Source organism: Neltuma alba, unplaced genomic scaffold (assembly GCF_004799145.2).
Source record: "Neltuma alba isolate B1F8T4 unplaced genomic scaffold, ASM479914v2 tig00012121_pilon, whole genome shotgun sequence".
Classification (NCBI taxonomy): Eukaryota; Viridiplantae; Streptophyta; class Magnoliopsida; order Fabales; family Fabaceae; genus Neltuma; species Neltuma alba.
Window position 1 is genome coordinate 49,742 of NW_021636673.1, and position 144,179 is coordinate 193,920.

The 144,179-nt window shown below is 35.1% G+C and overlaps 2 protein-coding genes across 7 annotated transcripts; one reads left to right on the plus strand and one right to left on the minus strand.

Moving 5' to 3' along the window:
• Positions 1-32,586: 32,586 nt before the first annotated feature.
• Positions 32,587-76,340, plus strand: LOC114723053 (uncharacterized). Of its 3 annotated transcripts, XM_028909193.1 has the most exons (26): positions 32,587-32,790; positions 35,155-35,235; positions 36,443-36,580; positions 39,880-39,990; positions 40,261-40,311; positions 40,437-40,537; positions 41,526-41,616; positions 42,019-42,150; positions 42,273-42,533; positions 42,630-42,708; positions 43,629-43,720; positions 43,833-43,916; positions 55,254-55,328; positions 55,503-55,550; positions 56,296-56,391; positions 65,984-66,213; positions 67,500-70,978; positions 71,102-71,181; positions 71,318-71,398; positions 71,926-71,997; positions 72,077-72,173; positions 72,325-72,379; positions 72,946-73,073; positions 73,163-73,280; positions 74,422-74,501; positions 75,527-76,340. In XM_028909193.1, the coding sequence occupies exons 1-25, from the start codon at positions 32,626-32,628 to the stop codon at positions 74,441-74,443; spliced, it is 5,967 nt and encodes a 1,988-aa protein (XP_028765026.1). In that variant the 5' UTR covers positions 32,587-32,625; the 3' UTR covers positions 74,444-74,501; positions 75,527-76,340. The 3 variants fall into 3 exon arrangements, with proteins under 3 accessions (XP_028765026.1, XP_028765027.1, XP_028765028.1); XM_028909194.1 differs by lacking the exon at positions 42,019-42,150; XM_028909195.1 differs by lacking the exon at positions 32,587-32,790 and having other exon boundaries at positions 36,447-36,580.
• Positions 76,341-77,472: 1,132 nt separating this feature from the next.
• On the minus strand, positions 77,473-80,669 carry LOC114723052 (cysteine-rich and transmembrane domain-containing protein B). Of its 4 annotated transcripts, XM_028909192.1 has the most exons (4): positions 80,579-80,669; positions 78,608-78,775; positions 78,414-78,541; positions 77,473-77,833 (listed from the first exon to the last, which is right to left on the minus strand). In XM_028909192.1, the coding sequence occupies exons 2-4, from the start codon at positions 78,751-78,753 to the stop codon at positions 77,622-77,624; spliced, it is 486 nt and encodes a 161-aa protein (XP_028765025.1). In that variant the 5' UTR covers positions 78,754-78,775; positions 80,579-80,669; the 3' UTR covers positions 77,473-77,621. The 4 variants fall into 4 exon arrangements, with proteins under 4 accessions (XP_028765025.1, XP_028765022.1, XP_028765024.1 ...); XM_028909189.1 differs by having other exon boundaries at positions 78,414-78,775; XM_028909191.1 differs by lacking the exon at positions 80,579-80,669 and adding an exon at positions 80,399-80,540 and having other exon boundaries at positions 78,414-78,775.
• Positions 80,670-144,179: the final 63,510 nt, after the last annotated feature.

Genomic DNA, 144,179 nt, shown 5'->3' on the forward strand with positions numbered 1-144,179 from the left:
CTTGCTGTGAACCCCAACAAAATCCATAGCGTCGCCTCATAGTGCGATCGTTCTGTTTACTCATCACTGACAATGGTACTCCCTCCTCCGTGGCTTCGTTCGCCACTCACATTGCTTTGCCTTTGTCATTTAGTGTTCAGTGACATCATGCTTCACTATCACAGCTCACATTGCAAGTCTCGAGTCTCCATAGTCCATCGTCTCCTTGTTGACATCCTGCTTCACCTTCGCCGTTCACGAACGTCCTGCCTCACTTTCACTTTAGGCATTGAGTTGTGGCCTTGTGGGTAAGCTCAACACCTTTTCTTTTTAGCTGGGTTGTTTTTTTAAGATCGAAGAGTTGCTTCTCTTTGGCCTGTGAGATTTAAGAAGGGAGGAGAGTGTTGTTGTTGATATAATCAAATAAATTAAGATTGTTGTTGCTGAAATAAATCAAGAGTGTTGCTGTTGAAATAAATCAAATAATATTGCTGATGATTGACTTGATCCTTTAGATTAATTTTGTACAGAGGAGAAGGTATTGTTCTGCATCATAATTTTGATTATGCTGTGAGCTTACATTATGCAGATTTTACTAATTGTGATAATGTTGTTGATTCCTTTACATTATGCTGTTGATGTGATTCCTTTATATTAATTTTGTAAAGAGGAGAAGGCCACGGTATTCATCCCAAGGGTTATGTTGTTGTTGATCTTCACATATAGAATTTGTTTCCTTTTATTTAGTTGTGGACTAGTGATGGATATTCTGGTTGCAAATTATATATTCTAGAACTGATTTAATGCAAAGTCTAATTGATTTTATGGTTGCAATTTATTTCTTTCATTTAGTAGCAGTTATGGATATTCTAAATAATTAAAGTTCTCGAAATGACAATGTTACTCCTAATACTGAATCTTCTACTCCTAATACTGGAACTTCTACTTCTCCTACATCTATTTCTTCATTACGTGACAAAACTAATCCTACATGGGCACATGTTGCTTACAAAATAGAGGGGACACAAAATATATATACATGCCTTTTTTATGGTAATAGTTATAGAAGAGGTGAAATAAATAGGATGAAGCAACATCTTGTTAGTGTCACTGGTCAAATATCTTCTCGTAAAAAAGTTTCACATGATGTACGCCATAGAATGACAGAGTCTTTGAAAGAGTGTTAAAAAAAACTGTTGAAAACATAAAAGAAGAAATTAAAGAAACTCATGTTGATTCACCAATTATCATAAGTAGTACGAAGAAAAGGAAAGTTACTAGGAGTATGGATAACTATTTTGCTCCAAGGACAACTCCTGACTCCCAACTAGGTATTAAAAGTGCATTAGGAACTAAAGAAACAAAACATAATGTGAAGATATTGATTGTTGAATGGGCCATTGTGAATTGCATTCCATTTGAGGTATTTGGTTGCCCTTTATTTTAAAAAGCTGTGGATGGAATTGCTTCAATTAGGCCTGGGTTTAAAGCTCCTAGTGCTTATGATTTCAAAACCAATTTATTGAGTGATTGTAGAAAAGACTGTTAGTTACTTATTAAAGTCATTCAGCTAAATGGAAAAACAATAGCTGTACACTCATGGCTGATGGATTGACAAATGTTGGTCAACATACTTTGATAAACTTCTTAGAGTATTCTATGCACGGTATGGTATTTGTGAAGTCTGTTAATGTATTAGATCTAGTCAAAGATGCTAAAACTTTATTCACATTATTCTGTGAAGTCATTGAGTGGATTAGTCCTAAGAATATTATTCATGTAGTGATTGACAATGCAGCTAACTATGTGGCATGTGGCGGGCTGATTAAGGAAAACTATAAAAATATTTATTGGTCACCTTGTGCTGCTTATTGTTTAAATATTGTATTGAAAGACTTTTTTAATATGCCTCATGTGTCAGACCTTACATCAAAGGCATCAAAGATAACCATATTTTCTTACAATCATATGGTTTTCTTATCATGGCTGAGGAGAAGATCGAGTTGGAAAGAAATTGTGCGTCTGGTGCCACAAGATTTGCTACTACATTTATTATATTGCACAACATATGTATGCATAAAAATGACTTGCAAGCTTTAGTTGTTGATAAGCACTTTGTGGATCACAAATTGTCAAAGACTAAAGCAAGAAAAAATTTTAGTACAATTATTTTAGATAACCGGTTTTGGAATGACTGTTATCAAGTTGTGAAGATTGTATTTCTTCACATAAAACTATTGCGAATTGTGGACTCAAATGAGAAGCCTTCACTGCCTTATGTTTATGAAGGCATGCGAAGGGCAAAATTGGCGACTAAGGAGATGTTTAAGAAGAATAAGGAGACGTATAAGCCCTACACAAGAATCATTCAAGCTCGATGGGACAGGCATTTGAAGACCAATCTTCATGCAGCATCATATTTGTTGAACCTTGCAATCACATATGATCCAGACTGTCCTGGCAAGTCAACATTAATGTGGCTTTGATTGATGTGGTGGAGTCTTACTTAGATGAAGATATTGATGGCTTCTTGGTAATGAAACAAGCGACTACTTGTCGTGAAGGCAAGGAATCTTTCAGTAGAACCTTAAGTCAAAAAGCTGCACAAAAATTAGATCCTTGCAAGTGTTAGTACTTTATAATATAGTCATGGTTATTCACTAATTCTATATAACATTGTATACTAAATGTGTTTTATTATGTAGATGAATGGTGGATGTATTATGGTTGTTCAGTTCCAAAATTGCAGCGTGTTGCAATGCGTATTCTTAATCAAACTTCTGCTTCTTCTAGTTGTGAGAGGAATTGGAGCTTGTTTGAAAGAATTCATATGAAAAGAAGAAATAGATTGGAACATAAAAGGTTGAATGATTTGGTTTTCACAAACTATAATCTACGATTCAAGCATAGATAATCTTGAAAATAATGAATACTTTTAGTCTTTTGTTTTAATTGATTTATATTTAATTAAAATTTTATTTGTCATTAAAGGAGTACATTGAAGAAGAAGAAAAGTTATGATCTAATTGACTATGAAAATATTGATATGGTGGACTTTTTCGAGGCTGAAGAAGATCCTACTCCAAAGTATGATGACATTGACAGAGATGTAACATCATAATTTTAATCTCTAAGACTTAAGTAAATTTGTGAGTAAATATTTATTGACATCACTTTAATAGTGGTTAATTATATATATAAACAATTAAAATATTTATGATTACATGTGTGTGTATATATATAACTATTTATATATGAACTGATAAATAAAACAAAAAGATTAAGAAGTCCTACATCGACTAAATGATATGAAGATGGGACCCTATGAGCCTATAAATAGGTGGTAGTAGGGAAGAATTAAGAATAAGTTAAATATTTTTGCACAAAACTGAGACTGTCTCAGTAAAGTGCCATGTACAAGTTTGTAAACCGTTGGATCGGGCCAAGATTTGGTCTTTCAGTTTGAGACATCTATTTCGTCAATTTCAACGATTAGATTAGTGGTTCAATATCTGAGGTATGAGTTACTAGATATGCATTAAACTCTTTATTTCCAGATTTTATGGATAGGACACTGAGTAGTAAAGTATCATTTTTAAATTTGTTCACCGTTAGATCAAGCCAAAATTTGGAGAACAAACTCAAGACATATAATATTTTAATTTCAATGGTTAGATTAATAATTAAACATCTGTAGTGAGAATAATTTAACTTGTATTAAATATGTTTTTCTAAGTTTTCGAAAACAGAACATAGGCTATAAGTTGAAGGTTTTGTACTTGGGTTATGAATAAATTATAATGACATGATTTAGAAATTTAAAGATAATATAAGCTAAAGAAACTTAAGAATTGAATCTAAAGCATAGTATCCATGTTCTTACTCCAGATCTTAGAAAAATTGTATGAGCTAGAATTCTTAGTAACAATTCGGAAACCTTAAAGAGGGAGTTATAAGTTAAAAATTGATATGTAGCTTACTCATAAGATACTGTAGTAACGTATATTTTCTGTTTGTAGATATGATAATTGGTTTGACGATCCCAAGTTCATGGTCTTAATCTTTAACTTGTAAGTACTTGTTGGACACCAGGTAACGTGAACTCTTACTTATTTTCTCCTATTGGTTCCTCTAAGAGGAGTTTTTAATTAAATCGAACCCTTTTAGGATATGCTTAAATAATATGGAATAGGAAAGCTGTTTTGAAACTATCAGAAAACTTTATAGACATTTGGAAGTTGCTTGATGGGAGTGACTTGTGAAAAATGAATGAATTGCTACAACTTTAGGACTGGATAGGAGCCTGATGAGTGATTTTTGGATGAAATTGTGGACTTGGGATGTACTGTGTAGTCTGTTGTGGCGAAAGGTTATTTGTTAACTAAGGCGACTTATCCTAGTTGCTATTTTATTTGATTGTGTTTTATATGTTAGCATGAGCTTCTGGAATGATATGTTTATACCCTTGATTATCTAAGAATGCTATTGTATGGTATGATATTAAGTATCTTATATGGTTAGTGTATGTTTTGAATCTCTTAAGATACATGTTCTTGAGATACCTGATGAGAATTTAAAACTGTCATGACTATGATTAATTTGTTTAATATTCGGGAAGAGGTGTGGTGATGAAGCTTGATATACACATATTACCACATGGTTTGCCTCTATAGTGCGCACTATGGTTGGCCTATTAGAGAGGGCAGTATCCTCTTATTTGCGACACTCCAGGAGTATCCCGGGACAATATCCCCCGAAGGCAGCATCCCCGTCAGGATACTGAGCAGTAAACCCATTGGGGCAGAATCCCCCTTTTCTGGAGGAACCCATGGCCCGCGTGTGCTCTACCAACTTTGGCCGGTCCGCATCACACGCGTGGGAAGCTCGTCAGAGTCATCAGTCACATGATTAAGACTTAGCCCATGGGTTCAAGTTGGCAGGTATAAGGAGGATATAAGGCAGGAATCGAATGATGAATAATGATAATAAATGATGAGTAAAGCAAGCACATATGTTGATATTTTCTTTTAGCTTATATGTTTATGATATCTGGTATCTGTTATGTGATAGTAACATGTGTAATGATTATCTTAATTGTTAGTTCCACTTGACGCCTCTTAGGGTGCTGGTAGGTGAGGTAGGTAGGAGTTTTCATTACTGAGACGGTAGTCTCATTCCGTTACATCTACAATTTTTAGGTAAGCGTAACAGAAGAGCCACGGCGGGGAAGGAATCGAAGGTGTGAGGTTACCTTCATTAGTGATGACACCCCGAACACTGGTTATGTTTAGTCATTAGTTATTTGCCACCTAGGATATCATTATGCATCTCTTTTTATATTATCAATGTTGAAACATTTATGATTATACATTTATGAGGATGTCTTCGAAATGAGTTAAACTTAATTTTGTTAGATTAATTGTGACAAACTGTGTCATCAGGCATATGAAAGGCTTTTTATAACCATGTTAGGGGTATAATCCTTTCCTAACATGGTTATGCATAATGAGTAGGTATAATCCCTTTATAACCATGATATGTTATATTGGTAACTGTATCTCCCATTCTTTTATATCATGGTTATGACATAATAAGTAAGAAAATTTTGAAATAAAGTTTGTAACCTGTTTTCTTTAATTACCATGGTAATAGTGTTGACGTTCCTATATTGTATTAAATATGGCAAGTTTCTAGATAGGGTGTTACAAGAGATGTGGCTGCACTTGAAAGTATTCTGAACAATGAAGGCAATGCAAATTCAACAGCTCTTGAGAAGGATAATGAAGGTTTTTATAGATAATTAAGACTCTATTCTTAGATGAATATATAATTATTTGCATAATCATTAACATTGATTATTGTCTTACATAGGTGATGAAGATATGGATATTGCTAATCTTCTACCTTTGCACGATGATATTGTTACCCCTACTTTTCCTCATCTAACCATTGACATCTCAATCCATGCCCATGATCTTCATGATGATTTTGATTTTCCATACTGATGAAGATATGTATTATCACATCCAAAAATTCTATAATTAAGAGTAAGGAAATCCTCAAACATTTAAACACCAGAATAGAGGAAGAAATAAGAAAATTTGGAAAAAATGTTAGAAATTTTCAAAAATTAGTAAATAATTATGGAAGGTAGGGAAAAGGTCCATGGATAATATTCTAAGCTCAAAAAGTTGAATTTATGATGGAAAGCAATAATTATTGAATTTTTAATAATTATTGAATATTGACTAATTAAGGAAAATTGATCAAAAATAGTAATGAAAAAAATATCTTCAAACCTTAGAAAATTAAGAAAAAATAAGGATAATGTGCCTTGAGAATTATATGATAGGATATAAGTGGTTTGATGCCCAAATTACCCCTAAAAAATTACAAGGGAATTTAAAACGAAATTAGGCCAATATTACATTTTATTTGGAAAATTTTCAAATAAATATGTGGAAGGAGAATAAAATTTCAAGAAAAATTGTATGATATCTCAAAGAATTATAAGAGATTATGGGATTAAAAAGAGTCCCATAAATATTCAAGATATTCCCTAGTTCTCATGACTAGTAGAAAAACCCTTATGGAAAGAAAAATGGTTTTTCTTTTTATAATTAACAGGAATTTGGAGGACATGTTGGAAAGAGAAAAATAAGAAGAATGAATTATGGATTGATAGAAATTAATTACAGAGGCCAAAGTACTGTAATTATAGAAAAAGAATTAAACCTGGAACAAAAGTGCATTGATAAAGAGTCTTGCAATTTAAATGGCCCACAAGTTGCCACTTATAAAGGCATCAATGGAGAGGATTTAAAGTTGCCAAGTGTCAAGCCATGAAAGGAGAGGATCTTGACTTTTGAAATTAATTTCATTTGGAATTTACTTCAAAGAGAGGTTACAAAGTGGATTAGTGTAATGACACCTAGGATGTCATTAATATTGGTAATTGGGATATTTTGGCTTTAAGTAGAACACTCCCTCCCTCTTTTCAAGACCACATTTTCGGCCAAAGAAGGGGACCTCTTGCAAGTTGGATTCTTGAAGTGTGATTAAGGGAAAAACAAACTACTTTGATCTATTAAGCTAAGATTCAAGGTTAGTAAGTTGTTTCTTTGTAGTTCTTGCTTGTTTTTCTTGAGTTTGATGGTTGAAAAATCTGTTTATCCCTCTTGTGTATGCTGGCCAAAATGTATAAGGGTTAGGGGAGGAAGTTTTGCTATAAAACCTAGTAAGAACACTTTGAATCAAGATTGTTTCAAGTGGTTTTAAGTTGTTGTTTGGAAGATTTCATGGTTGGTTCATGGGGGGACTATTTGGCCACTTTGAATGCTGTAACCTAGTATGAGTTTCTCAAAATTTTGATGCTTCCATTGTGTTTAAAATGAAAAATGGTGTAGGGTAAACCTAAAGAACAAGTATTAAAAGCATTAGAATTAAAGTTGGAAGGAGTTCAAGACCCCTATGATTTGGCCAACACCATTTCATAAGGAAAGGAATTTATTTTCATAAATCTAGCTGAGTTCATATTTGGATTCTACATGAAAAACTATGTAGGATTAACCTAAGAAAGGAATTTTTAGGTTAAAGGAAACAAAGCTCTAAAATTCAAAGATTTAAGGGTTAAGGGTTACTTGAGTTTGCCATTGGTTTTTGTATGGTTTGGATTATAATGCTGCTGGCCCTTTTGTGCAATGTGATGTTTAGGGTTTGGTATTTGTGGAGGAAGAGAAGAAGAGCCAAGAAACAAGGAGCTATTGGAGCAAGGTAGGTTGTTTTATTGTGTTTCTTGCTTGGATTTTTGGTTTGGATGTTGGAAAATGTTGTCTCCCTTCGGGGGAGGTGCTGGTTGAATTGAGACTTGATTAGGGGAAGATGTTTTTGATGTTAAACCTAGTCTAAAGTCATTAGTTATAGCTTTTTTCAAGTGGTATTATGTCAAAATTTGAAAGATTGCTTAATATGATTATTATGGGTGTTGTTCAGCCAAATTAGATTTGGTACCCTAAGATTTGTTTTTCATAGTTTTAATACTTCCATTGTGTTTAAAATGAAAAATGGTGTAGGACAAACCTAAAGAACAAGTATTGGAAGCATTAGAATTAAAGTTGGAATTTTTGGATTTTAAAACCCCCATTCAGCCAACACTAGTTTTTGGACAAGGAGTTGGATTTTCATGAATCCAAGCTCATATTTAGATTTCTTGGGCAAAATTGTATAGTATTGGCCTAAGAGAACAATTGTTGCAAAGCTAAAACACTAATCATAAAATTTAAAGAAAAAGGTTAAGTTCAAGAGAGCTAGTCTTGAACCTTATGTAATCTCTTGGTCCTAATAGATTGTGTGATCAATATGGTTATGTTTAGGACCTTGGAACATCCAAGAGGATGTTTGATGATGTTGACCAAAAGCTTTCGTGGTTGGGAAGTCAAGGGAGTCAAAGAAAAAACAAGAGGAAAGCTTGAAGTACAAGGTAGTGAACTTACTTATTATCATTGCTTGATGTTGTATGCTTGTGTTGTCACACCTCTCTTTATATCCCATTATACGTTAATTGAAACCAATATAAGTCATTTCATAACATTTCTGGATAAAAAATTTTAAATTTCAGAATTGTACTATTCATCCTATTCGTACACTGTTCATCCAAAAATGAACCAATATTGAAAATTCATAACTAAATCCAGAAAAATCAAAACAATGTGATTCTAATTTTTGCACGAAGCTTGCTAAGAGTTCTATGAAGAAAAAATAATCATTAGGTCCAATTCATCCAGAATAATTCCAGGAAATTTGTCAAAGTATACTGTTCATTTGGTAAATTTTCGAATTTCTAGTATTTTTGCCCAACTTTGGAAGGGCATAAGTCTTAGCACACAATTCCAAATTTAATGAATTATTACTTATTTTAAAGCTAAAAATGATCTATTTTCCTGTGAAATTTCATATCCAAACTCTAACAATTGTTCATTATTTTATATACCACAAGTTTGGCATGTTTTAGGGAATTTCTATCCCTCTAATTACCATTTTCTTGATTTATTTCCTCTTTTTCCTTCATCCACATTCTTTCCACAATGCATCAAGCATAATTCCAACATTGGAACATAGAATACCAATATAATTTATATCAAAATGTCCTTCATAACTGATCATAAAGTCAACATAAAGTTTGATACACTTGATAAAAGTTTTATAACATAGCATGGTATTCATAAAGCCATTTCATGCCAAGGCCAATTCTTTCCCTTGCTCCATGCTTGGTCCACTTCCTAATTAATGCATAAAATAACATAGGAGGAATGAGATTCCAAAGAAATCTCAGTAATATATGAATTATAATTATCATGTAAAGCAATGCAAATTTAATTGTGACATGTCATGCAATTCAAACCATTCCCAACTCATAGGAATTCATACCAAATATCATGCAAGGAGAGAAACATCATATAATCCACATTGACATGCCACAAAGCATTTGGCCAAAGTATAACCAATGTCAATCAAACAATCAAGTTCACCACAAAGTTCCTCCAATCCAAGCAACAACAATTACAATATGCAAGCAAGATAAACAATCAAATTATAATTCAAAGCTACATTTGTAAAGCTTGTCCAATTAATTCCTCCAAGAAGCAATGCTTCTCCTTAATTCCTCCTCTAAATATGTCACATCCAGTAATATGGCATTTAGGAATAGGGATTTTTCTAAATAATTAAGGGTAAAAAATGACAAAGAGAAATAGAAGAATTTTGGTGGAAAATAATTATTATAATTTTCCAAGCTAATTATGAAAAGTGTGACGAATTAAGGAAAATTGGTCAAGAATAATTATGGAAAAATATTTCCAAGTCTCAGAAAATTAAGAAAAAATAAAGACAATGTTCCTTGAGAATTATATGGGATTATAAGATTAGTTTTATGACCAAATTGCCCTTAGAGAAATTACAAAGGAATTTAAGGGTGATTTAAGCTAGTTTAAGGTCCTTTATTTGGAAAATTCCAAATAAATATTTTTAAGGAGAATAAAATCCCAAGAAAATTCCTATGATATCCCAAGGAATTATAAGAGCTTATGGAATTAAAAGAAGACCTTCAAGTACCCAAGATTTTTTCCAATTCCTTTGAAAAGTAGAAAAATCGCTAAAGAGAAGGAAAATAGTTTTCCTTTTTATTTAATTATTAAGAAATTAAATTTGAGACAAAGAGGGCAATTTTAGAAGATAAAAATGAGGAGAATAATTTATGGATCTGACAAAAAATAATTACAGAGGCCAGAGCACTGTAATTATAGAAAAGAATTAAATCCGGAGTAAAAGTGCACCGATAAAGTGTTAATCAGAGTCTCACACTTTACTTGGCCCACAAGTTGCCACTTGTCAAGCCTTTAATGGATGGTAATTAAAGCTTTCCAAGTATCAAGCTACTAATGGAGAGGATCTTGACTTTGGAATTTAATTACATTATAATTTAAGTTAATTAAGAGAGAGGATTAAGACTAAGTAGGCTTTTGACACATGGCATAACATTAATAATGGTTGGTGGGATATTTTGTGTGCATTGAATGAGCTCATCCTTCCCCCTAAATCTGATCAATGTTTTAGCCAAGCAAGAAGAAAAAGGAAAAGAGAGAGTTCAAGGGAGAACCAAGGAGAAAGGCATCAACTTTAAGCATACAAGTGAGATCCAAGGTAAGTTTTTGGTTTTAAGTTGTTTCTTGCCTTGTTTGCTTGAGTTGTATGGTGGAAATTTCTAGTTCTCTTCCCCTTTGAGTGATGGCTGAAATGCTTCTTATGTAGGGGAGGGAGTTTGGTTGTTAGATCTGGCTAGAACACTTCAAAGTATGGTAGATCCTAGTGGTTACAAGTGGTTGTAGGTTGATTTTGGAGTGTTTCCTTGGTTGTGTTGCTTGAGACCCATTTCAGCCAAGGCAAGATCTGAACCCTAGGATGTGTTTTTCAAAGCTTTGAGGCTTCCATTGTGTTCAAAATGGAAAATAGTGTAGGGTAAACCTAAAGAACAAGTGTTAGAAGCCATAGAATCAAAGTTGAAATTTTTGGATAAGAAACCCTAATGGTTCGGTCAAGCTGAAACTGAAAGAAGGAAATTTATTTTGTTAAATCCAAGTAGATATTTGGAATCTACATGAAAAATCATGTAGGAATGAGTCAAGAGGGAATTTTTAGGGTTAAAGGAAATAAACTCTAAAAATTCAAGAATAAAGATTGAAGCTTGGGTTTAGGAATTACTTGAGTTATGTTATTGATTCTTATGTGGAATGGTTGATGATTCTTGCTGCCCTTTTTGTGGATTGTCATACTAGGGTTTGGCATTTGTGGAAGCAAGAAGGAAGAACAAGAAAATCAAAGAGCATTGGATTAAGGTAGTAAGATTTAATTAACCTTAATGTTGAGTGTTAGATTGATTGCTATGCAATTTCATGTGCTATTATGTGGTTGAACTAAATGATGATGATAATGATTGTGTAGCTATACTCCTTGCTTTATGTGCCTTGGCTATTGCATGTTAGAGTGCTACATGTATGAGGTAAAGTAGTTCTCTATTAATAGCAAAAGGTTAAAATGCTTGTAATTGATACATGTTAATGTTTTGGTTGATTGATCTTACTACTGGGATTTCTTAAAATCTCATCCTCCAAATATAATATAACATTTTAGGGCCTGAAACTCTCAAGAGCAAGCTACAGATTGGAGGCTAAATTATGGTGTCACACCATAAAAATTCGTGGACATTTGGTTATGTATAAATATCAATGGTTGGTGCTGTAATTCCTAAGCAGGACGTTAGTTTAGAGCCACATTTTATTTAGTTACCGAACGAATTCCTGCATGAAATTTGGTATACTTAAATTTCACATCCTAAGCTTCAAATTGATAGGCATCACACTAAAAATGGCCAACTACACGATTTTTAATGATTTTTCAAAGTTAAGGTTCAGAATCTAGGAAAAGGATTTTTGCCAAATGGACAGAGGTGAATTTCACAAAAAATGATGCTTTTTCCTAAAGAATTGGATCACAAGATTATTTTTCCTTCTAAGAGCACTTAAAGATATTTAAATAAAATTTTGAACCACCCCATTTTGATTTTTATAGATTAAGTTATGAATTTTTTAAGTTGGGCCAGAAAAATGGATTTTTACCAGATAAACAGTAAAAATCCAAAATTCAGCGTTTTTCATGGATTTTTGAGCCCAAGACCATCCAATGTGATCTAAAATAGTTTTAATTAAACCATAAGTGGATCCGATAGCAAGGTGTGACAAAATGCCTATTAAACCAAGTATAAACATAGGCCATATTAAACATAAAACAACTTGGTTCCAACACTTTAACATTAACTTAACAATTTCCTCCATTTTTCTTTAATTTTTAACAAATTGATTCCTTCTTTAGAATCAATCATCTCATGACTCAATCCTACACAATTTTTCATGAGGAATCCAAATATGCAATCAAATTTTTGAAATTCAAACTCCTTCCCCATGAACCGGTTTGGCCGAATAGGGGGTATATGTTTCCAAAAATTTCATTTTTGATTCCAATGATTTTAAACACTTTCCAACAACATATCCCTACAAAAAAATATGTTTTAAAGCCATTGGAATCATCAAATCAAGCCAAAACAATCATCTCCTAAATGAACAGTGCTGGCCAAAATTCTCCCCTTAAACCTTAACCTTGATTTCATCCAAAAATCAATCCATACATCACTTAATCTTGCTTATTCCACTTGGTTATTAAAGTTTATATCCTTTCCTAAGCATCACACATTCCAACTAAATTTTGTCTGAATTTCCAGCATTTTTCCAAACAAAAATCCTTAGTTAATCAATGTGAAACTTAGAGAGAATGATGCTTAGACATACCTTAATGTTTCCTTGGTGTATTTTGGATGATTTCTTGCCTAAAACACCTCAAGATTTTCAAACCAGGTGGCTGAATGAATAGTGGCAGAGTCTCCCCTTATTTTCCCAATTTTCTAACATTTTTCATGTATTTTCTAAGGAGTATATATAGAAAATTCAAGTCTTCCCCTTCCCTCTTCAATTGGATGAAATTGGACACCTAATAAGGTGCATGTGGCAGCCATCAAGTGTCTAAAATATTCATATTTGAACAAGTGGCATGTTGCTAGATATTTCCAACCATTTATCCCTTATTTTCACTATTTATTTAATTAAAAATAATGGAATCTGGAAAGTGCACGAAATTGAGCCTTTAATAGGTCCATTGTGGCCCCCACAAATGGTTCAAGCTGGCCCAAAAAGACAGCCCACAAACCAAATCACTATCTCAAACCAATTAGAAACTTTATCAGTTACTATTCATTCGTAACATTCCGTAAATTTTTTCAGACATCCAAAAATTTATTTTACTCCATGATAATTCACCTTTTAATATGGGAATATGATCTGAAAATTTTTAGAATTTTTTGCCACCTCTAGGTATTTATTTTGAATTTTCTCCGATTAGACCTTTATCGGTAGTTTTGAGAGAAAATAAATTCCCTAAAATTAATTTCTGAGCTTCCAAAGCCTAAAAACAATTTTATAAATTCAAATAAATATTTAGATGAATTGTGAATCACTTTTCCAAATTTTATTGAAGCCTCTAACTAATTAAAATAATTATTTTCCTCTAATTTTTCAATATTTTCCCGAAAAACCTTTGTTTACGGGAAATTCCGTAATAAATCATTTTCACTGAAATTTCATCTTTCAGGCCTCAACCAAGTTTTCAAAATCTCTACTCTACACTTTTCCATTTTTTGGGGATTTTTTGGAATTTTCTCAAATTTTCCCGTTTTACCCTTCCTAGACCGATAATTACGAAAATACCAGCCCGGACCTCATCAGGGCTTCACATCAAAAATTGTTTCATTTCCCCATCTAGTTTCTACATTGAACCTCATCCCAATTTTTGATTCCCTAAAGCCAAGTGAAAATTTCTGGGATGTGACATGTGTGTTGATATATACAGGATGTTTGAATGTTATTATGGCATGTTTTGGCTGCTGTAATTGCTATTTATGATGAGTAGATTATGTCTCCACAGCCATGCATCAAGAAGGTAACTTTAAGTATACTAATATGTCACTAACTAACAAGATAATAAGCAAATTGTGTGTAATGCATTAGCATCCATCTAGCATGATTAATGTGGTATTGTTTGCTACTGAGATTTTTTCGAATCTCACCCTTCCCTAACAAACCATTTAGATCAATCAATAGTGGGCAATAATGGCATGAGAAGGAAGGAGAAGAAAGTGGAGAATTATTGATGCTAATGAATGAGACTAATGATTAACATATAATTCTCCTATTTTGTAAATTATGTTTATGGATACCCATGATGCAATGTAATTGTTTAGAATGTCTATGGCATGAATAGAAATATATAAGAATGAATGAGAAAGAGTGAGCCCAAGTTATACATACCAAAGCAATAAAAAGAATTAAAGTAAGTAAAGGTAAAGAGAAAAAAGCAAGTCTTGAAGCAGTCAGCTTGGAGCTCCAGTTTGACTTATCAAGTGAATGAATTAAGCCAAGAAATTTGGCAAGCTTATAGTACACATCACAGGATTTAAAATGAGAGGTATTTCACCTCAATTGGATGTATACACAAAGAGATACAAATTTCCAAATTTGAGGCAAGAAATCTGGAAGTTCCAAAATTTATCAAATGAACAGTAAAGTTTAATGAATAAACTACACAAATTAGCAAGAGATAAGTCCAATTTGCTTTTTTTATTTTCCTTAAAGATCATTCAAAGAGCTTTTCATGGAATTTTGGAACACCTCCATACAATTTTTCTAGAATTATTTATGATTTTTTAAAGTTGGACTTGTAATTTAAAAAATACACAGTGAACAGTGTTTCCAGAAATCAGCATCCATTTCCCATTTTTAAGAGTTTAAGGCCATCCAAAGTGGTCTGAAATGCTATAAAATGGACTTTAAGGTATAATAGAAGTAAGCTGTGATAATTAACATCCACATCAACCCTAATAATTAACATATGATAAGTATTGGGACAAATGTATATAATTGAAAAATTGTAAGGAGCTAATAAAAAAAGTATGCACATGAACTTGACTAAAAATCAAGTAATACGACAAAGATTAATAAATTAACTACCTCTTTCAAATTGTCCTTTAAAGAATTAAAGCTTGCATGTGTTTTGACTTGATGAATTAAAGCTTGCATGTGTTTTGACTTGATGCATATAACTCTTGCCAATTTATGTTAGGAAGATTTTATGTAGTTAAAGTTACTTGATTAAGTTATGGTGTTTAGTTTTTTTAGCTTAACTAAATTAAATAGGATATTATTTTGATCAGTTAGTGTTTAAGGTGTATTTGTATTGAAACTATGATTTGTCTCTGTTGAATTTGGAGTCTATTTTGGTTTAATTTGAATTGCAGAGTTTAAATCAAAACTAGTACATAAAAATTACCAACTTTTTCTAAAAAAATTACTATACTCATTTGTTCACCAGAACAAATTAGTATAACCTTACTCGTCTATTCATGGAGAACAAATGAGTATGTGAGTACATGCTCGTCTGTTTTTTCACATGCTCATATGTTTTTCATGGATAACAGATAAGTATATACCCACATGCTCGTCTGTTTATTGAGAATAGATGAGTATGTGGGTGCATACTCCTCTGTTCCGGTGAACAGATGAGTATAGTTTCATAACATTCCTTTGTTTCAAGCAAACGAATATATAGCTACCATTTATATCTCTTTGGTCTATATCCCCTTTAAACAAATGAAAAAAAGCTCTAGAACAGACAAAAATAGACCTTTTTGTTATAGTGTTAGTTATATTTAGTGACTTGCATATAAAATTTATAGAAATTTCTTTATTGAATATGGTAAATTATGAATGCAATGGATTTAATTTCAATTATTCGGATTTAAAATATATTTAAATAAAAATTTTGCTATATTTTATATTTTATTATTCAATTATATATTTTTAATACCAATTTATTAATAAAAATAAACTCTTACAAGTTTATATTTGAGTTTAGGATCCAAGTTTACACCTCTATTATAAGATCCTAAGTTTTAATTCAAGGTTTAAAACTAATTAAGCTTTGATTGGCAAGAAAAATTGAGGTACTAAGTAGTTAAAATTAAAAGTTTAAGGCTTAGAAATGCTAAGATTGATGATTGGGTGCTTTCATGAGCCAAATGATCTTCCTTTTGAGTGATCCCTTTTGCATTCAGAAATAGACATCCAAGCTTTTCAAAGAGGCCCAGTTTATAATTTTTGGAGACCTATGGAGTTAGCGATGAACTTTTGAAGTCGAACCTTTTTATCTATGTTTTTGGCTAGATGTTTGTTATAGCAAATAACATAGTGTATTGATTGTGTCGTTTGCGAAACATACACTAGATGTTTGCTATAACGAACAATAGAGTGTTGACTGTGTCATTTGCTAGCTATTCCCTATAGCGAACGGGTTGAAATATGGTTTTATAAATCACTTTCGGATGCGATTTTTAGGAGATTCGGGAAGAAGAACTCATAGGGCTCTACTAGAGTTTGGTGTTTTCTGCCTAGAGTAGTGTATTTGAGCTTCCAAAAATCAAAGCAGCTACGCTAGGGTTTTGGTGTTTTCTGCCCAGAGTAGTATATTGGAGCTTCCAAAATCAAAATAAGTATTTCTAACCAGCTGAATCTTAGGTTCTTTAATGATTTTGAATAGACTGAGATTTTGATCAACTATTTTGAGTTTAAATGACTTCTACAAACTAGTTTAAGGCTTTAATTAGTTTAGTTTTCTTGTATTTGGAGTTTTGAGGAATTTGAACCTAGGATTTGTGATTTTTTAGAGGTTTATGATAGTTAATGATATTGTGATGATACAAAATGACTTTTGATGGAGTTATGTTAATATGAGTTGGAATTGATACTTAATCAGCTTAGAATGTTGATTTGAGTTATTTTTCAGAGTTTGGTATTTTTTATGATAAACTTGGATTGACAAAATTGACGCTTTTAATCAGCTTGTGTAATTGGGAGATAATTGAGGATTCCTATGAGTTGATTGATTTATTAGGATAGTGTATTGAGTTTTGGATTGGTCATTTTAAAGTTAAGAGGAGTTTTGGGTTAAGTTAGGATTTTGGATCCTCAGCTGTTATTATAAATCACTCTATTAGTTGTTAACTAATATATAGTAATTGTGTGTTTATGTAGATTGTTTGTGATTTGTATTTTGTACACAGGGTGTCTTGATTATGGTATTTACTCCTTCCATAGGCGAGAGGTAACCATTTTCCACTCATTATATATGCTAATATTTTGCTTGTAGTTTTGTGCAAAGAGTTATGCCCTTCTAAATTTAGGCATAAGTTTTGAAAAAATTACCAAATGAACAATACATCTTATCGTTGAAACTAGGCACACATGAGTTGGATTCACACTCTTATTGTATTTTTCCCTTAAAAAGCCCATTGCAAGCTTCAAATAGGGTTTGGAACCATATCATTTTGATTTTTATTAGTAATGATTTTTCAATTTTTGGAGAAATTAAGGTTACCATGAATAGTAACCTAAGGAATTAAGTTTAAATATTCAAATTTCTCCAACTTAATGCCATGAGAAATGGTTCCAAATGCTCCCACTTGATATAAAATTAGGTAATAAAGTAAGGTGTGATATTTTTGGTATTAGACCAAAAGTTCCGGCAAATGTGTAGCATGCTTTGATTATGTGTTAAGGTTATCATGAATAAAGGTTTTACACTGCTGTTTAATGATTATTGTGCTAGCATAATATTGCACCGCACTATGCTGTGTACCTAGTATTATAGTTGTTTGTTTGGTTTACTGCGTTATGAGGAAAGTGTAGAAACTAGAAAGTATAGCATGTTGTGAGAGTGATCTCTTCATGGAAACCATTAACCAGAGTATGCTTGGGGAGCCATACCTAGACTAGTATCACCTACTGGTAAAAGATCCCAACAACCCTACTCCTCCATCGAGGTATTACCAGCTGCTTAGTGAAGTTAAGGATATACATTAGGAAGTGAACTCTAATCAAATTATAGAGTTACAGGAGGACAAGACAAGATCTAGTACACGGCCAGTGCCAAGTACATTGTCGACCCTACGTTCACAACCATTACTTGGATTAGGAAATAATGATGATGAGGCAGGCCCAGTAGAATACTACCTCCAGAGAAAAGATCATCATCAGTACCTAAAGAGTTTAACTTGATAGATGAATTCAAATAGGGTAAGCATATCAAGAGGAATAAAAATCAATATGCTACAGTCTACCTTAATTTCTTTCATCAGGTCAGGCTGTTATACATAGTAGTCAATAGGGAAAGCCAGACCCTAGACATAGACATATGGGACACGGTATTGTTATCTACTCTTCTATATATATAGATCTATGAAAGAATCCATACCGTCTATTTGTGACAGTATAGACGGATATACTTTTGAGTAGATGTTGGATGTCTTGGAATACCTTTGTTATTTCTACTTTTCCTTTTCCTGGCCAATTTTAGATAACTATGTGACTCTTGACATAACTGGTTGTAACTGATTGAACTATGCTACTATTTTGTATGTATACAAAGTTATATAATAATGTTGTTCCTTTTGTAGTTAAGAAGAAACAACAAATATGGTGAGAACAAGACGTAATGCATAAGTAGGGGAAGAACAAAATAGGCTCCCTGTTGGTCCAATTCAAATAATAATGAATCGATTAAAGAAACAACAAAAAATGATGCAAGAGTTACAAGCAACCTAAGATCGTCAAGAATAAGAAAGGGATGCTATACTAACAGCAGCAATAACAGCAGCTATAGCATAGTTACAACAACCTGGGCCAAGAGCAACCAGGATAGCCCAACCAGTCTAACCCCAATCCCGGGAACCCGTAGTAGAGCAGGCAAGGCCTTTAAGGGAACCAGTTAGTTTGCAACAGTGGATTACGTGCTTTTGCAAGCATAATCCGTCGGTATTTGAAGGCATATTAGATGTGTAGGTAGCCGAGGATTGGATTACCTGGCTAGAGAAAATCTTCAGACTTAGGGATTGCTTATTTGAAACTAAAGCACAAATGTCAATCTATAAGCTAGAGGGAGAAGCAGATAGATGGTGGAAGAATACTAAAATAGTCCTCCAAACTAGAGAAACCCTAATTTCTTAAGAATTATTCAAGGATCGATTCTTCTAGAAGCATTTCCCGATATCAGTGTGGGATGAGAAAGAAGCTGGATTCCTCACCGCAAAGCAAGTAGAGAACAAATCTTTTAATGAGTATTTGGTGAGATATATTAAGTTATCTCAATACTCCACCTATCTACAACACATGAATGATGAACAGTAGTTTACTGACAAAATTTTAATAAAAGATAGGCCCGAGGCAAATCAAAAATTTTAATAAAGTGGTGGGAAGCCTACGGAACCATCGAGAGTAGTCAAAACCATTATGGAAGTACCAAGGCAACTACAAGAGCCAATAAACCTCAGGCAAGGATGATAACCGAGGGAGCTTTCTGTAGCAATAGGAAGAGAAAATTCAATTTTAGCAAAAAGCCTAAGAAGGGCATTCATTAAAAAGGACCGAACACTTTTAGATAGGCCAAGATTTGTGAAACTTGTGGCAGAAATCATAGAGACCGGCCATGCACAGCAGATTAAAACTTGTGTTATCGTTGTGAAAAACCCAAACATCTTGCAAAAGAGTGTCCACAAGGTATCGACAGTTGCCAGCTGTAAACTCCAGGCCAAACCCTAATGCAAAAAGAGGCTCATAAGTTACCTGAGATGATCCAAGGTATGATCAGTATAAATAATTGCATGGGGTGCAATGTTTGATTCGATCACAAGCCATTCATTTATATCTTATGATTATGCTAGGTGATTGGGTTTTACTATTGATACATTGTCATGTGATTTGTGTATTTTTACTCCCACTGGCACTAGAGTAGTAACCTTTAGTGTGTGTTTGAACTGTAATTTTCGGTATGCATACTACTGTGTTGTTCTTCACCTAATATGTATGTCATTCTGTGATATTGATATGATAATTGGCCTTGACTGTAAAAATAAAGCTTTAATCTTTTCTCCCAAGGAACTTATCCCTTGCCTAGAGAAGAGATTGAGTTTTATTAGTGAGCCCTAGATAGAGAAACATTTGAGGCAGGGTTGCCAAGGGTACATGGTATTTCTCGATGCAGGTAAAGATAGAAGAGGGAATAGAGGAAATACCAATGATAAGGGAGTCTCCGAAGGTATTCCCAAAAGAGATAAATAGACTTCTACCTGAGAGGAAAGTAGAATTTATGATTAATTCGATGCCTGGGACAGAACTAATTTCAAAAGCTTCTTACCAGATGACTCCTAATGAGATGGAAAAATTGAAAAAGTAGATAGAAAAGTTATTAGAGAAAGGTTTTACTAGATCTAGTGTATCCCTATGGAGTGCTCCCATGTTGTTCGTTAAAAAAGAAAGATAGGAATTTGAGATTGTGTATTGATTATTGAGAATTACATAAAGGTGATGGGTCAAAAGTTAGAGACCCTAGTTAGAGGAAGTCTCAATAGAGGTCCTTTAACTAGAGTTGAAATAAGAGACTATCGATGAGTTAGATACTGACCTAGATACCATATAATAGAAACATTCAAAGGATTTTGCCTATTGGGTGATGTGATGATCAATACATAACCATGTGAGTGATTGGTCAGGGAATAAGAAAGGATAGAGGGAATAAGAATCAGGCAATGTCCTTGAGAATAAGAAAGATGAGGAATATATGAGAATGCTATAGATGCTAGTTACACTGGCAACCAGGATAGAGAAATAAATATGTTTCTAATGGTACTCAGATGTTTAATAGTGGTTAAGACTAGAAGTGGTGGTGATTTGACCAAGTTTTACTATATTAATTCATATCCAATTGCATGTTTTTAAAGGAATTAATTGGTTTAAAATGCATGTTTTGATGTGAATTGTAGTAATCCATAATTGTGGATTTAAATCCTCCTTAAGCACTTTGTAAGGGCAAAACTATCAAATTGTGCATCATTTTAATTAATCATTATTTAAAAAATTAAATTGGATATTACAAGTGCTTAAATTAATTTTTAGGTCAAGGGTCAAGTGAAAAATATCTCTAAAGGACCTAAGTTCGAGGAAATTGTAGTTAAGGCCCAATAGATTGCAGGAATTCCAGGAAAGGGCCAACTAAATACAGCTGTTCATTTTGACCAGTTAGTCGCGATGAATTGTAGGTTTAGTCGTGACGAAAAGGATGCTGACACAAAATCAGGTTTTAAACCTTAGATTGCGATTTTAGGAGCTAGACCACGGGAGCCAACCGTTATTCACAGTCCAGACACTCCCATTTTTGTCTCCTAGGGTTCTTCAAGGGTTTTTGAGATTCTCCTATTGATTTCCATTAATTCTCACACCCTTTCCACCTCATTCCATTAGTTTTCTGCATCATCCATCATCTACCTTTATTTGTTATGGCTGGTGCAGTGATTTTAGAGCTTAAAGGAGTTGTTTCTGAGGTCATGAGAGGCTAGAACGTTCTGCCTAAGGAGTTTTGATGAGGGGCCTGAGCTTGGGACTTAACTTGGAGAGTTTTACTTCATCTTTTCCATTACTTTAATATTATTTCAATTGTTCTTGGTTAGAATTTTGTGTTGCTGTTCCAGCTGAATTTCAGTATTATAATCTCTGCATTTTGGATTAGATGTTGAGAATTTATGCTTTGGCATCTGTCTTGTAATGATAATCCTATGTTTAGTCATGTGAATATTGGTTGTTGTTCAATCTAAATTCGGTTTGATTAAACGTGGTGCCTTGTTAGCATAATTGGTTATTGTGTTCAAGTTGTTGTTACCATTGCATCAATCTCACCAAGTGTTTATTCATGAGGGTGGTTAGTTTGGTTTTGAGTCTTTGGGTCAAAGGTTTCATTAACATACTAATTTACCTAAGTTAGGAAAGTTTTCTAAACTAGCTAAGATTGGTTTTAAAGTAAACTCCCAATAAATTTTGAAGTGACGAAGGCTTAATCAATCTTCCAAGGGACATTTTATCAATTAAGTTTACAAATTATCCTTTTGATTGTTTTCTTCACTGTTGTTTTAATTCACTAAAAGAAAAAGACTAAAAAGACTTTTCTACTTCCTTTTTGATTTCATTGGAATTTAATTCAGTTTTAAAATCCCCCCAATTTTATATTTCTGCATGGTTTTGTCACTAAGATTACATAGAAACGAGTTAGGCTTCTCGAAGTGAACACGACCAGGATCATGCCTCTATAGTGTGTTCCTATCTGGAACTAGTTGTTTTTGAGAGCCCATAATGATTAAGGTTTCATCAAACTGGTGTCGTTGCCAGGGAGCTATTAATTTGGTTCCTCGTGTAATTTTGGTGTCAACTTAAGTGTTGAGCTTGGGTTTAAACCGTGTGATCGAGGTTGTCTAGTGTGCAAGAAATTTTTGCATCTCTTGACTATGCATGCAAAGAAGGACTGGACTTTTAGTACCTCATCAACCTGAGTTGGATAGATATTTACGAAGGTTGAGGAGAGAGTGTAGGTTAACGAACATTAATTCCCACCGTCCTGATGCACTTACTAGCAAAGAGGAGGAAAACCTAGTGGAAACACTCGTAGAGGTCCCGATCATGGAAGGTGCGGGTGGTAATAGAATGAACCCAAATGACATTAGTAGAAACCTTACTGTATGATGGTAAGTAGGTAAATTGTAAAGAACTCCCTTTTCCCAATTCATACCTTATGTCTAAAAGGATTATAGCATCTAAAACTTTAAAAGAGGTTGTGGATTTCTTTAGTAAGCTTGAAGTGGATTTACCTTTCATTGATTTGATTAAGAATTCCCCACTTTTTGCTAAATACCTAAAAAAACTTTGCACTAATAAGAGAAAGTTTAAACCCAATGAGTTAGTTCAAGTTAGCCCAAATGTTTCAGCTTTGTTCAAACCCTAAATCCCGGTCAAATCCCAAGATCTCGGTGCCTTCACTATTCCCTGCACTGTTGGAAAAGTTGCCATAGCGAGAGCCTTACTTGATTTAGGGGTGGCTATAAATGTTATCCCATTATCGGTGTATAGAGCTTTAGGAGTTGGTATCTTACAGACCACTACTGTTACACTCTAATTAGCCAATAGAACAACTAAGAAACTTAAGGGGATTCTAGAGGATATCCTAGTTTAGGTCAAGGGTTTGCTTTTTCCTACTGACTTTTATGTGCTGACATGGCTAATGATCCAGACACAAAAGCAAAGGGACAAGATAAATGTATAGAGTCTAAGGGTAAATAACAAGAATGTCTAACTTGTTTATGGCCTTTTTTTAAAATAGGAATTAGCTTATACGTAACTTCAATGAGAAGCGAAAGCAAGAGAAAGAGATAAATGTATAAACAGACATATCATTCTTTGTATTGACTTAATTTTAGTAGTAAATGAAAGTGTTATCTTATTCATGTGTATTGGCTTTTTTTACTTTTGTAAATGAAACTTCTGTTAGAAATTGACAAGTAAAATTGTTTGTATTAAAAAGTTAACATGTCAAAATTGACAATTGAGGGTGCCGACTTTAATTTATACTCCTCCGGTTCTTAATATAGGACCTAATTATTGAGTTGGTTTTTGTCCTAAATATAAGACCCATTTATCATATTTATCAATTTTCTTTAAATTACCCCTATCGATACTTCCTCGACCATAATCAAGTAGAAGAGGAAGATGGGGTATTAAGAAAGATGATTATGGTATTTTAGAGAAAACGTGTCACATTTCTTATAATTAACTAACTTACCTAATTTCTTTAATCTAATCAAATTAGTTAAATAGGTCTTATATTAATTACTGGAGGAGTATTGGATTTTTAGTAGTAGGAAAATTAACAACTAAGAGTGCTTCTATTAACCGGTTAAGATGCTCACATGGACAAGTAAGGGGACCATAATTGTCTACTTTTTCTATTAGAAGGAGTTAGTCAAATAAAAAGAGATATGTAATATATTTATATGCAAGTCAATGAAAAGTCAATTCCTCTGCATTAATAAATTTTGGTTATAATATAATATAAAATTGTTATTAAAAGTCAATTATCATTGATGTAAAATTATAAAATCACTTGTCATTAACTACATATTCATTTGTTAATGGTAGTAATATGATTTCTCAAACAATCAAAATAGTTTTGAACATGGACTTTTACCCAATTATAATATAACGTGATTTCTCAAACAACCAAAAGTAAAAACAAAAACTCAAACAATGAAAACAACTCGTGTATCAATTTGAACATGGACTTTTATCCAATTAACTTGCTTATCCATTTACTCCTCATGCTCAGATAGTTTTGAAACTATTTGGTAGAAGCAATCTCTCTGCATGAAGAGAAAAAAAAACATTCAGTGAAATGCTACAAGTTTAGTTTGTAACCCATAATGCCAACTGATATTACAATGACTAACAACTACTAATGTAATGATTGATAGTAATCTATACACATCATGTCTTAAGTTTTTGCTTAGGAAAAAGAGTCACATTTCAAAATCTCATAGGACAAAATGACAAATATTTTATAATTATGTATTTTCAAGCCACAAAATATGCCCAGAAAATTTAACAAATTGATGCCGATCAACAAATAATTATTAATCATATCCATTGTTTTAAGGTTCAACTTTCAACTCTTTGACCTGCAAAATATATTTAAAAAATTAAATTTATTATCAGTCATGCAGATAGACCAAATCCATTATACATAACTCTCAGCATCAAGTTGATGGGTGTAGCTGGCTGCTATTGATTCTATTGCCTTCTAGGAACAAAATCTTTCAACCTTAGTCTTCTTAAATGAGATTTCCATGCTAGATCATACATTAAGTCTGACCCCATATGAGGCCTCTACTCTCCACATATATTAACATCTAACACAAAGATTATATACATATTTCAATACTAGCTATGGGTATCAAATAGGGAAAGTTAACAGAGAATACGAGACAACAATAGGGCAAAGGAAAACCTGGGTTCAAACCTCACAAAGAATACGAGACACAGGATTTCGCCAAATCTCAAATAAACTCTTGATTGAGAAAGAAAAGAACCTGTGCCGCAACCAGTAGGATGGAGATGCTCAATAAGAAACTCCTAATGATACGATGCACAAGCACAAGGAACTGTCAAAGAGAGTGATAAGCCTCATATTTTGTATGTATTTTGTAGTCCAAACTTATGTTTTAATTGTGTAATTTGGATTAAGATAGAGGTTTTTGTGCATCAAGGGTATAAGAGTCAATTATTTGCTTTTATATGATAATTCTTGAGTTTTATTCATTCATTGGTTCTTATGTATCTCACATACCCTGGAACAGATGACTATGAGCTTAATTTGAATATTGTAGGTGATCAAAGAATTGAAGAAACATTGGAAGAAGGTTCTGCCTCACTTCGCCCGGGCGAACTCTGGGCTTTGCTGCGGGGAACTTTTATTATGAAGGAAACAACGTCACTTATTCATATGGCGTTGTTTTGTCGCGATGAAGATGTGGAAATTTTTAGATTTTAATCTAGAACACGTGCCAGATTCGTAATTCTGTGATTTTTCAGTTTGGCTTTATTTTTTCTATCCAAAGCTCTCTCGTTTAGTCTCTTTTCACTTCCCTACCATTCTCTATCATCAATTCACCATTTCTACCTCAATCCTTCCATTTTCTTCCGATTAGTCTCCTCCATTCCCCTTCAAATCATTGTTGCCATGGTCATTAAAGTTGCTGAGCTTGGTGAAGCTGTGATTTCAGTCATAAGAGGCTATATCTTCATTCCTTGATGTTCAATGAAGTCAATTTGAGTTCCTGAAGCTACAATTGGAAGTTTCTTCTACTTTAATTTTAGTTTCACTCTCTACATTCATATATTGTAGTTTCTATGGTTTAGATATGTGATTTGTGATTGTAAAGACATGTAATTCAGTGGTTTTACATTGAAACTGAGATTTGGATTGTATTTTGCATTCTAATTAACTAATTGAATTGATATTTCCTTCTATTATATTGATTCTTTCTTCTTAAGTGTTTGAATTTCTTGATTGACCGGTTAGGTTTCTAATATTATTAGTTAAGAGAGTAAAGTACCTTTTGCGGAGCATAATCTATATTAGGCATTTAGATGAGTTTGATGAGTTAGGATTCTAGCTTATTAAATTCATTATTTGTAGAAGGTCTTCACAAACCGAGTCTAATAAAGAAATTGAAGCTCAATCAAGAAAGGCACCAGAATGATTGGTGGATTTGATCATTAAGGATAATTCATACATTGCATTCATTTCATTCATTAAATATAGAAATTTACAAAGGGTTTAGATAGATTTACTTTAGGTTTTGGCATGGTCACTCGTTACACAAACACTTCATACATCATACTTGGTTAATTTGATATTTGTGATATATTACTAAGACATTCATAGGTTCCTCAAGAGATCGACATCTAGGTTAGTGCCACTTTATTTGCATTTAACTTAGTTTTATTTGATAGTCTAATGGTAGGGCTTCATCAGAGAGAGAGAGAGAGAGAGAGAGAGCAATTGGTTTTGCCGTTCTGATAGAGAGTAGAGGGAGAGAGCAATCAGTTTTGTTGTTCTAGCAGAGAGTAGAGGGAAAAAGTGATCAGCCATATACATAGTAGAGGGAGAGAGCAATTTTTCAAAGAGATAATAATGTCTTTTCCTATTTTATTCAATTGCAATCATGTGCCTTTAGGACTCTTGAGTAATTATTAAGTTTAAAGGGACCTTTTTGTTGTATTTTGTACTCTATGGGACCTCAATGTCATTTTTCTTTTAATTACCCTAAAAGAGAAATAAAAATAAAGGAAAAATTTTATTTACAAAAAGAAGAAAAAATAATTTATTTATAAAGTTGGACTTGACCTAAGATAAAAACCTAGGGCTTACGTACCCTTTAGAGGGATCAAAGTCCATGTAATTTGGGGGTAGAAGTATGTGTCACGCAATTGAGTTTCTTTTAGAGAAAACATTTATTTAATTTATTAAGAAAATTATTTTTTATTGGTTTGTATTTTTTTTTATTTGACAATACCATTCTTTTATCTTTATTTATAGAAAAAGAAAGTTTTTGACAAGTTTATGGATTAAACTTCCTACGAAGATTTCAATAATCTCATATGGAAGATTAATCAATTTTACTTGAGGAGATTCCAAAAACCTCACACGGTATAAAATAATTCTAAAAAAACTATTATTTTTTTAAAAACATTTTAAATTAGCTTTCCGAGGAGATTCCCATGATCTCACATGGACGAATAATTTGTTTTGCTTGAGGAGACTCTAAAAGCCTCACACGGCAAAAAAAGAAGCTTTTCCATTTTCCAAAATTTATTTGTTTGCAAAAAGGTAGATCAAGAGAAATGAAATTTCATATGACCATTTAAGCCAATAAAGGAGGAAAAAAAAGGAAGCAATTGCATGCTCATCATTTAATATAACATAACATATTGAATTAATCTAGAAAATGATGAAGAACAAACACATGCCTCTTGAAGTGCCTCCCTTATAGACTGCAAAACCCATGAAGTAAGAAGACAAAATAATGATAAGACACGAGGAACGCATACATTACAAGCCACCAAATTCTCCATGATCATATCGCAATAATTAGGCTAAGATGAAAAATACCATTTCATAAGAAAAAGATCAAGCCATGAGCCAATATGCTTATTTCCTTAATAGTATGATTTTTACTGAATGCATAAGAGGAGCAAGACCAAACAAATAAGTACATCCTAGAGAAAAGGCATGTTCATAACTAAAACAAAGTGATCAAGATGAAATTTACAGCAAGTTGAAATGACATAAACATATAAAGGAAATAAACAAAACAAAACCAACAAAAACGTTTATCTAACAACACAAAAAGATTAAAAAAAAAAAAAGGACTTAAAGAAGATAAAAAAGGTAGGACGTGAGAAGTTCTAAATGCCTCAACATGTTCATCAGTGTATCAAGCCCATTACTAAAAATCTCACCCAACTTCCCGAAGCCCCTTCAAAATTTTTTAGCATGAAGATGTCTAATGACAAAGTGGGGTCTTTTCTTACTTTTTCCTGTTGCCTTATTTCACTCAAAATAATTCTTGTCTTCCTTCCTCTAACCCTTACTCCTCTAGTTATAGGCTCCAACTATGGCTTTTCAATTTATTTTTAATTTTTTTAATTATGACTCATAGTATTACTTTCTATTTAAGCACCAAATCATCATTAAATCTTGATTTTTATTTTTATTTTCGTTTTTATTTCTCTATAAAAATGATACCAAAAGATATTTCCAAATTGAAGAGTCAATCATCTTTAATAAGAGATTTTTATTTTTTTAAATTTTTTTATTTGCTCTTTTTTCATTTAAAGAGTCCACCCTATGCTTTCTAATTTGGAGGTCAATTAGCTTTTAATTTTCATCCTTTATTTCATTGTCATTTATCATAGGGAGAATATTGTTTATTGATTTTCTTTTTTCATTTTGCTACATGGTGGACCTTTTAAACTTGGCATCTAAGAAAAAAATCTGTTGGCGGGAATGGTTCTCTGAAGAGTACAAGAAGAAGATATGAATAAAGTGGTGCACTGTGTCTTCAAGGCATGGATAACACTTTCCTTTAGGCTTAATTCGCCCCCACCTATTCCTATCTTTTAGGGTGCAAGTTGGGTTGACCGGCGAATTTCCTTCAGGATACAATGAAGACCCTTGAATCTGGATTGCACTTCCAAAATTCAAGCAAAGACAACAATGGTTTTTACAAAGTGATAATTTGACTCTATCTCTGCGTGTACTCAAAGACAAAGGCAATGAGTTTGATCTTAGTGATTGTGTTGTATATCCCAAATGAAGTGATGGTGAAGGGTTTATATAGAGCATGGAATGATGCCTTGAAGAGATACCTTTTAGAATAAAAAGTTACTAAATAAAAAGTCACAACCATATGTTGGTTCATGAACCAACATCATTTAAATAAATACAATGAATTTAGTATGTAGGGTCATTTAACGTTTTAACTTCCTACATGACCTTTTGTTAAATACAATGTATTTAGTATGTAGGTTCATTTAATATTGTAACTTCCTACATAACCCTTCATATAAATATATTAATTTATATAAAGACACAACCCTTCAAATAAATTTATTAATTTATATGAAGACATAACCCCTGATATAAATTTATTAACCTAATAAATTTATATAAGGACATGACTTTTCTAAAAGACACATCTCTTCATTTTAAAAATATTCCAACAAAATCTAGGACATTTTTTCTCTTTTATTATTTTTTTAATATTTTGATTGATTTTTCAGTGAGCCTAGACAAAATGAGGCGTTCACCCCCGTACAGTGCTCCTTTGAATTGACAAAGTAGTAATTTAATTGATGGGTTAAAATAAAAAGGCCAATTTTATAGGGGGAGAGGATGAAAACATATAAAATAAATGCATCTTCATCAGGTCAATTTTTCTGCCTAGGAAAACGAAATAAAGAAAACTAAATTTAATTTATCTTGTGAAAAACTGTAAATTTAATTTATTAAGTAAGAAGGGAGAAAATAAAAAAAATATAAAATGAATAAAACCAAATTATATATTTTTCTGCCCAGGAATAAATTATAGGATAAAATTAAGTTCATTTATTTATATGCATATTTAGGTCTAATTTTCACTTAAAATTTTCTTATATGGACTTTTTAGTGAAAAAAAAGTTTACATTGGTATGATTTTAAAATTCAATTGAACTATTATTAATAAAGATAATACACATGAGAAATTATCATATAAAAATGTATGAGTTGTGAAATAATTTTTGCCTAAAAAGGCCGTGAAATGTTTATTTTCTCTATCAATAATAAAGTAATGCAGATGTCATTTATTTTTATTTTTTTTTATGTGTGATTCAGGGTATCCCCAAGTTGACTTGACATTGTACCGTGTTAGGCTAGAAGTATTTAAGATTAAAACCCTCCTAATAAATATGTTTCTCGAAATTTGAATTTGGATTTTCTTCCTTACATAGTGAGACTACTTATCATGTCAACCAACAGTTTGCTAGTTTTTTTTTTTGTTCGTTTTAATTTGACAGTGAAATATTTCAAGACATGGCAAAACACAATGATAGTTATAAGATGATTGATTAAATAATTATACTAAACAATGAAAACAAACAAAACTTACATATTTATATTTCTTAATACAATTTCATTTGCATGAATAATCTTAAAAAACAAAAGAGAAAATTAATGCTTAAATAAAAATATATTTACGTATTTTTCATATAAAATACTAAAAAATTATGAAAACATTTACTCCAGATCATTAAAATTTTGATGTAAAAAGGAAAAAGGAGGGAAAATGAAGGAAAAAGTAGGGAAAGGGAAAATGAGAGAAACCAGCTCTTTATAGATTTACCGAATTTTTAATAAGATTCGTGCAGTTTTCTATTTTATTAGGTCTTTATAGCTTCCTCAATGGGCATTAGTTTTTATTCTAAAATATGTTAATTATAAATTTTGTGTATGTTGATTAAGTAATATGTAAGTTGACACAAAACACAAAATAAAAAGTTCATTAAATAAAAAGACAGAATAAAACATATTAATCATCAGTATAATAAAATACTATTATACTCATCTCCTTTCATTTATATATAATAATAATTTGGTTGATTTTGGTTTTATGTAGACCACAATCCAAGTGTATGCAAAGTGAGAGAGTCATGTCATTAATTATAATTTCTTTTACAAATTAATAAATTATAAGTATAGAGATTAATGTCTATAACTGAGGAAATGGTAAGACCTAATAAAAAGGAAAAACTACAAAAATTTCATTAAAAATACAAAAATATAATAAAACTATAAAGTTCTATAGATTAATTTTGTCAAAATACAAATTCACAGCAAGGAAAATATTTTTCAAAACCTAAAATCGAATTCTTAATTTTACAACTCGGACAATAATTAAAATTTCATAAGATGATAAATGAAAAAAATGTATGATATTTGCATGTAAATTTGTGGGTCAGGTTAGCTTCATGGATTAAAAAATGAATCCTCACCCGTAAGCCCCATAGTTAGGGTGGAATCAAGCTATGCCAGGCCTGTTTGATAATAAGTTGGCTCTGTTTCCAGCCTAAACCTGGCGTGACATAGGCCTGTTAAAAATGTTTGTAATTTTAAAATTTTCAAATGCATAATTAAAAATATATTTTTTAGCTAGCATATAGTAGAAAATACATGAACTAATAAATATATATATATAGAGACTGAAAAAATAATTATTTTTTAAGATTTTAATGTCATAGGTATCATTTTTAATCTTAATTACAATTAATATTATCAAAAATAAGTTATAATTATATGTTAAATTTGGAATAGGATTAAATATAAACATAAAATTAAAATATAGACAAATAAACTAGTCAGGCCAAGCCAAACTTGGCTTGAAAGACTTCTTTAAAAGCCTAAACCTGACCTATTAGATTAAACATGCATTCAAAAAAGCCTAGACGTATTATAATTTTGGAATAGGCCATGTTAGATTAAGGGGGTGTTTGGATGAAACCAAACCATAGTTTGGAGAATAGCTTCTAGAGAATAGATTTTGGAAAAAATAGATTTTGTGAAGAATAGATTTTGTGAAAAAGTGATTCTGATAAATGAGAGTGTTTGGATATTTGTTATCAGAAGAACTTTTTATATGTACAAATTTTATTAAAAAAAGCATAAGTTAATATGATAATTACATAAAAGATAGATTTTATAATATATTTTAATTTGAAAAAATAAAATTGTTAATAATATATTTTTTTTACCAACATAATTAATATATATAAAATAATATAATTAATATGTATATATATTTATAAAATATAAGATTAAATATGTTTATAAAAAAATAATTGAGGAATGTTAAAATCATATTATCGTTGAGATCTACTCTACAGGCACAATCATACTCTCCTATTTGAGCCAGAAGCAGAATGGATTCACTTCTTCTGAAACCATGGTTTTGAGCTCCAAACTATGGTTTTGATCCAAAACCATGGTTTCTGTTTTTTCTTGGGTGTTTGGCAAGTTTGAGACCCAAACCATGGTTTGGGTTCCAAAACCATGGTTTTCTATGTTATCCAAACATGTCCTAAATACAGGCTAGGTCATAAATCCTGACAGACCGCATGGCTTGCTTTTAGGGCCTATTTGGGTGCTCCAAAACCGTGGTTTCAGAAGTACTTTTCCGTAAAACGAGGTAACCTCCTCCACATATTTACTTCGTAATCCGTAAAAGCATTTCTGAAACCATAGTTTGATTTCTATCCAAACACTCCCTTAGTTCACTGATGGCGCTTCACCCGCCATCTCGCTGACAATAACTGGATTCTAGTTTACATTGACCCGACCCAACCCAACCCGACCCGACGCGACGCGACGCGACGCGACGCTGGTAAGGAGCCCTTCGATGTCGAAGTGAAAAGGCTCCATACTAATTTAGTGCGGTCCGAAGACGGATAGCGGAGGCTGATAGACATGGAGGTGGAGTTGGAACCACGTGTGAAGCCACTGCCCTACAAGGTCAAGGCCATGTCTAGGGAATCGCCGTTGCAGAAGGCGGCGCACGTCCTTGACACTGACCTTCGTACTCACTGGTCTACCGGGACCAATACGAAAGAATGGATTTTGCTTGAGCTTGACGTACGTATTTTAGTCCATGGTTCTCTTTCTCTATTTCTCAGTTACTTTCTGCTTTCCGTCCTGCTTTTTCGGTGGTTCAGGTGATTGCTTGTTTGGTTTTGCGGAACCCCCAGGACAACTTGGGTGAAAGTTGTTTGTTTTTTTGTTAGTTTTGACAGATCCTTGACATGATCAAGCCATGAATTCTATGTTAAATGTTTAGTTGGCACTTACTATCCTATCTTTAATTGTTTAAATTGAACCCAAGCGCTGTTAAGAGCTATAGAGTCTTATGCTTTTAATGTTCAATTTTTTGTTCAGCATAAGTGGGTGGGATGAGTTCGCAGTTGTTGTACATTATTCATTTGTGATGACAACTATTCCCTTAATTGAAATGTCATTGACATCCCCATGGGTCTTCATACTCACAGATTAGGGGTCATCTTGGAATTGTTCTATTTTTATTCATCAAGAGGATTTTAGGTGGAAGGAGGGTGCACGGCTTAGAGAGAATGCTCCTCTATTTGCTGCTTTGTGGTGCAATTCACAAAATTTTTTAACACAACTCATTATGGGCAGTTTGCTCCCCAGGTTCTTTATTGATATCTTTTCATTTTTTTTCCAGGAGGGGTTCCATGAGTCATTTTAAGAGAAATTGGTGAATTTCTAGGAGTTAATGCTTTGTTCTTCTATTTTTTTTTTTTGTCCCTGTTGCTTTGTGTTGATTTATAAGGATTGCCTATGCTCTAATTTTGTACATATATATTCTCTGTCTTGTACAAGTACCAAACTAGCAAATATTTTCTTTGATTTAGAGACATAATCTTCAAACCTTGCTATCTACTATGCTTAAGTTAAATAATGATCTTCCATTAACTCGGAGCATTCCCTTAATCAAGATCTTTAACAATGGGGAGACTTTGCAGGTTGTCTTTTGAATTTACTTGAACTCTTTTGGAAGTTGAAGGCCCCTCAAGGGGCTGAAGTCTATATATTTTGGGTTTGCAGTATCAATAGGATCAACAAATAATCTGTTATAGACTTATAGGCCACATAGGGTTAATTTATAAGTTGGATGTAAGCATTCAATTGTTCTTCTCTATGATATGGGTGGGAGGATGCGGATCAAGGCTCCTTTTTTTTTTTTTACATTTTATTTTGTGAAGCTTTCAGTCTGTTACCGGTGCAAAGGATGGGTAAGATCCTCTTTCACATGTATTTTCTTATAAGATTTTGGAAAGAGTAAGAAAGTGGTTTCATGGTGGTAGTTGAACTAAATGAATAATTTTACTATCCTTAAGAGCTTAAGAGCAATGTTGAATGTTGAAACTTTATATTAAGTTTATAGTTTCATCTCAAAGTTGGGGTTTTCAATCGGCTAGTTTAGTTGGTTTAGTTGTTGGAGACAGAATTGTGTTTTTGGCTTCTTCCTTGAGTGTGTAAGCAATTGATAATTTTTTGGGTTTTTCATTTGATTGCCTTGGAATAGGATTGTAAGATGTACCATGTACATACTTCTTTTAGAATAGGTGAGTTTGTGATTGCTAGTTTAGAGCAAATGCATTGATAAATGATGGCTCATTGGTGGGACTTAGGGGGTGTTTGGGTAGAAACAAAACCAAAGTTTTAAAAGTGCTTTTACGGTATACGAAGTAAATATGTGGAGGGGTATGTCTTGATTTGCAGAAAGTGCTTCTGAGAAGTGCTTTTGGGGTTACCCAAACACCTCCTTAGACAAGTTTGTAATGGATTTATTGTTTTCTTTGGAGTTGATAGTTTAGCCACCTTAAGTATCATACTTATATATATATTTTGATCTTTTTATGTGAAAAAAGTTGATGGAGACTCCGGTAATATGGTTGCCTAAGTTTCAATCTGAATGGCATGGGATGCTAATGGGATACTTAAATGGTTTGTTCTTCCACTTCAGTAGTTAGCTTTTGGAGAAAGTTCCCATTCCATTTGAGTACCCATCGATTGGTATTAGAGCTAGTGATAATTCCCATGAAGTTGATTGACATGGAAGTAAGTGAAGTGTCATCTAGTGAAGTGTTGTAGAATGCAGCCACTAGGATGTTGATTCTCCTAAAAGGGCCAATTGAAGGAGACATTTGTAATATGGGATGCCTACATGCTTAATGGTATACTATTGGGTGCTTAATGGTCTTTTAAGTGGGGCTGTTTTAGAGGAGCGCATCCCACTTGAATAACCATTAAAATTACATTCTTACTGTCATTTTAAGAGCCAGAATACTATAATTGGAAATCAAAGCTCAACTAGTCCCTTTTAATGTTTAATTATATTTTATTCTGAATCCTCTTGAATTGTTAAATACTGATTATATACTTGTCTTATTATTGTTTTTTTGGTTTTTTTATTTGCAGGAGCCTTGCTTATTGTCCCATATGCGGATATATAACAAGTCTGTGCTTGAGTGGGAAATTGCAGTTGGCCTACGTTACAAGGTTAGTTGCTTAAAGTTGTCAAACAATTAATCGTTTTTGCATTCTATTTTTTTTCCAGAATTTTATATTATTTGGCGTTGGTAACTAGCAGGCTTAACACTTAGAGGATCAGATCTGGTGGTTTAATGTTCAACATTTTAATTTAGATCTAATGGCTAGTGCTCTATTTTCCATATTTTAGGAAGGTCATATGCTCATAGTTATTTCACATTTATTTCTTGATTATCTGTATACTGGAGCTTTAATAGCTTCAATGGTTCTGTCCATTATAGTGTCTTGTTGCCTTAATTAGTGTTGATTTCTTGCCCTTTTGGCATCTGTTTCACGCTGAGCTGCCTCTTATATATATATGTGTGTGTGTTTGTGTCTTTGGTTTGTTGTACTTAATAGACATTTGATTTGACCCCTCCTGTGCCTGACTATTGTTGGGATGTCAATTGGAAAGCATGGCTGGAATTAAAATTTTTCTAATCTTGTCCAAGATTCTGATGCGAATTCTTACATTAGATATAGGAATGGGGATGATGTCATTCTTGATTGGAGATGTTGTTAAGTGTCGAATCACTATGGGGAAATAATATCCTTCACATCTATAAAAATTAATCAGGGCCCTACTCATTGTCTTTGCTAGAAGACATTCTGGTTAGGCGTTCTTGGAGATTCTTTCCTTGCACTCTGAGTGACCCTAGGCAGCACACTACATGTGTCTTGCATCATGATTATCTTTTCCTAGATGCTATCTAGATAGCTCTGGCGTTTTCCGTGGACCTTCTTGGAGGTTTTACGGCTAAACTAATGATGAAAAGTGTAATGGGCTTTAATTATTGGGCCAAATGCCTAATCTCACTTTGGCAAGTAATTAAACCAATGATGTAGTATAACTCTTTTGGCTCTAATTGTTGGCCCAACTTTATTGTGGCTAATAATTAAACCCGATATAATTTATTAAATTCCAAAATTAAAAAGAATACTGTCCAATATCATGTCATGGACTTTCTTCAGTTGATCTACTAGAAAGCAATTTTTCTTTTTTGAAAAGGCGAAAGACCTACTATTTTTCAATCAATATTATGTATGTGAATGATCCTCCATAAGGTAAAGACTTCCTCTTCAACTTTATCTTGTTTGTCATGATCTAAACTTATTCATTTTAGTGGATGGAAGTATGTTGCATTCCTTACTGATTTGATTAGTATTTGCTTGTCAGCCAGAGACTTTCCTGAAAGTTCGACCACGCTGTGAAGCACCCAGACGTGACATGATCTATCCTACAAACTACACTCCATGTCGCTATGTAAAAATATCTTGTTTGCGTGGAAATCCCATTGCTATTTTCTTTGTTCAGGTTTGCTGTCGAAAGTTTTTTCCTCTTGCTCTTGGTCAATGCTTTATGCTATCAATATCTTTACTTTTGCTACTAAAATCAAATCAAAAGAAGCTTTTTGAGATATATATAATATAATTATGAAAGGAACAATTTATAGAAAAATGGAAAAAGAAAAGAACAATTGAACTTAAACGGATGATAATGTTTCCTGGTCTCTGTTCACATCAGACAAAGGTAATCAGTTAAATCCCACAGGTCATTTATACTCGATGTTCCTTTGAACATCTTATCATTCCTTTCCAAGGCCAACAAAATGCACCAAATCACAGTGCAAACTGCTCATTGCCATGGAACGTGTTCATCTTTATCATGGACCAGTCTTGTTTACTTGATCATTATTAAGTGATCCAAAATTTTGGGATCCTAGACTGTGATAAAAAATATTATACAATACAAAAACAAACAAGGGCCTCTCAATTCTTTCTAATTTGGCCTTACACATAAATGTTCAAGGGAATCATCCTGTTTGGCCTTCAAAACTACAAAATCTCGTTCGGTGGTAACTATTTTGGGTTTTGAATCTTAGGGGTCCACCCAAATGATTTCACGTATAATGCCGTTTTATAATATTAAATTGCTTTTTCTAGATGAAATAGTGCCCTATAGGGATAATAAATGAGAAGATGAAAGGAAGACTTGCAGCGATATAGAGCTCAAGATCTCCTATTTGAATAGGAAGAAAGATGAATGAGTGACCGTGCCTCAAGTTTATGAACTTATTTGCAGAAGTGATTTGTACTGAAATGAAATTCTGAGAAAATTTATCCCGGGAAAACGACAAAAGTGTGAAACAAAGAAAGCTGAACTTTACTTGGAAAAAGCCTGACAAAAGGAAAACCTTTCTACTGAAAGGTCTTAATAAATGCTAATTCAAATATCATCCTCTACGGGTTGTAAGATCTAGAAGAGATGTACTATTGAGTCTAGTAACCAAATGTGCTAGGTTAGCATCCCTCCCTTTCCACACCAGACCATGCTTACTGTGAGTAACCACTAAAGAACAAAATATACTAACTACCTTTTTGTTTTACCTCAATTACATAAACCTCCCTCTATTTCGAAAATGCATATGAATCTTCATTGAAATTAATGTGTTATATAGACCTCAGTAATATTTTTGATATTCTATTTCTATTTACACAACTATTAGTTGACTATTAAGTCTAACTCTTAAACTTTTGATTTGAACAAAAAAATTATTTTTTATACAACAATAAAATTATTATAATATATATTTAAACTTTCTAATATGTTGTAAAATTATCAATTTTAATTATATTATAAAATTTTATAAATTTAATTTTTCATCACATTTATCAAAACTTACTTAGGGTCTTTTAAATGGCTAAAAACATATTTTTGTGATCTCATAAGGTATAACTGATGTGAGTTTGAGAGATTATATAAATCACTTAAATTTATAATTTAAAACTTCTAAACAAATTTTTTCCTACAAACATTCATAAACACATTTAGTCAAAAATTGCACTAATGGTTGAAAGTAAATTAGGGATTCAGTATGAAGAAGGGTAAATTAGTAAATAAAATTCATTCTAATGTAAATTTTCATTAAAAAATATTTTTATATTTTTTAAAAATATTCTTAACATAGCAAACTATTTGTACTGAAGTGTATGTTTTAAAAATAGATGGGAGGTTTGTGTAGTTAAGGCAAAATGCAAGGAATGTTAGTATTTTGCTCTTGAAGTGAAACCATTCTTGTGGAAAATGTCAGCCTTTCACCAGTCATTGCAATATTTTTGTAAACCAAGGTTTGAGGATCGAGGTCCACTTCTTTTCCATATGACAAACCGACGCTCCTCAACTTGCTCATGCTTGACAAAAGAAAATCTCTCACAATCATCTTGAATATCTAGGTAGCAGCTAGTGTGTTTTAAAAAGAGGACGATAGTGTGAGAGCATTGAAGAGAAAAGAATAAGGGTGATGTGGCTGCCTCATGGGAAGAATGACCCATCTTGATTTTAGGTACTTCTTGATTAATTGGTTTCTAGAAAGTAGGTTACCCTTACTCCTAAAACGTAGACTCAAGATTACCTCAAAAGGAATGCATAGATATGTTAGAGGCCTACTTAAGTATTGGGCAACTATCAGAAGCAAAGAAAAAAGACGGTTGGGGAAAAGTTCGTTTTTAAAACTATTCCTAGTATCCTATCTTGTTGCAGAAAAATAAATAGGGCTAAGGTGCAAGTTTGCCTTGGAAGTTTCACTTAGGAGTGTTGGATACTCGGAAGTTTTTTAGAGCTCAATGTTGCTTCAAAAGTTTAAAATTGTAGCAATTTTGCCCTTTATTGTTAAAAAGCTAATGCTGACCGTTAAATTACTATGATTTTGAATTTCCAGGACAATATTGAACCTAAAAGAACTTCTGGGTGTCTAGTGCTCTTTAGTGAAAACTTTCAGGACAAATTGGCATCTCAACCCAAATAAATATATTATTTGCTAAGTGAAGGGGAATAATATCAACCTCTTTTGAAGTTGGAGCCAACTTAACCTCTTCTGAAGCATCTTGTAATTCCTTACAAGATCTGTCCGGTAACTCTAAAAAGCATCCTAGTGAACAGATCATGTGCAAGAGCTAGAGAAAAAGAGGCCTTGTCTAATGCTTGTTTCCCTTGAAGGCAAGATTCGGACTCACCACTAACAATCATTGGTGCTGCTGAAGAAAGATAAACTGAAATCTGCCCTCAAGTGATATGCTTGATTCTGTTGCTTTGAGCATGAGTTGCTCCGCTGGATTACTCATAGACATCCCAACTGAAATTGCATGAGCTAAACACCATGAAATTTTCTTGTAACCCATATTTATCCACCGAAGATGGGAAACAAGAGTTATTGCTTATATATGGTTTAGTATATGCATTAATCCTGAACACTAAAGTTACCCCAAAAGGAACACAATATGACTATCATCTTCATGGATTTACTAATTTTTTGTGACCTCTTTTGGGTTGAGTGTGATATGATATTGTAATAAATAAAAGTAGTTAGTTAATGGTTAGTTGGGGTAATTAGGGGAAATGACTATCAGTAGCTAGCGGTTATAAATAGATGGCTAAGGAACTAATTGTAATCAACATTTTTGTGGCCTTTGACTCTCTTCTTCCCTCTCTCTCCCCCTTTCTCCCTTCTCTTTATCCTGGAACAGTGTTTGTACTAGGCTAAATTATTGCAAACTTCAGTTTTGAAGATTGAAATGATTCAGTACTAAGCTGGTTTTTTTAATCGTCTGTCACAGCTTATAGGAGCTTCTGTGCCGGGTCTAGAGCCTGAGTTTCAACCAGTTGTTAGTTACTTGTTACCACATGTTATATCCCACAAACAGGATCCTCATGATATGCATCTCCAGGTGGGTTACGCTGTCCTTCCATCAGCATCCTTACATGCAATCTTTTTTACTATTTTATGAGGCATGGACACCTCAAAATGAGCCCAGTATTGTTCTTGCCTTTGTTTGATATGAGTTGGACACTTGTATTGGATGTTCCATGGCGTTTCAAATTAGATATTATGGATCTTATTGTTTAACCATATTTGGGTCACGTCCCATGGTCATGTCAATGTCCATGCTTTATTCATTATTGTTTGTAGTTGCTTTCTGATGTTATATGGTTTGTAGTTGCTTCGTGACATGACAGATCGGTTGCTTGTGTTCCTTCCGCAACTAGAGGTAAAGTGGATAAATTCCTTCTAGATTTCTATGTGCAAATCCTTTTCTTCTTTTCTTTTCTGTTTTTTCTCCTACTTTTCCACTATGACACTATGCTATTTAGTATCACATTTATATAATTTCAGGCAGACCTTACAAACTTCCAAGATTCTCCAGAGCCTAGCATACGTTTTCTTGCCATGCTTGCAGGTCCTTTTTATCCTATTCTTCATGTTGTGAATGAAAGGTTAGTTTTTTCCCTTGTCTCGATGATATGGTCTTAATGGCTCTGACTTTCTGTTAATAGAAGTTCTATAAAAGCTAGACCTGTCATTAAACCAGTAGACAGAGTAGCTAGTGGTTCAATGGTCAATTGTGGTCAAAAGCATGCTTTTCTGTGAGACAAAGGCAAGCTTTTTGTTTTGTCTTTTAAGTCTGGAGTGGGTTTTAATTTTGTCACAAAAATTTTGTGTCACCTTGTCCAACATCTTTCTGGAAAGTTTCAATTATTTTCTACCAATTATGTTTAAATGCTTGATGAAGAATGCCAATTTGTTTCTCAAGTGTCTGAATGATTGTTATTGGGGAACATATCGCCCAAAATGAAATGATGGCTAAAATAATCTTTTTTCTATCACCATCTTTCTAATTGCGTAATTGAAAATTTTAGGCCTTCTAGCATCCTTCAAGATTTTCTTTCCCAAAGCAAACGAGGAAAATTCAATGTCTACTTGAGTAGAACCAATTTTATACAAAATTCTTTCCCATTGAAGTGCAAGCTTCTTTATGCTGGATGGTACTCTGAACTGTTAACGGTTTGGACTTTTGACTAATGAATTAATTGATGTATGATTTTATACAAATGTATCAACTGAATTATCTAATCGTAAGCTAAGATTCCTTGTCTTTGTCAGGCCGTCTCACCATGATTTGGATTGCCAATACTGATGATTACTTTCCTCTCCTCTCTTCCTGTCTTTATGAAGGCAGATAATGTTTTTATCTTCCAGTTTGCTACAATCAATGAACCAGTTGCTTCATTCCTTATTAGAATTAATGCAAAAAATCCTTCGACAAAACTTTCAGTGTTACCCTGCTAGATTGGCTTTGGGCTTTGAGTACTTTTAAATACGGGGACGGGGATGATGTTTGCTAAAATTTATTAATTAATCCATAAAATGGCCCAATGTTTGCTATGTTCAATTGCTTTATCATGAATACTTGTGCAATTGCAGAACAACTTCAAAATCTCCAGGCAGTATAGATTTCAACACATCCAAAAGCAATCAATTGTCACCAGCTCTAACTGTTTCCACTAACTTTGAGGTAGTTTCTACAATGCATTTAAAAGCTAGCATCAGATGTTTATTTAACTCCCTTGTATCAAGTTCTATGAATAACAAAAGTTATCATCTTCCTTAGGTTGCTCATTATCCTTTCCCAGAGAAAAACGATGTGGCATTGTTGCTCAGTAGTATTTTTTTCTCTATATATTTTTGTTGGGGATTGGTTATGGTTTAAATTGGCTCTGAATCATTTCTGCTGCCATTCCTGTAAATACAAGCTTTCTTTACGTGAAAATTTGACTTCTCAGAATTTCCAATCCCTTTGCCTTGCTTCTGCTTATTATGTATTATCTACTTAGCTTTCCGTGCAATGGTTAAGTGATCGTCTATTCCCACATCTATCTCTTCTACCCTTTTGCTTCTCCATTTTATTTCCATGCAGCCAAGGAGGTCGCGAGGTGCATCACCTTTCATTTTGTCCGCATACAGTTGCATTGTTTTTCGGCCAGATGCAATTTTTGTGCTGCTAAGAAAGGCATATAAAGATTCTGATCTAGGATCAGTTTGTAGGATGGTGTGTTATCTTTCTCTTTTCAATTTGGAGGAAAGGAGCTCTCTCTCTCTCTCTAAATGGTGCTCACCCCCTTGCTTCTATTGTGTTTCCCTGACCATATATATATTTTTAATGTTTTTTAGGTGTCTAGAATAATGCAGAAGCTCATTGGTCCTGATACGGTTCAAGATGCTCCTAATTCTCATGGCGAAGTCACATCAGTCTTGGAAGAGACATTAAACATAGAGACATTTACTTCTTTCACTTTTCCTGATTATTCAAACCTGTTTGGAGAAGAGTTCCAGATACTTGATCAGCACTGGGATTACAGCTATCTTAACATATTAGACGTGGGGGCAGTGGAAGAAGGGATGTTACATGTTCTTTATGCTTGCGCATCGCAGGTTACTTGCAGTAATGTGATATGAAATATCTGATATTGTTATATTTTCAAAGTTTGCCAAATGTGATGCACACTCCTAAACATCTGCACTTTACAGCCTGTTCTTTGCAGCAATTTGGCTGAGAGAACTTCTGATTTTTGGGATGTACTGCCACTTGTGCAAGCTCTACTTCCAGGTCGAGTGTTCTTTATGGATCATTGTTTGTGGCAGTGAAAGGCGGGGGCATAATGACTTATTCAAAGGGTCTTATTGCTTGCATGCCTGTTGTGTCTTGCTCATTGATTTTCTAATTGACTGTCTCATTTGATTTTAACGAGGATTAGGCAACATTATTGTTTATTTATTTAAAATTGAATTTTTTTTCTTTTTCGATGGGTATCTTAGTAGGACGGAGAATCCTACTCTAAAAGCTGGCTATTGAGGTAGGAGAACCAACCCACTTAAATACGCCATTGAGCAGCTCATTCTACTCAATGTGGGACTTGGTATCCCATATTACTAAGTCCCCATCAATTGGCCTCCTATGGAAAGCCGACGTCTTGGTGGCTGCATTCCATGACACTTAACTTGGCATCCTAACTGTCAAAACCCTCCTAGGTAGCCTTCTCTTGAACTGTCGATAGCCTGGCTTTGATACCAATTGATGGGAACCTAAGTGGGATGGGGAGTCCTATCCCAAAAGCTTGCTATTGAGGTGGGAGAACCAACGCACTTAAATACCCCATTGGGCATCCTATTCTACTCAATGTGGTAATTGCTATCCCATACGACCAAGTCCCCATCATTTTCCTGTCTCTGTTGTCCGTTTATGAGACTCTTATCATCCTTATGTGTAGTTCTCTTTCTTTCTACTATTATTTCTTTTACCATCCCAAAGAAGAATAAATGCTATGCAACAACAATTTACAAATGTTTTTTACATTATGACAGTGCAGTGATTGGGAGCGTGGAATTTATCCTCTGACTTAGAAATTCCTACAAGAATTTTATTGAAAATAATTTGAAACGTGGTACTTATTAATGTTGTTATGGCCATCTCTAGTCAATTTTCTTACAACTGCCTTTTTTCGTCTTGTTTTGTTTTTTCTAAAATAGCTCTACGCCCATGTGTGAGCGGTCCTTTTGACATTGTTGATGATACCTTTTCACCATGGACGCAACCTGTTGTGCAGCATGCCTTATCTCAGGTTGTATATTCGATCCTTCCATTTTGGCAGAATGATCCGGTGTTTCTTATGTGATCTTTGCAAAACTCCAAGATAACTTCATGCTACTGGTTATTTTTGTTCGTCTTTGCAGATTGTTGCAACAACAATTTCAGAAGCTTATCATTCACTTCTTCGTGCTTGTGCTGGCTACCTGTCATCATTTTCACCATCTCATGTTAGTCAGACAACTATTAATAGTTTTCCTGTAGAATTTTATTCATTAGTTCTCATCTATTGCATGACTTGTAAGACATTATTTTCCTCTAGTCCTTCTGGTGCAGAGCAATTTCTTAAAAGTTAGATTCAGTTTCTATTGCTGTTACTTGGCTGTGTGCACAATGGCAAAATACATGTTATGATTTTGAATATAGGCATAGGGTTATATGAATGGGTTACAACAGTAAATAGCTGGTTGACGTCATAAACAGTTTTAGGGGGAGAGAGAGTAAAAACCCCATAATTTTCTTGAAGTTCTTGCTTCTTGTTAGGCTCATATCTTGTCTCCTTGCATTCATTTCTCCTCTTTTATAAATATCTCATGTAAGTTCTCTGTGGAATTATTAGAAAACGTTTTTGTTTTTGTTTTTTGACACTTGTCGTCAAGGACGATACTACGCTCTTCTTTCCTAGGACTAAGATCTTAAGTAGGATTTTGAAATAAAGTATGGAAGAACAGCTTGTATTTTTTATTGATGCGTGAGGGTTACGTATATAGAGAAAGGGAGAGAATAGAATCTGATTCTAATCCCTAAAAGATCTCCTAAAATCTCGGATAATAAAATTAGAGAATCAAATAATAAAACACAAATAAGATACAGCAGATTGAAGATTAAAAAAAAAAACTAGGTTAAATCATGAGAGGGCCCAAGAGTGGTGGCAGGCCCATATCCAACACTCCCTCTCAAGCTGGCAAATAGATGTTGATAATTCCCAGCTTGTCTAAGAAGCCCTTGAATTTCTCTTGAGTAAGGGACTTGGTCATAACATTTGCAATCTGTTTTCCGGAGGGAATGTATGAGAGATCAATTATTTTTGCCTCCAATTTTTCTTTGATAAAGTGGTGATCTATGTTCACATGTTTGGTGCGATCATGATGTATTGGATTGTTAGCAATCTTGATTGCTGACATGTTGTCACACCATACCTTGATTGGTTCAAGGTTTCCAATCTTGAGCTCGCTTAATAATCTGATTATCCACATACCTTCACAGATTCCTAGAGCCAAAGCTCCATATTTAGATTCAGCAGAGCTCCTAGAAACTACTGATTGCTTTTTGCTTCTCCAAGTTACAAGATTTCCCCATACATAAGAACAATAGCCAATAGTAGACTGCCCGTCCACCTTAGAACCTCCCCAATCAGTGTCTGTGAACAGCTCAATACTCCTAGCATTACCCTTTGCGAAGAACAAGCCTTGTCCTGGTGTTTTTTTTAGGTACCTAGGAATCCTGTAAACTGATGTCATATGCTCCTCTTGAGGGCTGCTTGAGAACTGACTTACCACACTGACTGGGTAACATATATCAGGTCTGGTGTGTGACAAATAAATCAATTTTCCCACCAGTTTTTGGTACCTTTCTTTATTTACAGCTGTGCCATTAGGTCTAATGGTCAGTTTCTGGTTGAGTTCCATAGGAGTATTGGTCGGTTTAGCCCCTAGCATACCTGTTTCCTTTAGTAGGTCTATGGTGTACTTCCATTGTGACACACTGATCCCCCTTTCTATTTGTGCTACTTCCATGCCCAGGAAATATCTTAGTGACCCAAGATCTTTAATTTCAAATTCTACTGCTAAACTTCTCTTTAGCCTTGTGATCTCGTCTACATCATTTCTTGTTAACACTATATCATCAACATATACAATAAGAGCTGAAATTTTATCTCCATAGTGTTTAACAAACAGTGTGTGGTCAGCTTGGCATTGATGGTAGCCCCAAGTCTTGACTGCTCGAGTAAATCTCTCAAGCCAAGCCCTAGGTGACTGTTTCAACCCATCTAAGGATTTGTGCAATCTGCAAGCTTTATGGGAATTTTCAACATTTTTCAATCCCAAGGGTACTTCTATATGCACTTCCTCCGCTAGGTCACCATTTAGAAAAGCATTCTTAACATCTAGTTGATATAGGGGGCAACCTAAATTTGCAGCAAGTGACAAGAGTACCTTTATAGTGTTTAGTTTGGCAACTGGGGCAAAAGTCTCTTGGTAGTCAATACCATAGGTTTGAGTGAAACCCCGGGCAACTAATCTTGCCTTATACGCATTCACACTCCGATCAGGATTATACTTAACAATAAAGATCCATTTATTGCTCACAATAGTTTTTCTTTTGGCAAATCAACTATTTTCCATGTTTTATTTTTATGCAGTGCCCGTAGTTCCTCTTCTATGGCTTGTTTCCATCTTGGATCATCAACAGCTTCCTTAAAGTTTCTAGGAACTATTTCCTTTTCTACATTTGTCACAAATGCCTTCATGTTGGGTGATAATTTTTTATAAGAGACATACCTAGCAATAGGATGTTGTGTACAGCTTCTTTTCCCTTTCCGAAGTGCAATGGGCCAGTGTAAATCCTCAAGATCTGCCTCAGGTACTGAGTCTTGGGTCTGCATTGGTGGGGGAGTAGGGTTTTCTTCTTGGCAACTCAGTTCTGCCTCTGTCCCGGATTCGGGTAGGTCAGAAAGAGATTCAAAAGGATTAGGATCCTGAAACTCAGATGTGGGCAGGGACCTTTTAGTGTTTGGTGATTTATTTGGGTTGATTTCTGGGTTGTACTGGTCAGAATTAGTGTTGTCGGAAGGAAGTGATGGGAGAATGGGTATACTTAGTGACGTTTGGTGTCCATTTGTTTGAGCAGTTTGAATGGGTGTTTTGGGATGGTAGGGTTGTTTCTCAACAAACTTAACATTCATTGTAATGTACAACTTGTGTGTGTTAGGACAGTAGCATTTGTACCCTTTTTGTTGTGAGTAGTAGCCTAGAAAAATGCATTTGATGGCTCTAGAGTCTAGCTTCCCCCCTTCTTCATTGAACATGAAAGCTGTACACCCAAAAACCTTTTGTGGAAGAGAATTAGGAAGAGGAGAATGGGGATATGTCTCTTTAAATTTCTGGACAGGGGTATGGTATTGTAGGGTCTTGGAAGGCATACGGTTTATTAGATGGGTAGATGTAAGAATTGCATCCCCCCAAAATTTATTAGGAACATAACTGCCTATCATGATGGCTCGGGCTACTTCTACGAGATGCCTATTTTTTCTTTCAGAAACCCCATTTCCCCATTTTGCTGTGGTGTTCCAACATAATCGGTTTGGAATTGATTCTATGGAGTTTAGATGCTCTGAATGAATGATTTTATTAACATGTGCGGTGGTACTTATAGCCGCAAGACCTAGGTTTAGGAGATACACTAGGATCGGCCAGATTACAATAGAATCTAGGTAAATCAAGTAACAAATCAATAATTCAAAAATCCTAACTAATAAGACGTGATTATAGGAATCACATTAAATTACTAATCTGAATAATAAATGATGGAAAACAGAATATGGGCTTAAGGCCCATAAGTGTCGAACTCAACACTCCCCCTCAAGTTGGCGAATAGATATCTATCATTCCCAACTTGCTTCTAAGTTCTTCAAATTGTGGTCTTGCTAGTGCTTTGGTGAAAGATCTCCCACTTGACAATGTGAAGGAACATGAGCTAGTTCAATAATTCTTGCATCTTCCTTTTCTTTGATGAAATGCTTGTCAATATCCACATGCTTTGTTCTTTCATGATGAATTGGATTTCTAACCATAGCAATAGCAGACATACTGTCACACCTTAGTCTCATAGGTGTGCTTGGTGCTAGTTTCAAGTCTCTTTAGCACTCGGATGATCCATAACCCTTCACAAACTTCTTGAGCCAAGGCTCGTAATTCAACTTTTGCACTGCTTGTGGAGACTACTGTTTGTTTCTTACTTCTCCATGTTACTAGATTGCCCCACACCATAGTACAGTAGCGTGAAGTAGATCTTCTATTTGGTAAGAAACCCCCATGATCAGCATCAGTGTACACGATTATCTCCTGAGTCTTACCTTTAGCAAAGTAGAGACCTCGGCCTGGGGTCATTTTTAAGTAATGTAAGATTCTATAGACAGCATTCATGTGTTCTTCTAAAGGTTCATTTGTGAACCGACTTACAACACCAACTGCATAGCTTATGTTAGGGCGGGTATGAGAAAGGTATAGAAGTTTACCAACCAGTTTTTTATATCTAATCAGCATCAACTGGAACTGATTCCTTCTTAGGTTTGGTTTTTTTCTTACCTTTTTCCCTTTCTGAGGCGTCTTCATCTTCTTCCTCCTCCCTTTTATCATCAAGTTTGCAAGCTGGTTCCATTGGCGTCTCAGCTGGTTTAGCACCCAGCATTCCTGTTTCTTTCAACAAATCTAGTGTATACTTTCTTTGTGAGACAACAATTCCTTTTTGAGATCGTGCTACTTCCATTCCTAGGAAATATCTGAGGCCTCCCAAGTCCTTGACCTCAAATTCCTTTTCTAGGAATATTTTGAGTCTTGTAATCTCATCCATGTCATTACCAGTCAGGATTATATCATCAACATAAACAATAAGGATTGCCACCCTACCTCTTGAGTGTTTTACAAACAGAGTGTGATCAGATTGGCATTGAGTGAAACCAACCCTTTTTACTGACTTGGTAAACCTCTCAAACTAGGCTCTAGGTGACTGTTTCAAGCCATAGAGAGATTTTTGAAGTCTGCATGATAGGTTCGGGTTGTTATACTCAGATAATCCTTGTGGAATGTCCATATACACTTCTTCTTCTAAGTCTCCATTCAAGAAGGCATTCTTTACATCAAGTTGATGTAAGGGCCAATCCAAGTTAGTCGCTAGTGATAGGAGTATTTGGATGGTGTTTAGTTTTGCCACTGGGGCGAAAGTTTCTTGGTAATCTACTCCGTAAGTCTGCGAGTACCCTTTTGCCACTAATCTTGATTTGTATTTGTTGATTGTCCCATCAAGGTTATATTTCTTGGTGAAGACCCACTTGCAGCCGACTGTTTTCTTTCCCTGTGGTAATGGCATGATTTTCCATGTCCTATTTATCTGTAGAGCCCTTAATTCTTCCATGATGGCCTTTTGCCAATTTGGGTCTCGAATAGCTTCTTCAAAGCTGTTGGGTAATTTTTCATCTGCTGTTTTAGTAATAAAGCTCTGCATACATGGAGATAACCGATCATATGAAACAAAATTACCAATAGGGTGCCGTGTGCATTTTCTTACCCCTTTTCTGAGTGCAATAGGCCATCCAAGATCATCAGAACTTGTAGTTGGAGTTGATACACGGCGCTACCCAGTACTAGAGGTTTCTTCTGAATTTATTCCTGCTTCTTCTGTTTCAGATTCTGCATCATTCAGATCTGTCCCTGCACTATTTTGAGAAGTGTCACGAGTATCTACCAAGTCCCCACTGTTTAGATTTCCATGTTCTAAGCTGTCTGCCTCGGTTGAACCATATTCTCTTCCGTTTCAGGTCTGGTACTGGTATATGGAACAGGGATTTGTGAGCTGAGTTCTTGGGTTCTGGTATTTGGTTCGAGTCTAGTAGTGGTAATCTCAAGAAACTCCTATTCCCTCTCAGTCTCCCCCTGAATGGGTGTTTTGGTGTTTTGGGATAGAAGCCAAGGGTTTCATTGAATGTGACGTTCATGGTGACAAATTTTTTTTTGAGAGTTGGTGAGTAACATTGGTACCCCTTTTGAGTATAGGAGTAACCCAGAAATATACATTTATAAGCCCGAGGGTCAAGTTTCCCACCAGAATCGTTGTGAACATAGGCCACACACCCAAAGACTTTCTCGGGTAAGCTATTTTGGAATGAATTGGTAGGGTAGGTTTCAGTTAAAAGCTGAATTGGGGTCTTGAAGTTTAGTGTTTTGGAAGGTAGTTTATTAATCAAGTGAACAGCAGTAAGGCTTCTCCCCAGTAGTATTTTGGAACATTATGAGTCATCATAAGGGCCCTAGTTACTTCTAAGAGATGCCGGTTTTTTCTTTCGGCGGTTCCGTTTTGTTGGGGTGTGTTGACACAACTTGTTTGATGAATAATACCTTGACCTTTTAGGTAGGTTTAAAGAGTGGAGTTGGTATATTCGGTGCCATTGTCACTATGTAGAACTCTGATGGAAGTTTTAAACTGATTCACAATCGTTTTGTGGAAGTTTAGGAAGGCTTGAGTGAGGTCAGATTTCTCTTTTAGGAGGTATACCCAGGTAACCCGTCTATGAAAGTGACAAACCATTTTGAGTGGGTCAGATTCGCGACACGAGAAGGGCCCCAAAGGTCACTGTGGATTAAAGCAAATGGCTTAGACAATTGATGAGGATGAGGATAATAGGAGTTTTTTGTATGTTTGGACAGTTGACACACTTCACAGGGAATCAAATCAGAAATTTTATTCATAAAATGTGGAAATAACTTTGACATGTACTTAGAACTAGGATGACCTAGTCTATAGTGCCATAATAATACATCTTCATCAAAAATCTGGGTGGAAAAACACTTTCCAGTAGCAACATTTAGGTTGGTTGAGGATTTTCGGTAAGATTGATCTTCCACACAGTATAGCCCCTCTAGTATTTCAGCAACGCCAATCGTCTTCTCCAACTACAAGTCTTGAAACACACCGAACAACAGAGAAATTAACATGACAATTTTGCGAGACAGTGACTTTATTCACTGATATAAGATTGCATTTTAAATCTGGAGCATATAACACATCTGTGAGCAGTAGATTGTTAAACAAGGATGCTTCACCAGTCCCTTCAACCTTGATAAACTTTCCATCAGCAACTTTAATAAACATTAGATGCAGACAGGGTCTTACATTGTTAATAAGTTTCAGATTACCAGTCATGTTATTAGTAGCCCCTGAGTCAACTATCCACATGTGTCCATGATGAACATTAGCTACTAACTTTTCTCTAGTACCATGTTTTTCAAGTAATTTCCGAAGGAATTATGCTTCTTCCTTAGTCATAGAGGATCCAGTTTCTGCCCCAAGTTCAGCATTGTGTGCAAATGCCCTGCCTTCTTGTCTGCTTCTCCCTTTGCTGTTTGAGGGTTTACCATGAAGTTTCCAACAGACTTCTTTGGTGTGACCAGATTTTTCTTGCCTCTGTTTTCATTTGATTGTGCTTCCTTGGAGACAAAGGCACTGCTGTTAGCTACTAATGGTGCAGCTTGCTTGGAGGTAGAGAGCTGTTTTTGGCTCTCTTGTTTCACCATAAAAAATACCTCCCGCAGACTTGGGAGTGTTTCGGTACTCATAATTCTTCCCCTAGTATCATCGTAGGCTGATTGTAGACCAAGTAAGAATCTGTATACCTGTTTTTCTTCCTTTATCTTGGTGAAGAGTCGAGAGTCAGTTGGGCAGGTCCATTCGTAGACATCATAGACATCTAGTTGCTGCCACAAGGTGAGAAGTTTAGAGAAGTATTCAGTGACAGTGAGGTTACCTTGTTTCAGATTGTCAATCTTAGTTTCAATTTCCAGAACAGCGGCTTGGTTCTTCATACAAGCAAACATGTCTCTTGCTGCCTCCCAAACTTCTTGTGCTGATTGGAACAGCGAGAAACTTGCGCTTATATCAGTGGTCATGGAATTGACAAGCCATGACTGTACCATTGAATTTTCCGTTTCCCATTCACCATTCTTCGAGTTTGTAAGCGAGGGTTTCTTCTTGGCTCCGGTCAGGCAGCTTGCCATCCCTTTTCCGGTGACATATAGCCTCACTCCAGAGGCCCATTGCAGATAATTCTGACCATTCAATATGTGAATGGTTACAGCGGAAGATAGAGCATCATGTGGTGCATGGGAGCCTGTCGCTTCATTTGCCGGCGCTTTGGTGGTGTGCGCCGTCGGCGATAGAGTTCCTTGGCCGCTTGGTGGGTCCAGTCCAAAACCGAACCGAATCATTGTCATAGCTCTGATACCATATGGAGTTTAGATGCTCTGAATGAATGATTTTATTAACATGTGTGGTGGTACTTATAGCCGCAAGACCTAGGTTTAGGAGATACACTAGGATCGGCCAGATTACAATAGAATCTAGGTAAATCAAGTAACAAATCAATAATTCAAAGATCCTAACTAATAAGACGTGATTATAGGAATCACATTAAATTACTAATCTGAATAATAAATGATGGAAAACAGAATATGGGCTTAAGGCCCAAAAGTGTCGAACTCAACAGATTTTGAACAAAGGCAAAAAAAAGTTTTTAAAAATTGTGTACACTTAAGATTTTTCCCTCATTAAGAAGACCCAAGTGAGTCGAGTGTGATCATTAATAAAAGTTACAAACCATCTTGCTTTAGAGTTTGTTTCAAATTTGGATGGACCCCCTACGTCACTATGTATAAGTGAAAAAGGATGAGTAAGTGTGTAAGGGATAAGAATTGTGAACTTGCTTGGCAAAGTGACATGTGTCACAAGAAAACTCTGAAATTGTTTTATTATCAATGCTAGGAAACAAAAATTGCATATATTTAGGACTGGGGTGGCCTAACCTAGAGTGCCATAACATAACATCTTGAGTGCTCATAGCAGAAAGAACAGCATGAGTTTTATTTGGTGATGCTCCTTGGATGTAGTAGAACCCATTCCACACCTTAGCGTTCCCAATCTTCTTCCCCAAGGTCAAATCCTGAAAATCACAACCATTCTTGTCAAAAATAACTAGACAATTTAATTGAGAAGCTATGCATCTCACAGATATCAAACGATGAATTTCTGGAACATATAGAACATTTCTTAAAGTGATGCGTTCTGAGATACAAATAGTTCCAGAGCCCATTACTTTTGCATATTGCCCATTAGCTACCTCAACAGTTTCATGCTTAGAGACAGTTGTAAAGTCAGAAAATAACTCCTTAAACCTTGTTACATGGTGAGTAGCCCCTGAATCCACAATCCAAATAGTGCTGGGTTTAACTTTACTGCTAAGAGCATGAGTTAGTGTAGTACCTGTTTGTGCTAAGGTAACAGAAGGGGAATTTTTCTCACATTTTTGCAGATACAGCATGCTTATCTAGGATCCTCCTTAGCACTAGTATTTCTTCACTGCTCAAAGATGCACCCTAACTGTCAGAGTCATCTGTACCGACCAGAAAGCTTTTTCCTTCTGGTTTATTTTTCTGTTTTGAGGGCTTACCACGGGAGCTTCCAACAATTCTCCCTAGTGTGGCCACTCTTACTGCAGTGATCACACCATTTTCGAGTTTTCTTGTTTTTTGAGTCTCCTTGGTGACTGCGAACAGCTAGTGCAGATCCCTCATTTAGAGCCGGTGATGACATAGGTTGGCCTTGAGTCAGTGTTTTTCTACTCTCTTCACATCTTATCATACTGAATGTGTCTTCTAATGAGGGAAGGGGTTTCATACTCATTTTTTGTCCCCGAATATCTTCATAGGAATCATTGAGCCCAAGCAGGAACTCATAGCATCTCTCTCGGTTGATGAGTTGTTTGTAATATAACTCATCTTGGTGGCATGTCCATTCATGGACTTCATACAGATCTATTTGTTGCCAAAGTCTCACTAGTGCACTGTAGAATTGTGTCATAGATTGCTCACCTTGAACCAAACCAGGGAGAAGACGCTTCACCTGAAAGATGGATGCAGTGTTTTCCCTAATAGAGTAGGTCCTTTTCATTGACTCCCAGATCTCCTTAGTAGTAGTTGTGAGTAGATAGCTCTCGCTTATGTCCGGGGTCATAGAATTCACAAGCCATGCCATGACCATGTTGTTTTCAGCACTCCAAGCTTCAAATTTGTCGCTGGTAGCGCTAGGTGGAGAACCAGTAAGATATTTCTTCTTGTTCCTTCCTCTCACAAACATGAGGACTTTCCGGGACCATTGAACATAGTTGTTTCCATTAAATCAGTGTGTAATCATTGGGAGAAAGAATCTAGTGTGACATTGCATGCTCCAGGCAGCATGGATGGATTCACTGCTTGGCTTTCTCCATGCGAACTAGGCCCTTGTGAACCTTCGCTGGTGAGGATAGGTTACGGTCTCCATCCTCAATCCTCAACGTTGAAGGCTCGTGGTTGCTGGTTGGTTAGACCGGTGCTTTGATACCATGAAATAAAGTATGGAAGCACACCTCGTATTTTTTATTAATACATGAGGGTTACATATGTAGAGAAAGGGAGAGAATAGAATCTGATTCTAATCCCTAAAAGATCTCCAAAAATCTCAGATAATAAAATCAGAGAATCAAATAATAAAACACAAATGAGATATAGCAGATTGAAGATTAAAAAAAAAAACTAGGTTAAATCATGAGAGGGCCCAAGAGTGGTAGCAGGCCCATATCCAACAGATTTGATATGGGCTAAATGGATCAAAATGTAAGGTCAGAGTGACCTCTTTTAGATAGTGTTAAGATTCTCAAATTAGCACAAAAATGTTAAGTGTTGTATTTTTCATTGAACAAGTCCTGAATTGCAAGTGTCACAACATATCAAACATAAACATAACTCCTAAATCATGGGAGGATAAAAAATTGGCAAAACCATGGACCAAATAGGAAGATTTGAAGGATTGTATTCTGTTTTAGACCCAAAAAAAAAAAAAGGAGGAGGATTGTATTCTGTTACATTATGGATACTGATTCTTTAAAAGCTTATAGATGATGCAGCAGATAAGATTTTAAACACATTAGTGGTTGATGTCGGAAAGCGATCTTTATACGGTATTTAGTGTCTGGCTGTTAGGGGTTTTTCATAGATCACAATAATTTTTATAGCTATAGAAACTAATGATTGGCCTGTGAGCAAGTTATGTGACTGAATAGCATTATCTTCCCTTCTGAGTGACTTTCTGCATTGATGTGATTCTTTATGGTTCTTCTGTTTTCAGTATTCTTGTTTTTTTTTTTTTTGAGGATATGATATCATCTTCATTTGTACCCTCTTCTACACACGCGCACTCCAATGAGCCTTGGCTCAAATGGCATCACCCCATACCTCTAACTGAGAAGGTTGAGGGATCAAATCCCAATGTAACTCGGGAAGAGTGTGACTGTGTGTGAGGGTAGTCCCTCCTATGGGGAGGGTTAGGATAGGTAATATATATATATATATATATATATATATATATTTGTCTTGTCTACTAGCAGGTTTTGGCTGTTATTTCTACTTTTCATATGCTTTTAACTTAGATGAATCATTAGGGGTGCAATTCATGTTCTTGATAAAGAGGAAATATTTCTGTTTTTTTATGATCTTGGAATTTTCACCGTCTGTATGCAATTTTCTGTGAGAGCAGTTGCGTAAAGGTTGTTTCTGTTAGTACAAAGCAGATGTTGTTGCATATTTCTTCTAATCTGCCGATCTGTCAATAATACTTTGAGTGCAGAGACACCCTTTGGCCATCTAATAATCGTGATCTTTTGATTTCACATGGAGTTATTGTGTTCCTGTTTCAATCTTTTGTAGGCTAGGGCTGCATGTGTGCTGATTGATTTGTGCTCTGGCGTGCTCGCTCCCTGGATGTCACAGGTTATTGCAAAGGTATGCTAAGGTCTCCTCCCAAAAGGTTTGGGATATTCAGAGTGGAATGCGTTGTTTGCCAAGTTTTTGTTAGTTACAGTTTTCTTGTATGTAATTAAGGTGTTGATAATGATTATAGTTGTAATTATGTATATACTGTTTCTTTGCTCAGCTATGGGCCTCTTTTGCATGTAGGTTGATCTCGCAGTAGAGCTTCTAGAGGATCTTTTGGGCATAATCCAGGTTAATTTTCTAGTCTTACACAGACCTTTCATCTCCTGGATGCTGATCTTATTTCCTGCTTAAATTATTGGACGTCATTGTTTGCATGATATACTGTAGTTCAGGTGACAAGTCTTAGTCTATTAATGATCCTTGTTAGCATACTTTTCACACCACTACTTTGGAACAATATTTGAACTGTCCATAGAATAATTTCTGTTGTCTATTAGTACCTGAGATCTATATAATTGTTATGTTGGGGGTTGGTACTTGATCATAGTAGCAGTAGCTTTTTAACCCTTTTTTAAATTTTTATTTTTGTTAATAAACACTTAGGAAGAGGGGTGGGGGAAGGGTGTCTCATTTATGATGGTCTACTAATGATGCAAGATGAGTGGATGTGTAACCTGAGATTTCTGTTGTAGAAACTGATCTATTCCAATAGCGGAAAGAAGTGTACAAAAGCAGTCTCTGGGGACTGCAGTTGAGGCAAACTATGATTGTAGCTGCCATGGTGGTGGCAATAAAAGCTGATGAACGCAATTTAAAGCATGGTTGAATGTATACTTTGGTTGTTTCTCATATCAATGCACAATGCACAATGCTCATTCCATGTGAAGCAATTAAGTTCTACTTGAGAAACAATATTTTGTGAACTTGTTTGATGTTTGAAATTGCAGTTCAGTTCTGATAAGTCAGTTGTATTATTTTCTGGTTGATTTGTGAGTGCGAACTTAATTTTAAAAAACTTTGTTATTTTTGTCAGGATGCATGCCATTCTGTAATCCGTGCTCGTGCTGCTTTGAAGTACATTGTGCTGGCTCTATCTGGTCATATGGATGATATCATGGGAAAATATAAGGTATTTAACATCTTTAAAGAGCTGTATTATTGGTTTTAAAATTTATCTTGTCCCTTTTTTATGAGTAATTGATTGATATGCAGTCCTGGAATTTTTTTTTTTATGGGGGGGGGGGGGCTGTAAGATTGTTGTGCATATCATATTTTGTATCTTTAGGTATACATATATTTTAATAGAAGCAATGATTTCTTTTGCAAGATGCAGTGCAGATGTCTTGTATTAGAAAAAGGATTGGTGGTCAAACATGTGATTTTGTTTTCTTTTCATAAAGATCTTGATTGAAGAGTACAAAATTATATCTAATGTTTCTTGTGAAGGCAAATTTTGCATGATCTCTTACCTATCCTAACATTTAAGCACACTGACTTGAAATTTATGACTTGTTTGCCAATTAACTTATAAACTGTGTGGAATAATGATCTATAGTTATTATGCTTTGGTGTTAATATAAAACAAATGAGGTTCTATTTAAAAACAGAAAGAAAGGAATTGTGATGGAAATCTATGTTTCTTATTTGGCATCTGATATGATCCGAATTGGGTAGAGAAAAATGAGGAAGAAAGGTTTATATTAAGTTATGAGTTCAGGATCTAACCTCATAAATTAGTAAAGATGATAGTGGAAGATGAGCAAGGATCTCAACTCATTCAACTAATGAAGTCAAGGAAGATTGATAATACTGAAATTGAATTAATTTCCTGATGATTTCTACATGAGGTAAAGCTTAAATATTTATAGATAGAAAAATAACTAATGACTCCTAAAAATACTTCTAAACTACCCCATTAATCCGCAACTCAGATAATGGGAATAACTACCTAAAAATAAAGAAATAAAATTATTGACTTAATCTGCAAGCATCATGGGCCTCCACTCCTAAACTTGAGGACCATTCAACAAATCAGAAAAATAACGTAAATAAAAAGAAAATATCTAAAATAATTTAAATAAATATTTATTCCTAATTCCTAATATTTCTCTAACTCCCCATATGACCCATTTTTGCACAATAATTGGTATTCTATCAATGCTTGCCCTCTTGGAGATTCGCTTTGTCCTTATGGCGAAAGGGAAACATCCTTGTACGTTCGATGGTTTAGGTAGAGGTGACATGGAGACCATGTAATGTTGTGAATAATTCAAATGTAATTGATTGATTTTTCCAATAGGAGAGCATTACATAAATAGGATCAAATTTCCTCACAATATATTTGGAAATCTGATCGCATTAAATGAAAATTAAGGGAGAGAAATCCCATTGATATGGGACCAAGATTTTAGGAATTAAAAATAGAAACAGCAAGTAATCAGGGATCTGATTCTAACAGGGAGAAGGGGATTTGATTCTGACACGCCCTCTCAAACTGGAGAATAGATGTCAAGCATTCCCAGCTTGCTTTGTAGCCTTTCGAATTGCACTCTTGCTAGTGGTTTAGTCATTATATTTGTGATTTGGTGAGAGGACAGTATGTAGGATAGATTTATAATCCCTGCTTCAACCTTTTCCTTGATGAAGTGTCTGTCTATTTCCACATGTTTGGTTTTGTCATGGTAAACCGGATTATTTGTCATCTTGATACTGGTCTTGTTGTCACACCATAGATATAGGGGTCCTTCATAAGGTATTTTGAGTTCCTTAAGGAGTCTTGTAATCCAAATTCCCTCACATACTCCTAGGGCAACAGCCCTAAGTTCAGATTCTCTTAGGTTCTGCAAAAGAGAGAATAAAAATTGGGAGATAGAAGGGAAGAGAGGGGAAGAAGAGATGAGAAGGTAGAAGAGAGATGTGTGTTAGAGAGAGAGAGAGAGAAAGAGAGAGAGAGATAGCCTAGAATCAGTATCTGAAATCCTAGGAGAGAAGATGGAAATTCTTGAACAATAAACTTCATTCCCCCCTAATGTCATCGCACAATAGATTTAAATAGGCTGAAAACATAACTGAGAATAACTGACTAGTAACTTCCTAATAACCTCCTCCCTTCTAGGATAAGGATTATCAATAACTAACAATAACTAATATTTAAATAATCCCAATGAAATAGTCTGAAAGGATAACTGAATATAACCACCTAAAATTGAAGATTAAAAATAACTGAAAATAACTAATTTGTAAACTGCCCCTGATATTGGACTTTATCAGATTCAGTACTACTTCTGGACACAACGGACTGCTTTTTGCTTCTCCATATGTAAGTGTAGTACTCTGTAGTGGATCTTCGGTGTTCCACTGCTCTTCCAGGTTAGCATCAGTGCATATTTTGATAGGATAGAAATAGAAAAGAGAAATGGAAGAGAGTTCAGGAAAGGAGAAAGATTGAGAAAGATAGAAATTAGGAGAAGAGAATTAGAGGAGGGGTGATACAAGAGAGAAGACAGAGAAAAACAGAGAGCATGCTGAATAGTGCGCTGTATATTCATGAAAATCAATACTGTACAATTGGGTATCCGTGTAATGTCTATTTATAACACCATAAGCCTATCTAAAATACTACCTAACAAACTTAACAAACTCAACAGAGATACAACATAAAACTCTATCTAACAAACTAACGGCTAGCAACTGTTTGCCTCTTCTTTATAATATTTGAATTTATTTACAATTATACATCATATTTCTATACCTTTGTTCCTCTTTTTCTCAAAGAAAATGCCCTTCCCAGGGTTAAGCTTTAGGTAGCTTAGAATATTGAGTGTGGCCTCCATGTGTTCTTCCTGGGGTTGGTACATGAGCTGGCTCACCACTCCTATTGCATAACTAATGTCAGGGCGTGTGTAAGATAAATCAGTTTTCCTACTAACCTCCTGTATCTCTCGGAGTCCACTGGAATACCTTGAGGTTTGATTTCTAAGTTACATGTGATCTCCATTGGTATTTCACTATGCTTGCATCCTAGCATCCCTGCATCTTGGAGAAGTTCAAAGGTGTATTTTTGTTGAGATACATTGACCCCTTTCTTAGTTCGTGCTATCTCCATGCCTAGGAGGTACCTCATTTGCCCAAGGTCTTTAACTTGGAATTCAATAGCCAACTTCTTTTAGTAGCTCAATTGACTTCTTGTCGTTTCCTGTGATTATGATGTTAGCGACATAAACAATGAGCATGGTAGCCGTCCTATTGTTATGTTTCATGAACAATGTGTGGTAAGCTTGCCCTTGGAGTTACCCTAGTCGTTTTAGGACTTTTCCAAATTTATCAAACTAGACCCTAGGTAATTGTTTTAGGCCATAAAGTGACTTTCTGAGTCTGCACACCTTAGTGACATTTTTAGTTTCTCTTATACCTTTGGGGATTTTCGTGTAGACTCGTCTTCCAAGTCCCCATTGAGGAAGGCATTCTTTATGTCTAGTTGATGTAGTGGCCAATTAGAGTTGGCTGCTATGGACAGTAGAACTTTGATAGTGTTGAATTTGGCTACTAGTGCAATAGTTTCTTCATAGTCAATCCCATATGTCTGAGTGTATCTCTTTGCGACGAGTCTTGCTTTATACTTATTTAGGTTGCCATCAGGGTTGAATTTTGGGGTGAAGACCCGCTTGTAGCATACCACCTTTCCAAGAGGTAGAGTTGTGATGTCCCATGTTCTATTCTCCCTTAGAACCTTGAGCTCTTCCTTCGCAACTTTTTTCTAGTTGGGATTGATCATGGCTTGTTGGAAGGTGTCTGGTATCTTCACCTATGCACTATTAATAAAGTTTTGCAGTTTGGTGGATAGGTTAGTGTATGAGACAAATTTCTGAATCGGATGTTGAGTGCAAGATCTTACTCCCTTTCTTAGAGCTATTGGCCATCCCATATCTTTAGGGTCTAGATTTGTGTTGGACTCTTGGTTTTGCCTTAGAGTGGGGAGGATGTTCATCTTCGGGACTGTTATGGGTATTAGAATTATTAGTTTCTTGATTTCTAGAATTTTCTGGGTGATTTGAGTTCCTGTTGGTTCTGTTTGGAGGTGTTCCAGATCTGTTTCTTGTGTTGCTTTAGGGCTGTGTAGTATAGTTTCATGTGGGTATTCTACAGGTTTAGTGTCTCCAATTGCTGTGTTTTCTATATTTCCACTTGTAGGCAAGGTAGCTATAGGTTCTAGTGATATGTGGGTCATTTCTGCATCTGTTTCAACTGTGTGATGAGTGTGGGTGTTGATGGGTTCCTCAATTAGCCATTCGGTAGTTCCATAATTCTCTCTCTGAATGGGTAATTTGGGGTAGTAGGTGTCTTCTTCATAAAATACTGCATTCTTAGTGATGTGAATAGTTTTAGTTATGGGAGAGTAGCATTTATAACCTTTTTAAGTTCGTGAGTACCCCAAGAAAATACATTTTTCAGTTCTTGATTCAGGCTTTCCCTTGTTCTTTTAAAGAAGGACCACACACCCAAAGACTTTGGGAGGTAGAGTGTTGATTAAAGGGGAATTAGGGCAGTGTTCAAGTAATTTCTGAATTGGAGATTTGAAATTTAAAACCTTGGAGGGTACTCTATTTATGAGATATGTTATGGTTAACACTGCATCTCCCCAATAAAAATTAGGAACATTCTTTTCAATCATAATGGCCCCAGTAAATTCCAATAAATGCTTATTTTTTTTGTTCAACTACCCCATTTTGTTGGGGAGTATAAATACAAGATGTTTGATGATGTATCCCTTGTTGGTCAAAAAATTTTTTTGAAAGGTCTACTCATGTATTCCTTGGCATTATCAATTCTTAACACTTTAATTGTGGTTTGAAATTGATTTTGCACAAAGATGAAAAATATTTTGAAAGTTTCAAAAACTTTAGATTTTTCTTTTAAAAGGAAAAGCTAAGTCATTCGGGTATGGTCATCAATAAAGGTAACAAACCATTATATATGAGAGTCAAATGGGCAGTAGGTTTGTAAGGTTGTTTGGAATAGGTGGCCCTTGTTTGTTTGGCAAATTGACAAGTGCCACAGCTTAGAGAATTCAAAATATCTTTATTAAAAAACTGTGGAAACAAGTGTTTTATGGAGCTGAAGCTAGGGTGGTCTAACCTATGGTGCTGCAGTAAGATATCTTTGTTTTGAGTGTGGTGGCTAACCATGGCTTACCGTTGCCTTGTCTCCTTATTGTTCATGTTGAGATAATAGAGTCCATCCCATTCTTTAGCTTTGCCAATCGTCCTCCCTAAGGCGATATCCTGAAATTACGCTTTAATTCATTAAATAGGACATGGCATTTGTTGACTTTAGTTAGTTTACTGATAGAAATCAGGCTGCAAGTGAGTTCAAGTACATATAGGGTATTATGTATGGTGATATGTTTTGTTAACTCAACAGTCCCAAGTCCACGTACACGAGTAGAGACACCATTGGCTACTCTTACTTTTAGATTTTTTGAACAGTATTTAAGAGTTTTAAATAGGGATTTGTTACCAGTCATGTGGTCTAAGGCTCCAGGGTTTACAGTCCAAACATCATCATTAGTCACCATAGTATTGAGGGCAATTATAGAGTTACCTTACTGCACCAGGTTAGTGCTGGGAAGGCTGCTTTGTTTTTCTAGGATCTGCCTTAGTAGTTGTAGTTCTTTTGGATTTAGCTTCTCTCCTTCCTCTTTTTTCTTTTTGCATGGTAGCTCTTCTTTTTTTGTCTTTGTTTGTTGTTCATGTTAAGTGGTTTACCATGGAGTTTCCAACAGATTTCTTTGGCGTGACCCTTCTTGCTGCAATGGTCACACCATTTTTCTGTCTTTCTTTTTTGTTTCATTTGATTTGCTCCTTTGGAGACAAGTGGAGATGCCTCGGTTTGTGTGATGGGGGCTTGGGTGAGTTGTTTTATGCTTTTCTCACATTTGACCATGTTAAATGTTTCAAACGGGGAAGGTAGAGGCTTGAGGCCCATGATTCGGCCTCTAACATCTTCAAAAAACTTGGTTAGTCCTAACAAGAAATCATAGGTTTTTTCTCTTTCAGTTAGTTCTAATATTGAGCATCCTCAATGCATTTCCAAGAATGTACCTCAAATAGGTAGAGTTGTTGCCAAATTCTCATGAGAGCACTATAACACTGGGTTACATTAATCATACCTTGTTTAAGCTCCTCGAGTTGTTTCTTTAACTGGTAGAGTGCTGTTTTGTTGTCAACTGAGGAGTAGGTTCTTTTTGTAGCATCCCAGATTTTCTTTGCCGTTCTAGTCAACAGGTACCCCTCGCTGATTTCTAGTGTCATTGAGTTGCATAACCAGGTCATATGACCTGGTTATTCTCAGCGAACCATGTATCAAAGGAGGTGGCGTTTGGCTGTGGTTGTGGTGCTTGGCCATTTATATATTTCTCCTTGCATCTACCTCTTAGTCTTAGGTACATTAGGACACTTTGTGACCACTATAGATAGCTGCTCCCATTGAGCTTGTGGGCTATTACCATCTATTGGTGTTCAGTGGTGAGCTCTTGTGCTATGGTGGAGCCACTTGAAAGTCCTATCGCACCAAAGAGGGATTCTAGGGCTGCTGAGGTGCTTGTTTCACTAGGAGATGATGACCTAGCCATAAGAGCTGACGATATTAAGCTCCTATCGACCGCACCGCCATGTTCCAAACAGAGGAAAGAAGTCGTTGCTCATTCTTTCTAGAGCTCTGATGCCATATTGTGAATAATTCGAATGTAATTGCTTGATTATTCCTATAGGAGAGCAGTACATAAATAGGATCAAATCACATTAAATGAAAATTAAGGAAGAGAAATCCCATTGATATGGGATCGAGATTCTAGGAATTAAAATAGAAACAGCAAGTATTTAGGGATCTGATTCTAACGACTAGAAGGGGATTTGATTTTGACATGTAAGAACATGCATCGACCCTAAATGAGGCTCTAAAAGCAAGGGTAGGCTGAACAAGAGGTTGCAAATAATTATGTGTGGACCCACTATCTTCAAGAGTCAGAATTTTTCACCCTTGAACAGTACCTTGAAGCTTTATTGTAGAACTTGAGGACCTGCCCATAATGATGTTCAAAGAGATTTCTACATCTCCACCTCCTATCTCAGCCTTGGCATCTTGTTAAAGGAGGCATGGCTTCATCTTCTACTTCGGCGATCTCCATAAGGGTGGAAGTTGATTTGAAACAATGCCCTTGCCTGAAGAGTATGCCAAAACAAAAGTACAAACCTTTCTCTCATTGGATTTGATGCCCCTGAGTAAGCTTGGACATCTTCACTGAGCTCGCCTTCGGGTACCTTGTGGACTGCAAACTTGCAGCTACTCTTTAGTAGCATTCAATGAGGATGATGCGTAGCTTCTAAGGCTGCAAGTGTCACATGTGTGAATAAAGCTGGTTTGGGCCGTGTGTTTTTGGGTGTTTGAGTGACTGGGCTTAGGTCCACGTGACAATAGTAGATTGGACTCGAATCTGAGGGCCAAAGTTGCTGCTTTATAAACTGACATGGGTATATTGGTTCTGTGCTTATGGATTCTGCCATTTTGCCTAACACCTAAGCCAATGTGGTTAGGTTTGCCTTTGGTGGTGGGAACCTTGCTGGCTCATTGGAGGTAGGGATTACTAACGTGGGTTTTGAGGCCAAGTTTAGCATTAATAATTTCAAGGCCAGATTTGATGTAAGATAGTTGTAATGATTTATAACAAGTGGAAGAAGTGTATGATGGGAATGAGGAAGATGTGGCAAGAAGGCTAGCGGAACAGGTGAGCAGCATTGTTGGATTGAACGGCTTTAATGCCAAATGATAGGATCCGAATTAGGTAGAGAAAAACAAGCAAGAAAAGTCTGTATGAAGTTATCAGATTTGGATCTAAGCTCATAAATCAATAATGATGAGGTAAAATCTTTAGTAGAATATGAGCAAAGATCTCAACTCATTCAACTAATAAAACATAAAAAGAATCTCCAAAGATAAATGCCACTATTGAATCAATTTCCTGATGAATTCTACATGAGGTAAAACTTAAAATATTTATAGACACAAAAATAACTAATGACTCCTAAAACTGCCCCATTAATCCACAACTTAGATAAATAAATAACTACCTAGAATTATTGACTTAATCCACAAGTATTATAACCCGCTACTCCCAAACATGGGGACCACTCACCAAATCAGAACAATAGCCTAAAGAAAATAGAAAATATCTAAAATAATTTAAATAAATATTTATTCCTAATATTTCTGACTCCCCATATGACCCATTATCCCACAATAATCAATATTCTATCAGGATCATAGTATACAAACACACAAACAGAAGAGAACTCTAGCTCTTTGAAGGGAAAAATCCTCCTCAAAATTCTTCACGTTTGTACCCCCCTCCTCTCTACCCCCAAATCCTTATCCTTGTTTTGTCCATTTCGTAACACCACCTCAAGAACCTCCTGTGAAAAGCTTTTGCATCCCAGCACCATCCACACCCCCCACCCATCTCTTTGAAAAAAAAAAAAAAAGAGGAAAGAAAGGGAAAAAGAGCTCACCTTTGTTCTAAGTGTCAAAGTTTAGTGAGAGCCTATGTGCGACTTGTAGTAAAGTGCATTAGAATGACCCTAATGAAAAGGCATCAAGCTTCAATGAATAAGAATAGATAATTAGAAATGTAGGCATGCGGAAGTGGTGGAATCTGAGTCTGGTGCTAACCATCCACTCCTTATGTTGATCATGTATAACCATAGATGAATCAATAAAAAGGGGAGTGCAGTTAGGTGCTTGACTGAGTTTACTAATGCAAACAAGATCAAGAAGACTACCGGGAATGTAAAGAACCAAGTTTTAGGGGTAAGAGGGAAAAAATCATGCTTAAAAAAGAGCTCTGACGACCTTTATTTGAACCAGTGCGAGAATAATAACAAAAATAAAGAAGATTAGGACTAATCTTAGGCATGCATTTTTTGTGGCACTGGGCTCCGTTTGTGGCTTCATTTTGGGGTTCCAAATTTGAGAATTTGAAATGAGTTTCTATTTCTCTTAAGGGAGATTGGTCAACTTTTGTTCATCTTTAATCTTCTTAAGCTTTCTTGTTTTATATTTATTTTAAATGATCTTATCTTCTTCTAGTTTTATTTCTCATTTCCTACTCATATCATTTCTTTTTCATTTGAAAAGTACAGATTAGAAATTTCAATTATACTTTCATGGAAGGTGAACTTGCCTTCTTTTCCTAAATGGATCTGTCCAGGATATAGGGTTTTTGAATATTCCTAGGCCAAGTATTGTGTGTAATGATATAGAGGGAATAGATAGCTACAGTCGAGCAAGTCAATCCCAATAAAGTGGAAAAAGACATAGGAATTCAAAATATAGTCAAAACTGAAATGATATTCCAACAAACTTGGAACAGCTAATAAAGATGAGATGTAAGGTTATCAAGCTAAATGGTCCAGTATGATGGGCTTTAGTGGTTGCCTACGATAAATAAGGCCTGTATTCTTTGATTTATTTATCTCTAAGTTTCAATTTTATAAGCCCAGCTATGAGTATCAACAACTTACCTGCATTGCAAGAAAATGAAGTATGGCTATTTGCTGGTAATGAAATGGGCCACTTGCTCATGAATTAGAATTGGTGTTTTTACTTTTCCTCAGGTAAACAAGGGGGTAAATGTCTAAATAATGCAAATACTTCTTATGTTTCTTTAGGAAGTTAAGCATAAGATCCTGTTTCTTGTGGAGATGCTAGAGCCTTTCCTAGATCCTGCCATAGCTGCATCAAAGAGCAGAATAGCTTTTGGAGATATATCTTCTGTATTTCCTGAGAAGCAGGAAAACAACTGTTTGATTGCTCTGAATATCATCCGCACTGCTGTACGGAAACCAGCTGTCTTACCTTCTTTGGAATCTGAGTGGAGGCATGGATCAGTTGCTCCAAGGTAATGCCTGGCTATCTTGTGTTTGCAGAATTGTGTTGTTTGTACTGACTTTTAACAATTAATATTTTTTTTCTGTTAAAGACTGAACATTTTTTTTTTTTATAAAATTCTTGAATGCTCTCTTTTTAGCATTTCAGTTGAGAAAATTACTTGAAAGTTTGGACAGAAAGCGTTATCCATGCTAGATAGCTACATCAACCCTGTCAAGTCCTGTTTGCATATTATTCCCCAATATTACCTTTTGTTTTTGAATCTGAGGTGTGGTACGTACGTTTCTGAGGGTCATGCAGGATAATTGTGGTTCAGCATTGGTGTTAGAAGAAGAGACCATCATCTAGGATGAGACATGTAGGCCTTAGGGAGGGGAATGGGGTCTTGTAAATTTGATAAAGCTTAGCATTGATCTGTAAATGGCAATGGCATTGTCCTTGGGAAACTACTGTCTAGCGTAACTCAATTGGGGAATGTGCTGTGAGTGTTGAAGACCTGCCACTTAATGCTTCTCATGGGAGTCCCTAAAAACTGTTTATTACAAGTACCAAATCTTTAAGAAGGGGCGACTAGTTTGTATGATATTTTGGGAGGAGTCTGGGTGGTTTTTCAATGTCTAGTGGACTCTTAATTTCATATTATGGAGATATTCTTTTCAAGTTCCTGAAACTATGATATGCGATATTGATATTTTGAAGCTTTGCCTTTAGTTCAAATCGATTATCTATATTACAATAGTGAGTAGGATTGTCACCCATGGTTTGAGGCATGTTTGGGAACACTAGCAGCTTGTTCTCATGATATTTTGATCGCTTGTGTGAAAATTTCAAACCAGCTATTCACTCCTTTATACATTGTAGAATATCCGCATATATGTATAACAAGTTGTTTGGTATTTTGTGATGATGAACAGTATATGCAAGATGCAAGTTGCATGTTGGACGGGTTCCCTTTGATTAGGTTTAGAAGGTAGGGAAAAGGTGGTCAAAGCCATATTGCTATGTACATTTTTGTGGTTTTATGGGGTATTAAGTTGGACGGCTTAGTTGGAGTATCCGTTTTCATCAGCTGCTGCAAGAAAGGAATGACAATATTTTGTGACTTATATTTGGAGGATGTCCTGTGATTCTCTTTCTTAATCCACTTCTTTTGTAGTAGAACTCCTTTTTCTTAAGAAAATAATGTAGAGAGTAAACGGGTTATTTGTCACCCTTACTGTGGATGCATTAGGTTTAGCATTACTTGACTGGCAGAAACTAGTCTGTTATCTTACGTTGTTTTGCTGTTTTATGCAGTGTGCTCCTATCAATATTGGAACCACACATGCAATTGCCACCTGATATTGACCTGTGCAAATCTGCTTCTAAACCAGTTGAACTTGAGACCACATCTGTTTCACCTCTTCCCTCTGTTTTAAATCATGGAGGTCCTTTGACCAAGTCAAATAGTCAAGATGAGTCTGATGGTAAATTAGATGTTTCAGAGTCAGCGGGGAAATCAGATTCTATTGAAGATCGCAATCTACTTTTTGCCCCTCCAGAATTACAGAGTGTCGCATTGACAAACTTTTCTAATGTTCCTAATCAAAATACCTCTAACCTTGTGGGCATCAGCTTGGAATCTAAACATGTTATGAAGCATTCTACCAACCATTCTCCTAGTTTTGTATTAGATGCTGGTTTTGGTGCTGAATATTTCAACCTACAGGCAGATTATTCACAACTTGTAAACTACCATGATTGTGAACTTCGAGCTTCTGAGTTTCGACGCCTGGCTTTAGATTTGCATGCTCAAAATGATGTTACTGTTGAAAGCCATGATGCTGCAATCGATGCTTTGCTGCTAGCTGCAGAATGTTATGTGAATCCTTATTTTATGTTGTCTTTTGGAGCTTCTCCAAAACTCATGGACCTTTTAAGCATGAACGATAACAAGATTTCAAGGTCTGATGATACTGTCGAGCTAAAAAGAACTCTTGGAAAGAGTAAAACGAATTTAGAGACAATAGCACATCTTGAGAGGAAAAGAGATAAACTCGTTCTTCAAATATTGCTTGAAGCTGCAGAAATGGACCGGAAATACCATGCAGGACTGTCAAATGGGGAAGATTGTCCTCACTCTTCTGAAGGAGTAGACGACCAGGTCATCAAGCTGTCTCCTCTTGATGTACAATCTGCAGATGCAATTACGTTAGTTCGTCAAAACCAAGCTCTGCTGTGCAACTTTCTTGTTCAACGTCTGCACAGAGAACAAAATTCAATGCATGAAATTCTTTTGCAGAGTCTTATCTATGCTTTACACACAGCCACCAAATTGTATTGTCCTCCTCAACTTCTAATTGAAATCACGTTAAAATCTGCTGAAGAATTTAATATGATGATGATGCCTTTACATCTGCAGCTGAAAGAAGGTAGTTTGAATTTGGCTCCAGAAAGAATACATGGTTTGCAACGACGGTGGACACTACTTCAAAGATTGGTAATTGCTACTAGCAATGGAAATGAAGAAGGAGGTTTTGGTACTAATGTCCATAATAAATACCGATGTGGAAATTTGATTCCTTCTTCAGCATGGATGCAGAATATACCTCAATTTTCTGGTTCCATTTACCCTTTGGTTCGTTTTCTTGGCTGGATGGCTGTGTCTCGTAATGCTAAACAGTACATGAAGGATCACATTTTTCTTGCATCGGATATGTCTCACCTGACATATTTGCTTTCAATATTTGCTGATGATCTTGCTGTTGTTGATAATGTTGTCAATAAAAAAAATGAAGAGGTTACTGAAGATTTACAAGGTGAAAATGGTTCTTCAACTAAAAAAGGACTTGAAAATCATGAGGATCAATCTTTCCCTGCAGTTTATCCAGAACTCTGGAAGTTCTTTCCTAATATGAAAAAGCAATTTCAAACATTTGGAGAAGCCATTTTAGAGGCTGTTGGGTTGCAGCTAAGATCTGTTTCTTCTACTCTGGTGCCTGATGTTGTTAGTTGGTTTTCAGAGTTGTGTTCATGGCCATATTCTTCTGCTTCTCCGAGTGGTAAAGATATGCTGAAAGGTTATAATGCCAAGAATGCAAGAGCAATAATCCTCTATATACTTGAAGCTATTATAGCAGAGCACATGGAAGCTGTGGTTCCTGAGATTCCCAAAGTGGTGCAAGTGCTCATGTCCCTCTCCAGTGCTGCTTACTGTGATGTATCATTTCTTGAATCTGTACTGCGTTTGTTGAAGCCAATTATTTCATATTCATTGTCCAAGGTCTCTAATGATGAAAGTTTATCGACCAATGACTCCTGTCATAACTTTGAGGAGTTATGCTTTAGTGTTCTTTTTGACAAAATTAAACAGAAGAATGAGAATCAACATTATTCTGAGGATAAAGGATCCAACACAGCACTGTCTATTTTTATTTTGGCTTCTGTTTTTCCAGATTTGTCCATTCATCATAAAAGGGAATTTTTGCGGTCTTTATCTAATTGGGTGAAATTTTATTCTTTTGAGCCGACAACATCTTTCTATGATTATTTCAGTGCGTTTCAGTGCGTTATGGATAACTGCAAATCGCTACTTGTGAGCTTGTTAAGAGCTTTCAGTGCTATTCCTCCTCAGCTGCCTCCCTTCCCTAATATGAATGGCGATGAGCTATCTGATGTCAATCCAGTGCCAACTATCGGGTTCCTTAGCGAAGTCTGTCATACATCACATGAGAATGATGCTGAGAAAGTGGAAAGTGTCAATATGAACACTCATGTGGATCAGTATAATTTATCTTCTGATGATTTAGAAGGAATTTCTAAAGACATAGAGGGTCTCATTACTGAGCTTAATGTAGCAATTGAGCAATGTTGGAGTCTTCATCATCAGCTTGCCAGAAAATTGACTATAGCTTCAGCTGAGTGTTTTGTCTTTTTGAAGTGCTCAATATCAGTTGCACAAAAATTCTATAATGATGATGATGATCAAAATTCTTCACCATCTAAATCAGCTGACCTGGTCACACTTCATTGGAGCTCTGGTCTTGAAGGCCTTGTCGAAATGATCTTGATGCTCCAGGAAACCAGTTGCTGGAGAGTTTCTAGCTTAATGCTTGATTGTTTACATGAAGTGCCACGTAGTTTTTACCTGGATAATGTCATAGGCATTATATGCTCTGCAATAAAGAATGTCTCCTGCTCTGCCCCCAAAATTTTTTGGCGTTTGCAGACTGATAAATGGCTGTCTTCTTTGATCTCAAGAGGCATATATAATATTCAAGAGAGTGAAGTTCCTCTGATAGATCTATTTTGTACATTGTTGGGCCATGCTGAACCTGAGCAACGTGTAATAGCAATTAAACACTTGAGAAAACTTATTGGCCAGTGTGCGAATGGAGAAGGACCAATGGTATCTCTTAAGATTTGCAGTGATTTTGTTCCAACGAAGTTAGTTGCATCTGTTCCTGATTTTATTCTATCTCATCTGGTTTCAAGTACGTGGGATGAAGTTGTTGTATTGGCGTCATCTGAATCAATATTGCAAATAAGGCTTCAGGCCATGACACTTCTTTTCGATTACATCCCATTTGCTGAGCGCCATCAGTTGCAATCTTTTCTTGTGGCAGCTGATGGTATTTGTTGTTTGCAAAATCTACAACAGACGCATGATGGTCCTATCTTCCACCTTTCCTTGGCCCTTATCGCCGATGCCTGCTTGTACTCACCAACTGAAGATATTTCTTTGATCCCTCAAAATGTCTGGAGAAATGTTGAAGCATTAGGGTCAATAAAACATGGTATTAAATCATTCCCACTATCACCACCAAATAAAGAATATAAATTATCACTGTAAAATTTGCATGAAGAGACGTATTATTATATTTGTTAACTTAAATCATATTTTGCATTGTGCTTTGCAGATGGCAAGCTTGAGGATTTTGGAAAAAGGGTTTGCCAAGTGTTGTGTAGGTTGAGGAATGAAGGTGATGAGGCAAAACAGGTACCTGCTGGAATGAACTTAGTAATTTGGACTTTTATCTGTTGCTCACTGAATTCTTTCCTAGTTAGATAGTTCATTAGTCTTCTATTTTTCCTCTTATCCCATTCTGATTTGCTTCATTCTCCTTAAATATAAGGTGCTGAAAGAGATGCTTTTTTCAAGTTCATCAAAGCGGTATGATCCAGATTTTGCCAACACACGTGAATCCATCCTCCAGGTAAAATGCTATTAAAAACCTATGTCTTGTAAGGAAATAAATAATTTTCTTGTAATGCAGTCAGTAATTTTATACATGATGCCATGTGTTATGCATGTGGACTGAGTTTGCTCCTTTTTCCCCCCTTTTTAATTTTTTTTAAGAATATATATATATATATATATATATATGTGGGAGGGAAAAAAAACTAAAGTGAAGAAGTACTGGATTCAAGTCATGCTGGTTACAGCAAGAAGCCCTGTTCCTGCTCAGTGGCCTGGTTAAAAGAGAGGCCTGTAGAATCAGTGTAAAAAAACCTCTGTTTTTTCTTGTAATATCATTTTAAAATTCTCAAGTGACTGAAGTTGACGTAGCAGCTGATGTTAATGTTAAGTAAAAAATAAAGTGAGATTAGAATAGATTCCTCCAGAAGCTTGGATTCCAATCAGCATTTGATGATTCATCAAAATCTGTTCTTCGCTTGCTATGGATTTTGTCTACTTTCTTTTTTATCTTTAAACTGTTTACTGATCTTTTGCTTGCTACAGGTCCTTGCCAATTTAACAGCTGTTCACTCATACTTTGATTTATTCTCAAAGAAAATTGATCAAGATGACGTTGTAAGAGTTGATTTCTAGTCAAACCCATGTATTATTCTAAAACGTTATGCATGCTAATAAATATCTGAACATTTTCTAGGTGCTAGAGGAGACTGAAATGGAACTAGACATTATACAGAAGGAATATGGAGAACCAGAACTACTGGAAGAGTCCAGAGACAGGAATCAGATTCAAGGTCTGGCCCTTGGTACATAAGAATCGGTGTTAATAAGCCTGAAATTTATCATAAAGTTCCCTCTGTTGTTATCTGGCAATTATTTAACAAATTTTGGGTTGCCTGGAAGATTTCTCTCTCACTTATTTGGATGTTATGGGAAATCTTGCAGCTGCAGGGAAGGAAAATTTACGACTTCAGCAAATCAGAGATAGCATTATTTCTCTGTAAGTTCCTGTAAATTTAAGCTCCTACAAGCAGCAACAGAAAGCTGATTGCAAGGAAGTGTATACTTAAGAAGGGAATGGCTATGACTCTTCCTAGCTATCATATAAACTTAATTTCTTCATGCGTTGTTTAGTTCAGTGTTTGTATATTGGTATCTGCTGTGGATTTGAGCTCATATTTTCTTTGTTAAATTTAGTTTAATAGCGAAGCAATGTGATGGGACAGCTATGTTGAGTTATTGAATTTCTTTTCCCAAGTCTCTTTCCCGTATCATTTGGCCCCCTTCATTGTGGCTACATATCTTTTGGTTGTTTAATAATAGCATGCATTGTCCTGTGTTCTTATTCTTTATTCTCTATTTCAAAAAATTTACGCCACCCTTGTGAATCTATATAGTTTCCAGTGTGTCAAGATACTCTGAGATTTTCGTATTGAGGTAGCAACTTGTGTTTCCGATTGATATGCTTCTTTCATTCTTTTCTTTTTCTGAGACATTGGTCCTGAATGCTGCCTAGGTTGTATTAAGTGCTTGAACTGAAACTCATTGTTCTTATGTTGTTGTCAGAGAAAAATCCAAACTTAGAGAAGATATTTTAGCCCGCAGACAAAAGAAACTTGGTCTTAGGCATGCCCGTAAAAATTTTTGGAAGAGGCAGCCTTACGGGAAGCAGAGCTTCTGCAAGAACTTGATAGGTCTCAGCTTTTTACAGTTTTGCGGTGGTTCTTTTATGCTGTTTTGATTGGTTGTGCTGATTGTTGATTAATGCCCAAACATTTATTAGGGAGAGAGCAGCAGAAATGGAAAAGGAGCTTGAAAGACAGCGATTGCTGGAACTACAGCGGGCAAAAACCAGGGACCTCCGTCACAATCTTGATATGGAGAAGGAGAGGCAAGTGCAGGTAGAGCTTCACGGTTTACCTGATCTAAACTAGAGCAATATAATCTCAGGCTTTCTGTTTCCATGGGGAGTCCTTCTCTCTACTACTGGATCATCATCAGTCACTTGATTGCCCAATACATCCAAAATTTTGTTAAAGTTGGCTGCCAGAGATAAGAAGACCTTAATTGTGTTAAAGTTCACAGCATGAACTAATGTCTATAATAAGAGGCCACTTATCTCCCACACTACGTATAGGATGCATAGGTGCTTAAAAGAGGAGACTTGTGATCAGAATGTGGGGCTTCAACAAAGTGAGAAAGTGGGCAGCACGATTAATGTTTAATGTTTATTTTATTTGACCAAAACAACATGGGTGTTTTATTTATTTAATTAATGTTTAATGGTTATTTTCTTAGTGTTATAAATAGGTACTATAGGAGTTATTTGGGGTATCCATAAGTTTTAGTTCATTCATTGTATTTGGGAGATTCTTCTAGTAGCCTAGTTGTAAATTAAATTCTTACTCATATCTTCCCCATGGAGTGTGCTCTATCATAAAACTCAGTTTCAATTCCTCCGTATGTCAGTAGGTAATCAGTTCCCTGAGTCTGAGTAAGTCTTTGATGCTCTCATCAGGGTTATGTTTGTGAAAATCCATTTATATCCAACTGGCATCTTCCCCTTATTGAGGTCTGTGAAGAAAAAAAGTAGGAATGATGTACTCATTTCTTGATGATTTATATGGAAGAAGCTACAACACACACAGATCCTACTGAATTAATGAAAGCATACATACTAAAAAGATACAACGTACATAAACGCAGAAGGTTGGCTAATGAAGAAAATGACAGATCTGATCAGAGCCAGTTCACTGGATGATGTGGTCTGTTTTTAATATTGACATGATTATTTTGGTTGAAACTTAAAGCTAGGACCAAAAGTACCACAGGGTGGTTAAATTTTCACCTAGCAAAGCATTAGGATTTTAAGGGCATTCTGATTTCAAGTCAATCTGCAGGAGGCTAAGCTAATTTTCAAAAGAAAAATATAAATTCTTTGCACTGAAGCTCAAGCTTATCAATGCAGAATTTTGTTGCATGGTTCTATTGATTCAAAGATTTTGGAGTAGTAGTAAATATAAAACCTTCTATTATTTGCAGAGAGAACTGCAGCGTGAATTAGAGCAAGCAGAATCAGGACAACGACCGTCTCGCCGTGACTATTCTTCAACCCATAGTAGGTAAGCTGTAAAATCAGTCATACCAATCATTTGTCGGAAGAATTGTTCTGCTTGATTTGTTATTATTTTTTTCTTGAAAGAAGATTTGTGGTACCTTTCTTCCACCTGATATGGGTCTCTGGACACCTTTGCTTGACGTTCCAATTTGCATCAATTGCAAACAAGATGATTCAAATGTGTTTGTTATTAGAATCACTCCTGGGCCCTTATAGAAGTTGAATTTTCTACTCTGATCCTCCAATATGGTGCTAAATTTGGTTGGTCAGATGATCTAGAATTTGAGATTTGTCTCTGCTGCTGCCTTCATTCTTGTGATTACTTTATCCAGATGGACTCTCCATTGTAATGATTGCGAGAGCCTTTGTTTGACCTCAGGCTAACTACATCTGTTTCAAAGTAATGGAACGCACTTTCAGGATTGATATTGAACCATTGTAATAATCCATTAAGTGTAGCTCCAATGGATTAAACTACAAACAGTGATTAAAATGGAAGGAAACGAGGAAAACATAAAATCACCTTTAGCATTCGAGAGGCTGGAGACTCCCACATGCAACTCAAGTTCTGCTTTGCTCAAACCCCTCCTAAAACCTGCCTACTCTAGATATACAACGAATAGGCCTTATCTCCCTTAGTCACACACCTCGCACACTTCACGTGATTTAACTTTGGCTCATTAAATAAGAATCCACTGGCCATGGGGGGCCCAACACAAGGTCAACTTTTTTTCCAGAAATCTTAAGTGTTGAGAATGAAGATTCTTAACCACATCGGGTCATTTTTAACTAGAATTCTCTGTCATCACATCTTATTGGGAGATGATACTTTTTTAACGGTTTTCCTGTGGGTTTCAATATATGGAGAGGGGATCACGTGGGGATTTATTAGTAACCGGAAGCTCTATTGCTTTTGTTCATTTAGATCTTTCCTTTTTTCATGGGATTGAAGCAAATCAACCATTCAATTTTTCTTTTGTAAGATTTTTGTAATAAATTGGTTTGTGTAATGGTATTCTCATTTTGCAGTCGAGCTCGGGAAAGATTCCGTGAAAGAGAAAATGGAAGATCTGGTAATGAAGGGAGCACCAGAGGTGGTGGTGGAAGTTTGCAGCCTGAAGTGCCTACCACCACTAGCTCATCCACGGCAGCCTCACCAACCATTGTTCTTTCTGGATCTCGGCAATTTTCAGGCCAGGTGCCCACCATCCTACAGTCACGCGATCGTCATGATGACAGCAGCAGCCTATATGACGAAAATCTTGATGGAAGCAAGGACTCAGGAGATACCGGCAGCATCGGGGATCCTGAATTGGTTTCTGCATTTGATGGCCAATCTAGCGGTTATGGATCCCAGAGACACAGTTCTAGGGGAAGCAAGTCTAGGCAAGCTGGAGAACGTAGAGAACGGGACAGCAGACGTGAAGGAAAGTGGGAAAGGAAGCATTCATAGCTTGGGAATAGAGAGTGACCAGCTAATACAATAAACATGAAGCGAAGATAAGTGGAAAGAAACATTCAAACCTGATTTCATTGTCTTGAGTTATTGGTCTCCTTCACGGCAGAACATCATCCAAAAGGTGAAGGACATGGTTTATCAAACCAGTTTCCTTCCCACTGGCTTTCGCTCTTTTGGGCTGATGTACCTACACGATTGCAGCCCCAGTTTCTTATTGACATGGGATTCTTTAGCTTGTTTGGTTTCCATGGTGATTTCCTCTAAGCTTGTTGGATGTTCGAATGATTCAATAGGATATGTTGATCACAATGTACTGTCTGTTAAACCTGTATGTACATTTGATTCTTTCATTACAAAAAGAGGCCACAACATATCTTGTTTGTAGAAATTCCTGTCGTTGTCTATCAAGAAAACAAATTACGAGGGTGACTACTAGGAACCATAATGCACTGATCAGTCGTTGTGCTTGTGCGTCACATATAATGAGCATGAAAGGTTGCGCTGTTGTACCTCGGCGTGAAAGCTTGGGAAATCATACATGGACTGGGGTCTTGTACCTTCTGAGCAAAGGGAAATTCTAAAATGTGAAACCCCAACTTCAATGGGTCTTTTCAGTGTGCTAATGATTCAATTCTAGTTCTAGTCCTATATATAAGATATAAATATGATTAAAATTTGGCTAAAAATATTAATTTTTTTTAGCTTTAAAAAAATACTTTTATTTATGGTGAGTGTTTAAAGAGAAAATGAGTAAGAAAGAGGATGAGTGATATGACATAAAATTAATTGAAGTAAACAATGGGAAAAATTGTTTAAAGTGTTGAGTACTTTATATATGAGAAGGAATTTGTTGCAGAGTCACTGACGGCTGAGGGGGAACCCTGCGTTTGTTTCCGGCAATTGATTTACATACGGCCTAGTGGGATCATATAGAAGTTCCAGACGTTAATTATCAATAGGTTATTTACAATATGACCTTTAACCCTACATTTGTTTGGTACAAGGAAATTGGAAGACCGAAGAAAAAATAGTAATAAACTTGATAAAGCTATAAAATTTTGATAAAGAGAATATACAACATAAAAGAATAAAACAAATTCATTAATTTTTTCCCCAAACAGTAAGTAATTGATTCCTCAAAACCAAAAAAATAGATTTGTCATCCAAGTTATAAATCAATATCTTTTGTAAATTAAAAATCTATTATAAGCTCATATTTTAGGGACGAGGCAAGTTGGACTGAGTAAATAAAAATAATAAGGAATAACATTACAAGAAACAATGCATAAATAATAATAACATTATAAGAAAACAATGCATAAATAATTTTATATACTGTCAATTCACAATTTTTTTTCTCATCCTCGGAGTCATCTCACGTATGCACCTAAAATTGGAGCATATAAGCAAATTGAATTACATTGAACTATTAAATAGCAAGCCTGTAATATATATCTGCACAGTTCTCGGAGTCATCTCACGTATGCACCTAAAAAGATGGTTGAAAGAGCAACCATTGGAGCATATAAGCAATTGAATTAGATTGAACTATTAAATAGCAAGCCTGTACTATATATCTACACAGTTTGTGTATGCGGCTGATAGGAAATATTAATAACAACATTCACACAAGAATTCAAAATACATATTACGTCAGCAACTGTTTTACTTCCACCTTTTCCAAGGCTTGCCAAATTTCCCTAACTTAAACTTGCCACCCTTCCAACGCTTGCCAAATTTACCGTGCTTAAACTTTCCATGATGAAACAAATGGTGACCATGATGTAACATGCCATGAGATAGCCGATGAGCACCATATGCAGCCGCTGCAGCCGCAGCTCCGCTGGCGAGCAATGCACCCATGCCATGGCCATGCACTGTATGTAAAAAAGTTAGTAAAAGTACCAGAGTGATTGAGGTTGTATCCTTTACCTCATTCAATTATATACTCAAAAATAAAGTGTCACAGTATGTCTCCATTTTACAACTCATCTATGTTCTCTTCATCTCATTTTGACTGCATGTTTGCATTTAATTTATGATGGTAGAAAATCTAGATTCCTCAAGTTTTAGCAATACTTTGCTCCAGATAGTTCTCTCAAACATAACACATGATGGGATATGAAAAAAGGATTTCTTTTCTCTTCCTTTTGAGGAGAGACTTAGAAGGGTATAATGGGAAAAAAAAAAAAAACAGAACACAAACTATATAATAATCTCCATGAAAGTTCAAGAGATGCAAGATAAGGACTACCATTGCCCCTACCGTTCACAAATAAACTGAGTTGTACATAAAAAATGCAATTTCATATCTATTTCTCCTTATTTCCATGACTTAAAGAAAGAATCTGAGAAGAGCCACAGAATCCCTTCTCGATCCAAAAACAGTTCTAGTAATGACCATGGAAATCCAAATAGCATTAAATTAATAGAACACATTGGGATAGTTAAGCATACTTGCAGGATATGGAGCTGGTGCACTTGGATAGCCATGTGGGGCAGGATAAGTGGCTGGATACCCGGAAGGAGGATAACTGCCAGGTGGATAACCATTTGGAGGAGGATAACCGGCAGGTGGATACCCACTTGAAAGCGGATAACTTGCAGGCGGATACCCACTGGAAGGAGGATAACTGACCGGTGGATATCCAGTTGGTGGGTAGGAAGGAGGGGGATAGCTGCCAGGAGGTGGACACCCTGCTGCTGGATAAGATCCTGGTGGAGGAGGATATGGGGCTGAAGTATAACCATGTAGATGTGAGAAGAGACCTTTATCCTTGTTGTCTTCACCACTCATTGCTTCAACTTAAAATTATAACCTGCAAAAGAATATTAGAACAATGACAATTTAACAAATTTTCAAACAATAAAACATCAGTTATAGCAGTTCATTCATAAGTCAGTGCCTATTATTATCTTGAAATTATCCACATGGTTCTTGAGCTAGAAAGAGAGGGAGGGGCACTCCCTGGGGGTGGGGGAATAAAGGAGAAATGATTTTGTAGCTGAACAGTTTATTCAGCACAACTCTTGAAAATTAAGCAAGAGAAGACCAAGAAATAAAGATGTGGCCAATTTCTTAAGAGTTTATGAGAGTAATCATCAAATATGCCCATTTTTATGAGCATAATATGAATGATGTTTTCAACGCTAGAAACTATCATCCCATCAACCACCCAGAATAGAATAACAATACATATATCATAATTTTACTGATCAAATTTCATAGACAAAAGAAATTTGATTTCACAAGGAAACACTGGGTAAATTCAAGAGGCAGCGTAAGACGCAAAAAAAAAAAAAAAAAAAAATCAGAGATTTGATCTTTCAATTTACAGTGTCAAAGAAGTAGTAGTAACATAGATAAATAAAAATGAAAAGTTGATACAATCATATTGGTATCAACAAATTCTATGCCTCCGAAGAGGTAAAAGTGATAGAATAATTTTATTTATTAAAAAACAGAGAATTTGTAGACGAGAAAGGAGTGACCAATGCAAAACAAAGGAAATGTATCTAACACAATCAAATTTTAAACATGAGGGACCGGCCGGGGGGGGGGGGGGACTCTTCAACTCCCAATAGCTCTCCAATACCTCTGAAGACCCACAAGGATTCAATAACAAATACATAGACTATATGACACCATTTTGTTCTGTCAACAAGGGACACCTCACCTATAAATACCCATCAGCTAAAACACACCTCACCTAGCTAAAACACAAAGGAAGACCATAAAAATAACCCTCTAAAGATGTTCATCACTTAGAAAGTAAACATTGGAGCATTAGGCGAAGTGGATAACTGACACAAGGAAAACATTCTGGAAAAGACGAATTTCCAATCTAATGATTCTGTCAAAACCAAAGAAGAGGATCGCATCCAACTCACAGACTAAAAGGCAGGGCATATTGAGAGACAAATGTCCTAGGGCTTGAATGATAGCAATCCCGAAATAAGTGTCCCAACCATTCTACTGACTAAACAGCATATTTGCTCCTAATCACCTAATGACGCAAAGGATTCGGCTCCAAAGGAAATCAAAAAATCCAATCGGGCGCTAAAGCAACGTTTAGACAACATAATACAATAATCCCAACCCTTCATCCTCCTTCAACATACTAAAGAAATGACTTCGTACAATTTCCGCAATTTGTCTGGATTTGCGATCCAGTGCATCTACCAATTCGTTATAGCTAAAGGCAGAAAGGGATCCCTAAACTAAGCACAAAGTTGACAGAAACTATATTTTTCTGCAGCACACCAAGAAAAAACCTAACAACAGAAATTTCGGTTATAAAGCATAACAAAACATATATACCACATAAGCAGTGATTAGCATTTTGTCCTGAATTGATTCTTCCATTAATTCAAGATGTCAGGTCCCAACTGATTCTAAACAGAACCAAATGAAGAAGGAAATATAACCCGTAGGTTCGTACTTCCCTTTTCTTCTTCCGAACCCCCGATATATCATTCCTGCTTCTCCAAAAAATGACACAAAAACCATAAAAACCCGTGTACTATTTAGCAAGATCTAGATAGAGAGTGCTTCATGCAATCTAAGAAAAGAAACAATCAGAATCTCAAGAAGTTATGATGCGATAAAAATTCCAATATACCCAGAAAGAATGATTGCTCCTCAAGCCAAAATGAAACCAGCAAGCATTGTCCCCACTTTCCCGACGAATTGACAAAGGGAATATAGAAAGAGCCAAATAAATAAGATTGCTTGACACTCGATAGCTTCATAGTAAGACCGTCATTTGAAACGATGTCGCTCTAGAAAAATTATTCCGATAAATTTTAAAGGGAAAATGACAGCAAAATACCATTTGAATTTCAAAAAGACAAATAAGGCATCTGAATAAGCAAAATGACAAATATGACATTAGGTATCAAACTAGAATTTGGATTTTTGGCCAAAAGACCAAATTGCCCTTATTATGTTTGAAAATTGAGGAGATGGAGAAAGGCAGAAACTGGCTCCACTCGGCGAAAACAACAACCCCACTCGACGAAACAGGAACTGCCTCCACTCGGCAAAAGCAACCCTCCCACTTAGTGAAACAGGAATTGGAACTACCTCCTCCACTTGGCAAAAGCAACCCCCTATTCGGCGAAACAGGAACTACCTCCTCCACTCGGCAAAAGCAACCCCCCCACTTCGCGAAACAGGAACTGCCTCCGCTACTTGACGAAAGCAACCCGCCAACCCGACAAAAGCAACCCGGCTAAACAGAAAGTGCCCCCACTCGGTGAAACCAAATCCAAGCTCCTTTAGTCACCAAAAAGGGTTCTCCAAAATCACATTGCTGTTGTCGCTTTTGAAACTAAACAGGTAGGAAACTTAAATATTGTTGTTCATAGAGCATTTTTGATGGGTCCCTGAAACTTAAAATGTAATTATGCAGTAATGCTCTTTGTGGTTCCGTCTTTGTTGTTCCCATATAAGTTGCTGTAGGACGAAAAAAATTGTTTCCATCTTACTGCTCATGTGTTTGGTTATGTACACATTTGGAAATAATTGTGATTGATAGTGTTTAATCCATATTAGGTGGCCTTTAATTAGAACAGATGATTGCTTTTGTTGTGGTGATTGTTTTATTTTGATTTGAAGGAAAAGAACAAAATGGAAAGGATAGTTTTATCGGTGTTATTTGTAACATCCTAATTTTCATATATCTAATATTTAAACAAATTTTTATAGAATAAATAGAGGTTAAATATACATATATATAATTAAAATAATTCTGATTTTTATGTGTGTATGTGTATGAGAAAATGAATAAAATAGTGATGTTAAGAAGTCCCACATTGATTAAATAATAGGAAGATGGATAAAATAGCAATGTTAAGAAGTCCCACATCGACTAAATGATGGGAAGAGGAAGCTCTAGGAGCCTATATATAGGTGGTAGTAGGGGAGAGTTAAAGATGAACCAAATAATTTTCGCACAAAACTGAGACAGTTTCAGTAAAGTGCTGTTTATGGATTTGTAAACCGTTGGATCGGGCTGCAATTTGGTCAGCTGATCCTAAACTTCAAACTCGTTAGTTTCAATAGTTGGATCGTCAATTCAATATCTGAGTTACAAGTTATTAGGTACGTTTTTCATTTATTTTTTAGATTTGGTAGATAGAATACTAGATAGTAAGTTAGTGTTTTTAAATTTGTTCACCGTTGGATTAACTCGAAATTTAGAGAGTAGTCTTGTGACATGTAAGACATTAAATTCAACGGTTGGATTAATAATTAGACTTCTACAGTAAGAATAAATTAACTCATATTGAGGTTATCCATCTAAATTGTTTGAAGATAGAACATAAGTTATAAATTGAGGGTTCTCTATCTAGGTTGTGAATTTGGTGCTTCAAATGATATGATTTAATAATTAAAGATAACATAAGTTAAGGGAGCCTAGGAATTGAATATAAATTATCATATATGTGTTCTTACCCAAACCTTAGAAAAAGCCTTTCAAGCTAGAATTTCGAGTAACAGCTAAATGTATTAGAGGGAGTGTTAAATGTTAGAAATTTGTGAGTAGTTTACTTTAATACCGTAGAAATAATATTTTAATTTCAATTGTAGATATAAACCCTATTGTGGCATTTTCGAGTATAGGCCTCGTTTCTACTTGATTGTTAGCTAGGAGACCAGGTAACTAAATTTCTATCTGTTACATGCATTGGTATGAGGTTGGTGAGTAATTTTATAATCAAGTTTCGTATACATATATTATGTTTTGTATGAACTATCTTGTGGGATACTGTTTTGAAAAAGATTGAAATCGTTTGTATTGTTAGAAATTAATGATTATGACTATGAGGTGTTATTCTGGAATTCGGTTGATTAAGCATATAAGTGTGTTATTTTGAACCCTGTGCATCTAGTTTGGGTGGGAGAAGGAGATGATTGAAGCTATTGAGATTTATATACTTACCACGTGGTATCGGCCTCCATACAGAGTGTAACATTCAAACTTTTGAGCCTAGAAGTACTAGAAATAGCCTGAATTGGATAGGCTACTAGACCCCTTTTGAGTAAAAGTCCTAAAGATGAGAAAGGAAGTCAAAGCAGTTTCAGAGACTGAAACTGCAAAGTAAAAGTTTTTGGGGCTCAAGTATAATCAAGTTAGAGGCTCCAGTAAAGTCTCGAAGGCCCGAAAAAAGAAAAGAGACTAGTTACAGGCCAAGGGTTAAGCTAGAAACCTCAAAGAGAGGATTGTATGAAGTTAAGTCCAAGCAGGGACTAAAGCGTAAATTCTGAAAGTTATGATCAGCAGGGGTAAAAATGGAAGAGTATACAAAGAATTCCAAGAAAATTCTAGAAAATAGGAAATAATATTCTAAGGCTCTTCTGTGAAGAGAAAAGATGAAAATACCCCTGAGGCAGCTTAAATAGAATTTATGAGGTTATGGCTGGTAAAAAGTATACCATTTGAGGTAATTATTTAAAATAGCAAGAGACCTAAAAAATGTATACAAAAATGAGGTTAAATGGTTGAAAGGTTATACTAATTTATAAAAATTAGTCCCGCAACCAAAAGGCCAGTGGAGTGGCTTTAATAAATTAAAGAGCCGGTTTTGCCGATAAAAGGGCATTTTGATAAATGAATTTTTATGCAAGGTTTAAAAGAAGTGTTATGGCCTAAGAAAATTCATAGATATTCTCTAGAATTAAAGGGAATTTATAGAGTAGACAGAAGAATTTTCTGAGCTTCGGAAGGCCATAAAGAAAGCCGGAGAAACGTGGACCAAGTAAATTCGGAGGAATTAAGTTTGATCCAACGGCTAGGATCTAATCTCCCATCTCCTCCACCACTTTCATGACACTTGGCATCTTTTAGAAGGATGAGGTAAGGATGATGCAAGAAGATGATGCAATGATGATGTAAAAGTCAACTTGAAGTTCCAAAATTGCCCTTACCCTTTCTATTAGCCACCAAGGGTATTTTGGTCCATTCAAGCTAAATTTTTGGCTATAAATAGGCACTCCCTCCCCTTCATATTTTAGCCAAGCAAGGATCTATAGGGGAAACTCTGCCGCTCTTGCATTTAGAGAGAGAAAGAGCTATTTCTAGTGAAAGAAAGTCCATCTAAGTTCAAGCTTCAAGATCAAGGTATGTGGTGGTTATAACATCTGATTTGATGCCTGTTTCGAATTAGTTACTGTTCATATCTGATTCTAAAATTTTTCATGCTTAAATTACACTCTGTGAGCTTTAAATCCATGGGTAGAACACTTTATTTGGATGTGTGTACGATTTATGGTGATTTTTCAAAGTTAGGGTTTGAAATCTGGAAACAGTGTTGAACTTTTGGAAGAGTGTCAAGTTCCGTACAATTCTGGTAGTGTTTTGCATAGAATTGGTTCCTGAAACTATTTTTCCTTTAACTTTAACTTAAGGACCTTTCAGTGAGACTTGGAACCACTTAGTTTTGATTTTTCTAGAATTAATTATGAATTTTCAAAGTTGAGCAAAAATTCTGGAGCTTCTGCGTGAACAGTACCCGCGAAGCACAATTTCCAGATTTGATATTCTTGAATCTAAAGCCATCTAAAGTGGTCCTAATTGACAAGAAATAGATCTTAAGGATGGTAAATGATGAGATTTAGGTTAGAAAAGCTAGAAAGGAAACCCTAAGACTAAGAGAAAGGGTTGAGGTTCAAGAGAGCTAGTCTTAAACTTTATGTAATCTAGTGGTCCTAATGGATTGTATGATCAATGTGACTATGTTTAGGACCTTTAGAACATCCAAGAGGATGTTTGGTGATGTTGACCGAATGCCACATGGTTGGAAAGTCAAGGGAGTCAAAGGAAAAGTAAGAGGAAAGCTTAAGGTGCAAGGTAGTGAACTTACCTATTATCATTACTTGATGTTGTATGCTTGTGTGTTGCCGTGTACATGTTATTGAATGTTATTGTGATATGTTTTAGCTGCTGTAATTGCTATTCATGATGAGTAGATTATGTCTCCATGGCCATGCATCAAGAAGTTAGCTTTGAGCATGCTAATATGTCACTAATTAACAAGAGAATAAACAAGTTACGTGTAGTGCATTAGCATCCATCTAGCATGATTAATATGGTATTGTTTGCTACTGAGATTCCCCCGAATCTCACCTCTCCCTAATCAACCATTTAGGTCAATCATCAATGGGCAATAATGGCATGAGAAGCAAGGAGAAGAAAGTGGAGAATTGTTGATGTTAATGAATGATATTATCATTCAATATGTAATTCTCCTATTATGTAATTATTGTTATGGATGTCAATGATGCCATGTATTTAATTATAATGCTTATGGCATGTATAGAAATGTATGAGCATGAATGGGAAAGAGTAATCCCATGTTATGTATGCCAAAGAAATAAAAAGAATTAAAGTAAAGAGATGTTAAGGGATAAAACGTAGGTCCTGAAGCAGTGAGTTTGTAACTCCAGTTTGACCTATGAAACGAATGAGTTAAGTCACGAGATTTGACAGACTCATAGTACACATCCCAAGCTTTAAAATTAGAGGTATATCACCTCAATTGGATGTGTACACAAGGAAATACAAATTTCCAAAGTTAAGGCACAGAATCTAAAAGTTTCAGATTTTACGAAATAAATAGTAATATTTATTGATTAAACTATATGAATTGGGCAAAGATAAGTCCAATTGGATATTTTTTCGTTAAAGAGCATCGATATATCTTTTTGTAGAATTTTAGAACACCCTAATACGATTTGTATGGAATTAGTTATGAATTTTTGAAGTTGGACCTGTAATCTGAAAATTTAATAGTGAATAGTAACCCAGTAGTTATGTTGAAATTTTAAATCCACGGGTTTGTATTATGATCTGCTTGAACCATAACGCTTACGAATGCGTGCTCTGAGGGGTTAAAGGCAAGACATTTCATTGAGCTCTATGGTAGGCCACTATTATTGTCCCACTAGTTCTTCGAGGGACTGTGACACCCCACTAGTTCTTTGAGGGGGGACCCATAGTCTACCAAGTGCTCTATGGTCTTTGGCCGGTCCATATCACTTGAGTGGTAAGCTTGTCAGAGTAGCCAGTCAAATGGAAAGAACTTAGCCCATGGGTCCAGTCGGCGGAAATAAGGAGGATATAAGGATTGATTTGGGTTCATGGATTTCACATGGCATGATCTCTTCATTTGATATTTATATCTTTTGAATAAAATGAAAAGTATGTTATCTCTTTTGAAACTATTCAGCAATGTGAGATTGGCAAAAATATTCGACTTATATGATTATTGTGAGTTTAACTGTTAAATAAATGTCTATTGATTGTTTTTAACTCGGTGTATCCCACCTGAACACCTCACTAGTCCATGCTAGTGTGTGTGATAGGCGGGGTTTTAGTTACTGAGACGTTGTCTCATCACTATTGTTTAACATTTTTTAGGTGAAAGCTTTAGAGGGGGGACATTAGGGAAGGCTCAAGAGGAGTAAAGCTACATTAATGACTTGTAGTATCTCCTCGATTTATGACTTATGTTGTATCCTGTATATTGCCACCTTAGGATAAACTGTGTTTAATTGATTCATGCATTATGATGTGTTATATCCTTTGAGTTGTACTGTTGTGATATGCGTGCTGGTAGTTGGCCAGAAGCCTATGATTGCATGTGATTTATTTATGAATTTATTATAAAATATGAATTTCTCATTTAATTCTTAATATTTTGATATATGAGCTATATTATATGTTGTTTTGTAATTATATTAGATGAGATTGATCATTTCTTACATAGGTTGTGTTTGAATGAGTTAAAAAAAGTTCTTTTATCCGTGATAGGATGTATGATTGGGTGCTGCTCTTTTCTATCACGGATAACATTATGATATAGTTAATTAGTGTAGATGATTGTTATATAATTTGAGTTTGTATTTAGCATGGTTTCGTTATAAAAAACTATTTCTTAAAGTTACTTTATATTAAAAAAAAAGGTTAAGTTTTTCGGTTTATTTAGGAAGGTTGTTTCATTATTTGACTTTGCTAAAAAAGTATAGCTTTCTATGTGGAGAAGGTGAGATTTTAAGGAAGTTGAATTTCATAAAATTTTGTCTGCATGCACGACAATGATAAAGTTACTTTCATTTTCATTGAATGGTTTAGGTTGAAAAGTTTGTTCTTGCGTGAGTAAAATTTGCAAAGGTTATCCTGTTGTAGTAATTTAGAAAGCAGTAATTCTATTAGCTGAGTAGTAAATTTGATGAGGTAAGTAGTAAATAGTACTAGTTGGTTTCGTATTTAAATAACAACTATTGGTCTGAGAATGACTAAATTTGTGTTGGCAATGACTATATTTGTTACCTGATATGTTAATGAAATTTACAACATTAATTAGAGTAATTGACTACATTCGTTAATGAAAAAGACTAGATTTGTTATGGGAATGACAACATGTTGTGATGCAAATTCAATTGACTAGACAATGATATCATATTAACGAACTTTACTACGTTTGTTAGTAGAATTTACTACGTTTGTTAATTGATTGGACAATAATTTTTAGGTGATATGTTAATGAAATTCACTACATTTATTAGTGGACTTGACTACATGAGTCAATGAAAGTGACTAGATTTTTTATGGGAATGACAACATTGTCGTGATGCAAATTTAATTGACTGGACAATGGTTTTTAGGTGATATGTTAATGAAATTTACTACATTTGTTAGCGGACTTGACTACATTTGTTAATTGATTGGACAATGGTATTTAGGTGATATGTTAATAAAATTTATTATATTTGTTAATGTAATTGACTACATTTGTTAATGGAATTGACGACACTGTTATGAAAGAAATATATTATAATAAATGACTAAATGACTAACAAGTGGTGTCATTACAGTAGGGAAAATGGTATTACAAATAGAAATAGAAGGAGGAGAGGCAAGTGGACAAGTGAAGAATGAGTACATGTTGTTTCTCCATGAATTTAAGTCCGGGAAAGAGTTTAGGAATAGGAAAGAAGAAGATAGGGAGGCAACAAAGGCATAGAGGGAGCTGCCACCAGAGGAGAGGAAGAAATATAATGATAAAGTGAACAAACCAAAGAAGCAAGGGACGAAGAAGAAGCGGATGAAAAAAGTTGCTTTTAGTACCCGTTGCTCTGTTCGGCAATACAAGTCATTGGTGGAATTTATAAATAGCAATGAAAGATTGAAAGCCAAGGTACAAAGTTTGGGATTCTCAAGTTTGCTTGACATGGGATGTGAGAGACTCCCTCGTGACCTCATAGTACGCATGCTTCGAGTATATGATCTACCTACCCATCAATTTACAATAAGGGGGGAAATCAAGAAAATTGATGCAGAAGATGTTGCAGAGTTATTGGATGTACCCCATACAGGGGAAAAGGTAAGAACGGATGTGGATGATGATGATGAAACATATAAGAGGTTGAAGAATGAATATGGTAAAGTCTCTTTTACCAAGATACTCAAAGACATTAAATCTGGGGAGAATGAAGAGAACTTTGAGTTCTTGTTCATGTTGTACACACTTGGGAGTTTTTTAGCTCCTACCTCGCAAACAACGAGTGACAAGCTAGTAAGGGTGATGTGTTGTACTATAAATGGATTTCACTGATTTGATTAGGCCACATACATTGTGAACAACTTGTGGAAAGAGATGGAAGATTATGTTGAAGTGTATAGAAACATAACGGAAGATAATGATGAAGGGAGTTGTAACGTCGAAGGATCCATTTACCTCTTATTGGTATGTATTTATTACCATTGTTTTTTTGTTGTATGTTTGAATAGAGTGATGATAAAGTTAATAATTTGATGTTACAGTTATATCTTGCTGAGCGCTTCCCATTATCTAAATCTGTTAGACATGGGTCAATAAATGCTATTATTCAATTCTGGACTGATGAGAGGATAAAGGAGATGACAAAGAAAGAAAGGCAGAGCAATAGAGGCTTATTGTATAAGGGGAAGGGCTCTAAAATTAGGGTTGAGAATGAGGAGAGAACAAGGAGAAGTGTCACTGACTTACACCCGGTGTGTGTTTTGCTTGGTAATTTCAATGTGCATTAACAAGAAAAAGTGTTTGACCTTTTTTAATAATATGATGCAGGAGTTGCAGAGCTTACATCAAAAGTTGATGGCTATAATTGATTTAAGCTACAAGAGACTTGTTAGGGTAGTAGAGGATGAGCTACATAAGGTGCAGATAACAATAGAGGAAAATCATACTGTGGGAGATGAGGGCCCTAGTGAAGTTGGAGATGAATATAAGGGAGAAGATAAAGTTGATGATGGTGATGATGATAATGACAGAGGTGATGATGAAAATGAGAGAGGTGATGATGATGGACAGGACTTAGGTCACGTACCTCATCATAGAGATGACTTCGACGAGGCTAACGTGATTGATGTTGAGGAAGAAGGAATACAAATAGGAAATATGGATTCCCCTGATATTTCCCCCATGGACAAGAATGCACAGCCCACCAGGAGATCACAGAGGGAGGTGAAGTCGGCCATAAATTCTCCATGGATTTTGACAAGGCCTGTTAAGAGGAAAAAGAGGAATATGGAGGAAAAGGACAACTTTTTTAACATGATATCCCGCATGTGTTCAAGTCAGGAGGGTGACAGGTAAGTTACTATTCGCATGACTGTGAATGATATTACTTATGGTTCGTTTACTGATTAATTACACACATAATGATATTGGGAACACATTTTTAGGCCTTTAGTTAAAATATCTGATGAGGATATCACTCGAGATCAGCTAAGGACACTTGGAGGAATTGAGAAAATAGGTAACTGGGTAAGTTAGTATTGTGGTCTTGGGCTGAGTACTATAATTTTTATATTTGATGCTCATGTAAACTTGTGGAAAAAACTAAAATTTACTTGCAAACAGCTCATGTCAGTTGTGTACAAGACTTTAATGGCTGATATGAAGAGAGAAGGAGAAGTAAAGCGACACATATTTGATGCTAACTTTATGGTAAGGTTGCTAAGATGTTTACAAAACTATTACTAGTACATGGCTAATCATTTAATGTTGCAGGCAATAATGGCTGTGAACCCATCTCGGTGGGATACTAGAAAACGAGAAAAGCAATTTTTTCTTGAATATGTCAGTTACAACATAGGAAACTATGACTTGATATTTGGACCTACACTTGTTGGTACTCACTGGTTTTGTCTTGTGCTTGAGCCTAAGATAATGAATTTCTATATGCTGGACTCAATGAAGCCAAGTTTTGCTATTAAGAAGAGTAAGAAGAAAGGTGCAGCTGATAATGATATGATGACTGTGGTCATTGGATGTGTAAGGATATTGTTACTCTTCTTATGTAAGATGATATTTGTTTACCAATTTATTTACAAATACAAGTATGTGTTGTGCAGAGGGATCGATTTTATGACATGATTGAGATAGTAAAGCCCATTACTATTGGAAAGAAGAAAATGAGTGACATTATTTGGGCCCCTGTTCCTCAACAAAATAATCTGTGAGTGGTCCTACTTGTTGATATAATAATATATGAATGCTACTTTGTGTTTCACTCATAGACATTGTTGCCATGTGCAGGCAAGGCTGTGGCGTTCATGTTTTAGTATGGTTGAGCAAATGGGAGCTCGGTGTGATGCTTGACTACAGTGAAGAAGCTGATGCTGATTTTTGATGAAACCTAATGTGGTGGCTTGTTAATCATGAGCTCAATTCAAGATGTGAAGAAGCATTGAAATTGTTGTCATCTACAGAACCCACAGTGAGGAAAAAGCAGCGTGTGTCACAATAGTAAATTGTGTTGTCTAAGTTTAATGAGGTTTGAGTTAAAGTCATGTATGTAAGGGGATTTGCAAACTGTTTTCAGAGAATGTAAAGGTGCCTGATTTTCAAGTAATGTTAAACCATTTTCCCATAATGTTACTACACGTGTAACGAGATTTACAACTCGTGAAGTGAATTTGATCACTTCTTCAAGGGGTTTGACAACCTGTTTTGAGGGGCAGGGCAACTTTTCTCTACAAAGATACAAATACCATGCTGAGTTTTACAAAACACATTGTGGGAATAACAGCTTTGACAGTGAGTGTTACTACTTGTTCAGTGGGTTTTGCAACCTTTTGTTTTCTGGCCTGGGCAACTTTGGTTTTAAAATGATACAATTTGACGCTGAATTTTGCAAAACACAGAGTAGGATTAACAACTTTTACAGTGATTGTTACTACTTCTTTAATAGATTTTGCAACCTTTTGTTTTTCTCTGGGCAACCTTTCTTTCAGAAACCATACAATGGCACGCTGAATTTTGCAAAACACATAGTAAGATTAACAACTTTCACATTGAGTGTTACTACTTCTTTAATGGGTTTTACAACCTTTTGTTTTTCTCTGGGCAACCTTTCTTTTAAAAACCATATAATTCCATGCTGAATTTCACAAAACACATAGTGGGATTTACAACTTTCACAATGAGATTTACTACTTGTCTACTGGGTTTTGTAACCTTTTGGCGGGCTGGGCAGATTTTCTACCATGAACAGTATAATTCCACACTGAATCTTACAAAACACATAGTGGTATTTACAACTTTTATAGTGAGATTTACTACTTTGTGTCACTGAATGCACCATTAACGATACAGTATTTACCAAAAACCAGCAGTCATATGATAGTAGATACATTACATATATTCAAATGATTGCACCTTAAGTACATCACGGTAAACATTGAACCATTAACTTTCATACTAACTACATGTGCAATGGAATGTACCATTCACGCAATAGTATTTATAAAAAACTAACAGCCATATGACAGTAGATACATTACATATATTCAAATGATTGCATCTCAAGTACATCACGATAAATATTGAACCATTACCTTTCATACTAACTACATGTGCAATGGAATGTACCATTCACGCAACAGTATTTACCAAAAACCAACATGCCTATGACAGCAGCTACTTTACATATGTTCAAATGACAAGTTAACATTAAGATTAAACCAACACTTAATGTTTTCTTGTCATTCAACCCACAAAACATATCCTATCCATTAAAATCATATACAAATAGGATACCCTATCTACTAACCCATCTACCAAAAAAGTTAAGAAGGGTTCAAAAGTCATTCCATTTACACCAAAAAATACTATTACTATTGACATCTAACTTCAACTTGGGTTTGGATTCTTGCATGTTCTTCTCCTGTGTCTAACTTGTTGGCATGTGCTACAATGGTAGATCTTCTTATTTTGGAACTATGACTCTTGTCTTTTTATTTTAGGCTTTCCTGATAGTCAACTAGTCAAAGGCGGTACCAAGAACACTTGACTTGCTATATTTTCCACCCAGTAGTTGTTAGGATTTGGCATGTCTACTGTCACCATTGGAATAGCATTCGTTAACAAATTCATACACATTGCAATTCACAGCCTTAATAGCTACACAGGCATGGGGACATGGAATGCCTGACATTTGCCAAGCTGCATGGGTATATTCGCCTAAACCAAGATCAACATATACAGCTCCTTTTGTTGCATGGACACACACCCCACCTCCTCCATAAGGTACACTCAACACGCGTGCTGATCTATCGACATTGTCCACTAATTTTGCATATGTTTGGGCCTACACCATTTTTCCAATTACTCATTGCTATGCTTGCTGCATACATCTTCTTTGCCACTTTCTCACGATGCTCATGTATAAGTTGGGCAACATTATATCTTCTTTCTTTCAACATCCAAGCATTGAATGACTCAGCAAGGTTTGTTGTGATGTTAACCCATCGTTTAAATAGGAATTTACTTAAGGCCCACCTTTCAACGTCACCATGATTAAGAAGCCACTCAAATAATTGTGGATTGAACTTTCTCATGTCATCTATTACACCATCAAACTCGGTGTCAAGCCTTGCATATGTAATGGCATCTAGGTATTACAGTCCCTCCTCCCTTGTTTTCCCATTAGTCTTTCTCTTTCCTCTATTTAATTTACTCATTTGTGCACTGAAGTTTTCCTTAACATGTCTGTAACAGTATGCATGCCTCTCATCACCAAATATTGCTTGCACAGCACCTATTATTGCATTGTGTCAATCTGACACAATTGTTAATTCCATCGACTCAACTATCTCCTTAATCATATAAGAACCATATCCAATCCTTAAGTGTCTCTCCCTTTACAATAGCAATTGCAAAAGGTAACAATTCATTATCAGCATCATAAGCAGAGGCCAATAGTAACATCCCCTTATACGGTCCAATTAAATGACATCCATCAATGTACAGTACATGTCTAGCACCATACAACACCTATATGCTATAAATGCACACTCAAATGTGCTATTAGTATTACCTACCCATTTGGCCACAGTTTTGTTATCTGTTTCCTTCAATCGTTCACATATCCATGGAATAAGCATATAAGACTGATCAAGCCTGCCATGTATGTCCTCTAACATTTTTTGCTTCGCCCTATATGCTTGTTTATATGTCAACTTCACGCTATAATCTCTTTCCAAACCCTTCCTTATATCATTTGGATGCTTGTCTATGTGATCATTTACCTCATCAATTATGATTGATGATGTCAAGCTAGCTGAGCCACCATGTTCCATACAAAGATTGTCTTGAGCATTATGAACATGCTCATTTATGAATGTTGCCACACATAAAAAGGGAGTACTCTTTTTACCTACTCTTGCACTTATCCTCCATGGACAACCTTCAACATTAAATTTCACATGCATATTTTCCCTACAAATTTTCACATACTTGTACTCAAACTTGTTTGCAATACTGAACTTATGTACTTTCTTCTTGAAATCTTCTCCACTTGTAAAAGTCTGGTTCTATCCTAACAACAATTCCTTCCATTTCAAAGAATTCATCTTCGGCAAAGGTGTTGGTGCACTCACTAATCCGTATGGTAGGCTTACATTAGGTCTTTTACTGCCTCCATAACTTGTACTTTCAAAAGCATTTCCTTCTAACGTAGGCTCATCATTCTGTTGTGACAGTCCTAACATTTTTGAGATCCTGCATGTATAATTACCAGTGTTGTTGAGAGATTTACTACAATATTATAACAATTATGAACTTTCATAACCACAAAACAATTTGTCACTTATATTTCTGGATCGCCCATTTCTTTCTCCACATTGTCATTACCTTTATATGCTATATAAATATGTTCATTACGATCATTATATTCAAATAGATTATCAACTTCACCATCATCTATAAGATCTACTAATACCCTGTCATCAAAACTCAAAGTATATTTAATATCACAGCCATGACAATCTATGCTGAACCATTCTCCTATCATTACCCTCAAATCTTCAAGTTTTAAACCCTCATTTATTACTCTTACTCTGACAGTCCCACCACAGTATTTAACTTCACCATCACCATTTTCTACAAACTTCCCATCTACATGAAAATAACAAGTAAGTCTTTTTGAAGATGTTGATACAATGTTACAATACATCACAACTTGCCAACCTATAACAAACAACATTAAATTAAAAAGATTAACTTCTTCGCAAATTAGTTTCCATCAACGTACGTGACACCCAAAACACACACAAAGAGAAATTTTTCTTTTATTCGCAACTTTATTATAGGGTTTCACAACTCTATTATTGATTTTAACAACATTTACCACTTGAATGCAAACTTCACGCCTACGTAATTGCTTGCCACCTTTTTTGATTTCCGCTACGTCATTCCAAATACTCAATATAAATTATAAAACCTCATCTCCAACACACCTGTCCCCACTATTGCACCATAAAGCAGCCACAAAAAAGAACAACCCAAACCCCACTGTCACGTAATGTGACATGTTCACTCTCTCTCTTACTACAAACCCTCTTGCCCACAACCAAAATCTACTAAATCAGCAATCCCAACAAAATGGTGATGCGGAGGAGTAAGATTATACCATTTCTAAAGACTAACAACTTAAACTTACCTCTTTTCAGCTTCAATGTGTTGCTCCAGCATTCCTCTTTCCTTCTTCACGTACTGCTCAACAGCTTGCCTATTTATTTTCTCATCAGTTTTAGCTTCCTTTTACCTCACTCATCAAATTCGGTCTTTTGGCCAAAAATCTAAATTCCAGATTGGTACCTAATGCCCTATTTGTCATTTTGCTTATTCAGATGCCTTATTTGCCTTTTTGAAATTCACATGGTATTTTGCTGTCATTTTCCCAATTTTAAATCGATACTTTTTCAATAAAATTAATTATGTGAGGTAAGAAAATTAAATAAAAATTTTTAAAAATTAAACACAAAAAAGCCTTTAAACATTTATTTTCTTTTTGCAAGTATTATAATTTTGACTAAATGATGACCTTGAATTAATGATCGTAAATATGAAAGTTTGCCTTATAAAAATAAAAAAATGACCAAAAAAACCTATTTGTTATAAATATTATGTTGTGTGGATATTCATAACTTCATAGTCCATAGCCTCTTAGAATTCCATCTTATGGTTAATGGCATTATATGTTATAACTCTCAAATGGATGGTTTTATCATACTCATTACTATGACCTCCAATGCTTTTATGTTATTTGTACCATAATGTAGATTAATTCTTCTATTTATGAGATTGTACTCTTAGAAGGGTAGGATACCTATAAAATAGAGGCTTAATACAAAAGATTGTATATAAATGAAAAGTCTACATGAATGAGAATTCTCCCCTATTCCTCATCTCTACATTTCTCTCTTGTTCTTATTATGTTACTTAATTTTTACAACATGTTTTCGGCATGAGTTCGCTCTAAGAATTTAAGGTATAATTTCTTTATAGATTAATATGTTCTTGTACTATATAATAATATTTTATATTAGATTTCATTTATCCAATTATTGCCTCACCTAATTATCATTTGAAATTTTAATTTTCTATACTTTTGTTATAAATTGAAATATCCTTCCATTTACCTCTTTTAGTATGTATCTGGAAGCGTTATGGTTCAAATAGATCACAAAATAAGCTATAGATTGAAAATTTGAAATTTGAATCCTGGGTTATTGTTCATAGGTATATTTCATATTTTTGATTCAATTTTGAAAATTCATAACTAATTATAGAAAAATCTTATTGAGGTTATATAAGTCTCCATTTAAAGCTCTTTTAATTCTCTACAAGAAAAAAATTATAAATCTAAGCTTAACCCTTCTAAACTTGTATAGATACTTTGTCAAAGTTTATTGTTCATATGGTTAAATAGTACATTTTTAGATTTTTTAGGCTAACTTTGAGCGATCATATTTCTTAATACATGCATTCATTTCACAAATTCATAGCTTGTTTTAAAGCTTAGGATATGTACTAATTACTCATCAAATTTCACGAGTGGATTCAATCTTTTGCTTTACTTTTACTCTGTCACAAACTCATAGCTCATTTAGGGATAACTTATTGCCCTTAGTTGCATTAATAATGCATAAATATTTATTTCTTTGCATGCAATCATTCTATCAATTCATTAACTATTCTCATATTAATTTATTTAGTTATACATACTTATATCATCAATCCTCATTTCATAACATTAATGACATGTTTAATCACACATTAACATGAAAGGGAATTCAATACATAACATACTACATTATTTCTTCAATTCTTCCCTTCATTCTTGCATTTCCAAATCTTGCATTCTTCTTTCTTTAGATGTCATACCTATTACGGTTGGTTAAGAGAGGGTGAGATTTAGGAGATTCTCAGTAGCAAATAATAACTACCCAAACATACATGGCAAACTTGACATTCATAACATGCAGATAACTTGGCATCTTTATAACATAAACACATATAGGCCTACTATGGCATACTTTAAATATATTCACATTTATAATGCATGAGTTCATAAAATCATATAAACATACAAATATGTCATACATGCAAATAAATAACAAGCACACAAGAGTAGGTAACGTTTGCTACCTTTAGTCTTTTATATTCAATCTTTCATTATGCTGTCTTTGCTTCCAACTATCAAGGTTGCTTGATCAACCTTTCCCATTCATCTTTCTTGACGTCACATGGTCCTAATCACATTAACACATCATTGCCATTCATTTATTAGAGCCATGGAATCAATCACATTCATATTTTGCTCTTTAACATACTTTAACCTCTAACTTTTGAACTTTAATTTCAATCTTTCTAAAATTAATTTCACATACTATTCTCTCATAATTTTGCATGTAAAATCTATTTTCAAGTTCAAAATTAACAAAATCCAACTCCTTTTGCCATGAACAAGCTTTGGCCAAACACAGGGTTTTAGGGATCAAAATTCTATTTCCAATTCTAATGCTTCTAAACTTACTTTCTCACTTGTATGCCACACAATTTTTAATTCTAAACATATTGAAAGTATCAAAATTATCAAAATCTAACCCTATCAAGAATCCTAGGTCTGGCAAAAATATTACACAGCATATGAGAAGTTGGATTCTTTCTAATTTCATCACAAAACCACTCTTACTCTTTTCTAGTTTTTAAACATGATTCAATCATCAATCAAACTTTTCCATGACTTAACATATTTGGACAGCATGAACACTTCAGGTTTTATGCTTCCAAGTCTCAACAAAAACCGTAACCAAGCTTTGCAAGACAAAAAGTATCATAAACTACATCAAAAAGCATAACCTTACCTAATCTTCAATCTCGGATTTGCTTAGGATTTTATACCTTACCTAAGCTTTGCTCTTCCTCTCTTGACCATCCAAATACACAAATGGAAGGGAGAAAGAAGTATTTATAATGCAAGATGAAACAACCTTCCTAAAAAAATTGATAAATTTAACTTTTTCAGAGTAGCTTTAAGAAATAGTTTCTTTTTTATAATCAAACCATGCTAGCGCAAACTCAAATCTATCACAATTATATAAACACTGCCAGAAAAATGGCTTTTAACAGCGGTTAATTGAGGCTTTTAACGGTGGTTTTGGAGGCAGAGTAAAAAGAGTCGACGTTGAAAGTATAAGAAAACACGGCGGTTATTAACCGCCGTGGAAAATAAACCTTCAACGGTAGTTTTCCATAAAACCACCGTTGAAAATGAACTTTCCACGGCGGTTTTATCTCAAAACCGCCGTGGAAAATCATATTTTACACGGTGGTTTTTAATAAAACCGCCGTTGAAAGTTTTTCCACGGTGGTTTTTAATAAAACCACCATTGAAAGTTTATTTAACAACGGTTTCTTGAATAACCGCCGTTAAATGTTATATTTTTTTTTCATTCGTCTTTTTATATTTTACCACCTCCCTGTATTTTAGGTACCCAAATTGGTAGACTAATATATATATATGCAGCACCATTTGAAGATTACCAGATGAACACCAAGCATTATCTCAACAAAACTATTTGAATATTACCATATATGAACATCAACTATAGTTAACAATCAAAAAATATACCACTACGTGAGGAAGCTAAGAGACCTTAGTACTTGACATTTTAAAGATTCTCTAACAACGTGGTTGACAAAGAATCTCTTATCAAGTTGATCTCGTCCATGCTATATGGCATAACATTTTCGAATGCCTATTAATCAAAAAATGGATTCATTAGTCAACTTGATTAAAAACGTGGAAAAATGGGCAGAATTACATGCAACATAAGTTATATTTAATTACCTCGTGCAATTTTTCAGTTACCCCTGTCTCAATAATGTCATTGATATAACGGATGACATAATATCCGCATTCAACTTTCCCAGCTTGACAACTATACTGAAAAAATAAAAAATTTATAAGCATTATCTAATTTGATGATTGAAAAGATTTATAACTACATATTTAGCTCAAAACAACATACTTGTGGGAGAAACCATGTTGGTGGTTGCATATTTTGATGTCTGGTCATAAAATTGAAAGTGTGAAAAGCCCTATGAACATGAATATTAGAACATTAGAACACATTTTTATAAACTTTATATGTAATAAATATATAGACATAAAACTAACGTGTCAATGACATCTCTGGTTTCTTCAGTTGGACTTCCACAGAGGGAATCGAACCAGTAGACTTTGTTATCAAAAGGGGCACAAACAATTAGAGTCCAATGATAACTGCAAAATATGAACCATATTAATTATAATCCTACATATATAACAAGCGTATCTCAAATATAATAATATACTTACTTTTCCACGTAAGGTACAAAATATAGTTTCTTTTTCAACTGAGTCATTGCGGTCATCATGTAGATCGACCTGGCTTCCACAGTATTGGCTATTTTTTGTACCTTTTGATGTCGCCTTCTTCGATGGTACAGGGTTTCCAATAAGTCGTTTTGGCCACAGAATGAAATTTCCTTTAGCCTAAACCAGTAGGTGAACCTCATCAGTAGGGATGGGCACTGGTGTATCACCTTGACCGCTACGAATTTTATCTACCGTCACCCTCGATTGATCTACTGGAACTTTCTTCCCATGGATGGTTGAGCCCGAGAATACTCGGCCATTAGCAACATGAAATGTCGAATCTCCATTAACGTCGACATAGAGAGAACACGGTGTTCCATTGTCTTAGACAGGGTCAGGGCTAGGGTCAGTGTCAGATAATGTCAGCTGTTGTGTCTGATTATTGCTACCCTTCCCACTTTTCATCATAGGTGAACCCTGAAATATAAGAAGAAATTACTTAAGGCACATTATATAAGTTTAAATTGACGAAATGAACCTTTATTACCTGTAACGGCTCAGATACTCGGGGCATCTGGAATCCGATCATGCCTATCATCATTGCAAACTTGGCATCAAACTCCTCACGCATCTTTTGCATCTTTGCCTTGTGTTCTTCACTGAGTTGAACTCGAACTCTTTCTGTTTCTTCTTGTAATCGTCGATCGAATTCCTCTTTAGATACCATGTCAGCGGAGGATAATCCAGTACTTTTTCGAGAACCAGAACCAAAAAATTGTTTGATGCCAATTCCTTTAGGGGCCCCTCTGACTCTGCCGGGATGGTCAGCCTTTCCAATGGCAGTGGCCAAGATGTCCATCCGCCCATGAGGAACAAATGTACCTTGGGATAATTGCTCCTCAAGTGTATCCTGTAACATTAAAATAACAACTTCAATTTAACATAATTAAAAAAAATTAATGAAGCATAATGCTAATATTACTTACAATTTTCTCAGCAACAATAGCAGCCTTTGGAGTGAGATATTGACCCCTTTTAATCCTCGCCGCCTTCCATTTTTCTTGGCGAGAAGGACGGTCGATAGGTGGAATGACTCCAGTAGGATCTGAAGCAGCAGCCATTTCTGCACTCTTTTGCCGCTCCTCAATCATGATTCTTTCCAACCCACCATACCCTGCACGAGACATGGTATGTGGGTACACATTCAGCTCAGATATTTGCTTGTTCTTCCTACTCAGTGCCTATGACAATAAAAACTTAACAAAGTTAGTTTAGTTAAATATAATATAAATTGATAAAAAACTAAGTTTGAAGAAACCAAACCTGAAATGCAGGGTCTTGACGTTGCTGCACAAACCTCTCCCATGCCTCGTCACTAATAATAGAGTATCGTTCTTGAGGATGCTCGTCCTCTCTTTTTCCACGAAGATACTCTCTTGTAAGCATGGATTTAAAATCCCTCCACCGGTCATCGAGTTGCTTATACAAACGGTCTCTCATTTCTTCAGTTGCGGGAATATCAAATGTCAGCTACAATATAATACAATAGAGTTATAAGCAAATAATCATCAATTATAATTAACACTAATAAATTAAGAAAAGAATTTGTAACGTACCAAAATATCCTCCTAAATTTTTTGTTTTAAGTTTTTATCTACAATCTTCCAATTAGGAATGTCAATCCTAACCTTATTACGTGCGAAATAGCCCACGTAACTAGTAAATTTAGCCCCTTCAGGACCTATAGGTTTCAAATCAGCGTCAAAGTGTACTACAATCCTCGGGGGCTGTGTGTTCTCATCACGTAAGGCCAACTTCTTCATACGGGTTGGCCCTCTACCTCTTTTTGCTCTATGGAAGGAGTTGTCATCTCCAGAACCCTGTTGATTAGATCCATCCATTTCATGTTTAACAAACAAAGCAATAAATATTAGAATAAGTCCTGTATAAAACATCAAGTATATTAAAAAAATCACAAATTTTAGGTCTTACAACGATTATCCTCCCAAATTCCTTCACAATGATTATCCCTAACTGCATAGTCATCATCTACCAAATCTAATTCAGTAATTTTAGGTCGAGTAACTGTGAAAGGCAAGGATTTCGTCAAGATTGACCTCTGAGTCACCGTCATCTCCACCAACTCCTTGCCTCTTACCTTGGAGCACAATAGATAATTTTTTTTACTAGATCGGTAACATAAAACACTTGTTTTGCTTGATTTGCCAAAATAAATGGTTCATCTCCATATCCAATCCTCTCAAGATCGACTGAAACAAAACCAAATTCTTCATCAACTTGCACAGCACTATTATTAACCCACTTACATTTGAAGACGGGAACTTTAAATTTGGTATAGATAACCTCCCATATCTCTTCTATTACTCCATAATAGGACATTGACGCTAACATTGGGTTTCTATCTTTTGAACTAGCAAAATGCATTGCTTTAGCTACTACCATCACCCCACTGTTCTGCATGGTACTCTTATCATCTTGGGTTTTTGTATAAAATGAATAACCATTTATGTCATATCCGCCCCAACACACAACCTCAAAACAAGGCCCTGCAGCTAGTCTCTGTATTGTTTCAGAAGGATTACCATCCTTTAACACTTGTTGCTTGAACCACTCGGCAAATGACTTGTTATGCTCGTTGGCTAGTTGCATATCGTTCTTTCTTGGATTCAAGTTCTTCAACATATTCTTGTGAGCATTCAAGTAAGGCAAAACTTCATCCGTGTTGTTTAAAATATATAGATGTGCCTGCATTACAACATCTCTTGACATAGACCTCACTATGACACCCCGTGTTCCCTTGCTTCTCCCCTGATCATGCCGAGATTGAGGAAGTCCAACTGTCTTTGCCTTATCAAGATATGCATTGCAGAACTCAACTGCCTCTTCAGCTATATATCTCTCAACAATTGATGCCTCAGGCTGATAAGGATTTTTAGAGTACCCTTTTAGAATTTTCATGTATCTCTCAAATGGGTACATCCACCTTAAACACACAGGGCCGTAAAGTCTTATCTCTCGTACAAGGTGAGCTATCAAATGGACCATAATATCAAAAAATGAGGGAGGAAAGTGCATTTCCAATTGGGAGAGGATTACATAACCTTCATTTTCTAATTCATCTAACTCAGCAGGATCAATGACTTTGCTACAAATAGCGCTAAAAAACATACAAAGTCTTGTAATAGTACTCCTCACATCGGTTTTCATAATGCCTCGAATAGCAAGTGGAAGTAATTGTTGCATCAACACGTGACAATCATGAGACTTCATCCCCGTTATCTTCAAATCATGCATTGAAACAAGTTTGTTCAAATTAGAAGAATAACCTTGTGGCACCTTAAGGTTATTAATAAAACCACAGAAACTTGCTTTCTCTGCTTTTGATAATATGTGCGCAGCTGGATGTAAATAAGCCCTTTTACCCTCTCTTTCTTGTGGGTGGAGGAGTTTTCTTATTCCAATTTCAGCTAAGTCACGTCTTGCATTGATTCCATCCTTAGTCTTTCCACTTATATGTAAAAGTGTACCAACAAGACTCTCACACACATTCTTCTCCACATGCATCACATCTAGACTATGCCTCACATCAAGACTCTGCCAATATGGAAGATCAAAAAAGATAGATCTTTTTTTCCATATATTCCTCTCACCGGCAGTCTTCTTCTTCTTCTTACCAAAGACCATATTAATTCCCTCCACCCGCTGATAAACTTCTTCTCCAGTTAATGGTCTTGGAGCCATTTCATATTCTTGTGAGCCATTAAATGCCTTTTTCAATCTACGGTCAGGGTGATACCGACTAAGAAACCTTCTGTGACCAAGGTATACCGTCTTCCTGCTATGTTTAAGTTGCATATAGTGGGTGCCTTCTTCGCATATCGTGCATGCTTTATGCCCCTTAACACTGTATCCTAACAAATTTCCATATGCTGGAAAGTCATTTATCGTGGTGAAGATCATGGCACGTAAATTGAAGGTCTCTTGTTTATATGCATCAAACACATCAACACCTTTCTCCCATAATTTCTTCAGATCCTCAATCAAAGGTGCCAAATACACATCGATATCGTTTCTCGGTTGTTTTGGCCCCAAGATCATCAAAGATAGCATGATATACTTTCTTTTCATACATAACCAAGGAGGCAAGTTGTAAATTACGAGGAGCACTGGCCAAGCACCGTGTGTGCTACTAAGATTACCATACGGGTTAATTCCATCTGTACAAAGCCCTAGCCTAAGGTTTCTTGGCTCGCCACCAAATTGAGGAAATTTTTGATCTATTGTTTTCCATTGAGGAGAATCTGATGGGTGACGAAGCTTTCCATCACATATTTTCTCATCGAAATGCCATCTCAAGTTCCTTGCATCTGTGGCATTAGCAAATAGACGCTTAAATCGTGGTATTATTGGAAGATACCACAGAACCTTCAAAGGAGAACCTTTGGTCATCTCATTATAATCACCATCATCTTTCTTCATTTTGTATCTTGAAGTCCCACATTTAGGGCACTTATTCAACCCTTCATAATCATTTCTGAATAATATGTAGTCACTAGGACACGCATGTATCTTCTCATATTCCAAACCCCTCGGACACAAAATCTTTTTTGCCTCATACATTCGTTTTGGAAGTGAATTCCCTTTGGGAAGAATATCACTCAGCAATTCAAGCAATTCCGTAAAACTAGCATCGGTCCAACCATTTCTTGCCTTCAAATTCATCAGTTTCAATACGGTTGTCAACCTTGTGTAATCATCTTTGCACCCCGGGTATAAAGGTGTCTCTGCATCACCACACAAAGTTTCAAAGGTGGAAGAGAACTGTGTAGAGGATTCAGACCTTATATCACGAAACATATCCGAAATTCTATCACCAAAGTCTTCATTTACAACCTTCTCATTTGTAGACAGTGTAGTCTTTCTAATTTCTCCATGCCATATCCAATTTGTATACCTCAAATTTATCCCATCACAGATAAGATGCTCTTTTATCTCAGAAATACTCCGTCGACTATTGTTTAAACATTTGACACAAGGACAATAGTACAATCCATCTCTTTTACTAGGGGCATTTCTCTGAGCAAACTCAAGAAACTTTTCAACCCCATCCTCATATTCCTTACTAATTCTCTTAGTTTTCATCCAATTACGACCCATTGTTCTACAGATTATTTAAACAACACTTTACTATCAATCAAAATTCATAACAAAGAAAAAAAACACAAAATAACAAACAGATTATTTATTACCAAATTCTTATATTTATTACAAAAAAATTACCAAAAATTCAAAATAAATATAAAAAAATTATAAAAAAATTTAAAAACTTCACAACTAATTAACTCCAAACATTTAAACATGTTTCTAATACAGTATATAAGAAGGAATTAAGGTTTTCTCACATCCAATGCCCACCAATCAACACCAATCAACGGTTTAACCACATAAAAAAATGCAAAATGAACAATACAAGCCAACCACAATGTAAAACTAACAAACCCATTTCATATATAACATATTTTCATTGGCCAAAACATTCAACAAACCAAGAAAAATTGAAAAGACTGAAAGAAGAGGATACTCACAGAGCAGAGAAGATTCAAATGCGAAATGAGGACGTTCAGACGGCGGCGGACAGCGGCAACGTACCACAACCTGAATGGAGGACTTTAAACGGTGGGATGGTGGGGGGTATGGCCAGTTTTCGGTGGTGGGACAGAGGGGACCACGGCCGAGCAAGAATGATGCGCAATGAGGGGCATTCGAACCACGACAGACGACAGCGGATAGTGGCAAGGCACCACAAGCTCAATGGAGAAGTTTAAACGGTGGGGTAGTGGCGGGAATGGCCGGTAATGGCAGTTTTTCGGTGGTGGGACTTAGGGGGACCACGGCGCACTGAAGAAATGAGAACGAAAGTGACGGAAAGTCAAAGTGGGAGAAGGTAAAGTGACTCACTTTCCACGGCGGTTTTTAAGAACACCGCCGTGGAAAATAAGAGCCTGTTCGACTTATTTACAAAAATGCCACTGCCTTTTTTTCCACGTCGTTTTTCTGCTTAACCGCCGTTATTTTGCAACGTAAAAAGTGTTTTTTCTAGTAGTGAAACTAACTTACTATATAATAAGATTATCCGTGATAGAAAAAAATAACACCCAATCATAGTTATCTAATATGGTTATAAACCAACATATTATATAGCCCACAAATCGAAATAGTAAAACAAATAAATTCATAATAGACAAATCTGAAATCCTAGGCCTTTGGCCAACTACCACCATACATACCATAGCAGAACAAATAAAAAGACACAAAAACATGATAATGCATGAATCAATTAAACACAAATTGTCATATAATGGCAATATATAGGAAATAGCATAACTCATAGATCGAGGAGGCACTACAAGTCACTATTGTAGCTTTAAATGTTAGATAATAGGGGTGAGATAACATCTCAGTAACTAAATTTCTACCTATCACACACACTAGCATGGGCTAGCAAGGTGTCGGGTGAGACACACAGAGTTAATAACAGTCAATAGACATTTATTTAACAGTTAAACTCACAATAACCATATAAGTCAAATATTTCTGCCAATCTTATGCAGCTGATAATTTCAAAAGAGATAACATACTTTTTATTTATTTAAAAGATGTAAACATCAATGAAGATTTCATATCATATGCAATCCATAAACCTAAATCCATCTTTATATCCTTCTTATTTTGGCTAACTAGACCCATAGGTTAAGTTCTTTCTGTTTGACTGGCTACTCTGACAAGCTTACCATACGAGTAACATGGACCAACCAAAAACCACAGAGCATTCAATGGACTATGGGTCTTCTCTCAAAGAACTAGTGGGATAATAATAGAAACCAACCATAGAGCTTCGTATGGAGGCTAATACCACGTGGCATGTATATATCTACATACACCAATCATCTCCCCCCAACCAGACTAGATGCACAGGGTTCATGATAATACTATATGCATAATCAAACAAATTCCAGAATAATATCTCATAGTCATGATCATTAATTTCTAATGACATAAACAGTTTCAATTCTTTTTAAAATAACATCCCACAAGATAGGTCATACAAAACATAATATACATATACAAAATTTGGTTATAAAATCACTGACCAACCTCATGCCAATGCATGGAATAGATAAAAATTTAGTTAGTTGGTCTGTACAAAAAAATGCCACAGTAGCATTTATATCTGCAATATAGAGTAAACTACTCACAGATTTCTAGCCTTTAACTCTCCCTCTAAGACCTTAAACTGTTACTTAAAATTTTAACTCGCAAGGCTTTTTCTAAGGTTTGGAGTAAGAATATATATATATTTATATATAAGGATTTGGATTCAATTCCTTGCTTCCCTTAACTTATATTATTTTTTAATTATTAAATTATATCATTAGAATCATCAAATTCATAACCTAGACAGAGAACTCCCAATTCATAGCTTACATTCTATCCTTGAAAATCTCAAATAAACAGATTTAATATGAGTTAAGTTATTCTTACTAAAAGAGTCTACTTATTAATCCCACCGTTTAATTTAACATCTTAGATGTCATAAATCAATTCTCCAAATTGTAAATTGATCCAATAGTGAAAATATGTAAAAATAATAATTTACTATTCATGGTTCTATCTAAAAAATCTAAAAAAAAAAGAGAGTTCAAAATGTACTTAATAACTCATACTTCAGAGATTGTATTAACGACCCAACCATTGAATTCGACGAGTATGAAGTCTAGGATTAGATGACAAATTGGAGCCCGATCCAATAGTTCATGAACTCGTAAATAGCACTTTATTGAGACTGTCTCAGTTTTATTTAATTTATTTTTAACTCTTCTTTACTACCACTTATATATAGGCTCTTAGAGCTCTTTCTTATCATCATTTAGTCAATGTGAGACTTCTCAAAATTGGCATTTTATCCAAACTCCTGAGCCTTCCCTGATTCAATATTTTGCAGTACTTCTACATATAAAACCATTAGAATTCTCCCTATAAAATTAGCTTTTGGCCAAGAGACAAATATTTTTCATTTTAGAAGTTTAAATGTTCAATGCTTATTCCTATTGATCTATCACAATGCTCATAGATGAATATTTAAATAAAGTTAAGATAAATGTTAAATAAGAAGAACCTCCTTCTTCTTGTTTGTCTCTAAATGAAATAAAAGGATGTTTCTAAAAGGAGCAAATGATTTAGGAGAATTATATTGCATAATTAGTTGGCAAAGTTTTTTAACATGAGGGGAAAAATTGAGTAACTAGAAAAGAAAATACATAAAATGCATTATTGTTGTCAAATAAAGATCCTCAAATATATGGTAGTATAAACTAGAAGTTCATTAAAGATTGCATTCATAAAATATTATAAAATATCTGTTAGATATAATCATTGACCTAAATGAGAATCACTAAATCTCATATTGCACTAAAAATGTTGTAATTAGTATAAACAAAAGCGAGACATGCCTGAAGTATAAGATATTAATCGATTCCAATTTAAATATCTTGGATAAAGAGGAATCTAAAATATAGAGGTCATATTGAGGAGGTATTACTCTAAAAGAGTGCTAAGACATAAGAAGTTGCAAAAAATCAAAAAGAGGTTCAGGTTCCTGAGAAGTAATGAAGAGAATTTGATAAATTATGTCACAAAAAAAATGAAACTGAAAAGACAAAGTTGTCAAGAATGATTTTGATAATAGTATCATGAGATTAAAAGGGGATCTTGTACATAGATTTGTCGTGCAAATCAGACACAAAATTGACAAAAAAGAAAAGTATAAGGGAAAAGATTGATATTCCTCTATATTTCATTGATTCAAGCATGGTTTTTATAGAATTATATGTTTAAATTTGGAATTAATTGTGATGAAATACTAATAATTGTTTGGAAGGAGTGTTCTGTAATTTCATAAGAATTCAGGTTCAAAAATCAAGAAACAAATATTCAGGAACTTGTTGTGCAAAAGTGGCAAGGCTTTCCATGAAAGGTGTCATAATGGATTTCGAGATGCGCCATGGCGAATTTAGTTCACCAGGTAGCTTAGAGTCACTAATACGAACGACACCATTTTGGACATACACCATGATGGATGATCATAGGTGCTGTGACAGATGACAGGAATCAGCAATTTAAACCAGAAAACACATGACAGGATTAGGAGGAAGAAGGAACTAGATCTTGGAGCTCCAGAAGTGAAGGATGCGGATCCTGAAGTGGTTTGTCAGTTGAGGGCGTTTAATTACAAGGAGGGTGGAGCATTCAAGGGGAGTGATTTTTCAGTTTTTAGACTGAGTGGATAATCTTCATCTCTGTTTTTTAGTTCTCCTTGAATCCTCCATCCAGATCTTCCATTTTCCAACATCACCATCACTGTGATGAAGTTCACATCCTCCAGCCTGAATCTTCCATCCTCTAGCTATGGTTGATATTTCTTTTGAAAGTGGCTGAACCTCTATTTGATCAATCTCATCTCATTAGAAATCAATTCAATTAAAGCTTTTAAACTCTGATTAAAGCAAGAAAGGCAGTAAAGGCAAAGTTGTTTCTCCTAAGAATCATTCATCTCATTGATTTCCAATCTCAAAACATTCTTTGTTCTAAACTCTTGATTTATTGATTATAGCACTTGATTAAGGTTCTAGAAATGAGTTTATCTCAGTGCCAATGCATTCACCTAATTTCTACCCTAATTTGTGACTTAATCACTTAATAACACTGTTGGACATTTGAGTTCCTTGAGATCGATCTCTGGTTAAGCATCATCTACTGCATTAATAAGAGTAATTAAATTTGGTTTTAAGTGACATAAGATCAAATTTTTAGCACTATTGCCAGGGAACTCTGTCTCCCTGGTGTTAGTAATATTTTGGTGTACTTAGGATAGAATTAGGTTGTGTTTTTCTAGTTTTTCTTTAGTTGCTGTATTGTTGAAGGGTTTTGGAAATTGGATTCTTTGACTTTTTGGCTAATCATACTTTGGTTTCATCATGTAACTCACTCATTGCCTTTTAACTTGTAGCCATTCTCACTCTAAAGTTTGCCCCAGTTGCTTTATAACAATTGCTTTTGAGTATCCTCAGATTTCAGGGTAGTTGATGCAATTTAGTGCTAATTTTTGGTTATTTTGCCATAGACACCACGACTCCTCAGAGTATCCGCCGCAGTGCCTGTGCTTGTTTTGCTCTCGGTGTAAAGCACTGTAGCGCCTTACGGAATCTGCTGTAGCGCCTGTGCTTCCTTAGCTCTTAGTGCCTCTTAGTCCCAGAGGCCGCGGTGCCTAAAGTCAAAGGTTGCAGCGTATGTGCCTGATTCACACTTCTGTTATTTTAATCAATCCTTCTAGTTGGTTTTGGTGCATGACCAGGGACAAAACATTTTATCCATTAGATAGGGAGATAAATAAAACACTTAGACTTTTGAAAAAGAATAAAAATTAGGACATAAGCACAAGCATATACCCTCACTCATCTTCTTCATTTAGTGTTAGTGAGTCAATTGAACCTGTACTTGATCTGAATCTGGTTTAGGTCAATTCTGTGATAGTCATTTTGTAATGGAGGGGCAAGAGAATCAAGCTCCTAATGAAGGGAAAAATAATTGTCAAAATAGAGTCAATGCTAAACTAAATGATGCAGGCCCCAGACCCCCACAAATACCCCCTAATAGGCAACACCAAGATGAACAATAAGCTGAGAACATGTAGTGCCATGTCCCTAGGAATCCTGATGATGATAATAGGAGTATTAGGGAATTGAATAACTTAACTATTAATTGTACACCTAGAGGGTTTCATACTCATTGTAACATCCCAAATTTTGGCTCATAGATACAAGTAATAGCACAAGGAAAGGATAATTATTAAGTCCAATGCAACGAAAGTCCCGGAGATCCCTCAGAAGGAAAAAGAGATTTTCCAAGGGTAAAAATGTGTAAAACAATAGTATTTGGGGACTAAAGAATGATGAACTGGAAACAACTAAGGGCCAGAGGTTATGCCAGAAACTTGCAAGAGATGGTTCTGAAGGTTAGGCCTAAGGAGAGACCAAATTGCAAAGAAAAGATTCCTAGACCAAGTAGGGACCTAATGTAAATAATAAAAGTTCTTGTCAGCCAATGCTCAGAGTTAGCAAAAAGGGCCCAAATGACTTAGAAAAATTCCAAAAAAATGGGAATAGGATCCCAGAGCTGATATAAGGCTAGAAATGACAGAAATGCCCTGAAGTTATTCCAGGGTTTTAGACAATTTGAGATGGTAACTTAAATTGAATTATTTAAGCTATGAGACGGTCTCAAATAACCAGGAAAAACTGGGAAACAGTAGTTGAGGAATTTACACAGATTGTAAAATTAATTCCGTCCCTAGAAACTGACAAGGTTAGCTTTAATTAAATTTAAAGCCTATTTATACCCTATCGGGGGAAAGTCAAAATAGCTGTCTAGAGTTTGACTTTTGACCCGAGAAAAATGAGAGGAATTTCCCGTGATAAAAGGGAAAGAATGAAACCTAGAGACAGATCAACGGAGTTACGAGCCGATAAAAAGAATTCAGAGACGGTAACCTTGATTAAGTATTATTTAATAATATTTCTGGAAAAAGGAGAAAGAAAATATCTAAAGACCATCATGACAGCACTGAGTCAACATGTTGAGTCACCAAATGCAATCATGACACCTACGAATTAGCATGCTGAGTCACCAAGTGCAATCATGATACCTATGAGTCATCATGCTGAGTCAGCAGAAGATATTTATAGACAGTATAAAAATCAAAACGTAGTACGAGAATATTTTAGACAATCCTTTGTCTACCCGTTATAGTGAAATCTCTACTGCGTGACTCAGTAAGGTTAAGTAGCCTATCAGTAGAGCTAATTATTTTCATCTATGCTCCTCTAAGATGGCACCATATATGTACTTAATTAAGATGAGAAAATGGTGTCAGAACTGTTGGAAATTGTGCCCTAGGGGCCAATCATTATGTTTTGAACATTGTTAATTTATGAATTTATCAATTACGTTATCATATTATTTGCATGTTTTCTGTGGTAACTATCCTTGGATAACTCATGGTTTATCCTAAATGTCCCTGGTCGGTCATCTATGTGGGAGCAAAGATGAAATAAGACCAGTATGACTTTAAAGATATATAGAGATATAAATTAAAGTCATAGGCACATGTAAGAGTACAAGGTGTTGGACCGACCCGCTATGAGAGAGCTGCATGGGTTAAGTCATAAGCTTCTCTCATATACAAACCACGTCACTATGCCCTTTGACCTGAGATCATCATGGATTCCTACATGAGAAACGCTTAGCTTTGACCTAGTCAAAAGTCACTTTTGACTGAGTGATCATAAAGACTGTGTTCAGGCTTAGTGGTTTTTTCATGCGGAGGAATGTGAATGGTCAAGATGGAATTTGTCCCTCACATTTGTAGAGAGACATTACTGGGCCCCTCGATGAGTGAGTCTGAGAAATGTATGGCCATACTATAATGGAAAGGTAGTTCCATTTCTATACTCGGACTACTCAGGGATCGAGAAAGTAACGGTCATGAATAGGAGGATGACGTTCTCCGTGCCTCATCCATGACCAAAATGTCGTGTGACAAAAGGGACGTGATATGGTTGTATGAAAGGCTGCATCGTTCAATGATCCTCATATGTTTTGGGTAGTCGTGATGTCTTGCTAGAGACCGCTTACGACTTGTGAGTCATTATAGTTAATGGCCCACTGCCAACTTCATATGGGCCTACAGGGTCGCACACAAAATAGCCCAACACGAGTTATGATGTCCAGATTCATTGAATCTAAGATATGTCTAGATTCAATGAATAAATAGGGTGGACGTGTATATATATATATATATAAATTCGTATATATATATATATATAAGAGATATTAATTTATAAGGATAAATTAAATATATATAAATTCCGTCATCTCTTTATTAAATAAATAAGTGAATTAAATCTGTGAGACGGATTTAATTTAAACTATATTTATTTAATTGTTCTCTTATCTGATTAGGCAATATTTGATATTGTATTAATTTCGGAATTAATTTAGAGTTAATTTCGAAATTAAATATTATTAATTAAACCTATATAGCATCCTATATATTTGATATGAGGAGCTAGGGTTTAAGCAAGAGAGAACTAACACCTAAGAGACGGCAAAGAGAGGAGAGAGGACGGATTCCTAAAACCCTAGACGGACACAGGCGCTGGCACGCCGTTCGAGGTTGAAGGCTACTCGTGTGGATACCGGTAGAGGAAGCCGACCGGAGTTGTCGACTTCGAACGACACAGGAGGCGAGCAGAAGCATCCTGAACGGCCGAATCATCAAGTCACCAGGGAATCGAACGCCTAAAGGTAATGCTTCTTACTACCTGACTTAAACGCAAACGGTAGATCCGGAAAGGGATTGAAAGTTTTAAAATTTTTCCGCTGCGCGTCGTCTTTCAATTCCCTACAAGAACATGTCCCAGTGGTACCGGGTCAGTCAGGACTCAAAAAAGTACTCGATACCGTGCATAATGGCAAAATAGCTAGAGGAATGCTTAAGGGCTATATTTTGCACGAATTTTATATTAATGTCCTCCCTATTTTAATGCCAAAATGATGAAGAAATATGGAAGAGACAAGTGTACGGTTAGATGGGAAAAGAAGGTATTACGTGTATAGTTGAATGCAAGACACGTGTACGTCAGATGCAAGACACGTGCGCGGTTGGATTAAAGACATGTGGCTTGATGATGTAAGCATGATGTCATCAAGATGAGGTAAGCATGATGTCATAGGACACGTCATCACAAGATAAAAAGAGAAAATGGATGGTCCAGATCAAGCCACGTATTTTTAAGACCAACGGCTGAGATTCAGTCTTGTTTTCTACAAATACCCCTCCTCTCCCTATCATTTCGTCCAAGCATAAGGAACCCATGGGGAAGCTCTTGCAAAATGGTTTCTAGAGAGAGAAAGAAGAGGGAGAAAGAAAGGCCAAGTAGTCCCAAGCCAGATCAAGCTCTACAAAAAGGTATGTGTGCCGTTTTTGATTTAGTTTCTACCTCCCTTGTTATTTTTGAGCCTGGTGGTTGGTTTGATTGGAGTTTTGTTGATTGAAATCCTATGGAGAGGTGCTGCACAAAATTAATGAGGTTAGGGGAAGATGAAATAGATGTTAGAAACATGTTTAAAGGCTTGGAAACAACAAGAATCAAGTGGTTCTGTGTTGATTTTGTAAGAAATCCAACTTTCCCTTAATTTGTGATTCTGTTTGGCCTTGAGTGTTCTAAATGGTTAGGATTGGATTTTGATTGTTTTGAGTTTGGAAATGGATTCTGCATGTAAAATGTAGCATGTGGAAATAATTTTAGGAAGATTGGAATTAAAACTCAAAAGTTAGAATTCAATTATGTTCAAGAAAGAGCCAAGAAAGAAATAGGTTGGTGTCTTGGTTCTAATAAATGTTTGGCGTTGTGTATGGATGTGTTTAGGACCTTGGAACATCCAAGAGGATGTTTAATGGTGTTGACCAAAAATCCATAGGTTGGAAAGACAAGGGAATCAAAGGAAAAGCAAGAGGAAAGCCATGTTACAAGGTATTGAACTTACCTATATTGTCTGCTTGATATGTATGCTTGCATGATGTGGTTGTGTTGGAATGATGTGACTAAGCTATGATGAAATGTCTACAAAGTTATGTTTGCAAGTTTATATTATATTTTGCCTTGGCAATATGTTATGAAAGCATGAAATGTTTTAGCTTACTTTCCATGGCATTCATGTGTTAATATTATAACATGTCATGCATGTGCATTATATCTTGCATGCTTATGGGTAGTGTTTGCTACTGAGATTCTCCCGAATCTCACCCTCCCTTAACAACCCCTAATAGGCACTACAAGCTTGAAGGAAAAATTAAGAAGTGGAAATGCAAGATAAAGGGAAGAAACCAAGCATGTTTTATGTTTCCATAACATGCTATGTTATGTAACTATTATGTTAATTCATGTTATAATCATGTCATGTATATTCGATGATGTTTAAAGTGTTTATGGTATGTAAGATGGCATGAGATTATGTATGGAAATAGTATATGCAATGCCAACATGGGAAATGTAAGAAATGAATTTATTTGAAAATGTTGAATTAAGTTAGGGAGTAAGAGAGTCCCTAAATGAGCCACAAATTGGTGTTATTTATGGATGATATTACTGTGTATGGTGACACATTTGATGATTGTTTGGAAAGTCTAGATAGGGTTTTGTCTAGGTGTATTGATAGGAATTTAATCCTGAATTTTGAAAAATATCATTTTATTGTTAACAATGGAATTGTCTTAGGCCATCTAGTCTCTAGGAAAGGAATTGAAGTAGACAAAGCTAAAATTGAAGTTATTGCTTCTTTGCCTTATCCCACTAACTTGAAAGAACTTAGGTCATTCCTTGGACATACTGGCTTTTATAAAAGATTTGTGAAAGATTTCAGCAAAATAGCAAATCCTCTGTCTAGGGTTATGCAAAAGGATATGGAATTTATTTTTGATGATGTATACAAAAAGGCTTTTGATTCATTAAAAAGCATACTTGTTTCTCCACCTATACTTTCTGCACCTGATTGGAACTTAGATTTTGAACTTGCTTGTGATGCATCTCATACTTCAATTGGTGCTATGCTAGGTCAAAAAGTAAATGAGTTGTCTCAAGTCATTGCATATGCATCTAAAACCCTTGACAATGCACAAATCAATTACACAACCACTGAAAAGGAACTTTATGCTATTATATTTGCTTTAGACAAGTTTAGACCTTATCTTCTTACATCAAAAGTGGTTGTCTATACTGACCATGCTGCTATCAAGTTTTTGTTTAGCAGACTATGTTGTAGACTATTTGAGTTGGTTGCCAGTAGGAACTAGGGGAATTTCTGACCCCAATCTGATTTGTGATGAATTTCCAACTACTGATCATTGTTCTATAGCTTCTCATGACCCATGGTTTGCTAACATAGTCAATTTTCTTGCTAATGGTTTAATCCTTGCTACGTTTTCTCATTTTCAGACTCAAAAGCTCAAAAGTGAAGCCAAGTATTACATTTGGGAACCACCTCACTTACAGAGGATATGCAATGACCAATTGATTAGACGCTGTGTCCCAAATGAAGAAATTCAAGGCATCTTGGAGGTATGCCATTCTCATGCTTGTGGAGGCCATTTAGTACTAAGAAGACTTTAAGGAAGATTTTGGAATCTGGATTTTATTGGCCTACTCTCTTTAAGGATGCTTATGAGTTTTGTAAGAGTTGTGACAAATGTCAAAGGTTTGGAGGTAATACTAAAAGGAATGAGATGCCTCAATATCCTATCCTCTTTTGGAAATCATTATATTCTCTTAGCTTGGATTATGTTTCAAGATGGATTGAAGCTATTCCCACAAAGAAAGATGATGCAATCACAGTTTCAAAGTTCATAAAGTCACATATCTTCACACAGTTTGGAATCCCTAAAGCTATGATAAGTGACCGTGGGACTTACTTTTGCAACAAGCTACTAAATGGGTTGTTCTCTAAGTTTGGGGTTACTCACAAGATGTCCATAGCCTATCACCCCTAGACTAATTGTCAGATAGAGGTTTCCAATAAAGAGATTAAACAGATTTTGGAGAAGATAGTTAAACCATCAAGAAAGGACTAGAGCATCAAATTGGAAGAAGCTCTGTGGGCCTATAAGACTACATACAAGACACCTATAGGAATGTCACCCTATAGGGTAGTCTATGAAAAAGCTTGTCATCTCCTGGTTGAATTAGAGCATAGGGCTTTATGGGCAATTAAAGCATAGAATTTGGATTTTGAAGCTACTATAATGGAAAGGAAATTGCAACTCCAAGAGGTAGAAGAAATTTGAATGGAAGCTCATATGAGAGCTCTAGAATATATAAGGAGAAGACAAAAATCATTCATGACAAAGGAATTTTAAGGAAGCAATTTCATGAAGGTGATAAGGTTCTGTTGTTCAAGGCTAAGTTCAAGTTTAAACATGAAAAATTGAAAACCAAGTGGGATGGGCCTTATCTAGTTACCAAAGTACACCTCCTTGGAATAGTTGAATTAATAGATGAAAAAAGTGGCCAAAGTCTGAAACTTAATGATCACTTACTCAAGTTATATCATGAGAACTTCCATCCCTCATGAGGCTACAAGTTGTTTCTTCTACCTTATATTCTCATGTGCTTTTATCTACATATTTGAATTTACTAAAAGAACAAGTGTGGGCGAAACCCTTTTCTTTTAGCTCAGGAAAATTTTTGTTTGTTTGTTTTATTTTAATTGCTTTCCTGTTTGCATGGCTCATTGGTTTTGTACTAGGGACAATATTATGTCTAAGTGTGAGGGAGATAAGTATTTATCAATGGCTTAATTAGATGATGATTGTATTAGTATTTGAGTTGTGATTGAAGTAATTGAGCCATGTTTTGCAATTGAGCATGTGATTTAATTCAAAGGGTTTTGGTTCTTAATGATGCATTACATGTTCCAATGATTTAGAGCTGCATTTGTTAGGATTTGAATGATAATTTTTATTGGAAAATATGGTTCTGTAAAAAGCATCACAGCTCTTTGAGTAATCCGTCGTAGCGCCTAACGAAGATACGGTTTTGTGAAAACCACCGCGACCTGTTCAAAAATGCGCCACAGTGCCTGCTCCTGAACAAAGGTAAACACTCCTTTATGATATTAAATGCTACTAAGTATTTGCTTTGTGCTGGTTTAGAATTTTTTTAAGGAAGAGGAAATTGGATTTATTCACTTAACACTTTGTCATTAGTTCAAAACCCTGTTTGAAAATCAATTCATAACCCATGATGTATTCTTACAAGCTGGAAATCCATGTTGCAATTATGTCAGAATCTATGCTTAGTTGATGTAATTCTTGTTACAAACATCTTCTGTGGGACTGATTGCAACACCTTAAGTTTATACCAATTAACTTACCTTGCAGAAACATTTGGAATCACTTTTGAAGATTACAAGTTATGAAAAAGAACGTTTGAAAATTTATATGACCCTTAAGTATAAGAAAAGGCTTAAAAATTTGAAACGTTTTCATTTTCCCAGTTCAGGTTATGACTTAGCGCTTTCAGGTCATGACTTGAGGTCACATAAGCTATTTTTGTCTTCAGGTCATGACCTCAACTTCTTAGGTTGCGACCTCAAGTCACAGAATGCTTCTATGCACTATTCACATTTCACTGAAATCTTTGCCAACTTTAAAAACTCATAACTAATTGTAAAAAAATCAAAATCAACTAATTCTAAGTTCTATGGAAAGCTCTTTAGATAAAGTTTTGAGGAAAAATAGTTTCTGGACTGGTTTCCTTGAAAACCTTACTGTTTATTTGGTCATCTTTGGATTTTTACCTTACTTTTGTCTAACTTTGGAAAGGCATAGCTTTCTGCTCGGTTATCAAAATCAAGCAAACTACCCCTCATGTTAAAGAGAAAAATCAGATCTCTTTGCTCACCAAATTTCACAACCTAACTCACTAATTTCCTCAAATGGTTGTGGGTTTAACTTTGATCCATTTTAGTTGACATTTTACCCCTTTGAAAGGGTAACTTAACTTAATTGATCATTTACCATCATAACATACTTTAATTAGCTATATTAGCTATTTCTAATCATATTTGTATACTTCTAACCATAGTTATGCTATTAGAAACTTAAAGCATGCTTATTATTACATTCTTCCAAAATAGAAAAGTTCAAGGCCATATAAAGTCACTATGGCTTACTACCTCTTTAAGTAAGAGCCAACTCCCTTCTTTTACCCTTGGATGTTGAAGACCCTAGAGTTTGTTTAAATATTGGGATAAGATTCTTAGAGAATCTTAGTAGCAATTGCATACATTATCAAGGTCACACAATACATTGCAAATTAAGCTACATGCATGCATACTTTAACTTTATGTTCATGCTATGGCAAGGACATATCATCATAAGCATTCATAGCACTCAACATAGTATAAGCCAAGGCATAAATTGCATGGAGGCAACATCATATAACATAACATTCTCATCCACCTCATAACATAACAAGTTAGCAAAACACATAGCCATAATTATACAAAGCAAGGTGACACTCTAATATAATAGATTGTAAAGCTACCTTGAATGCTTTCTTTCCTTTTGAACTCTTTCCTCTTGACTAGATCTTTGCCCCTTTTTTTGTGTATAGCCTATTAGGAAACCAATGACACAACATTAAGTATCATTGCAACTTCACAATTTAACATAACCCCTTAAACCCCTTTTTCTTGGGTTTTAGGGTTTATTTTTCTAACTTTGATTCTTAAACTTTCTTGGGCCTTTCCTATATAATTTTTCATGTAGAATTCAATTATCACATTAATTTTATGAAAATTCAATTCCTACCCTACTAACTTGATTTGACCGAACTCCATAAATAATCATAGGGAAAAGGAGTTTCAACAAAACTAACATGTAATCACTTAATCCTTAACCTTTAACCATGCTTAATCTTAACCATACATCATCTAAACTATTTCCTATCATTTTGATAAAATTTGGACAACACTTTTCCTTAGAAAAATGACTTTCCATCATCATCAAAATTGTATAAAACCAACATACAACCATTATAACTTGAAATAGAAGAATTATAGAAGCTTATCTTGCTTCTAAGTGACTTCCTCTCACTAAAACTCTTCTCTTTCTCTTTCTAAATGAAATTTTACAAGAGGTTCCCTACTTGAAAGGTCTTGCATGAAATAAACATGTGGGGGTATTTATAGGCTTCATATTTTCATTAATTCCACACATGCCCTTCTTGCATAAGACTTAATCTTGGCCTTTCAATTTTTACCTCTTTCCACATGTACAAATCTTAGGCTATGTGGCTTAGTATGTTGACACTTGGATGGTGAGTCACTAGGGCTTATGTCATCTCTTCTTATCCATTAAGATTAACCAGGCTTTAATCAAGGTTAACTCTCTTAATTCTTTGATTAACTTGGCTAATTACCCTTCTAGAAACTTTTGACTTTTCAAAGATAGATGGTTGAATCGTAGCCATCTAACGAACCATGTTTGCCATGTGTCAAGATCTTATGGAAGATGACTTAACCATAATCATCTCTACTTATCTCTAATTAGATTTTAATCTAACTTGATTTATTATTTTCTTTTCTTTTTTTCTTTTTATTTTCTTTTCTTGGCCAATTTGGGCGTGACATGTGTCCTTGAGAACCTGTAGGAAATTTTACCACCCCGGTTGTCCTGACAGCCATTGAGTTTTAATATAATATTGGTTTATTTTATCTGATAGCCGAAAAATTTTAGTATCTCAGAATTCTTATATCAGCTCACCATTAATTATATCTCAGTAAAGAAAAATTTCCTGATTAATTTCATAATTTTTCTCCCCCGTAACTCTTTAAATTGCCGCTTCTGTAAAAACAGACAATCTACCGATATTAATTCAGCTCTAAATTCAATTAAAGCTAACCTCCTCATCATTTAAGGTTGGAAATAATTTTATAAATCTTCATAACTCCTAAATGAATTTTTCTTAAGTTTTCATAATTTTCTAAGATCTCTAGGTATTTTTAATAATTAATATCAGCTAATTTTTCCTAGTTTAACCAAAATATTAATAATTAGAATAATTTTTAATAAATTATTTTTATCCTGTATTTACTTCCTAGACCTTAAATACCATTCTATAGCATTAATTCTATTTTTCATGATTTACTGGAAATTTTTAGGATTTTCATACACTAATTACGATAATACCCTTTATAGACTAATCATTTTAAAAATGACAATTTGGTCCTTTTCCAGTTTTTACTTCAATTATTGTGCTGTTTATCTATCTTTTACCTCACCTGGCCTTGGTCAACCCTAATTCCTTCATTAATCATGCTAAAGATATTAGGGTGTGACATATTTACCTATTTCTAGGTTGGAAATTTTGGGATGTTACACTAATTTTGGTGGCAGGTAAGTTAGTGACTAGATATGGTTCAATTAAAGCAAGTGGGTGAGAAAAAACCCACATGGAAGGAAATTGAGCCTATATGTTCTGAATTTGTGTGCACACTCTCTAGTCTTATGTTCCTCTAGAACTTGTCCTAACTCTTCATTGAGACTGCATTTTGATATGTGAAGGATGCAAATGATAGAGGCATTTTATTCTAAACATATTTTGACCTAAACACAAACCCTTTCACATTTAACCCTTGTTCACCCTTTGAACCTTCACTTTCATTTCACTCATTACTTTTTAGTAAGTGTTTTGCATGAATTACACTTGGTTTTTCACTTTGAAAAGTACATCATTAATGTCTATATCTTTGTCTTCTTGGGTTTGGATGCCAATAAAAAAAAAGAAATAGAAAAAGGCAAGAAAAAAATAAAAGTCATAGAAAAAGAAAATAAGTTGCAACAAAAGATTAAAAATTTGAGATAAAGCATTTCATGGTGGTTTAAAGAGTAAGGATTTTTGTTCCAAAAGTTTGAATTCGCATATTGGTGTCTTTTCATGATTATACTTTAGCTCAATTTGAATTGATACTTTGCTACTCATGCATTTCACTTGTCAGTTCACTCATCCCATCTTAGCCTTTTTCAACATTACAACTTTAAGAAAGACCTCTTGATGCAATGAACTCATATGGTACAGTGGTGGAGATGTTGAGAATTTTGACAAGCTTATGGTAGGATATAGACTAAAAGAGAGGAGAGAAAATCTAATTGTTGGTGAGTACAGAGAAACACTTTAATATGAGAGTCTCTCATTTCACTTGTAATGATTAAGCTATGTTTAGCATTAATTTTCATTGATTGAAAGTTTCGTAGGTTGGCTTACTCAAGGGATAATACAACTAGTGTATGGATTTTATTTAGATTGCACTTGGATTGACACTTTTGTTAAAAATGTTTTAGGGAATGCATTGATCATCCTTTGCCCAGAGTGCAAAGTGCTATTGTCGGGGAATTTGATATTTCTCTATGTTTCATTGATTCTAGCATGGTTTTTATGGAATAATATGTTTAAATTTGGAATTAATTGTGATGAAATACTAATAATTGTTTGGAAGGAGTGTTCTGTAATTTCATAAGAATTCGGGTTCAGAAATCAAGAAACAAACATTCAAGGACTTGTTGTGTAAAAGTGGCAAGGTTTTCTGTGAAAGGGGCCAATGGATGTCGAGATGTGCCACGGCGGATTTAGTTCAACAGGTAGCTCAGAGTCACTAATCCAAATGACACCATTTTGGACATGTGCCACGGCGGATGACCGTAAGCACTGCGGCGGATGACAGGAATTAGGAACTTAAACCAGAAAACGTGTGATAGAATCAGGAGGAGGAAGGAATCAAATCTTGGAGCTCCAAAAGCGAAGGACGCGGATCCTGAAGTAGTTTGTCAGTTGAGGGGCATTAATTACAAGGATGGTGGAACATTCAAGGGGATGATTTTTCAGTTTTCAGGCTGAGTGGATCATCTTCATCTCTATTTTTCGGTTCTCCTTGAATCCTCTATCTAGATCGTTTATTTTCCAACCATCACTGTTGCTGCTATGAAGTTCACATCCTCTAGCTTAAATCTTCCATCCTCCATGTCCAGTTAAGCTTCAAGGATTTCTAGGAGCTATAATGGAGCCTGAGCCATGGTTTTAATAGGGAAGAGTTTAGAGTTTATAGGTGTTTAATTTTAGTGACATTTTGATTGTTTTGTCAATCTTTGTTTCTAGATTCAGACTCCTCTCTATCCACTTCTATGATTTGAGATTTGGTTAATTGTATTCAGAGGTTATCTTCTTGATTTAGAGTAATGATGTGTGATTCTTTAGCTAGCTCTAGTTATGGATTTATACATTGTGATTGAGTTCTTGAGAAGTACTGGTTGATATTTCTTTTAGAAGTGGCTGAATCTCTATTTAATCAATCTCATCTCATTAGAAATCAATTCAATTAAAGCTTTTAAACTCTAATTAATGCAAGGAAGGCAGTGAAGGCAAAGTTATTTCTCCTAGGAATCATTCATCTCATTGATTTCCAATTTCAAAACATTCTCTTGATTTATTGATTAGTAGCATTTGATTAAGGTTCTAGAAATGACTTCATCTCAGTGCCAATGCATTCACCTAGTTTCTGTTCCAATTTGTGACTTAATCACTTAATAACACTATTAGACATTTGAGTTCCTTGAGATCAATCTCTGGTTAAGCATCATCTACTGCATTAATAAGAGTAATTAAATTTGGTTTTAAGGGACATAAGATCAAAGATGCAATAGAAATATGATTATATTCTTTCAATATGTGAAAATTATGGACCAAACACATGAAATACAAAGTTATTATTTAAGATATCAACATTTGTGTGAAAATAAAATTTTCACAAAGGTACTTATTAAAAAAAAAAAAAGATTTTCACCAAGGTCTAACAAAGATTATGATAAGGCATATTAATTTGTGGTGGATAAATAATTTTTGCATATATTACTACTTTGATAGTATATAAAAAGGAAATATACATCTGAGATATTGTTATAGCCTATGTATACAGCTCACTAAATAGTAAAATTTACATGAGAATATATGATGGACCCAAAAATGCCAAGCACGTCCAAGAAAATAATGCAATATATAAAATGCTATGTGGATTAAAATAATATGGGTATATATATTTGATTTAGAAAAATGTATTAGAAAATAAATAATTTTGCATTTTACTTGACTTATAGATCAAGTCATTGAATGTTTTAATGATTATGAAATGCTGGATTTTTGTTATGGTAACTTTGTTTGCAAAAATATATTAAATTTAACGGACCCAAGGTCCTATATATTCACTCTATGATAGTATTGATATTGCATATTGTGATTTTTTATAAGTTCTTATAGGTAGGCAAGTGAATAATGAAATTTATATTTGATGTTGTAGTTCTATGAAACTATTATATGAGATTATTGTGTTCAAAACCAATTAAACATGTAGATGCAATATATATCCTAGTGATTTTCATAATAATTTTTCCGTTGTTATTTTTATAATGTATAAGATAGGCAGAGCATATATTGATAACTCAACATGTCTACAAGAGATGTTGGAGAAATATATTTAAAATTTTATATGATGACAATGCATAATGCTTGGGTCAATTAAAAGGAAGATATGATCTGAAAAGGATTAAAAATAATCCACTTGAGAAAAAGTAATGTTATCATTATGGGGAGTAAAAGTGACATTATCACTAGAGAAGTAAAGACCATGCTGTACTTTTTTCCTTAACCAAGATTTTGCCCCACGAGGTTTTCCTGTTAAGATTTTTAACAGGGGCAGCTTCAATATGTATTGTGTGCTTTTTGTCTTACTAGGTTCTTGTCCCATTAGATTTTTCCTAATAAGATTTTAATGAGGAACAATATTTATTTATAGACATCTAAGGATAAGTGTTATGAATATTATATTGTGTGGATGTTCATAACTTTATAGCCTCTCAGGATTCCATCTCATGGTTAATGGCATTATACCCATGAACTCTCAAATGGATGGTGTTATCAGACTTATTGCTATAACCTCCAATGCTATTATTTTGTATCATAATGTAGATTAATTCTTCTATTTATGAGATTATAACTCTTGGAATGGTAGGATGCTTATAGCAAGAGGGTTAATACAAAGGATTGTATGCATATGTAAAATCTATATGAATGAGAATTGTCCCTTATTCCTCATGTCTTCATTTCTCTCTTGTTCCTATTATGTTACTCATATTGTCCTTCAATATTTTTATAATAGTATTAAATTTTAAAAAAACAAATAAGTCATGCTAACAATTCTTATAATGGTTTTGACCACTCTTGGAATGGTTTTGACAAATCGAAATCCGTCAAAATCACATATTTATCATTTTAAAATCTAGTAGGCATTTTTCTATCATTTTTTTCAAAAATAAATGATTACATTTGACAGATTAATATGCAAGTTTAACTTATACATATGATTTTTTAGAACTTTTTGTATTTAACTTTTTTCATATAATATTATGACTAATTTTCTTCTTTATTGGCAGTTGTTAAGTTGATTCTATTATGAATATAATAATATTTTTGTAGATGTCTATATATCTCTCATTATCTCTATATCCCATAATTATCTCCTATTATTATATAATTTGTAGATTCTGTCAAAGATGTAAAGGTGTTCATTTAAATAGAGGCCATGTATCATTTATTCAGTACTTTGAATGGAATGAGAAATACCCTTATCTTCTCTTCTCTCTAATTCTCTACTCTTCTTCTATACGATTTCTTTAGTTTGATAATACGTCATCCATATCTCTATTCAATTTATCTGAGATAATGTCAACCGTTATATGGAATTAAAAAGATCATTTACTATTGCTTTATTCCATGGCTAAGATTAGAGATTATTATTACTTCATATTTTGCAATATAATTGAATTTTGATATGAATATCATACCTTTTAAATTAATTATGATTTAAGGAATTTATTTTATTAATCTATTCCTTAGTACCCTGACATTACCTATTACATCTCGCCAAATTTGACCCTGGGAATATGAATAATAAATTAGACAGAGGGTCAAATGGTAAAGTAGATTCAGAAGTGAAAAAACTTTTGAGTTGAGATCTAACTGTTGTTGGGACTGATAATTTTAAAATTATCAGTCCAAGAATGGCAAAATAAGAAAATTAGAGGAAAATTCTAGAAATTTTTTTTAAAAAAGCAAAAAGGTAAATCAGAGGTTTTGAAACCCTATTTGAGGCCGTAAAGGTGAAAATGATGTAACAATAAATTATTACAGAATCCTTTGTAAACAGAGGTTTTTCGGGAAAAATAGTGAAAAATGTGCTCAAAACAATTATTATAAATATGTAGATGCCTCAATAATTCCATACAAAATAGAAATTTATTTAAGAATTTATTTGATTTTATAAAATTGTTTTCAAGCCCTGGAGGTGAAATGATTAATTTTAGAATATTTATTACTGAAATCTTATCGGTAAAGCCCAATTTAGAAGAAAATTCAAAATAAATAGTTAGAGATTGAGATAAATTCTAAAATTTTTTAGGGGACCTTCCTATATTAAAATATGATTTTTTTATGGGACTAAATAAATTTTTGGAGGTCCCGAACTATTATTAGAAATTCGAAAGGAATTTTAGCTGATACGGCGAAATCGGGTGGAGATATGTTTGGAAATGAATGGTGATATTTCTTGCTTCTTTCTCTAGCCCATTGGACTTGATTTTGGGCCAGGAATGAATAGTAATTTTGTGGCCCAAGTGGTGTACACATTTGTGGAATAAAATAATACAAAATATCACATGATTTTATCCTAAACATTATTATATTTAGGATACTTGTACACTCCCATAATTCAGTAGCCTCTTAAGGTGTTCATATGTCCTAAAAACTCCACATTTTCAAGAGACATTGGAAGGAAGAGGAGGCCACTTTGAGGTCTATAAATACCCCTCTTACGCCTTCAATTTTTGGTTATTTTTAGCACTTTAAAGGGGGAGATTTGCCTGCTAAAAAAGGCTAAGTTGGGAGCCATTTTCATGCAAACTTGAAGCCAAAAATTATCACGTGTCAAGCAAGGATTCATGAAAGTATGTTTAAGCTTGATTATAGTTAGGTTTAAGGGTTGTTTTGGTTGAAATTTCATGACAAATCCTAAGGTTTTATTCTTTGATTTTTGGGTCAGTTTAAGGATCGATTAGGGAAGGATAGAAACCATGAATGTGAGTTTAAAATAGCATGTTTAATCGATGTTTGGATTGAATTTTGGAAGAAAACCAAAGTTAGGGTTTAAGACACCCTATTCGACGACTTTGAGATTTAGATGTTAGAGATTGTTTCAATGTGATTTGATGATTCTAATGAGTTTAAAAGGTACTTTTGTGTAGGGAAACACTAAGGAAAAATGTTTAAAATCATTAGAATCAAAAATAAAAATTTTGGAACTTAATACCCTATAATTCAACCAAATCAATTTGAAGGGAAAGGAGTGTGATTTTGTTAAATTTGACTTGATATTTGGGTTCTACATGAAAAATTATGTAGAAATGGACTAAGAGATTAATGGAAACAAAGAAGAAATAATTAAGTCAAAAAGTCAAAGAAAGGGAGGATTATAGAGTTACCTTGATTCTTAATGGTATTTCGTATGTTATATTTGATAATTTGGCATGTGTTTATGCATGAATTGATACAAATTGTGCAAGAGAACAAGAAAGAACCTAAAGAGATCAAGGAGGCTGAAAATCTTGGATAAATGAGGTAGCATGGAATTTACAATTTTAATGTTGACTTGCTTGATTATTACATGATATTATCCTTGGAATATATGCCACATGTTATTTAAAATTGTTTGCTGATAATGTGTTTGATTTTCTTGCATGGTATGCCTTGGCATAATGCATTAATTTATTAACTTGGAATGATTTGATATGGTTTTTCTATGGCAAAGAGGTAGAGAAATGTTTTATGAAATTGATTATAATATATCTTGCATGTTTAGCATTATTGTTGTAATTCCTTTCCTACTGATATTTCTATGAAATCCCATTCCTCTTTATGTATAAACAACTAATAGGACCCTTAAGTGGTGTGACCAAGGGCAAGGAGATGCTACTTTAATGAAGGAAATATGATATGGAATTATATTAAACCTTGTGTATAAGTCTTGTAATATTCATGACTATGTGTTGGATGACTTTTAGGGATTGTAAATTATGTTAAATGTCTCATTATATGCTATGAGATATGGCTGGACTATGTTTGGAATGGTTATGGTTTCATTTGGATAAGTCATGCAAGAAAAGGATGAAAGTTGACTTTTTAATAGTAAAGTTTGACCATACAAAATTTTGAGCAAATGATAGAGTTTGGATCTGAAACTTAACAGCCTAATAAATCATATTTTTAGCTTTAAAATAAGTGGTATTTCATGGAATTTGGAGTTTTGTACAAAGAGTTATACCCTTCCAAAATTGTACCAAAATTTTGGAAAATTGGAGAAATGACCAAGTAAACAGTGTAACTTGATGTTGAAACTGGGCACATATGAGTAGGATTCATACGTTGATTATATTTTTTTTTCTTAAAGAGCTCATTACAGGCTTCAAGTAGGACTTGAAACCATATCATTTTAATTTTTCTAGAATTAGTTAAGATTTTTCAAAGTTTGGCCTCTGTAAGGGTCATAATAAATAGTAACTCGAATTTATGAAATTTTAAAGTTCAAAATTTTTCAACTTAAGGCCATAAGAAATGGTTCCAAGTAAGATAACATTAGGTATTAAAGTAAGGTGTCACATTACCATCTTTGGTATGTGTCACATCCCACCAAATTTGACCCTGGGACTGTGAATAATAAATTAGACGGAGGGTCAAGTAGTAAAGTAGTGTAACATCCTGAGTTTTATCGGGTTTTAATAGCCTCTTTTTGGTTGATTTTGAGGATAGATTAGTGATTTAATGTTGTTGATCTTGGTGTTTGGGTTGGAATTGAGGTATGTTGGATGAATAGGTGAATAGACCCTCTCAGGGTATGTTCGCCGCGGCAAACCAGGAGTTCCAGGCGGGATTGTCTTTCGGGAAGGTTTGGCTGCAGCGAAGTCAGAGGGATGCCGCGGCATGTTAGGATTATGGTTTTGATGATAACAAAGTTAGATTAAATTGTTTAAGTGTGTTGATCCATCATCTGATCGATCAAATGATTATCAATAAGCTGACAGATAACTCTTTTAGTATAAATCAGTTTAATGTTAGGTATTTTAATCGATGAGTTGTTCAATAATTCAGTGATCGATAAAATGATCGATTATCGCTAACATAAAAGTCATATAAGGTAACTGTCGATTATCAATAGATTGATCGATAATCCAAGATGATCGAACAGGTGACAGATAAAAAGAAGTGAATCTGAACTGATTTTATCGATCAAGTGATCGATAAATAAGTTATCGATAAAGACATCGATAAAAGGTAAGACACTCTACCTATTTTGTTTATTGATTCTTTCATTGTTTATCGATCACATTATCGATCATTTGTTTATCGATAATATGATTGAACATTGAGCTCTAACCTTTTGAAATGCAGGTACTGATTATAGACTATTGATCGATAACTTTATCGATCACCAAGTTATCGATAATTTGATCGATAATTTATGTTCCAGTTGCTTCTACTTAGTTTTTCTTAGAACTAAATTATCGATAACCTTATCGATAATTAAGCTCACCTACATAACACCTTTTTAGATAAAATGATCGATAAAGAACTTTAGAACAAATTCTTCACTTCACTGTTTATCAATAATCTGATCAAACATGTATTGATCGATCACCTATTCGATAATTCTTGGTATCCTTTTTCTTCTCACTAAATATTTTACACTTGACTTTTATCGATAACATTATCGATCACAATTTTATCGATAATGTGTTCGATCAACATGTGTAACACCTCATGTTTAAATCAATTAACTTTCCTTGCGGAAGCATTTGGAATCACTTTTGAAGGCTACAATTGATGAAAAATCAAGTTTGAAAATTTTCATTTACGGGTTACTATTCATTGTCACCTTAAAATGTGACAAACTTCGAAAATTCATAATTAATTGTAGAAAAATTGAAATTGAGTGATTCCAAGTTCTACAGAAAGCTCTTTAGATAAAATTTTGAGGAAAAATATTTTCTAAACTGATTGCCTTGAAATTCGAGCTCAATTTCCTTTGAAAAAGTTACTGTTCATTTGGTCATTTTCGGATTTTACTGTATTTTTGCCTAACTTTGGAAAGGCATAACTTTCTGCTCGGTTATCGGAATCGGGCAAACTACCCTTCATTTTAAAGAGAAACATCAGATATCTTTGCTTCCCAAATCTTATGACCTAACTCACTCGTTTGATAGGTCAAACTGGAGCTACAAACTCACTGCTTCAGGACTTACATTTTATCCTTTAACATCTCTTTAATTCTTTTTATTTCTTTGGCATACATAACATGGAATTACTCTTTCCCGTTCATGCTCATACACTTTCATTCATGCCATAAATATTATGATTAAATACATGGCATCATTGGCATCTATAACATAGTTTACAAAATAGGAGAATTATACATTCATCAACAGTCTCATCCATTAACAAGAATAATTCTCCGCTTACTTCTTCTTGCTTCTCATGCCATTATTCCCATTGTTGATTGACCTAAATGGTTGGTTAGGGAGGATGAGATTCGGGGGAATCTCAGTAGCAAACACTACCCATAAGCATGCAAGACATAATGCACATGCATGGCATGTTATAACATTAACACATGAATGCCATGGAAAGTAAGCTAAAGCATTTCATGCTTCCATAACATATTGCCAAGGCAAAACATAACATAAACTTGCAAACATAACTTTGCAAACATTTCATCATAGCTTAGTCACATCATGGCAACATAATCACATCATGCAAGTATACATATCAAGCACACAGTATAGGTAAGTTCACTAACTTGTAACATGGCTTTCCCCTTGCTTTTCCTTTGATTCCCTTGTCTTTCCAACCATGTGGACATTTGGTCAACATCACCAAACATCCTTTTGGATGTTCCAAAGGTCCTAAACATAGTCACATTGATCATACAATCCATTAGGACCACTAGATTACATAAAGTTCAAGACTAGCTTTCTTGAACCTCAACCCTTTCTCTTAGTCTTAGGGTTTTCTTTTTAGCTTTTCTAATATAAATCTCATCATTTCCCATCCTTAAGATCCATTTCCTATCAATTAGGACCACTTTACATGGCCTTAGATTCAAGAATACCAAATCTGGAAATTTTGCTTCGCGGGTACTGTTCACACAGAATTTCCAGAATTTTTGCTCAACTTTGAAAATTCATAATTAATTCTAGAAAATCCAAATTGAGTGGTTCCAAGTCTCACTGAAATATCCTTAAGTTAACTTTAAGGGAAAAATAGTTTCAGGAACTAATTCTACGCCAAACAGTACCGGAATTGTACGGAAATCGAAACTCTGCCAAAAGTTCAACACTGTTTCCAGATTTCAAACCCTAACTTTAAAAAATCACCATAAATCGTACACATATCCAAATGAAGTGTTCTACCTATGGATTTAAAGCTCACAGAGTGTAGTTTAAGCATGCAAAATTTCAGAATCGGATATGCACAGTAACTAATCCGAAATAGGCATAAAATCAGGTGCTATAACCATCACATACCTTGTTTTAGAGCTTGATCTGGCTTGGAACCACTTAGCCTTTCTTTCTCCCTCTTCTTTCTCTCTCTAGAAACCATTTTGCAAGAGCTTCCCCATGGATTCCTTATGCTTGGACTAAATGGTAGGGAGAGGAGGGGGTATTTATAGAAAAGCAGACTGAATTTGGACCGTTGATCTTAAAAATACGTGGCTTGATCTGGACCGTCCATTTTCTCTTTTGATCTTACGGTGACAAGTGTCCTATGACATCATGCTTACCTCATCATGATGATATCATGCTTACATCATCAAGCCACATGTCTTTAATCTGACCGCACATGTGTCTTGCATCCGACCGTACATGTTTCTTCCATCTAGCCGTACACGTAATATTTTCTTTTTCTCATCTAACCGTACACTTGTCACTTTCATATTTCTTCATCATTTTGGCATTAAAATAGGGAGGAAATAAATGAAAAATTCGTGTAAAAATATTTCCTTAATTATTTCTCCACTTATCAAGCCAATCTTGCACCGTAACGGATATTTTTCGGGTCCTGACTTACCCTGTACCGTTGGGACAACTTTTTCTTAAAATTCTGGCCAATAAAAAGTACACATATGGCGCCATCTCAGAGGAGCATAGATGAAAATAATTAGCTCTACTGATAGGCTACTTAACCTTACTGAGTCATGCAGTAGAGATTTCACTATAACGGGTAGACAAAAGACTGTCTAAAATATTCCCATACTGCGTTCTGATTTTTATGCTGTCCATAAATATCTTCTGGTGACTCAGCATGATGACTCGTAGGTGTCATGATTACACTTGATGACTCAGCATGATGACTCGTCGGTGTCATGATTACGCTTGATGACTCAGCATGTTGACTCAGCATCGTCATGATGGCTCTTAGATATTTTCTTTGGTTTTGTCTCCTATTTAGGGGACAAAATTATTTAATAATTGACTGGAGCATTTTATTCAATCCAGAGCTCCAAAAATTCATCCAAAAATATCATAAAATTCCTCATATTCTAGAGAAAATTTGTGAATTTTCTCAGGTCATAACTCAACCTGTAGCTCCACTTAAAAATCATTCTTTAAAATGCCTTTTTTTCGGCACAATTGGCTTTTAAGTATTCTTAAAGCCATTTTGCTGGTCTTCTGAAGATGAGACTAATTTTATAATTTTCTATAGTCTCTTAGATCATACATCCCTATTTTACCATAATTTTCTGAGGTTTCCTTATGACTCAAACAATTAAATCTACCTCTACATCTCAAATTGAACCATAAACTTATAAATTCCTTTTAAGTTACTTCAGGGGTATTTTCGTCATCTCTCTTTACAAAAGAGCCTTAGAATATTATTTCCCATTTTCTGGGATTTTCTTAGAATTTTCTAAGTACTTTTCATTTTTACCCCTAATGGATGTAACTTTCTGAATTTACGATTTTACCCCTGCTTAGGCTCAACCTCATAAAACCATATCTTTGAGGCTTCTAACTTAACCTTTGGTCTGTACCTAGCCTCTTTTCTCTTTCTAGGCCTTTGAGACTTTACTGGAGCCTCTAACTTTGATTACACTTTAGCCCCTTAAAACTTTCACTTTGCAGTTTAGTCCCTGAAACTGCTTTAACTTCCTTTCTCATCTTTAGGACCTCTACTAAAAAAGGGGTCTGGTAGCCTATCCCATTCAGGCTATTTCTAGTACTTATAGGCTCAAAAATCAGGATGTTACAACATACACTAAAGCTTCATTTCTGTAACACTTGAATGATCGATAAATTGATTGATCAACCTCTACTCGATAAACTGATCGATCTTTGACTTCTGTCAGTTCAATTTCAGCGAGCTATAACATCTCTCTTACTCACTTGTTTATTCATGACTTGCACATGTTAACATGAATCAACTTTCAAAATTAACAAAAAGGGATTTAGTTGTCGGTTTACCAAAAATTCAGTATGAACGTGATATTATTTGTGATGCATGTCAAAAGGGTAAACAAACAAAGTCTTCGTTTAAATCAAAGAAGATAGTCTCAACTGAAAGACCACTCCAAATGATTCATATGGATTTGGTTGGTCCATCAAGAGTAAAAAGTTTTGGTGGAAATCTGTATACTCTTGTGATAGTTGATGACTATTCGAGATTTACCTAGACTTTGTTTCTTTCCTCTAAAGATGAAACGTTTAATGCATTCATTGTTTTTGCCAAAAAGGTGCAAAATGAGAAAGGTATATCTATTGTGTCAATCAGGTCTGATCACGGAGGAGAATTTGAAAACAACGAATTTGCAAACTACTGTGAGGAGCATGGAATTGATCACAACTACTCTGTACCAAGAACTCCTCAACAAAACGGAGTAGTTGAACGAAAGAATAGAGTACTCACGGAAATGGCTAGAGCAATGTTAAACGAGAAAGGAGTCTCACAAGTATTCTGGGCAGAGGCAATGAGCACAGCTTGCTACATATCCAATAGAGCCTACATCAGAACGCTGCTCAAAAAGACGCCATATGAATTGTACAAGGGGAGAAAACCAAACCTGACTCATCTAAGGATCTTCGGGAGCAGATGCTATATTCACAACAACAACAAAGAAAATTTGGGTAAATTTGATCCTAAAGTTGTTGAGGGTTTGTTTCTTGGTTATTCTAATCGTAGTAAAGCTTACAGAGTTTTCAATAAATGAACTTTTACAATAGGAGAATCAATTCATGTTGTGTTTGCTGAAACTAAACCAATTTCAAAACCTCTAGATGATGATGCTGAGATCGTTCAAAACTTTCAAAAACTGGATTTGAACAAAACTTCAAACAAATTAACCTCAGAAACCGTTTCAGAAAACAGAGATGATTTAAACGATCCCTCTTCACAAGAAAATCTAGAATAGCCAAAGGCATGGAGACATAACCGAGATCATCCACTAGAACAAGTCATTGGTGAGGTCAATGAAGGGGTCAAAACTCAGAGACAAGTGTTCAATGAAGTTCATTTTTTTGCATTCATATCTCACATTGAACCCACCAGTATTGATGAAGCACTATCCGATGAATTCTGGATAGTTGTAATGCAGGAAGAGCTTAACCAATTTGAGAGAAATCAAGTTTGGGAATTGGTACCCAGACCAAATGATCATCCGGTCATTGGCACCAAATAGGTATTCAAAAACAAGCTCGATGAATCCGCACAAATTGTCAGGAACAAAGCCAGATTGGTAGCTAAAGGTTATAATCAAGAAGAAGGTATCGATTATGAAGAAACGTATGCTTCAGTAGCTAGATTGGAAGCCATACGAGTTCTTTTGGCATTTGCTTGTATCAAAGATTTCAAACTATATCAAATGGATGTTAAAAGTGCATTTCTGAACGGTTATATCTTAGAAGAGGTTTTTATCGAACAACCTCCTGGTTTTGAAAACTCAAATTTTCCTAATCACGTTTACAAACTTAAAAAGGCTTTATACGGTTTAAAGCAAGCTCCTAGAGCCTGGTATGAACGACTTAGCAACTTCTTAATAGAAAAAGGATTTGAAAGAGGTAAAGTGGATGCCACACTTTTCATTAAAAGAAATAAGAAAGATCTTTTGATTGTTCAAATTTATGTGGATGATATTATTTTCGGTGCTACTAACGAAGATCTTTATCAAGAATTTGCTAAGCTTATGCAGGGAGAATTCAAGATGTCCATGATGGGAGAGCTAAATTTCTTTCTGGGATTACAAATCAAACAAAAGAAAAACAACATATTTATATCCCAGACGAAATACCTGAAGGAGTTATTGAAAAAATTTGGAATGGAGAATGCCAAAAGTGTAAAGACTCCTATGAGCTCAACCTGTTCGCTTGATGTAGACGAAGACGGCAAAAACATAAATCTAACAAGATACAGAGGGATGATCGGCTCATTACTATATCTCACTGCTAGTAGACCAGATATTCAATTCAGTGTGGGAATGTGCACAAGATATCAATCAGCTCCAAAAGAGTCACATGAAGAAGCTGTCAAGAGGATACTCAGATATCTTGTAGGAACTCAAAATTTAGGAATCTGGTATCCAAAAAGGGGAGCCGAATATCTAATGGGATACTCAGACGCAGATTATGGTAGATATAAGACGGATAGAAAAAGCACCAGTGGACAATGTCAATTTTTCGGAGGATGTCTCGTCTCATGGTCAAGTACAAAGCAAAATACCGTGGCAATCTCCTCAACTGAATCAGAATATGTAGCCACTACCTGCTGTTGCGCTCAGATCTTATGGTTAAAGCAACAAATACAGGATTTAGGAATAAACTTACGTGAGATTCCAATCCTATGTGATAATACTAGCACGATAAGTCTGTCCAAGAATCCAGTTCATCATGCCCGAACCAAACATATCGATGTCCAATATCACTTCATTCGGGACCATGTTCAAAAGAAGGATGTAAAGGTTGAGTTCATCCCACTGAATATCAAATAGCCGACATCTTCATGAAACCTCTAGATCAACAGAAGTTCAACTTCTTTCGAAGAGAATTGGGAATGGTAAATCCCAATGAATTGTAAGAAATCTCATGTTATCTCTCAAGATTAAGTGTTTAAATTTAATGTTTTGATGATAAAATAACTAACTTAAGCATCGGAGTATGTAGAAATTTGTTTTACAGGAAGCTCTGTTTCGATGAAGAAAAACAGAGGTAAACAGAGTATAAGATTATCGATCATTTGATCGATAATCATGAAGGCAAAAGAAAGTAATTTATCGATCACCTGATCGATAAATTCAATTTGTGAGAAAAGAAAGCACTCCAACACAACAATTATCAATGACTTGATCGATAAATGCTTCATCGATCAAAACATCGATAAGGAGCCTTAAGGTTTCGAAATCTCTCTTTCAGAATTGGTAAGCGTTAATCGATAAGCTAATCGATAGATAGATTATCGATCAAATGATCGATAAACTAAACCAGGTACGCATCTCTATTACTGATTTTATCAATAACATGTTCGATAATTGCCTGATCGATAACGTGATTGATAATTCTGTTCTGTGTTCATATGTGTTCTTCATATTTATCGAACACGTGATTGATCATCCGTTGATCGATAACATGATCGATAATTCTGAAGATTATAACGGTACATTTTTGAAACCCCTCTGTCAGTTATCGAACCCTAACTCGCACAATACCCGTTCCCTGTTTCTCGCAACGGTCAGGAATAACTATTCTATTAAATCTCCAACCTCTCTTCCACTCGAATCCATCACTACTACCTTTTCGACCTTCACCAAGCTCAAAACAAACCATTTCAGCTGTTCAATTTCTCAGAAATCTCTCAGTACCTCAGAAATGGCGCGAGTAAAACAACCGAGTGTGGAAAGGGAAGAAGGGTCAGAGAAGCAAATCCAATCAAGCGATACTACTCCTTCTGGCACTCGGAAGTGATATAGACCGAAAGTCAGGGAAGAATCATCGAAGAAGAAAGGTGTCCTGAAAATTCGCGAAAGTCGGGCCGAAGAGCAACCGGTCGCTCCAAGAAAATCTCCCCGGTCCAAATCAAAATTGCCGATAGTCACTGAAGAATCGAAAATCGAGTCAGATGATGGCGCCTCAGTTCAGAAAGCTGTGGAGACCATGTTGAACATATCCATCCCTAAGCAACCGAGAAAGAAAAAGCAAAGAGCAAGTGAAGGGCTCATGCGGCAAATTATTCCTGAAGGTATATCAACTGAATTCTCTAAATTGTTAACTGGCAATCTTGATAGTGAAGTTAATATAGCAAACTATAAAGCTGATTTTGCCAATAGAAAATTTTGCCCTGTGGTATCTGTTGACATAGAAAGTCTGAAGAAAAATAAGCAGATTAACCTCGACCTAAGTGACCCCTTACAGCACTATTCAAATTGGTTAATCATTGGTGGTGAATACTGTCCGGAGGTAGTTAAAAGATTCTACTGCAATATGGAATCAGTTGAAGAATATGATGATAAGGACAATCTTATAGAAGACTACTTAAAGGTCACATTGAGAGGCAGATCCTTCAAACTCACAAGTGTCAAATTAAATGAGCTACTCGGGACTCAGGAATTTGTGAGAGGGGGCAACATGAATGAGATAAAAGCCTACAGAATTTTAATGCAGAGTGATGTTTACCCTGGTGAGCTAAATTTCCCTCCTAAGCAGATGAGTGACTTTTATCGGATCATCCATTACATCTACTCTAGGAGCATGGTAAATAAATCTGGAAGTTTCTCACACCTCACTCAAGATGACTACCTGCTCTTAGCTAGAATTATCAGTGGAGAGAAGATCAATATTGGGGACCTTATCTACACTGAGATGAAGGACTTTGTCCTTAACAAGTCCAAATCCACCCCAATTCCCTACCCTCAGCTGGCCACCTACCTTCTTCAGGCACATAATATTGCCCTATTTGAGCCTGGAGAACTCAAGACCAAGGTTCCTACTTTTGGTCTCACATAGCTCCACAAGATGCGGATCTCTGTTCCCTTCAAGCCATCACAGAAGATCTCTCAGAAGGATAAAGGGAAACAACCAGCTGCGAGTACCTCTCGAACTCAAGATGAGGTTGAATCCACTGTCGCTTCATCTCATGCCCCTGGTCCATCTTTTATAGAGAGATCACTCAGGGAGATGTTTCAGGCTAACCTTCAAGCGTTTGAAAATAGAGTATATATCACTGCCAGAGAGTATGGGGAAATGTCTGATAGAATGTTTGATGGCATTTCCAAAATCTTGGACCTTCACTGACAAGCCATGATGGTTTTAGAAAAAGAAGGTTCAGAGAGATTTGATTCAGTGGACAGAGAACTTAGAGAGCTCAAAGCGATGGTCACTTCTCTCTGCAACAACTTCACTGCCCCCAGCACAAGCTTAAGCTATGAGGACCTCTTATTTCATCCACCCTCTCCTCCTCACCCTGAGCATGCACCTCCTTCCTCTCCCTTACCCACTTCTCCTATTTCCACCTCTCCTTCTGTCCCATCTACCACTCTTGTTCTTATCACAGTCCCTCAACCAGTTCCCTCCTTCCATTTTCCATCTTTTTCTCCACTTTCTCGCCTTCCCCCTTTTCCTATTATTCCCTTGACCATTCCCTCTGTTCCTACTCCTTCCCCCTCATCTGATGCTGACAAAAAGGGGGAGAAGAATACTGATGTTTCTTAGTTGTTTTTATTTTCATTTCCTGTCATTTTTGTACTTTGATGCTGCTACTAATATATATTTTGGCTACTAACGCTTTTTTAGAGCTTACAATTAACAGTTTGCATTCTCACTGATTATTTATTGCTATGAATCTGTTTAATGTTTTGTTTACTGATGTTCCTAATGTTATTTGGTTCATATCTATTACTTATGTTTTGTCATCATCAAAAAGGGGGAGAATGTTAGGATTATGGTTTTGATGATAACAAAGTTAGATTAAATTGGTTAAGTGTGTTGATTGATCATCTGATCGATCAAATGATTATCGATAAGCTGACAGATAACTCTTCAGTATAAATCAGTTTAATGTTAAGTATTTTAATTGATAAGTTGTTCAATAATTCAGTGATCAATAAAATGATCGATTATTGCTAACATAAAAGTCATATAAGGTAACTGTCAATTATTGATAGATTGATCGATAATCCAAGATGATCGAACAGGTGACAGATAAAAAGAAGTGAATCTGAACTGATTTTATCGATCAAGTGATCGATAAATAAGTTATCGATAAAGACATCGATAAATGGTAAGACACTACCTATTTTGTTTATTGATTCTTTCGTTGTTTATCGATCACATTATCAATCATTTGTTTATCGATAATATGATCGAACATTGAGCTCTAACCTTCTGAAATGCAGGTACTGATTATAGACTATTGATCGATAACTTTATCGATCACCAAGTTTTCGATAATTTGATCGATAATTTATGTTCCAGTTGCTTCTACTTAGTTTTTCCTAGAACTAAATTATCGATAACCTTATCGATAATTAAGCTCACCTACATAACACCTTTTCAGATAACATGATCGATAAACAACTTTAGAACAAATTCTTCACTTCACTGTTTATCGATAATCTGATCGAACATGTATTGATCGATCACCTATTCGATAATTCTTGGTATCCTTTTTCTTCTCACTAAATGTTTTACACTTGACTTTTATCGATAACATTATCGATCACAATTTTATCGATAATGTGTTCGATCAACATGCACTAAAGCTTCATTTCTGTAACACTTGAATTATTGATAAATTGATCAATCAACCTCTACTCGATAAACTGATCGATCTTTGACTTCTGTCAGTTTAATTTCAGCGAGCTATAACATCTCTCTTACTCACTTGTCTACTTACTTCCAAACTGTTTTAGCTTGCATAATCTTCATGACTTCTTTACTAAAAATGTTGTATTCAAAAGAACTCTGGTTTACATATCAGCTTAAGATTTCTTGTTGCATTTTATTGATCACCTGATCGATAAACCATTGTTCCATCATCTGATTGATAAACCTATTCAACTGATCCAAAAATTCTCACTCTGTTTTTCAATAAACTGATCTATTAACCAGTGATCGATCACCACTTCGATCAACCATGTCCAGAATATCTTTCTGCATTTTTGACAAAGAATTCATTTCATCTAGAATCATTGAGTAATCAATTAGTCATTCTTCCTATGTCATGATTAAAGCTTACACTGCAAGACTCTTACTTGTTTAAGTTTAAAATATGGATGCAGATTACTAAGAGAAATCACAACGGCTCTTCAACGGGATTACGTAGCCTGTAACCTACAATGTCAGAAGCTCAGACGCATTAATGGCGGAACCGTTGGAACTGGCGAAACACGCAAACGGAGTCACAACGGCTAGAAGCTCTTCCGTCTAACGGTTACTTAACGATCTCAACTATAAAAGGTGCGAAGAAGCATTAATGAGAGGATTGAATACCGGAACTACCATCTGTGATTATTAAGTCTAGCATTCAATACTCTGTTCCTTCAATACTACTGAGCGTTATGTTCATCATTAAAATTCACTCTGTTAGAGAGTCGATATATATCCTTTATTAATCACTACTGAGTGATACTCAAGAGTGTGGACTCTTGAGTGGGTTTGTATCCTTACAGGAGTAAGGGGAGTGATTGAGTGATTCAATTACTGTACTGAGGCACCAAGAGCCCGATCAATCTTGGAAGATAGTGAAATACTCAAAGGTGTTCTGGGGACTGGATGTAGGTCAAGTGGTTAAGACTGAACCAGTATAAATCCTGTGTCTTCCCCTCTACGGTGAAATCCCTCCTAACTCTAACTCTCTGTTTCCGATATTGTCTGATTTTAATTTCGCAATTTTTTTACTCACCCAATTCACCCCCCTCTTGGGTGAGATTGCTACTAACACGGTGAAGTTATTCAAGTGAGCAAGGTTTCCCCTCTCGGGAAGGTTTTGCCGCGGCAAAGGTAGGGGTATGCCACGGTGAAGGTTTTCTGGGCGAGTAAGAGTTTCCTCTCGAGAAGCTTTCACTGCGGCGAAGATTGGAGTTCACCGCGGTAAAGTCCGGTTTTCAGGCGAGTAATCCCTCTCGGGATTAGTTCGCCACAGCGAACTATATAGTTGCGGGAGGGTCTAGTTCTGCGAAAATTAGAAAATCTGAAGGAAGAGAGAGAGGCTCTGCTAGGGTTTCGGTGTTGTGGCTTGGAAAAGGTGTTTCTAAGGATCCATTACCTCAAGTAAGTGATCTTAACCTCTAATCTACTTTCTTTCTTGAAATTTCTGAGGATTTATGGTGAAACCCTAGAGTTTTCTAGGTTGTTATGGAATTGAGGTTTTTGATCGATTGTTTTGAGTTTAATTGATTGCTCTATGTTAGTCTAAGTATTTAATCAGTGTAGTTTTATTGGATTTAAAGAACTTTGAGTTTTGAAGCTAGGGTTTATGGAAATGGGAGGTTTGTGATTGAGGATGATAATGTAGAGGTTGATTCTAAGTTTTGTGATTTGAGTTATGTTAAGGAGGGTTAAATTGGACGTTTAATCGATTTAGAATGTTGTTAAGACTTCTATTGTTCAAATGGGATGTTTGGGTGTTGAATTCCTATAGTGGGTCCTTGAGGGTATGAATTTTAATTGATGTTTGGAAAGGAATTAAGGATTTAAATGGATTTTCACGACCTTGGAGTGTTGCCTTGGTGATTATACCCTTTTGAGTTGGGTAGAGTTTGGTTGGAGTTAGGAATTTTGTGTCCCCAAATGTTGTTTTGGCCACATTATTGGTTTGAAAGCTAATACTTGGTGGTTGTGTGTTTATGTGCTTGTGTAGACCGGTTGTGAGCCTTGTTGGTGCACGGGGCCGTATTGTCGGTTTGTTATTCCTTGCTCAGGTGAGAGGTAACCACTTTCCAATTCTTTGTACATGCTTTTGTGGTATTGTGAGTGGATTTATGTTTTGTGCTCCGAGTAACAAGTGTGTTCAAAGTGTATGTTGTATATTGAAAAGGAAAACTGTCTTATGGGGTTTAAATTGATATTGATTGAATCTGGAACTTGTGAAAGATAGGCCACTGAAAGAAGTTAATTGTGAAATGATCATTTACTCTTTGATTACGGTTCGAGCATGATGCATGAATTGGGAATTGGTGAGAGTTTTGATTGTTACTACCACGTGGTAAGGCCTCCATAATGCATGATGGTTGGCTCTTTACGTCCCCCATAATGAGGGATAGGCCTTTTGGCTCCTTACGTCCCCCATAGTGAGGGATAGGCCGGGTTCTGCTCTTGAAAATCCTCCAAAGTGAGGGATATGGTTGATAGAATTGCATCATTGCACTTGTATGACTTGTTGTGGCTATCATTTATCATATTACTTGTGAACTGCCCCACTTGACACCTCACGAGCACCTATTTAGTAGTACCTTGAATTGGAAAGATTGGTTACTGAGACGTTTGTCTCACCCCGTGGTTTACAATGTTTTCAGGTGAAGATTCTAGGTTTGTGCCATCGGGAAGAGACGCAGAGGCTTGAGCTTGGTTAGCTTTAGGCCTCTAGCCCTTGTATATGTATGGCTAGTATATATTGCCACGTTTAGGACCCCTTTTGAAATATTTTGATTACCCGGCCTTATTGTAAACTGGAGGGAATGTTATCTCCTTATTTTGGTTGGCCGGAGGCCATTCCTAGTGTCTTAAGAAACTCTGATTTATTTTGTTGGAAACCATTTGGATGGGCTGATGTTGATGTCTTTTGTTACCCGGGCCGGAGGCTCAGAGGCCCAGTGGATGTTAATGAATGATTTCTAGTTGCATGCAACGGAATTTGGGTTTGACTTGAGTTTAAATGTTGATTTCAAAATTGCGCAATTTCTTTCTACTATGGTAGTTTGTTGTAACAGCTTTTCTTTTCTAGCATAGTAGTGATTTTACGATGAATTTATAATGTTTTAAGGTAAAGGGTCTTACAAGTAGACTCAGAGGCAAAATGACTTTTGAGTTGAGATTTGACTATTGTTCAGACTGGTCAGTCAAGGGAGGGCAAAATGAAAAAATTGGAGAAAATTCCAAAAAAATATCAGAAAATGGTAAAAAGATAAATTAGAGGTTTTAGAACCCTATTTGAGGCCCTAGAGATGAAAATGGCATAGAAATAAATTATTACAGAATTTCAGCAAAACATAAGTTTTTCAAGAAAAACAATGAAAAATTAGCCCAAAACAATTATTTTAAATACGTGGAGACTTCAATAACTTTAGAAAAATATGAAAAAGATATTTAACGATTTATTTGAATTTATAAAATTGATTCCAAGCCCTGGAGGTGTCACACTTCTTTTATTACCTTATTATATATCCATTGGACCCATTTAAAGTCATTATACAAGGCTAAAGGGTGGAAGAATTTCAACTTTAAAATTTTCATTTTTGGATTTCCGCACACTACGCACAGTAATTTGGGCTAACTTTGAAAATTTATAACTAATTGTAGAAAAATTGAAACAGAATAGTTCTAAGTTCTATGGAAAGCGTTTGACATGCTCTTTAAAAACAAAATACTCATTGGTATCCAGATCTCATGCATCAATCACAGATTGCATTCAAAGTGGTACTATTCATTTGGTCATTTTTTAATTTTTTAAGGATTTATGCCCAATTTTGGAAAGGCATAACTTTCAGCACAAAACTCCAAATTTAACGAATTACTAATTGTTTTAAAGCTAAAAATGAGATCTATAAGCATGCAAAATTTCAAATCTAGATTCATCCAATTGCTCAAAATCATGTTGGTCAAACTTTGCTCTTAAAAAGTCAGCCTTTATCTCTTTTTCATACCATTCTTGCCTTTTCTTTTGCTTTTCATTTTATTTAGCTTTTCTAATCATATGACACAAACTTAATCATGATTCCTTAACCAATTATTCATATGTAAGGCACCCTTATCACTGATACAATAATTCGATATAATTTCATACATACACATAACAATATATATAATTACATAGTATTATTTTAGCAACAATAAACTTTCTCCTCTTCCAAGTGAATCCCTTTTCTTTCTCCTTGCTCTTAGTGACACCACCTGGGATTCCTATTACTGTTTATACATTGAGGGGAGTGAGATTTCATTGAAATCTTAGTAGTAATGGATTGCAATCGTCATGTAAATCAAGTAAGTATAATGTGACATGTTATAAAACTTCAAACATCCTCAAGTCACATAAAATCATATTTTGCATCATAATAAAAGAGGAACATCAACAATTTCACATTGACATATTTCTATGCATTTGGCCAAAGCACAAACAAATGTCATAAAGTTAACCATTATCACCACATGAATTCTTCAATTCAACCAATCAGCATAATCACATTAAACTAGCAAGATAAACAATCAAATTATAATTCAATACTACCTTTTAATATTTGATCATCTCGGTCTCCTCAAGGGATAATGATTCTCCTTGATTCCTCCTCACAAAGCCTATTAATTCAAGCATAAATATAAGCTATGTTAATAACCAAACAGCTTAAACATAATCCTTTATCTTTAAGTTAACATTTTCCCCCTTTTTCTTTGATTTTTAACAAAATAATTCCTCTATTAGAATCAATGATCTCTTGGCTCAATTCTACAAAATTTTCATGAGGAATCCAAATACCCAATCATTTTTTAAAAAATCAAACTCCTTCCCATGAAATTATAGTGGTCGAATAGGGGGTTCAAGATTCCAAAAATCCTATTTTTAATTCTAATGATTTTAAACACTTCCCAATAGCATATCCCTACATATAAACACACTTTAAACCTATTAGAATTATTAAATCAATGTAAAACAAACTCCTTCAGCAAGAACACTCCTTGGCCAAAATGAACATATGTAGCCTTAGGTTGATTTTCTTCCATAAACCACTTCATACACTAGTTAAACAAGCTTGTTCCATATCATATTTAAGGTTTCTATCCTTCCTTGATAGCCAAGCATGTCAACCGAATTTGTGCAGCATTTTCTCTTAATTTTTCAAGCCAAAAACCCTAACCAACTAGCTTGAAAATTAGGGATAAGAAGGCGTAAGCATACATTGATGTTTTCTTGGTATGAACTAAATGATTCCTTGCTCAAAACCCTCTTGGTCTGGAATGAAAATGGCAGCACCTCCCCTTC

What these genes read in the sequence shown, in the direction of transcription:
- LOC114723053 (XM_028909193.1), top strand. Translation starts at nt 32,626, where the DNA reads ATGGAGGTGGAGTTGGAACCACGTGTGAAGCCACTGCCCTACAAGGTC. An exon ending in CAGTTGGCCTACGTTACAAG is followed by an intron (nt 35,236 to 36,442) that starts GTTAGTTGCTTA and finishes TTTGCTTGTCAG; the next exon opens with CCAGAGACTTTCCTGAAAGT. An exon ending in CACGTGAATCCATCCTCCAG is followed by an intron (nt 71,399 to 71,925) that starts GTAAAATGCTAT and finishes TGCTTGCTACAG; the next exon opens with GTCCTTGCCAATTTAACAGC.
- LOC114723052 (XM_028909189.1), bottom strand. Translation starts at nt 78,753, where the DNA reads ATGAGTGGTGAAGACAACAAGGATAAAGGTCTCTTCTCACATCTACAT. An exon ending in ACCAGCTCCATATCCTGCAA is followed by an intron (nt 77,834 to 78,413) that starts GTATGCTTAACT and finishes TTTTACATACAG; the next exon opens with TGCATGGCCATGGCATGGGT.